Source organism: Panthera tigris, chromosome A2 (genome assembly GCF_018350195.1).
Source record: "Panthera tigris isolate Pti1 chromosome A2, P.tigris_Pti1_mat1.1, whole genome shotgun sequence".
In the NCBI taxonomy this organism is placed as follows: domain Eukaryota; kingdom Metazoa; phylum Chordata; class Mammalia; order Carnivora; family Felidae; genus Panthera; species Panthera tigris.
Genome location: NC_056661.1, coordinates 12,185,922 through 12,307,817, shown reverse-complemented (window position 1 = coordinate 12,307,817; position 121,896 = coordinate 12,185,922). Strand labels below are relative to the sequence as shown.

The following is a 121,896-nucleotide window of genomic DNA, read 5'->3' as shown; positions in this document are numbered from 1 at the left end:
CACGCTCAGCACAGAGCCTGACATGGGGCTCGATCCCACCACCTGGGATCATAGGATCAGTCAGATGCTCAACCAACTGAGCCACCCAGGTGCCCCTTCCCATTGATCTTTATACAGGGGATGGAGAAGTGTAGGAGCACGATGAGACTGAAAACTTAGAGCAGACAGCAAAACACTCTCAAGATGAGACCAGATGACACATGGTCTCATATCATTGCTCTTTACTCAGGGGTGTCTCATAAGATCAGCAGGAGCTTGTGAGACTCCCAAATGGAAGAGGGAGACAGGAAGCTGTGCCCCACCCCTGAGATCACATGGCCTTCTAGCTTGCCTGCCTGAGAAACAGGGCCTGATCAGACTCACTGTGCCACCATCACAGGAGGAGGGCAGGTAAGGGGATGCCCACCTGCCCTGAAGAGACCTTGCGGTCAGCTGCCCAGGATTCCTTCTTCATCTTGTTAGTGGAATCCTTACTCATCCTGTTAGTGGAATCTGGCCACAGAGGAGTGTGTGTCCCTCGCGAATGGAAGACAAAACGTCTGAGAAATAAATGCCCTCTCCAGTACCGGTTCTCCAGCAAACGTCCGGTGCCTGCTCTGTGCCAGGCACAGTGTGAGACATGGAGGTGGAACGACAGCAACCATATATTACCACTCCCACTTTTCAGAAGGGGGGACTAGGGGCTCCGAGAAAGTAGTTAAGTGACTTGCTAAGGTGATTTGCCTCCTGCTAGAAATGGGAGCTGGGAAATCATCACACACACACACACAGACACACACCCTCCCACCCCCCCACCCCCCCACACATACACCCTATCCTGGGAACAGCGAGTGTAGTTGGGCACGGCGAGGTTTCTGACGCTCCGTGAGGTGCGTAACAACCTTCCCATAAGGATTTGCCAGGCGCACGGAAAAGGGAACGGCACCTGAAAGAATGACAGCATGTCAGACTTACGCAGCGGACGGAGGGGTAACGGGGCAAATAGGCTGGGTTCACACGGTGGGACCCGCGCGCCTAACCGGCCCCGCCCCCTCCCGGCCTGGGCTAGGTGTGCGCGGCCCCGCCCCCGCCCCTTCGGTTTCGGTTGCGCGTGCGCAGTCCTGCCTCGGTCCCGCCCCTTCCCGGACTCAGCTGCGCGCGCACCGCCCCTCGCACCAGTGCGCACGCGCGGCCCCGCCCCCGTCTCCCCGGCGCTCGGAGCCCGAGTCCGCGGGAAGATGGCGGCCCCGCTCATCCCGCTCTCCCAGCAGGTATGGGCCAGCGGGCGGGGGTGCAGCGCCGGGGCGTAAGGCGCGAGGCGGGCGCCCCGGGGAGACCGATGCGCGGGGAGGCCCACCCGGGCGGCGGCGGCTCGTGCTGACGGGCCCGCGCGGAGGGAGGGCGAGTGGGCGGGCGGTCCTGAAGGTGACAGGCCGGCCCGGCCCGCGGCCTCCCGCGCCCTGGAGACCCTCTGCGGGCGGTGTCCAGGCGGGGCTGCTGCATGTATCTGCATGGTTCAGGGCCCGGGCCCGGCTACGAGTCTGGCCTTTGCCGCAGCTCCCAGGCCGGGCGATGCACGGTGGCACTGGGCTCTCCCTCTGGGAGGTGGGCGAGGGGAGCGAGCCTTTCTACCGGTGCGACAGCCCCGCGAGTCTTTGTTTTCTGCCGGGTCCCAGCGCCGGCGAGGACGGTGTCCCCGCCGGGGTGGAGGGCAGAGCCCTGCCAGAGCCAGGACCCTCCAGCAGTGCGATCCCGGACTCATCCCTCTCTTGGGAGCTGTTTCTGCCACCCTTGAATTGAGAGAGAGGAGCTCGCACGTCTCCTTTCTGCGTCTTCAAATCTGCCTGATGGTCTGTCTTACTAAGGGGCAGTAACAGCGGCGCGACATATAACGTGCAAAAAAGAGCCTTGCGCAGGCAGCTTTGCTTTCTGGGAAGGATGTTCATTCATTTATTTGTCTGTCAAATGTGCGTTGGGCCAGGTGCTGGGAGTGCAGCAGTCACCCAGACAGACAAGGTCGCTGCTCTCCTGGAGGTGACACTCTTATGGGAACTAGAAACTACCTGTGTCCTGCTAACGACAGCTGCCTTTATTTACTGAATACTTGTGTTGTACCAAGCGCCATGTTATAAGCACTTTGAACTATCTAGCACGGAGTTGGAATTAAGAGTGAAGACACGGGGTCATGTCATCTTGCTGTTTAGTTCTTGGCTCTGTCATTTATTCCTTTGAGTGTGCTTGGGTGAAGTGCTTAGAACTCATCTGGAAAATGGAAATATAAAACATATAGGGATGATGTGAAGATTAAGCATGTAAAACGCTTAGTAAACAGTGCCTGGCACATCAAAGCACTCCGTGAAACTATAATTATTACCATCATTTAATTCTCTGGCAGATTGGGACATACGGGAATGTAGACCACAGCAGTAAGAATGCCGAACCTTAAGAGAGCTGATAGGTAGGTTGACATGACTGGTCAGCTTTTCCAAGGAGAGAGACATACCTGCTAAATCTTACAAGAACTAGCCAATTTGTAACGCCGTCACGAAATTAAAAGTGTTAAAGGCCAGTGGTTATTAATTAATACATTCTTATAACAGGTATGAAAGTGCTATGTAAATTAGGTGCTCTACGGATAGGGGGTATTATTATTAATAGCCACTCGCTATAGTTTAGGATATGTGCATTGGGTGAAACTCACTTAGGCTCACTTAATGAGAACGTGCTCCCATTTTTTTGGGGAGGGGAAGAATCTTTTTGAAACTTCCTTTGACTTCCTGTCAAATTTTGACAGCCCTAATTTGAACTTTGATGACAACAGTGGCTAATGTCTATTGAGTGCGTTGGAGTTTAAGTGCTTTCTAACATGTTGGCACTTATCCCCACAACAAGGAGAAGGAAATTCTCATTTTACTGATGCAGAATTAGGTTCAGAGGAAGGCCACTGTGAGTTAAGGAATGGAAACATGATTTGGGTCCTGTGATTCATGTGCTTAGCACCCTTTGGGATAAATTCCCAGTTCTTTCTCAGGAAGCCTCGCTGGTCTGGTGCCTGCCAGCCCTCTCCCGCCTCCTGCTTTCCCTGGTCCCCACCCTGCAGCCATACTTGCTGCTTTTCTGCTCCTCCCACAGTCCCAGCTTTCTCTGTCCTCAGGGTGTCTCACTAGTTGTTCCTTCTTCCAGAAGTGCTCTTCCCTGTCTCTTCCCTTGGTGCTTTTGGTTCCTGGGTCCTTTCCCTCCTTCGGGCGGTAGCTCAGATGTCATTCTTCCCAGAGGCCTTTGCTGATCACTTGTCATAAGTAGAGCCCCTTCCATCCCACCAGAAATGTGTTTTTTCCACACACCCCTCGGCACCAATCAATGGTTTACACCCAGGCACCCAGGGAGAGCAGGTACAGGCCTCTTGATCCTGTGACCAGCCCCCAGGAGGTGTCTCAAGGTAAACTCTTTTTTTTTTTTTTTTAATTTTTTTTTTTCAACGTTTTTAATTTATTTTTTTTTTTGGGACAGAGAGAGACAGAGCATGAACGGGGGAGGGGCAGAGAGAGAGGGAGACACAGAATCGGAAACAGGCTCCAGGCTCCGAGCCATCAGCCCAGAGCCTGACGCGGGGGTCGAACTCACGGACCGCGAGATCGTGACCTGGCTGAAGTCGGACGCTTAACCGACTGCGCCACCCAGGCGCCCCTCAAGGTAAACTCTTGAGGCACCCATGACTTATACATGCCAGCGCCATTTCCAGGTGGCTTTTCTTCTCTATGTGTGGGATGGGGACAGGGGTGGGAGTTGCAAGAGACTGACAGCCAGGAGCCCATGACACGTTTAGGTCACAGACTTCTGTGCTTTTTCCTGTTCCTTTACACGTTTGTTGAACAAAGGCATGACCAGGCTTTCTTCCTTCAGGTAGTTATCTGACATTTCTCTACACCTGTTCTTTTTTGTTGTTGTTAAGTTTATTTATTTTGAGGGAGATTGAGCACCAGCTAGGGAGGGGCAGAGAGAGAGAGAGAGGGAGGGAGAGAGAGAGAACCCCAAGCAGGCAACACGCTGTTGATGCAAAGCCCGGCACAGGGCTGGAACTCATGAACCGTGAGATCATGACCTGAGCCGAAATCAAGAGTGGGACGCTTAACCGACTGAGCCACCCAGGCGCCCCTCTTTATACCTGTTCTTATGGGAAGCTCTGCACTAGGTGTTCCTGTCGGCCAAGGTGTGAGGCTTAGCCCATCCAGCCTCTTTCAGTCTAAGCTGAGCGATCACACAGGTTCACAGATAATTCGCGGAGATGCGTGGATAGGATTCCAGGATAATTTCTGGTTGGGGGCATTCAGGGAGCCGCCTGGAGCGCGAGGCTGTGCTCTGGTTGGACTGAGGTGTAGAGCACACTTGGAACATTCTTGGAACACGGAACTTGGAACATGGATGGCCAGGTGAAGGTGAGTAAAGCAGCTGCTCGCAGGGTTGCAGAGGGGAGAGGGGCTGTGTGTTTCCCCTCTGTCGCCAGCACTTTTGCTATAGGCATCTTTCCTGGTCTGCTCCACAGTCCCCGGTATCTGTGACACCTCTTTCCCTGTGCAGTCTCTGATGACCCTGAATACGAATCTTGCTCTTGTGAAGGAAGAGTCAGGGTGGATTTCTCCCTCCGTTGGCGGCTCAGTGATTTCCGTTTCTCCCTGCCTCTGAGCAAGCTCCCCTTTGCCTCTCCTAGCCTGGAAGTGCACCTGTGTCCCTCCCCGCTTTGTACCGTGTGATCTCGTAAGTGGCCGGTCACCATGCCGTCCTTCACCCTGGTGGCCTGTCACTGGTTGCCCTTGAGCCTCACAGCACCGCGTCCTCTCTGTCTGCCCCCATCTTAGGGTCTCCCCGCAGAGCGTGCGCTTCCCCCACCAAGACCCTGCTGGAGTCCAGCCTCCTGTTTCTCCCTTGCCAGCCACCTCTGGAATTGGCCACTTCCTTACCACATCCACAAGTTCACAGGCTGCGGCTGCCCCCCTTCCTACTCAGCCTCTGCTTCCGAGTTCATTCCGCACAACCACCCCCTGCTCCAGAAGCTTCCAGCTACTCCCGTCTCCCTCCCCTCAGTATGTCCAGCTCGGCCGCCCCTGTGCTGCTCCGCCTGACCTTGCCAGCTTGCTCTCCCACCCTCGCACCACTCCACTTAGACCCTTGCTGTTCCCAGCGCTCCCCCCACACCCTCCGTGGCTCTGTTGCCCCCACCTCGTGCTGTGACCTCCTGCTGCGTCCTGCCCCACCTCCCGCCCACGGGAGGCCACTCCCAGAGGCCTTCCTGGGGGTGTCTTCCATCAGTCCCACCAGAACGTCATTGTCCCTCCTGTACCTTCTGTGGGTCCCTTGTGTGGCCCTCGACCTAGGAAGCATGCGGGAAGCGTTGGGCTCACTGATGAAGAGAGTGTCCTGGGCCCAGGGGGGTGCTCCCACCAATGCCACTGGGGTCCTCCTCCGCCAGGTACTTCCTGTGCCCACGCCCTTGAGACACATCAGCTTTTTTTTTTTTTTCAACTTTTTTTTTTTTTTTTTTTTTTTTTGGGGACAGAGAGAGACAGAGCATGAACGGGGGAGGGGCAGAGAGAGAGGGAGACACAGAATCGGAAACAGGCTCCAGGCTCCGAGCCATCAGCCCAGAGCCTGATGCGGGGCTCGAACTCACGGACCGCGAGATCGTGACCTGGCTGAAGTCGGACGCTTAACCGACTGCGCCACCCAGGCGCCCTGAGACACATCATCTTTTTAATGGGTGCCATGTTCTGGAAGGTTTTTATTCCCATTTCACAAACTGAGACCCACAGAGATTTAAGTAACTTGCCAAAGTCCCATAGTTGGTGGGTTGACCCCACATCCGCCTGCCTGCAGAGCCCCGCTCTTTCCCCTCTTCCAGGCGGCCCGCTGGGCTCCTCGCCCAGAGCAACACCCGGTGAACGTGTCTGCAGTGAATGCCAAGTGCTTGGGACACTTGGTTGTCCTTTCGTCCCTTGTTTTTTTTCCTCTAAAATAACTGCCAGTCTCTCTGTCTTACTAGAATGCTAATGGTGATGTGGTATAAATTGGTGGGGACAGAGCCAGGGTTTAGAGTAAAGATTGGCCCTGCCCCGTAAGATCCAGAATTCCCCGGCTGGCTCTTTGTCGTATTGACCTGCATTGGCCTGGTTTTTGTGGACTGAGTAGCTCCCAGTCGAACAAGAACATACAAGTTTTGCTCCCTCTGCCCCAATTTTGCACTTTAAAGCAACTTTCCCACATCTGGCTCTTTACCCGATCAGCTGATCCCGGAAGTGGACTGTCTTCGATCAGATGGTACCCAAGCGCCGAGCGTCCACTCTCTGATGCCTCAGGCCACTTGCCGTTATTGAGCCGACGGACAAACACAGCCGCCCCCCCCCCCCGAAGGAGGCAGCCCGTCAGCCACTCTGGGGGTGCCCTCGGGTTCTCCCCTCCCAGACTTCACCTGAGCAGCCAGCATCCACTCGGAAAGCTCTTCCACATTCTTCCTGAAAGACACTTCTCCCACCCCGTTACCCCATGAGGTCCCTTCAGGGGGTGTGTGTTTTCAGTGTCATGGTCCCCAGATGTTCTCTCAGAGCCCTCGGTTGTGCGGTATTTTCCGTATCTCACTTTGTCCGTGTGCAAACTGGGCCTACCTCGCTAAGTATCTGCCTCCTGACAGCGGAGTATCAGCACCTCGCGGGGTGATGGGTGTGCCGTCAGAAAGCGCCTCTCGTTTGTGGATCGCGCTGTTCATTCGGCAGATGTGTATCAGGCTTCTTCTCTTTGCTGGGCACCTCCTGGCCAGTGGGATGTAGCAGTGAACCTGAAGACAGCTCTGTCCCCTGGAGCCGAGGTTCTAAGGACGGCGGCGGGGGGGGGGGGGAGTGCAGACAGCAGGAAAGGAGCTAGTATGTAGTCTGTCCCAGGGCCGTGTGGTCCGCGCTGTGAGGGCTGTGAAACCGAGTTTACGATCCCACAGGTGAGGTGGGGAGGCCTCACTGCACCGGCACCAAGGACTGAGCAAAAAAGGCATTTGGATTGCTCACCTCCCCCTCCCGAGTCACCGTGGTCCGTCTTATCCTCCCTCTATGAAGAGGTAAACGGGGGCCCAGAGGCAGAGGTCACTTGTGAGAAGTCACACCCCACAAGCTCGTGCTGATAGAGCTCGTCTGACACAGATCTGGGGCTCTGTGCGGCACTCCAGTTTCTTTTTATTTATTTCTTCACTGCCAAGCATTCAACAGTGTGAGAGGTCATTTGGTTTTAAACAACGGCCGTGCTCCCTGGGTGCTAGGCGCTGTATCCGCTAGATGCTATAGAGTCTGATGGAGAGAAGATCACGTGTTTAAAATTTTATTTTATTGTTTTGATCTCCTCTCCCTGGAAAGTCATGGGGGAAACGGAAAAGCTGCATTTTCGTCTTTACAGAGGGTCAGCAGGTCGGTTTCCCTGCTGGCGTGGGTGTTCGGTGCCTCAAGGCGGAAGGCAGAAATGAGGGCGCCATGTCCGGCCCACGAGGAGGGTCGGCGTGGTCTGGGCCACAGTGGAGGCAGAGGCCACGGGCGGTCTGAGCTGGATGAGGGGCGGACGACTTGCTTCCACTTGGGTGTGTTGGAGACGGCTGCATGGAGGAGGAAGGGCGCCGGGGCTGGGCCGTGGGGACATTGGGAAGGAAGGGAGGGATGCTTTTTCAGACAGCGGCAGAGCAGAATGAACAGAAACCGAGGGATTGGAATCCCGGCTCAAAAGGGCCGAATGTGAGGCCGGGGCTGGGAACTTTGGGCTCCGCATCCCTCTTTTAGTTAGGGTGACTTGGGGATTAAAGGGAGAAGGTGGCTTGGTAAATGGGACATGGTCTGTGCCTGGCCTACAGATTGGCCCGAGACAAAAGGGACTGACAGGGTGTCTGCTTGCCTAGAGTGGCCGACGAGGGGGGTGGGGTAGAGTGGAGACCTGCCTGCTGTGTGGCCCAGAGGGCCGCTCCTGCTTAGAATGCTCTGCCCACTCTAGTGGTAGGGCCAGCCCTTAATGTCCCAAGCTGCTGGAGGGAGGGAGAGGTTACAGATGGCCACAAACAGCCATCTCCTTGCACTTCCGCCTGGCTCTGCCTACTGGAGGGGCGGGGTGGGGGGGGGGGACTGTTGCACTCCTAATGGCAGAATTGATTTACTGATTACGTTCAGACTGGCTGATAAAAAGTCAGTTCTCCTTTTATAGACACTGGCTGAAAGCAGGGAAGGGTGGTGCCAGCAAGCCTGGCTGTCCCTCTCTGCAGACTGGAGGCCGGCTTCTGCCCCTCCAGCGTGCTGCTCACCTGCATCCCACGCTTCCCAGTTCTGCTCTCCTCCCTGTTTGCTGTGCCCTGTGGCCCCTTGGCATTCTTTTCCAGTTGCTTGTTCAGGCGACATTCTGTCTTGCCTCAGGGCCTTTGCACATGCTATTTATTGTTCCTTTCTGGGATTTTCTTCCACCTGTTATCTCTGCGTTAACTTCTACTCCTCTTCATATCTCAGCTGGCACATCACTTCCTCAGGTAAAGCATTCCCTGACAGATTGGCCCAGCTTCTCTGTTACTGCCTGTGGGGATGCTTTGTACTTTTCCACATACCAGTTTGTAATTTCCTGTTGCTGGGATTATTTGATGGATGGTCAGTCTCCCCCACCACCTAGACTACGCTCAAAAAGGCCTGTTTTAATTTGTCCTAGTTCCCCAGGTGCTCAGTAATCCTGTTGAGCAAATGGCAGAATGGTAGGGCAGGTCCACGGTGTGTGAGGTAGTGAGGAGCTGTGGCACGTTCTTGAGGAGTGAAGTGAGATGTTTAGATCTGACCGCTTGCGTAGAGAATGCACAGAGCTGGGCACTAGCTCAGAGATGCTTGTTGTGATATGGGCACGAAGTGATAAAGAGCAACCTAGGGCGCCTGGGTGGCTCAGTCGGTTAAGCATCCAACTTCCGCTCAGGTCATGATCTCACGGTTCGTGAGTTCGAGCCCGGTGTCGGGCTCTGAGCGCGAGCTGACAGCTCAGAGCCTGGAGCCTGCTTCGGATTCTGTGTCTCCCCCTCTCTTTCTGCCCCTCTCGCGCTCACACTCTGTCTCTGTCTCTCAAAAATAAGTAAACATTAGAGCCTGGAGCCTGCTTTGGATTCCGTGTCTCTCTCTCTCTGCCCCTTGCCTGCTCATGCTCTGTGTCTCACAAATAAATAAATGTTAAAAAAAAAAAAAAAAAAGAGCAACCTGGCATGAGGTTGTTTCTGGAAGAGGAGAGGGGTTGGTGATTGGAGGACTGTGTGGGATGGTTATTTGGGCAGAGGGGCCTTCTAAGTGGGGGGAGGAGGCAGAAGAAAGGGGCAGGTGTGGTGTGTGCAGCCAGCAGGGCCAGACCAGCTTTGCTGGGCAGTGCCAGGTGGGTGGCTGGGTCACCTTGCAGCAGGCCCTTCAGGCCTGGTGGGACCCCACGTTTAGGTGCAGTTGAGAAGCAGCCTGCCTCCTGGGGGTACCGTCAGGTTGCACTTTCTGAGCATCCACCCTGTGCTGGTATGAGAGCAAGAAGAATAAAACAGCCCCCACCCTTTAGATAGCTCAGCTCGAGCCGGGGTCCCAGGCACACAGATAAGTAGGACCCCCTGTGGCAGACTCCTTCGTGGAGGTCAGGTGGCAGCCTGCATGGGTGGAATGAGTTGCCCTAGAGGATTGGAAATAAGGACAGGAGGAAGAGGGGGCCTGGGTCTTCCTTCCTCCTTTCCCTCTTCTGTTCCGGCAGGACTGGAGGCAGTAGGGTACAGCCTTTCAGACTGGCTGCTCACCGCCCCTCCCCCTTCCCCCCCCACCCCCCCGCCCCGCCCCGGTCCCTACCCGGTCAGAGTCCCCTTCCCCGACTCTGGAAACCCAGGTGTCGGGGAGAGATCTGGGGTGCAGTATTGCGCAGAAGTAAGGGAGTGTGTTTGGACACCCACTTTGTGCCCACTCACCACTGACTCCTCATTAGGGAAGTGTCATTGGCACTGTCCCTGCAGCTCCTTTCTGAACAAGGAAACTGAGAAGGACAGAGGGAAAATGACTGGTCTCAGGCCTCTCAGGGAGGTGGGGTGCTCGGATCAGACCGCAGCTCCAAAGCTGGTGTTCGCTCCCATGGACACCACGCCGGGGGGCTCCTGGGAGGGCAGGAGCAGCTGTGTCCCTGCTGTGTCCCGAGCCCCTGCAGCAGGCAGGTGATCACCATCTGTTGATGGATGCCACACGCTCCGAATAGCAACCAGGAGCAGCGTCTGTAGCCGCCCTTGATGGTAGTTGATTAGTGGAAATGTTTTCTGTGTCTTCGGTGGAGAAGCAGGCACCTTCTGCCCTGGGGATGGGAGTCAGGGAAGCCTTGGGAGACCAGCATCCTGATGGCCAGGCCCCCACACGTTCGCAGGGCTCCCGGTGTCTCTTCACTTCCGCTATGAGAGGGTATAGGAGGGGGTTCTCTGATTTACTAGTGACAGTGACAGGCATGCCTGTTGATCCATAGAAACTTGGCTTCTCTAATCCACAAAGGTTGTTTTCAGTTTTATATACTCAGTGGGAAAAGGAAACGATCTTCTTTCAGACCACTTTTTTTTTTTTTTTAATGTTTGTTTATTTTTGAGAGACAGAGATGGAGCACGAGCAGGGGAGGGGCAGATAGAGACACGCACACAGAATCTGAAGCAGGCTCAAGGCTCTGAGCTGTCAGCACAGAATCCGACGCGAGCCTTGAACCCATGAACCCATGATCACGACCTGAGCCGAAGTCAGACATTTAACTGACGCTCCCCAGGCACCCCCCAGGCTGTTTTTAAAGCGGAAAGAATGAATCGAAAGAACTGTTGATGGTGAGGCCCTCACATGGACACGCTTAAACCTGGACTGGAAGGCTCAGGGACTGGATTAGCCCTCTAAAATTCCCCACACCCTAGAAGCGGCAGTTTGTGGTTGGAGGTGCCAGAACCCGGTAGACCTAGGTGTGTGTTATTGAGAATGTTTCTCCCGTTGGGAGTTTTCTTTGATGAAGACTAGAACGGTCTCTGTGCCCGCAGGGCACCCCATATCCGTCGTGGGTGCTCTGTCCATGGTGAAGGGGGTTCCATAGGGACGAGCGGACACCCACGGCTGCTGAGTGGGTGCGAGCCAGTGCTGTTGTTCCTGTCGCCCACACGCCAGACCAGGGAATCGGCATTTTCTTTCAAGCCAAGCTCGTCGTCCCGTTGGCATTTGGCCTCTTGATTTAATTTTTTGTTGCCTTTGAGCCCCTTGAAAATACCCTTTGCTTCACACCTACAAACTCTGTGTGTGAAATTGCACGTTTTAAAAAAAATCATCAGTAAGGGGCGCCTGGGTGGCTCAGTCGGTTGAGCGGCCGACTCTGGCTCAGGTCACGATCTCGCGGTCCGTGAGTTCGAGCCCCGCGTCGGGCTCTGTGCTGACAGCTCGGAGCCTGGAGCCTACTTTGGATTCTGTGTCTCCCTCTCTCTGACACTCCCCTGTTCATGCTCTGTCTCTCCCTGTCTCAAAAATAAAACGTTAAAAAAAAAAATCATCAGTAAGACTTAAGAACTAGTAAAAGACTGGGGTGTCCTAGATGTTGGGAGAGGCTCAGCCGACTAGTTGAGAGAGAAAACGAGTACGACGTGTGCTGCAGCGTAGCCAGCGTTTGGTGAAATATTTTATCATTTTTTTGGCCAAGATCATTTGGTGTGGCATGCTGTAAGGACTGCGGATTTGATGCTTGTGGGACACGCCCTGCTTAGCAGCCTTGCCTGACTTCCCTTCCCACCCGCCACCGATTCTCTGTAAAGAAAGCCTGCTCCTCTGACTCGGTGGCGGTAATAAGGGCGCTGATGGGTACAGTAGCGCCTCCCACTTGTGGAGTGCGCTTTGCCGTGATGCTGAAAGCGATCCTCAGGGCAGGCACTGTACCGTTCCCATTTTATGGAAGCGGAAACTGAGGCCCCGCTCTGCTGCTGAGCGGTGGAGCTGTGTCTCTGCCCGAGCATCGCTCTCGCTGCACCCATCCCAGCCTCTCCCTCCTGAGGCTCCATCTGTGAACAAACGATCTGTAAACAGACGTTTAAGGAAGGCCTGCTTACCCCGCCAGCATGGCAAGAGGTAGAATAAATGTGAGACCTCCACCTCCCCCCCACGTCACCGAATTGAAAATGTAGGAGGGAGGCCTTGACAAAAATTGGACGTTTAAGAAATGTCTCATTTGTAAGTTCGGGGCTTATGGGAGTGTGAGGGAGGGACTCATTTCATTGGGGGGGACTTTGGGAGGCTTTTTAAAGCAGGGGGTCATTTGTGGGGCTGGGAGGTAACTGGCCTTCAGCAGGCTCGGCCCCCCTCCCCGCAGGCATAGGGAATGATCTGTGGGGAGACCAGGAGCGGGAGGCACACAGTAGTAGAGCTTCTGCCAGAGCAGGAAGGAAAGCCGGGATCGAGGGCTGTGTGCCCGCGGTTGTGTGCAAGGGCCTCTGAGTGAGTGTGTGTGAGCGTCCAGGTGGATGTGTGCGTGTGTGGGGGGGAGTAGTGCAGCTAGCTGGGGGGTGGGGGCAGGAGATGGCTGTGGGGCACCTCGAGAGCTCGGCAGAGGCTTGGAAATCTCTTTGCCAACTCACACTCTTTGCCAACCACAGAGGGTCTTTTCCGAGCTGAGGCGTGACCGTGTGTGATTCCTCTCCCTGCTCCTGCCAGCATGTTTTCTCTTCTGTGTTTGTTCCCTGATCAGACCGTGATGCTCCGCTCCTCCGTGGAATCTGTGGAATCTGGAGCCTGCTCGGTGCCTGGTGCCTAGAGGACCCCCAGGCTCCACAGAAGAGCAGTGGTGCCAGGAAGCTGATGATGCCATCCGCAGAGTGGAGGGGAGGGGCACGGAGAGCTGCTGACCCCATCCGCCTTGGGGAGCCCTGAGTCCCGGGCAGTGGGCTCTCTTGGGGGATGGCCAAATATCGGGCCAGGGCTCAGAAGATGGCCCAGGGTGTCTGATCTAGGAAAGGAATTTCGGGAAGATTCAGGGCCCCTTGGGGAAAGCTGGGAGCCTTGTGGGAAGTGGGCATTCTCGAGGAAGGTGGTAGGTGCTCTGCTGTGTGGGGCCCTTACTGCTGAGCTGTCGCCCCTGTGAGTCTGTTCAGGGCCTGCTCCACCATACAGAGGAAGGAAGGACAGAACGGATGGGGGCTGTTCTCTGGGATGCTAGGAGGAGCCATATCCAGGGAGGGCTCTGGGGAGGCCGGGGCCACTTTTCATCTTAAACAGCACTTTGGGGAGAATGAGCTCGAATCTGCTCCCTGCTCCACCTTGGCTGCCCAGCAAGGTCCCGGGAGCTCTCATTGCCTGACCCTTTCCAGGGCCATCCACCTGCCCTCTGTGGCTGCACTCAACCCTCCTACTGCTCCCCACACGCCCGTCCCCCGATCCCCTCAGGACCCTCCTCCCTTGGTGTTTTCCCGCCAGTGGTGCCTCCTTCTGTCTGTGTCACCGGTGTCCTTGGCCTGCTTGTTGCCTTGCATCCCCTCGGGCAGGCTCAGCTGGGGCAGGGCCGGTCTTCCTGCCCTCGCAGGTGCGTGTCTGGGCTGCCGAGTGCCCCTGCTGTCCCCGTCTTTTCCTCCCAGCCCTTAATGGCCCTCAGTGTGTGTTGTCGCGTGTAATGACATTCCCCTCCAGACTAGGAGCTCCACGAGGCATTCTGTAGAAATGGCAGAGGTTTCCACCTCGATGGCCCATAGGGACATCCCAGAGAAACGTGTGAAGGTGAATGGCTCATGTTGTCCGTGTTTGTGTGCCGTGAGTGGCTGCATTCCTTGGCCTCATCATCCTGGAGGTCTGCCCAAGTCTCTCCCTGGTTGCTTCCTGTGGGTGCTCCCCTGTCACCCACTCTGCGTAGCTAAGTGCATATTCAGTTCACTGGCTCGTGTGCACATCTGCTCAGGTCGCCTTGGGGATCACGTTCCGGGCTTTTCAGCAAGGCGGGCACAGACCCCGTTACCTCACTGTGTCCACTCGTGTGGCTGGCTGAAACCGTGCTGAATGAGCCCAGGTCCCTGGCGGCCCACCTTGAGGTCCTAGAGCCCACCTTGCCCATCGCTGACCCCTCGCTCAGGCTCCGGAGGCTTCGGCTGTGCATCCCGCCATCCCCTCATGTCCCATGGCACCTTGTGCTGCAGTCACAGGCTCACTTTGCCTGCGTGTCTCCCCATCTTGAGTCCTAGAGCTGTGTCTCACACCCTTTTGTATGCTTGATTCCTCCTCATGGTGTGAACTTAACCTTTGGTTTGTTGATTGAGTGAACGAATGAATTTATAAGTCCAAGGGCAGACCACTCTTTCAGGAAGTCTTCTGGGAAAGGGGCGGTTAGTAGCTTGAGGTAGAACTGGGCTGAGGGAACATTTACGGGGATGGGATACATTTTTGCATGGGAGACGGTGGAAGGAGAGGACAAGGGAGAGCACAGAACTATAAACAGCCGGCACTGGAGGAGAGCTCACCCCAGGTCAGTCTCTGGTGGTGGGAATGCTTATCCTTATTTTCCAGATGAAGAAACTGAGGCACAGAGAGGCTGCTCACCTTCCCCAGGGTTGCACAGCACACTAGTGGTGGGGTAGGACTTGAGTCCGCATCTGTCTGGTGGCACTGTTGACCTCTGTGTGGGTCTGCTTCCCCTGGTGCTGGGAGTGCGGGGCCAAGAGGTGTGGGTGGAGACCTTTGGGACTCAGTGTGGGTCCTGCCTCCTGCCTAGGGTGGCATGTCAGGGCGGGAAGGTTGCCTCGGGTGACCTCGGTTTCTCTTTTACTTCCATTTCTGGTAGATGGGGCAAGAGCAGTGGGCTCCCAGCAGTGCTGAAGCGTTTACGCCTCGAGTCTCCAGGTAGTTGTGGCCCTGAACTCCCCCTGGCTGTCTTGGTCGCCTTGATGCTTCACTGTGTGTCCAAACTTTCAGGCATGGTTCTCTTGCTCTTTGGTTCTCCTTGTGGTTGGGGACTGCAGCCCTTACCCCCCGCTTCCCGTCCCCACCGCAGGCCTTGAGTTCCCAGCGGGCTGGGTGGAGGTGCCGTACCCTGTGCCGAATGGCAGGTACACGCCTTCAGCTCGTCTTTCTTTCGTCATGGCGGTCATTAGGGTCCCCAGGGAGAATCACGTAGCTTCAGACCCCTCTTTTCCTTGAATGTGTCTCTTTCCCTTTTCTGTCTTACTCACAAAAGCAGTGAAGCAGGGTGCACTGATGTAGAACGCTGGCAAACTCAGAGCCACAGGGGGCAACCACGTCTCTTAGCCTGTGGCTTCTGTCCTGCCACATTCGGGTCCGTGTGCGTATATGATCGCTGTGCGCTTATAGCCGGGCCGTGACCGTGTGTGCTGGCTTGGACCCTCCCTTTGCAAATACCTGACGGTCATGGCCCACGCATAAGGGTTCTGCCCTTGCTGTTTTTACTGCTTTGTGGTGTATTCTCCTCACCTGTTTTCAACTTTGCTGTCACCTGCAGTCCTTGCCCTCAAGCAGGGTGAACTGATACGTCCCTCTTGCCTTTCCCCACCTCCTGCATAGTTAATCACTTCCTCAGGGTAGACCTCCCAAGGGGAGACCTTGCAGTAGTGGAAGGGTGTGTGTGTGTGTGTGTGTGTGTGTGTGAAAGAAGTGCTAGTTTTTACTTTTTGACAAAAGTATGACAGTGCTGGTGATAAAGCTACTCTTTGTTCATCATACTTAACACGTGAAGCAGCTTGTACCATTAGGATCCTTGCCAAAGCAGAAACATATCAAATGTCGGTCTTTCTGTAAAATTTTACACACACTCGAAGTAGAGGGAAGAGTTTGATGAACTCCCATTTCTCACCACCCGTTTACAACAAATGTCATTTTTTCAAATCTCTCTGCACTTGTCTACCGTCCCTTGACCTCCTCTGCCATATACATTTTTATTTCTGAGGTTTTTATTTTAAATCTCAGAAATCACGTTTCAATATGCATCTCTAACAGTAAGGCCATTTGTCTTTACATGACCATGGTGCCCTATCAACACCATTTTATCTATTTATTTATTTGTTTGTTTATTTATTTATTTATTTATTCATTCATCCATTCATTTTTAAAGCTTATTTTGAGGGAGAGGGAGAGAGTGCATGCATGGATGAGTGGGGGAGGGGCAGAGAGAGAGGGAGAGAGAATCTCAAGCACACGGAGCCCGATGTGATCATGACCATGAGATCATGACCTGAGCCAAAATCAAGAGTTGGATGCTTAATTGACCGAGCCACCCAGGAGCCCCAACACCTTACACATTTAATTATTCCTTAGTATTACCCGATTGATATGCAGTCCCTATTCAAATTTCCCTGATTGTCTAAAAAGGTGACCTTGTTATTTGGTTGTGAGGCCTCCTGTCTCTGTCACTCTCTTTTAAAAATTTATTTTGGGATAATTGTAGATTTACATGCAGTTTGGAAAAATAATGCAGGGTGGCCCTGTGTATCCTTCACTCAGTTTCCTGCAGTGGTAACATTTTGCAAATCTGTAGTACACTATCACAACCAAGACTTTGACATTGTTGGGGTCAGACGGAGATGGGTTCCATCCCGCACAAGGATCCCTCCTCTTGGTCCTTTTTAGCCACTCCCCTTACTTCCTTAGCCCCTGGTAACCACTGATCTGCTCATTTCCATAATTTCAGCATCTTAATAATGTTGTATAACGGAATCATGTAGCATGCAACCTTTGGAGATTGGCCTTTTTTACTTAGTATAATCCTCTGGAGAGAGTTTTCCAGGTTGTTGTGTGTATCAGTAGTTCATTTGTTGGCATTTTTCATTGGCAGGTAGTATTCCATGGGGGGGGGGTCACAGTTCGTTTAACTCATTGAAGGATGTCTAGTGTGTTTCCAGTTTGGAGCGATGATGAATAAAGCTGCACTGAACATTTGAGTACAGGGCGTTATGTGAGCCTAAGTCTTCATTTCTCTGGATGAATGCCCAGGACAGTTGCTGGGTCTCGTGACAGTTGCAGGTTTAATTCTTTCTAAGAAACTGCTAAACTCCAAATGTCCATCGACAGATGAATGGTAAAGAAGATGTGGTGTGTGTGTGTGTGTGTGTGTGTGTGTGTGTGTGTGTGTGTGTGTGTGTTAATACACACTCCATACATACAATGGAGTATTAACTCGGCAACCAGAAAGAATGAGGTCTTGCCATTTGCAACAACATGGATGGAACTAGGGGGTATTTGCTAAGCAAAATTAGAGAAAGACAAATATCATATGACTTCACTCATGAGGAATTTAAGATACAAAACAGATGAACAGAAAGGAAGGGAAGCAAAAATAATATAAAAACAGGGAGGGGGACAAAACATAAGAGACTCTTAAATATAGAGAACAAATGGAGGGTCGCTGGAGGGGTTGTGGGTGGGGGGTTGGGCTACATGGGCAAGGGGCATTAGGGAGGACACTTGTTGGGATGAGCACTCACTCGGTGTCACACAGGAGATGAATCACTGGATTCTACTCCTGAAATCATTACTGCACCATATGCCAATAAAGTAAAAAATATATTAATTAATTAAAAACAAAGAAACTGCTAAACTGGTTTCCAGAGTAGCTGTACCTTTTTACCATCCTACCGGCAACGTGGAAGTGGTCCAGTTTCTCTGCGTGCTCCCTGGGGTCACTGTTCTTTTGGCCATTCTGATAGGTGTGTGGTGGCATCTGCAAGTTCTGATTTGCATTTTCTCTAATGACCAACATATGCTGACCATCTTTTTGTGGCCTTACTTGACATCTGTGCATTCTCTTGGTGAAATGTCTCGTGCCTGTGTTCTCATTTGATTGTTTGCTTTTTTGCTGCTGAATTTTGAGAGCTCTTTATATATGCTGGGTACTAATCCTTTGTCAGATCTGTGATTTGCAAATATTTCTGTGGCTTGGCTTATCCTCCTCTTACCAGGGTCTTTCACAGAGCAACCATTTTTAATATTGATCAGGTCCAACTTTATCAATTTTTCCTTTATGAGTCAGGCTGTTGGTATCAAGTCTAAGAACTCTTTGCCCAGCCCTTGATCCTGAATGTTTTCTGCTATGTTTTTGCCCAAAAGTGTTATAGTTTTCCGTTTAAGCCTGTGATCCATTTGGAGTTAATTTTTGTAGAAATCTAGTGTGAGATTCTGTTGAGGCTCCTTTTCTTTTCCTTTCTTTTTCTTTCCTTCTCTTTTCGTTTTTTAAGTTTATTTTGAGAGAGACAGAGACAGTGCGAGTAGAGGAGGGGCAGAGAGAGAGGGAGAGAGAGAGAGAATCCCAAGCAGGCTCTGTGGTGCCAGCACAGAGCCCGACACAGGGCTCGAACTCACAAAACCGTGAGATCATGACCTGAGGTGAAACCAAGAGTTGGACACTTAACCAACTGAGCCACCCAGGTGCCCCAAGGCTCTTTTTCTTCCATTGGATGTCCACTGGATGTCTAGTGGACATATGCACCATATGTGGAACAGGCCTCTTTCCTTTTCCTAAATGGTTCTGCACCTTTGTCAGGACTTGGTTGGGCACACCTGTGCCTCTTTCTTGGTTGGGCATACCTGTGTCTCTTTCTGGGCTCTGTGCTCTGTTCCCTGGCCCTGTGTGTCTACCCCTCCATCGCTGCCATGCCGCCTCCATTACTGCAGCCTCATAGTGAGTCTTGAAATCAGGTAGACTGGTTCCTCCCGCTTTCTTTTTCTTTTTCAGAATTGTTTAGCTATTTTGGTTCCCTTGCCTGTCTCCATACATTTTAGAATAACCTTCTTTTTATCTACCAGAAAATCTTGCTGGGGTTTGGTAGGAATCAAGTTAAAACCTGCCTATCAGGGGTGTGTGGGGTGGCACTACCCTCCAGAAAAGCCACTTGGCCACCTTCCCACCGGCAGGGCCCAAGATGCTTGTTCCCTCTTTGCTAGCTCTGCCCAGCAACCTCTCTCTGACCCCGCCAAGCTGATAGCAGGCGCTGGCCCGTTACTCTCTTGTAATACCGAAATTGAACATTTCCCCCAACTTTGCCACATCTTTTCTTTCTGAGTCACCTTTGTCTTTGACTTTGCTCATTTTTAAATGAAGATGCCTTTTTCCTTGTGACTTATAAAAAGCTCTTTCTCACCTCAGTGTTCTCCTTCTGTCAGCAATGCTTACCTTAGCTGGGGTTTAGACTCCCCCCCCCCCCCCGCCCCGATGGTGCCATTGGAGAGAACTGGTCGTTGCTGGGCAGTCAGGGATGCCCCAGTGTTTTCTGATGTTTTTTGAATGCTGCTGAGCTAAATCCCACTTTCCTCAGCTGCAGAATATGACTGTGCACATAGCCAAGATGATGGCTTTGTAAGCAGGGAGGGCAGCTAATGCCAAGTGGAAGACAGAAATGCAAGGATTATTAAGTGAGTACTGGGCTGCATTTTTGCATCGGCTTCTGGTTTTCCAAGTAGAAACTCAGAACGGGATGTCTCTTAGTGTTACATGCCTAATTCCTGCAAAACTTGGCAACTGGGTTGAGAAACACAACCATTTGCATTTCCCTGATGGTGAGTGACATTGAGCATCTTTTCATGTGCTTTGGCCATCTGGATGTCTTTAGGGAAATGTCTGTTCATGTTTTCCGCCCATTTTTAATTAGATTATTTGGGTTTTTTGTTTGTTTTTTTGTTTTTTTGTTTTTGGTGTTGAGTTGTATCAGTTCTTTTTATATTTTGGATACTAACCCTTTATTGGATATGCCATTTGCAAATATTTCCTCCCATTAGTAGGTTGTCTTTAGTTTTGTAGTTTGTTTCCTTTGCCATGCAGAGGACTTTTATTTCGACCTTGTCCCAATAGTTTATTTTTGCTTTTGTTTCCCTTGCCTCAAGAGGCCTATCTAGAAGGATGTTGCTACGACTAGTGTTGGAGAGATTACTGCCTGTGTTCTCTCCTAGGATCTTTATGGTTTCAGGTCTCACATTTAGGTCCTTAATCCATTTAGAGTTTATTTTTTGTGTATGGTGTAAGAAAGTGGTCTAATTTTATTCTTTTGCATGTTGCCGTTCAGTTTCCCCAGCACCTTCTGTGAAGATACTGTCTTTTAACCATTGCATATTCTTTCCTGCTTTGTCAGAGATTAATTTCTGGGCTTTCTATTCTGTTTCCATTGATCTATCTAAGCAGTACCATACTGTTTTGATTAGTATAGTTCTGTAATATAACTTGAAGTCTAGAGTTATGACACCTCCAACTTTGTTTTCCTTTTTTCAAGATTGCTTTGGCTATTCAGGGTCTTTTGTGGTTCCATAGAAATTTTAGGATTTTTTATTCTAGTTCTGTGAAAAGTGCTGTTGGTATTTTGATAGGGATTGCATTTAAATCTATAGATTGCTTTGGGTGGTATAGACGTTTTAACAATATTTGGTCTTCCAAAATAACTCATCATCAGGGAAATACAGATCAAAACCATAACAAGCTATCACCTCCCATCTGTCAGAATGGCTAAAATCAAAAACCCAAGAGACAATAAATGTTGGCAAAGATGTGGAGAAAGGGGGACCCTTGTGCACTATTGATGGGAATGCAAACTGATGCAGCCACTGTGGAAAACAGTATGGAAATTCCTCAAAAAATTTAAAATAGAACTATCCTACTGGGTGTCTATCCAAAGAGTACAAAAACACTAATTTGAAGGGATATATGCACCCTTATGTTTATTGAAGCATTATTTACAATAGCCAAACTATGGAAGGAGCGGCCCAAGTGTCCATTGATAGATGGATGGATAAAGAAGATGTGGCATATGTTATTCAGCCATAAGAAAGAATGAAATCTTGCCATTTGCAATGATGTGGATGAAGCTAGAGTATATTTTGCTAAGTGAAATAAGTCAGCTAGAGAAAGACAAATACCATATGATCTCACTCATATGTGAAATTTAAGAAACAAAACAAATGAACAATGGAAAAAAGAGACAAATCAAAAGAGATTTTAATTTTTTTAAAAATTATTTATTTTTTGGGGCGCCTGGGTGGCTCAGTCGGTTAAGTGTTCGACTTCGGCTCAGGTCACGATCTCGTGGTCCGTGAGTTCGAGCCCCGCGTCGGGCTCTGTGCTGACAGCTCAGAGCCTGGAGCCTGTTTCAGATTCTGTGTCTCCCTCTCTCTGACCCTGCCCCGTTCATGCTCTGTCTCTCTCTCTCTCAAAAATAAATAAACGTTAAAAAAAAATTTTTTTTAATTATTTATTTTTAAACTTTTATTTATTTATTTTCAGAGAAAGAGAGTGTTCACACAAGTGAGGAGGGGCAGAGAGGGAGAGAGAGAATCTCAAGCAGGTTCCACACCGTCAGGGCAGAGCCCAGCATGGGGCTCGAACTCATGAACTGTGAGATTATGACCTGAACCGAAGTCAAGAGTTGGAGGCTTAACCGACTGAGCCACCCAGACGCCCAACCTTTTTTTTTTTTTTTTTTTTTTTTTTTTTTTTTTTTTTTTTTTAAGAGAGAGAGTGCAAGCAGAGGAGAGAGGCAGAGGGAGAGAATCTTAAGCAGGCTCCATGCCCAGTGCGGAATTCAACATGGGGTTCCGTCTCATGACCGTGACATCATGACCTGAGCCGAAATCAAGAGTCAGACACTTAACAGACTGAGTCACCCAGGTGCCCCCCAAAAGACTCTTAACTATAGAGAATAAACAGTTGGTTACCAGAGGGGAGGTAGGTTGGGGGATGGGGGAAACAGGCGGTGGGGAGTAAAGAACACAGTTATCTTGGGGCGCTTGGGTGGCTCAGTCAGTTAAGCATCCCACTTCAGCTCAGGTCATGATCTTGCAGCTCATGAGTTCAAGCCCTGCGTTGGGCTCTGTGCTGACAGCTCAGAGCCTAGAGCCTGCTTCCGATTCTGTGTCTCCTTCTCTCTCTGCCCCTCCTCTGCTCATGTTCTGTCTCGCTCAAAAAGAAATAAACATTAAAAAAAATTTAAAGAGTACAGTTATCTTGATGAGCACTGAGTAGTATATAGAACTGTTGAATCACTATATTGTACACCTGAAACTAACAAAACACGTGTGCTGACTACACTGGAACTTAAAAAAAGAAGATATATGACAGTAAAAAAAGAAAGAAAGAAAGAAAGAAAGAAAGGAGAGAGAGAGAGAGAAAGAAAGAAAGAAAGATAGATAGATAGATAGATAGATAGATAGATAGATAGATAGATAGATAGATACAGCCATTATGGGGTCTTGGCTTTCTTGGGGAAATCAATGACAGGCTGTGCTGGTTTTTAAGTCAGTTTATGTACTCGAGTTGAGTCTTGCAGTCTGACCTCTTCAGTGGAATAAAATGCACAGTCATATAATCATGAGTCTGCATTTTCCCAGGCTACCATGCTTGGGAGGCTGTGCTGTGCCCGAGTGCCCAGCTGCCTGGGCTATTTTTGCCGCGTGCAGAGTAGGTTAGGGCCACGTGACCTGGGTGTTCCTCCGGCTCTGTCACTCATTGGCTCTGTGACCCTGGGCAAGGTAACCTCAGTCTTAGCACCTGTACATTGGGTACCTGTGCTGTAGTGTGGTTGGAGGATTAAATGAGGTACTGAATGGAAAACAGTGAGTGCTTCATAAATGTGATCCCCTATTTATTAGTGCAAGAAATTAAACCTTTTTTTAAAAGTTCCAAAACAGAGGCACCTGAGTGGTCAGTTGGCTAAGCATCTGACTCATGATTTAGGCTCAGGTCATGGTCTCACGGTTTGTGAGTTCAAGCCCCGCGTCAGGCTCTATGCTGACAGTGCAGAGCCTGCTTGGGATTCTCTCTCTCTCTCTCTCTCTCTCTCTCTCTCTCTCTCCCTCTCTCTCCCTCTCTCTCCCCCCCCCTCCCTCTCTCTCTCTTTCCATCCTTCCTCTGCTTGTGTGCTCTCTCTCTCTCTCAAAAATAAATAAAAAAAAAAAGAAAAAAGTCCTAAAACAAAAACTAGTTTCCTTTAAAGAATGCCATTTTGAAATGAGCAAGGCTGGCGATTGTTTGCTTTCTTTTGCATGAGAGCACATCCTTTCCTGGAAGAGTGGGAATTCTCCTGGTTCCAGACATAAGGATTTAGGAAGGGTCCTGCCTGTGGACAAAAGTGGGGATCCGAACTGGGTGAATTCAATCCTGGGAGGTTTAGGAGTGGCTGGAACCCCGATCTTCAGAAGATTTCCCCTCCAGAGTGGTTCTGCTGTGTCCTTCCTTCATCTCGAGCTCCGTTTCCCCAGCCTCAAAACTGCATGTGCTCACATGAACTGTGGTGTTTTAAAGCCCACCCCACAGAAGGGTGTGAACTCCTTGCTACGCTCCCCTCCCTGCCATCCCCGCTTGTAAAGTGCATCTAGGCTGGAGGAGAGAGCAAAGAGGCCACAGGAACTTTTCATGTTATCTCTGTGTATTTTAAGATACCACAAGCAACTGAAAGGTCACAATCAAACTTTTGACTGAACCTCATCAATGATTCAGTCACTGTAAGTTGAAGCTGGCCCCTTAGCAGAGTGAGTTGGTGAAGGAGATTGCCGTCCCAGGCCGGCTCTGTCCTACTTCCATTTCCTAAGACCTCGCCCAGCTCTCCGCAGCCTCTTACACTGAAAGCCCCGTCCCCCCTTTCTGTGTGTGCCCCAGGCTTTGTCTGGGGTCAAACAAAAGCAAACAGTGCAGGTGTCCACTCTCAGCGCGCCCTGCCCCAGCAGCCGCAACACTCCCTCTGGGAGCCGCTGCCTGCGCCTGCTGGTTGTGACGCTGCGAGCGGGTTGTGATGGAGGTCTTGCCCAGGAGCTGGCCACAGAGACTGCCTGTCTTCGGGAGGTTCATGGTGTTGGCTAGCAGCAGGTGTCTTCAGTGGCGCATCGGGCAGCTTGCAGACCTGACTCCACCCGTCCCCGGGTTGAGGCAGTGTGGTGAGAGCAAGTACCAATTAGATCTGCTGGTTTCCCTTCTTTCTCCCCTTCGGCTTTTGCAGTAGCTGAAGTGTGAGTAATCAGATCAAAACCTCTAATTGCGGTCTTTGTCCCAGCTTCACTAAATCGACTTCCAGAGAGAGGAATAGTCGAGGCTTCTCCAGTGGTTTTTTCCGTCACCTGTGGATCATGTGGGATTAAAACCTGGCCGTAGAATGCCTGGGGGATGAGCCCCTAGCACAGACGGTTGGAGCTTTGGGTCTGGTGCTGCAGAGGCTTTTCAGGGTCTTGTTTTTCTTGATTGTGGATCCAGTAGCACAGAAGCATTTGGGAAGTTTGAGGCAGTTGTTGACTCTGTATGCCCCCAATACCGTAACTTTTGTCCTGGAATTATAGCAGCTTGGAAACTTCTTTCTTGCCTGCCGTGAGATCTTAAAAAAAAAAAAAAATCCCACTGGCAACGCATTTCAGACTCTCTGGTTATTGGTGGGAAGGGGATCTTTGCCATCAAGGTGGAGGTCCCTGGGGCCTGCGCATTCCCTTCCCGTGAACCACTGGCACGGGATGTGTTGTCAGGACCCGGCCACTGTCCCCTTGACAAACAGCCTGCCTGACTTTGCTTCCTCTGCCGGCCTTACCTCCTCTGAGGAGATGTGATGTGCTTTGGAAGGACGCCAGAGGTTTAAACCCAGGAGGTCACACGGGGTGTGATGGCGGGCACTGCCGTCTAAGGCCCCTGGGAGCTGAGGGTGACAGACTCCCCCAGTGACAGTGTGGGGCAAGTGCACCAGGCAGGAGGAAGCAGCCAGCCAGGGAGCGGCTGAGGCCACGTGCTTACCTCTTTTTTTTTTTTTAATGTTTTAATTTATTTTTGATAGAGAGACAGAGCATGAGCAGGGGAGGGGCAGAGAGAGGAAGACACAGAATCTGAAGCAGGCTCCAGGCTCTGAGCTGTCAGCACAGAGCCCGACGCGGGGCTCGAACCCACGAACCATGAGATCGTGACCTGAGCCGAAGTCGAACACTTAACCGACTGAGCCCCCCAGGAGCCCCCCATGTGCTTACCTCTTGATCCTTCTCGCTGGTGGTGTCTCCTTTTCTTTCTCAAGTCATGGCTCCTTCTTCCCCAGCCTTCCTTTTTACATTGGTCTGCGTTTGGTTTTCCCTGCTTTTTCAGGATTTCTCCCTTTCTTTCTGTTTTGACTTTCCTCTCTCCCCCTTCAGACCTTCATGCTCTTTTCCTTCTGTTTCCATCCTGTCTTGGTGGTGTTCTCTGTACTTTCACCTCTTCATACACTCAGAGGTGTTGGGATCCTCTAGAGGAGCTGACTGTAATCTCGGCATTATTTGTAATTGTTTTTAATGTTTACTTTTTGAGAGAAAGAGAACGCGAGCGGGGGAGGTGCACAGAGAGGGGGAGACACACACACACACACACACACACACACACACACACACACACACACACACATAGAATCTGGAACAGGCTCCAGGCTCTAAGCTGTCAGCACAGAGCTTGATGCTGAATTCGGACCCGTGGACCGCAGAGATCATGACCTGAGCTGAAGTCGGACGCTTAACTGACGGAGCCATGCGGGTGCCCCTGGAGCTGACATTCTAGTGGCTGCCTAATTTCTTCCCTGGCTGACACCTCCCCTGGGGGATGGCTCGCCGGGGTCGGGAAGAGAGGCCACGGACGCGCGGTGAAAAGTGTGAGGGTTTGGCCGTCCACCAGGCCAGATCCAGACGTGGCCTCAGTGAGCCACATCGGGGAGCCACATGACTGTCGACTGGGTGGTTACCTTCTCTAAATAGTGACGTCTTGGGATCTGATGGCTGGAATGTGGACTGTCTTCTGTGCTGAGCTGAGGACTTCGTACTTCCTGCCTGCCACAGTAGGAGTGGCCACTGGCCAGCTGTCTCCCAGTGGGGGCCAGTCAGTGTGCATCTCTTGGCTGGTGGAGGACGGGATGGGTGGAGACCAGGTCTGGGGCGGGGAAACCAGTCTAAAGCTTGCGTGTCTGGTGACACGTGATGATATGCAGAAACTCCTGTTCTGATTCCGGAACCAGAGAACAGTCTCAGAGGATCCTCTGAGCCCCTGGATACGTCGAAATCCCCTCCTTTGGTGAGTGGAAGTCAGTTCAGCTGCTGCTGCTTCCTGAGTGCCAAGTTGTTTGTTAGGAATTAGAACTTGTGAAAGAGCAGTAGCGTTTCCGCTTCCCAAACTGGGTAAGTATGAGATCTGTGTCTAAAAACAAGCTGCGGTCTGTGTGGAGAGGACGTTTAAAGTGCGTACGTTTTGATTTTCACTATTTACATTTTAGCAGTGACACTTTGTTTGAGGGGATGGCACTTTTTTTTGAAGGCGGGACGTGCCCACTTCTGACCAGTGTCTGTGGTTTCGTTCACAGATTCCCACTGGAAATCCCTTATACGAATCTTATTACAAGCAGGTAAGTTTCACGGGTGTCTTTGGGGATCGAATTAGCGAGGGCGTGTCTCAGTAGGCACAGTGCTGAATGGAAGCCCGGCATGGCCTCGAGTCCCTCTCTGTCCTCCACGTTATCGGCCAGTAGCCAGTGGGCCGTGTGCTGCCTTGTCTGCTGTTCTGGTTACTGCAGCCTCGTCTCACCAGTCGCTCCCCCATTCCAGGTAGACCCGGCATACACAGGGCGCGTTGGGGCGAGTGAAGCTGCACTTTTTCTAAAGAAGTCCGGGCTCTCAGACATTATCCTCGGGAAGGTACGTGAAGACCGGTAGTGACTTCTCTCCTGAGGCCGCCCTTGGGATTCCCCCCGGCAGGCGAAGGCCAGACCCCTCTTCCAAGGGGATGTGCCTCCTGGGGAGTGGGCTGGCCACGGCGGGCCTCTCAGGCTGTAACTGGTGGGTTAGCCCACTTGTCACTCGGGCAGCGGACGGGAGGCCTGAGTGCTTTGTGGACCCTGACAGCTGGTGGATTGATTCTGGCTTTGGAGCCGAGCCGAGTGGACCTGAGTGTTCTCCAGGCCCTGCCACCGGCCAGCTGTGTGCCTGGGGGGGGGGGGGGGCGCCGGTGATTCACCCGTTCCAAATTTGCCTCCCCACCCACAGCCCAGGAGTAGCCACTCTGGCCTACCCGTAAGGTCCACGTGTTGAGGCGCTGGGCACTCCTGCCCTGTGAGTAAACAGGCAGCGATCGGCAGTTGCATTCACCAACATCTTTGTGTTTCCACAGATATGGGACTTGGCCGACCCAGAAGGTAAAGGGTTCTTGGACAAACAGGTATTTACACGTATACACAGAGCAAGTGGAGGGGCTCGGGCCAGGGCCCCCACAGGCTGGGTCACCCCTGCACTTCCTTCCTTGTTATCACTGCTGACAAGCGTTACTAGACGTAATGAGTGTGGCTTTCAGACCGTTAAAATGGGAAGGTTTCATTTTGAAATAAAGGTCTTTTGAACACTTGAAGCTGTCTTTTCATGGTTAGCATATCTTTTAAGATTTTGTGTGCTCACAAGTGATGCAAATGTTTTCAAAGATATTTTGATATGTTTAAGATATTTTGAAATATCTTAAGACTCAGGGAAGTTGCAAAAATAGTTCAGGAAGTTCCAGTGTATCCTTCCTCAGCTCCCTGCTGGGAGAGCCGCTTACGTCACTAAGGCATGACACTCAGAACTGAACTAGAGGCCTTACTCAGGGCTGACCACTTTTTGGGCTTTTTTCTGATGCGCATAGTTCTGTGTAACTTTATCACCTGCGTAGACTCACGTAATCACCACCATAGTCAGGATACAGAACTGCCTGCCCCCCAGAAGAATCTCTCTCGTGTTGCCCCACAGTAATCACACCCTGATCCGTGGCCACCACTCATTCCTTCTCCGTCATAATTTTGTCATTCTGAGAATGTTCTATAAATGGAAATTTACAGTACTTAACAAACGATTTTAAATGATCCTATTTTAATTTAGTCCAGTCTTTCCCGAAACTGTATCCCAAGGGATGTCTTTCCTGGTGTCCTGCTGTCCATGAGTTGATCCATTGGGAAGGCACCATCAGCTTTTCCTCCCTTTCTTGAGATTCATACTGTACATCTGCACGTTAAAAGATTCTGAGGATCCTTGTGGACAAGAAACCCGTTAGCTTTGTCTAATGCAGTTTCCATAAACTTTTTTTACGTCCCCTTTTCCGTATGCTCTCCTCGGGTATTCTGTGGACATCAGTCCGAGAAAGGCTGAGCTAGTGTTTATCTCTTTGGAGAAGTTTGAAAGACTATATGGTGTTTAGAGCTTTTAAGACAGTTCATGTTCTTAGGCTATCCGATCAATTAAAATTAGGCGATTATGCTGCATTGAGTCCCCTAAGCCAGTAACATGGCTGGTTCTGGGGTTAGGAGGGTGAGGAGGAGTTAAGGCCCCTGACAGCCTAGTTCAGATCCTTTGACCCTGCGTGGGAGGTGAGTCCATTTCAGGCCACAGGGGGTGAGTGGGAGATGCTATGTTCAGCGAGGCCAGTGGGATCACAGTGCATCTCGAGTGTTAATTCCCAAACAACTGTGTCTATTTCAAACCATTTTTAAAAAATCAACATGTATTTGAGTCATCGTTTATTTGTAATCTTAAACCCAGGTCTGCTACTTATCTAATCTAGCATTTTCCTAAATGTTGGGAGCTCATTATTGCTTAAAATACATGTATTTGAGGGGCATCTGGCTGGCTCAGTATATGGAGGGCATGCGACTCTTGATCTTGGGGTTGTGAGTTCAGGCCCCATGTCGGTCATAGAGCTTACTTGAAAAACAATAAAGTTATAAAAACTATATTTAATGGAAATTTTGCAGCTTTCAGAATGTAATGGACTAAGTCCACTTTGGCACATTCATTCATTCATTTAAAAAAAAAATTTTTTTTAATGTTTATTTATTTTTGACACAGAGAGAGAGAGAGAGACAGAGCATGAGCGGGGGAGGGGCAGACAGAGAGGGAGACACGGAATCTGAACCAGGCTCCAGGCCCTGAGCTGTCAGCACAGAGCCCAACGCAGGGCTCGAACTTGTCAACCATGAGATCATGACCTGAGCCGAAGTCGGATGCTCAACTGACTGAGCCACCCAGGCGCCCCTCATTCATTTATTTTTAATTTTTTTTTTTAACGTTTATTTATTTCTGAGAGACAGAGACAGAGCACAAAAAGTGGGGAGGGGCAGAGAGAGAGGGAGGCACAGAATCTGAAGCAGGCTTCAGGCTCTGAGCTGTTGGCACAGAGCCTGACATGGGGCCCGAACCCATGAACCACAAAATCGTGACCTGAGCTGAAGTCTGCCGCTTAACCGACTGAGCCACCCAGGTGCCCCTGCTATATTCATTTCAACAGTGCTCCCAGGGTGAGACCAGTTCAGCTCAACACTCTTGAGTTTTACACGTTCAGTCTTCAGTATTGGAGCGACGTGAAATCCTTCTTTCTTGAAGCCCACGGCTGCAGACAGCTCACCCCCTGTCATTGCCAGCCGGGTGGTGTTTACACCTTCCCCTTTCTTGGATTTGCAGGGTTTCTATGTTGCACTGAGACTAGTGGCCTGTGCACAGAGCGGCCACGAAGTTACCTTGAGCAATCTGACTTTGAACATGCCACCACCTAAATTCGTAAGTTCAAGTTCATGCTCTTCTAATATCATCTGTCCGTCCATGTTTTCTCTCTCTCTTTCTAATCAAGGTGAAATTCATATAACGTAAAATTTACCGTTTTGAAGCGAACAACTTGGTGACATTTAGTACATTCACAGTGTTGTACAGGCAGCACCTCTCTCTAGTTCCAGAACGTTTCCATCACCCTGAAAGGAAGCCCTTTCCCACGAAGTAATCACTCACCGGTTCCCTCTCCCCCAGCCCCTGGCGGCCATTAATCTTTCTGTCTCTGTGGATTTACCTGTTCTGTCCGGTGATCTCACTTCTTTCAGGCTTCCTCTGTGTTGTAGCGGGTGTTACACTTTGTTCCTTTTCATGGCTGAACCAGGTTGCATTGTGTGGTCTAGCCCATTTTGTTAATTTATTCATCTGTTGGTGGACATAAATATTCATGTTCTAGCATTTGCACACCTTTTTTCAGCTCTCAGGTCTGCACCTCAGAGTGGAGTTGCTGGGACATACAGTAATTCTGCGTTTAACTTTTTGAGGTCTTTCCTCCTTTTGAAAGCACTTTGAGATGTGTATCCTTTCCCTTAACACATCCTCCGTAGTTTAATTCTGGGCCAGCCACCAGTGATCGTTTCTCTCCTTTTTACAGCATGACACCAGCAGCCCCTTGATGGTCACACCGCCGTCTGCAGAGGCCCATTGGGCTGTGAGGGTAAGTGAGCAGTGAGCCCCGGTCAGCGCCCCTCGGCCGTCCGTCATGTGCGGTCGTTTGAGCCATTTACGATGTTCAAAACATTGCATGGGATGATTATTTGCCACAGAATTTGGCCAAAACACTTTTGCAGATGAAAATCTCTTGAAATGCCCGTGACCTTTTTGGGCATTGCCCTGCTAAAGCAGTTAGCTGAGTTTCCGGCAACGGGTTCTTAAGATTTTACAGTCACATTTTGTGTTTCTAGGCCATATTCTGTGGCTTTTGCTGCCTGGGTTGGTTAGTCAGGACAGAAGGGGCAATTGTGAGAACTTGGCAAGCACGAAGACCTCCAAGACGTCTTTGTAGCTGTCGCTCTTCTTTCTAGCAAGTTCACGTGTTATTCTTTCCTCTCTCATGCTCTCATTGCTGTTTGAAAATCTTCTCTCAGTGTACGGGGACCGTCTCCACGTCCCACGTCTTTCTAGAAGCAGCAGAGAAAGACATGAGAGGTGCCTTCTAATAGGCACAGAATTAGTCCTAAAGGAAATGCAGGTGGGGCACGGAGACGGTCCTCCACGTACCGAGACCTCCTCACTCCCCACTCGTGGTGAGGGGACTGTCACGTTTCCTCGCTTTTATTTGGCTTAAATACTGGCATTAATAACAGTGTTGCTATAAAATCAAGACACCCCGTCCCCGCCTGAAGTACCTCTGTCCTGTTTTTTATACAGTTTTTCTGTCCCCTCCTTGGAAGAATTTGGGCAGGGGGAGATTGGTGCAGGGACAGGGCAGGAGGAGGCCTCAAGTACCAAGGGATTGCGAAGTCACCCCTGTGAGCAGGGGAGCTCTTTGCTGGCAGCGGTCACAGTACCAAAGGATTTCCTTCTTCGTAGTCCAGTTGCAAGGCACCTACTTTGAAAACGAGCTGCTTTGTTATGGAAAAACAATGCCCGAGAGATCCTGTTCCTGGAACTGTTCCGATCCCTTTCTGGCAGGGCTGTGTGGGGCCTCAGGAGACTCAGGAGCCGGGCTGGTGCCTGAGGAGGCTGCGAGGCCTCGCGCGGCAGGCTGGGAAGGAGTGGTGCTGTGATGGGGGCAGACTGTTTTCAAGTTTCAGTCAGAGAAACATTGACAGACCAGCCTGAGGTGACACGTGTTCTTTTCTGTTGGGAGAGCACTGGGCTGCTCAATGCAGCTCTCCAGACCCTCGGGGCCGACACTGGGCGGGGCGCTCACCTCAGTGCCTCCAGGGCCTTGTGCCTGTAGAATCGGCTTGTGCCCTCATTTCTGTTTTCTTTTTTTCTTTTTAATTGTGGCAAAATATACGTGACATAAAGGTTACCATCTTGACCATTTTTAAGAGTATAGTTCCCTAGTGTTCAGTTCATTCACGTTGTTGTCCATCCATTCCGCCCCGTCCATCTCTAGAACTTTCTCATTGCTCCAAACTAAAACTCTGTCCCCATGAACACTAACCCCCTCTCCCTGCCCCGGCCCCTGGAGCCCGCCATCTGCTTCCTGTCTCTGGGAGTGTGACTCCTCTAGGGACCTCGCATAAGTGGGATGATACAGCCCCTGCCCTTTGTATGCTGGCTTCTGTCCATCGTCATGATGCCCTCAAGATTCATCCGCATTGTAGCCTGTGTCAAAATCTCCTTTTGTTTTTGAGGCTGAATAATAGTTCGTTGTGTGGGTGCACCACATTTTAGTTGTCCGTTCTTCTTGTTGGGGGGTCTTTTCTTGAGAAAAGGTGAGAGCCAAGGTGAGCAAGCAGGGGAGGGGGCAGAGAGAGAGGGAGACAGAGGATCCAAAGCGGGCTCAATGCTGACATTGCAGAACCTGATGCGGGGCTTGAACCCATGAACCACAAGATCATGACCTGAGCTGAAGTCAGATGCTTAACTGACAGAGCCACCCAGGCGCCCCTGGAGGGTGTTTTCTTAGTGCACCCAGCAGCTCCGGCTTGTTCACGGAGTGGGTGCTGAGGGTTATGCAATCCCCCGGGGCCAGTGGCTGTGGGCTTTATTTCTGGAGGAGGGCAGGTTTCAGGACCCTGCCTGGACCCACCTCACCGATGGCCCTTGGATGTGTGACCCACAGTTCATGTTTGACAGTGGACTCAGTAGCTTCCGCTCTGTGCCGTCAGTCCTCCTCACACCTCTCTGTTCAGGAGCAGCTTTTAGAATTGTTTTCTTTGCTGTGAGAGGATTTCCTCTGCTTAAAGTTGATTTTGGTCATTGGTTGCTTAAGTCTTTTTTTTTTTTTAATGTTTATTTATTTTTGAGAGAGAGAGAGAGACAGCAAGCACAAGTGGAGGAGGGGCAGAGAGAGAAGAGACAGAATCCAAAGCAGGCTCCAGGCTCTGAGCTGTCAGCACAGAGCCCGACACGGGGCTTGAACCCACGAACCACGAGATGACAACCTGAGCCGAAGTTGGGACACTCAACCAACTGAGCCACCCAGGAGCCCCCTTAAGTCTTTGGTTTATTTTTATATTTGTTCTTGAGCTCTTTTAGTTCTGTAGGTTGATGCCCAGTTTTCATCGTTTGTCCTAGAGAAGGAACAGCCATTCAGGCCTTCATCTGTCTCGTCCCGGTGTGCTCCTAGGAGGGAGGGAGGGGTGGTCCTTGTCTTCCAGGCAGCCCCTGTGGTGGAGAGTGAGGCCCCAGGCCAGGCCCTGTCCCCCTATTGACCTTGGCCACCAGCGTTGTCGTTGCTCTTGCCGGGGAGCTGTTTCCTTCAGGGCAGAAGTTCACTCTGAACTGCCGTGAGGCTGTCCTGTGCTTTTTGGCGAGGCCAGTGGTGGGTCCTTGCCTGTGTTCATCCAGCTGCGGGTCAGAGCTCATCTTGGATTCTCACACAGGCACACTTTCTTTCCAACTAGGTGGAAGAAAAGGCCAAATTTGATGGAATTTTTGAAAGCCTCTTACCCATCAACGGTTTGCTCTCTGGAGACAAAGTCAAGCCGGTCCTCATGAACTCAAAGCTGCCTCTTGATGTCCTGGGCCGGGTAAGTGGTTCTCTCACACCCTGCAGTGCTGCTGAACTCCGTAGGCCCCGTGCTTGCTCCCCACGTACACATTGGAGGCTCTACGCATGGCCGTGCACCATCAGGGGGCTTTGCAAGAGCCGATGTGGATGGAGAATTTGTTACAGTCACGCTGGCTTAGGGCCTCATGGATGTGGCTCACAGATGCTCTGCAGCCTGGGAGAAGATGCTGGTGTGGGCCCATTGCACACGTGGGGAGGCAGCCTCAGAAGTGATCTTGCTGCCCAGGGCCCAGAGATGGGCAGGGGTGAGATTTGAACCCAGACCCGGGATCTCCCTGTCTCTCTGCTTCTGGGGAGAAGTGTGGGAGTGTCCATCTATAATTCTTGTCTATTTAGAATTACTTTTTTTCTGCTTAAGAACTTAAGATGCAGATTATTTTTTTATTTTTTTTGAGAGAGAGGACGCAAGTGAGTGACAGACAGAGAGAGAAGTGGGGCTCACCCAAAGTGGGGTTCTTATTTGCCTGAAGCGGGGCCATGAGCTCACCTGATGCAGGATTCTAACTCATGAACTGTGAGATCATGACCTGAGCCAAAGTCAGATGCCTAACTGACTAAGCCATCCAGGTGCCCAGGTGAAGTTACTTTAAATTCTGCTGCAAGCTTAGAGAAAATTTATACATTCGCTTAAAAAAAAAAACAAAACAAAAACACCCTCAGCTTTGTTTCTATTAAATACAATTAAAAAAAATTTTTTTTTGTTTTTACTTATTTTTGAGAGACAGAGAGAGACAGAGTACAAATGGGGGAGGGGCAGAGAGAGAGGGAAACACAGAATCTGAAGCAGGCTCCAGGCTCCGAGCTGTCAGCACAGAGCCCGACACAGGGCTCGAACTCACAAACTGTGAGATCATGACCTGAGCTGAAGTCGGACTCTCAACCGACTGAGCCACTGAGGCACCCCTAAATACAGATTTTTTAGGTACAGCTTTCTGTTCCGGATTGCTTTCCCTCCAGTGAGGTTTGCATCATCATGGCACTGTGTGTTTGCTCTGCACAAAGCCCAGTTCCACAAGGCTGTACTGAGTCCCCTGCTCTGGATTGAGATGGGAGGGATGTCATCTGTCTGGACTGGATTGTGACGATGTGGCAGTCACAGGCCCAGCAGGGGACTGAGCATGGTCCCTGCTACCTTAGGCCACGCCTGTGGGTCTAGCTCATGACGTTTGGTAGAACCTCTGGGAAAGGTGCAAATTTCTGTCCACTTGGATTCACCTAATAACGTTTCTGTTTGATTATGACTTTTTTGGACACTGGCCCGCTTAGTAGGACCCAGGTAGAGCCCACCTTAACAGTTTGCTTTGAAAGAAGGCCACTAAGGGGCGCCTGGGTGGCTCAGTTGGTTGAGCATCCGACTCTGGATTTCGGCTCAGGTCACGGTCTCAGGGTTTGTGAGTTTGAGCCCCGCATCAGGTTCTGCACTGACAGTGTGGAGCCTGCTTGGAATCCTCTCTCTCCCTCTCTCTGCTCCTTCCCATTTTTTCTCTCTCTAAGTAAATACACTAAAGTTTATAAAAAAAAAAAAAAATTAAGAAAGGGGAATCTCTCAAATCCTTTTGTTCGCTCTTGGCCGTGGCATGGTGTCGGTGGAGCTCTGTGATGGGGACCTTGGCTGATCACCTATAGTTTTTCCAAGGCCTGAGTTTTAATTGCAGCGGGATGGGGTGACCCGTTCCTGCACTTTGTGTGCCTTTACTTGGCAGTCCTTGCAAAGTACCCGATGATGGGTATAATCATGTTGTAGAGCCAAGTCACGAACAAGACAGACTTGACAGAGGTGGAACGTGCTTCGTTAGAAAGGGAGCTCGGCTAGGAAGGGCGCGTTCTGCAGTCTTCTGCCCTGGCTCCAGCTCTTGTGACACAGGGGTCACTTCTCATCTGCTCCTCTCTCCTTCCCTCCTTTTCTTCACACGCCAGCCTTATGTGCACCCGTTCATCCATGTACTCATGCATCCACATCCATTCACCCGCCCACCTGTGCACGAGTGCATCCGTATCCGTGCACGCACACATCCGTAACTGTGCACCCATCCATCCGTGTGTGCATCCATATTCATGCACCCATTTATCTGCGCTCCCAGCTGTCCATGATGAATGCGTCAGTATACTTGTGCATCCATGCGCCTATGCATACATTCATTTACTTGTGCACCCATGCACCAACCATCCATGCAGGCATTCGGGAAGTTTTGGAATCTGCCCTGGGCCAGCCCTCGTGCTGAGCACTGGGAAGATGGCGATGAAATTAGATACAGTCCAGAAGGTCGAATAAACAAATCGTAGTTAAGATCCAAAATAATTAGTGGTTGAGATCCTAATATTCCTTTACCGAGGGCTTAATACGTGCCAAGCCCCATTGGAACACTTTGCACGAATGAAGTCCTTTAGCACTTGCAACCACCCTGTTACGGTTGGCGTCACTTTCATTTTCCAGATGAGGAAATGGGGGCCTTCAGAGTGGCCAGTAAGCCCCTCAGGGTCTCATGGAGATGGGAATGAGGTCCTCGGTGGTCCCCAGGTCCCTCACTCTTCCCTGGTAAAGCCTCTACTACCCAGTGCTTCCCTGGTGATTGTGATTCTGCCCACTGAGGACAGTGGCAGAGGGGAGATGCCTGATCTGCCAGGGCAGAGGGGTACGGGGCAGGCAGGGAAGGCTTCCTAGAGTAGGCACTTATGGGTTGTGTTCTCTAGAGTAAAGAGATGGGTTGCCAGCGATGGGACGAGAAGGGGTGCGTGGCAGCATGAGCAGAGGCATGCTCGGGAGGGCTGGTGTTCTTAGCAGGCAATTCCTCCCCCAGGGAATGTTGAGCAATGTTTGGAGACAGTTCTGGTTGTCCCACCTGGGTCCGGTGTTGCTGGCCTCGGGTGGGTGGAGGCCGAGGATGCTGCTCAACACCGTGCCGTGCCCAGGTCAGCCCCACCACAGAGAGTGACGCGGTCTCGAATGTCCGTGGTGCTGAGGTGGAGGGGCCCCCGGACAGAGAGAGGCTATGGAGCCAGGAGTTCTCATTCTGGTCCTGGTTCCCTGAGTAAGTGCCATCTGCTTGGAAAAGTTACTCTTCCTGAATTGAAACCAGAGGCATACAGCACTCGGCCTGATGCAGAATGCCTCCGAAAGGGCGTCCACATGCTTGAAGGGACTGTGAACAGTTTGGGGTTCCTAGAGGTCAAGGTGGAGTCCCTGGAAGCTGGGCTGTGGTACAGGGACCTGTGTAGGGCACGGGAGGGGGGATGGCGTCCATGTGCCAGGCAAAGGGGCAGGCTCAGAGTGCATTCTAGAACAGTTCCTGTGGTAACCCTGGGGAAAGGATTAGAGGCAAAGAGGCTAACTGGAGGCTGTGGCCTCTGTGGACGATTGGAGAGGCCCAAGTCAAGGACAGCAGCAGGGCTGGGGAGGAGGGCCTGCACATGAGAACTGTCCCTGGGCTGATGTCGCTCCTGATTGAAGAGATACCAGCACGTGAAGGACCACGTTTGGACCCCAGGTGTCCGCTTCGCTCTGGGTACTGGCGCCCCGCCCAGTGTTGCCGAGTCAGGCAGGCCTGCTGGTTCTGGTGATGCTGACTTGGGTCGGGAAGCTAGTGCTTTGATTGTGGTTTAGACAGTCTGGCACATGGCCTTTGACCCAGTATAGGAACCTGTACCTGGCTCATCTTGAGGGTGCAAGCGTGCTCTGTGTCACCTGCCTCACCATGCACCAATGGGAGAGGAGACGAGACCCCACAGACCTCGAACGCGTGCCCATGGCCAAGCACACCGTGAATGGGGGCGGGGGGGCTTGTGTTCGGAGCAGCACCTGTGGCGAAACCAAGCCGTGTTTCCTATCTAAGAATTCCTTGTGAGACGATAAAGAGAAAAGCAAGGTGGACATGGTTGGAATTACAATCACTTGTTAGAGAAAGTGAGCACAATACAATGGAGGGGTCTTGGAATTGATGGTACTTCATCAGCTGATGGTTTTGCAGAGAACCTGCCGAGGGGTTCTCCAACGCGTCTTGAGTGCCTCGCCTTAACCCCGGTGTGCACCGACTGAGCACACGGAATCTGAGTTCTGGCAGACATGCTTCCTTCCCCAGGGAGCCCCGGTGCCCCCCACCTCCCTAGTAAGCCTTGCTCTCTTTCCCTTGCAGGTCTGGGACCTCAGTGACATCGACAAGGATGGGCACCTGGACAGAGATGAGTTTGCTGTGGTAGGCCCCTGCTGTGACTCTCTTTTCCTACTCTGCTGAGGAAGGAAACACAGCTCATGTGGGGTTTCTGGATTCTTTTTTTTTTCCCCTCTGATTTATTTGTTTGTTTGTTTGTTTGTTTGTTTGTTTAAAGTTTGTTTATTTTTGATGGTTGGGGAGAGGCAGAGAGAGAAGGAGAGAGAGGATCCCAAGCAGACTCCATGCTGCCGGCGCAGAGCCCGTTGTGGGGCTCAAACCCGCGAACCGTGAGATCATGACTGAGCCGAGATCAAGAGTCAGACGCTTAACCGATTGAGCCACCCAGGCACCACTTCTTCTGTGATTTTTAGAAAGTAGTTATTTTGATGTGCTTTGGATTTAAAGAAAAGTGGCAGTGATACAGAGAATTCTTTTCAATACCCTCCAGTCAGATTCCCCAGTGTTATTATTTTACCACTTTGCTTTATCCTCCTCCTAACTTTTGCCGTATGTGCATATGTGTACACACATAAAAATTCCGTTTGAACCATTTTGGAGGAAGCTGCACGCACCATACCTTTTCATCCCAGAGTACTTCAGGGTGGATTTCCTAAAATCAGTGAATTCTCTTATGTCACCAGTGTCCAATTCAAACCCAGGAAATTAACATTGGCATTGTCTAAGTTACTATGGTATTTATTACGTGTCCTGTCTTCTGTATTGTTACATCATTAACCTATTATCTAAGGATGTTCGGACATTGCCAGTTGTTCCTAAAACGTCCTTTGCAGCAAAGAAATTCTAGCCTCCTGTGTTATGTTCTGTAGCTCCGTCTCCTTCATGCCCTCTGATCTGGAGGCATCTCCGTCTGTCTCTGTGTCTCGTGGGCATATGGGCATTTTGAAGAGCGCAGGCCAGCAGTTTGTAGAGTGTCCCTCAGCTCAGGGATATCTGCTGTTTCCTCGTGATGGTCCAGGTCGTGCATATACGTGGGGCAGGACCCCACCATGGGGATGGCTTCTTTTCCTTGGGGTACGTGCCACTGACAGGACCTGGGATGTCTTCTCCCTTGTTGTTGACATGGTACGAACCTGGATTGCAGTCAGAGCGGAGGCCGGGGTTTCTCCCTGCAGGGTTACTCTCCTCCTCTGTGCTCAGTCTCTCGTGGGAGACACCTGGAGACTGGATGCCCCAGTCTCCTCCACTCTCACCCGCTAGTTCTCAAGGCCTCCCAGGAGTCTCACAGGATTCAGTGAGGATTGTGGTGGTTGCCAGATGAGTTTGTAATTCTGGCACTTCCTGCACATTTCCCAGTGAGCCTCCTACTGTGAGGAATTTGTGTCCGAGTGGACTCATGGCTGCGCCCTTTGTTCCATGTTTGTAATCTTTTTTTTTTTTTTTTTAAACATTTATTTATTGTTGAGAGGCAGAGAGAAGCAGGCAGGGGAGGGGCAGAGAGAGAGAGGGAGACACAGAATCTGACGCAGGCTCCAGGCCCTGAGCTGTCAGCACAGAACCCGACGTGGGGCTCGAACCCCCGAACTGTTGAGATCATGACCTGAGCCAGAGTCAGACGCTTAACTGACTGAGCCCCCCGGGCGCCCCCGCCATGTTTGTAGTCTTTTAGTGGCATGATTTCTTTTGCCCATTTGGAGTTCCTCCCAGCTGGCTCCTTTGGTCACATCCCATCATTCTCTGAGCACTTGCTTCCTCTTGGCACGGTGGGACGCTCCTCGCTCCTCCTGTATGTTTCCTGCCTCAGCCCGACTTCTCCAGGGAGCCCCGGTTCCATGTAGTGGAGAATGGTGTTAGAAACTACCATGTAGGCTCTGGGGTGCTCAGGGCCCCCGGGGTGCCAACTGCTTTCAGGCCCTCTCAGCAGACAGAGCTGGGAAGTAGGTATACGTGTAGGTGCGCCCAGCAGGTGCCCCAGGACACCGCCATCTGCATTCGGGTCTGCTTATGCCTATGCGAGAGCCCCGGCACTCCACCCCTTCTCCTGTTAGTGGCAGTGGCTTGTCTCTGTGTTGACTAGGGCTCTTGTGCCCTGTCGACTGCCTTCCCAGGCAGCTGCTCTCCCTCCACGCCCCTGCACCTTCCCACCCTGCTCTTCAGCTGCCCCAGCAACCGGACTGACATCCTCACATGCCAGCCCTCCTCACTCCGGGCCTGTGTCTTTCTGTCCCTCCTCTTCTTCCTTCCCTCCACCTCACACCTTTGACCTTTGACCTTTCTCTCCCATTCAGGGAATTTATTCACTCACCTTGTTCCCTTAAATCTCAAAGTAGAAGAAAGTAGTCTCTTGTAGTTACGGATAGTGTTTTAATAAATAGCAGTTAAGTTCGACCAAGCCAAAAAAACCAAAAACAAAACCCGACTGTGACTTACCTGGGAATTCCCTAGTATCCCTAAGATTCATCTTCCATTCTAGAAATCATAAACCTCTTTAAAATGTGATTTACCACATACACACGAATTGAGGTTTATTATTTCCTTACTGTAATATGTGTGTAAAGCCTTTGAGGATTTTAAACTTAGATTCAATTGCAGCCGTTTCCCAGGTCGGTTAGAAGTTTCTCCAGCAGCGCCCTCTGACCCCTAACCCTCACCAGCACTGGTTGGGTCTTTCCCCACCTCCCCCGTCATCTCTGCTTTGCCTTTTTCACTTTGAGCATTTTCCGTGTGTCTCCATCATCCTGTTCTTTTTACTGGCCGTGCATTATTCTTATTTTTTTATTGTAAAACACATATAACGTGAAGTTTACCATCATAACCATTTTTACGTGTGTGATTCAGTGCCATTAATAATTTTACACAGCTATGCAGCCGTCACCAGCACCCATCTTGGGGACCCTTCATCCTGCACACCTGAAACTCTGTCCCCAGCGAACACTAGCTTCCCCTTCCCCCAGTCCCTTATTACTTATTTTTTATATTTCTTCTGGCCACACTGACTTGAGGTATTTGTATCATTTAACTGCTCTTGGGGTGATGCCCAGGAATGGGATAATTGGCCCAGAGTGAGCCCGCACGCGTGCCCCTCCCCTCACGGCCTCAGGAGCCCTGGGTTTCCATTTTTGTTTTCTTTTTGTTATTTCCCATCATTTCAGCCAGGAGTTATGTTATTCTATAAATGGGTCTTATAATTGTGTCATTTGGGGTTTTTTTCATCACTAGCTGGGTTTAACATTTTGTAGCACTTTTTAAAAATTTCTTTTGAAATTTTAAAAATTTTATTTTAGATAATGTGTGCGTGGAGAAGAATCGGAGGGGGGTATTTGGGGGGGGGGGGAGAGAGAGAGAGAGAGAGAGAGTCTTAAACAGGGGTTCTGTCCCACGACTCTGAGATCATGACCTGAGCCCCATACCAAGAATTGGACGCTTAACTGACTGCCACCCAGGTGCCCCTTTGTAGTGTTTTTGAGTGACGATAAATTTTACCTATGTTAGTGATCTGGTCTGTATTGCAAATAACAAGGGATCTTTTTAAGGGAGAAGGGCTGTGATTTTGGTTTGGTTTTATTACACTTTAAAACGGGATTAAATCTTTGTTTTAGAGAAAGTTTCTTTTCTCTGCCCGCCTGAAACAGGCGTATACACATCGCAGTGCGTCTTTAGACTTCCAAATTCCAGTACTGTGGGAGTCCTCAGCCCTGGAGCTGGTGGCCCTCCTGTGTGGTGAAGGGACACGTGTGGAGTCTGGCATGATTGAACTCCTCTTGTGCTCATGTGGGTCTTGCGTGATTACACACCTCTTGGAAAAATTATGCATTGGAAGATACCTCATCAGAAAAGGTTTATTTTTCACTCTGTTCAGCTTGGAAGTGACCTCAAAAAGAGCAGCCCATGTCACATCACTGCAGCCCTGGAAAGAGCAGGCCTGCGCCTGGCCACCTGAACGTAATTCTCTTTTGCATTCACAGGCGATGCACTTGGTGTACCGAGCCCTCGAGAAGGAGCCTGTGCCCTCTGTCCTGCCCCCCTCCCTCATCCCACCTTCCAAGAGAAAGAAGACCGTGTTCCCAGGAGCTGTGCCTGTCCTGCCCGCCAGCCCCCCGCCGAAAGACAGCCTCCGCTCCACCCCTTCCCACGGCAGCGTCAGCAGCCTGAACAGCACGGGAAGCTTGTCCCCCAAGCACAGTCTCAAGCAAACACAGGTACGGTGTCTGCTTCTCAGGGCAGCCATTTGCACGTATAGAGTCCCAGCAAGATGCACCTTGGGAGCAAGTAACTTGCGACCCCCAAAAGGTAACATTTGTGATTATGTTTTTAACTGTCATACCTTTTTTATTTTTTAATTTTTTTTTTTTTTATTTTGGAGAGAGTGTGCACGAGGCAGGGAGAGGGGCAGAGGGAGAGAAAGAGAATCTTAAGCAGGCTCCATGCTCAGCACCGAGATCCCACAACCCTGAGATCATGACCTGAGCTGAAATCAAGAGCCAGACACTCAAACTACTGAGCCACCCAGGCCCCCTTGGATTACGTTTTTTAAAACAATGTTTATGATTGGTATGTTAGGCTGTTTGAGTGTAATGGAGTCCCATAGGATAGGTGACCATGACAGATATCTACTTCTCACAGAAGATCTGGAGGCTGGGAAGTCCCAAGATCCAGGCACCGGCAGATTCGGTGTCTGATGAAAGTCCAGCTCCGGGTTCACAGATGGAATTTTCTTGCTGTGTCTTCACATGGTGGAAAGGGCGAGGGAGCTCTCTAGGGTCCTTTTTATAAGGGCCGTGATCTCATTCATGGGGCTCCACCGTCATGATCTAATCATCGTTCAAAGGCTCTACCTCATAATACCCTCTCATTGGGGGTAGGGTTTTAACACATGAGTTCTGGGGAGGGGTTGGGGCCCAAACATTCAGTCCGTTGCAATGGGGATACAGAATTAAGTTTCTCATTCATTTGCACACAAATACCGCCCTTCCTCAGACACCCTCAGCTGGCTCCCACCTCTGGGCTCTCTCCTCGTGTCTCTGTCCCCCTTGCCTCAGGTAGCTCCTCTGCTGGGCGGTGCGTTCCCAGATCACACCCCAGCCCTTTGCTTCGTGAGGCTTCTGCTCACGGGCACCTTATCGGGGGGCCCTGGTGTGACCACAGCCAGCGTGCCCCGGGCTCTGTCCACCCTGCGTTGTAGATTTCCCACGCCTGGCTTGGTGTGCAGTTAATTGTGTATCCTCGGTCTCCTCCCCGTCCCACCCCCACCCCCACCTTAGCTTCATGAGAACAGTTAGTCCTTGGTTAGAATCTCAGTGTCAGAAGAGTCTCAGGTGCTTTGATGCTCAGTGAGCCTGTTGAACAACCAGCCAGCAGCGGAGGCATCTGTCTCGTCAGGAGGACAGCGTGGGGGCTCTGAGTCCCAGCAGGCAGCATCTGGTGTGTCAGAAAGACGCGTCTTGTTCTGGCAAATGCAGCACACCATCGAGGGCTCTTTTATAAAGAGGCACCTTTGAGATGATCTAAAACATGGAAGAATGTGGCCGTGAGTACATCCTGAGTCATGCCTTGCTCTCTGCCTCACTTGCGGCTTCAAAGGCGGAGCAGTGAAGGTGACACGAAGAGGGCCAGCCAGCGCCACCACGCAAGTTCAGATACGAACGATAAAAGTAGAAGTGTGTTGTGTTGGTCTCGGCCTGTCAGTCGGTGGCGCTGTCGGCCAGGAGCGCCTGTGGCGCTCACTCGGGCCCCCGTGACTTGTGGCGAGCCCCCACGGACACTTCTGGCCTGGAGGAGGTGTCTTTGTGGTTCTTGGTAGGATTGCAGAGTGCACCTACATTTCGCAACAACCATCCGGAAAATTTGAAAAAAGATTCATTGCTCACAAGTCCTGCAGAGTGCGTGTCACCCCCAGGGCCACCACAGCAAGGTCGTGGGTAGAGAGAGAGTGAGCTCGGGCACGGGACTCTGCCTCTTTCGGGGTCGAGGGTGGGGGCCTAGGGTTTCTCAGGCTCGCTCTTCCTTGGTGAATTTAAAACATAAGAGTGGGAATGAAAGCAGGGGAAGGGAAAAGCAGGGTCACTCAGGCGGCCAGTTGTCTAGGTCACCCAGAGCTTTTTAGTGGGGACCGTCATGGGCTGGCCTGGCGCTTCCTAGTTGTGTGGCTGGCAGTGTGTTTATATGAGATGGATAGTTTTGAAATGGGTGCCTCAGCAATCAAAAGCTTAATGACAGGCACTTAAATTACAATAAAAAACCCCCAAATTGTCAGGCACTGAACGCTACAGAAATAGACGATCAGACAGTGGTTCCTCTTGCACGTGACATCATTCTAAAATTAAGCATTCTGGGGGGGGGGGGGGGGTAAAAAAATTAAATTAAATTAAATTAAGCATTCTGCCTGGTGGTGGTTGGGCGGGTGCGGTTAGTGGCTCATTTTCCAGGAGCTCGCTGCACCGAAGAGTAAGGGTCCCATCAGGGAGGGCCGAGGTGGTTTGGTCGGTTGGGGGTTGGGGGGGTTCACGCGTTCCCCGTCACTGCCACGGCCGTGTGGAGAGGCACAGGTGATGGGGCTTCCCCTCTGGTTGGTGAGTCTCACATGGCTGTCGGTCAACAAGCCCAGCATCCAGATGGTCCAGTGTGGGCATCTTCAGCTCGGCAAACCACCAGCCATCCCCAGCACTTTGTGGACATGCGCGGTGACCGTGGGACTAGCCTCTGCCCTCCTTGGGGAGATAGACGATAAGCATAACCATAAACTAAGGAAGGTCAGATAGCTATGAGAAGCAGAACAGGGCCCAGCCTGGAAGCACTGAGGTGCTCCTGTAGGTGGGGTCAACTGGACGGTCACTGATGAGGTGCCCTGAGCTGATCCCTGAATGACAAAAAGCCGTCGGAGGACTAGCATATGCCAAGGCTCTCAAGCGGGAACCTGTAGAAACAGGAAGAAGGATGGGGGTGGAGTTAAAGCGAGGGCCGAGGCTGGTAACTTGGACCCGCGTGAGCTATTGTTTTCTAAGACAACCTAGCGCCTTGTGTCTGCAAAATTCTTGCCAAGAGTTCTTATTAATTACCGTAGGTTAGGTTAGTGGTAATAGGTTTTACTGACAAGGAAGCAGGTGGGGCCAAAGTTGCTGACAGGTGCAGACTGACTAGCCTTGTAACCCAGATTCATGGCGATCTGGTGACTCTCCCCGGATCCTGGGAGCGTGCTGCTGATTACCACTAGACCTATTTTACCGGGGACCTCTGTCAGGGTGGGGGAGGGAAGAAGACGTATGTCCCCTTCCCTAAGGATGAGGGCGCTGGTGGAATCACAGACATGAGATCGAGCAGTTCTGGGGACCCGCAGTCACCATGCTGTCCCCTCCTCTGCTTCTCTCACCTCCAGACTAATGCCACCAGGTCTTGTCCTCCCAGCCGGCTACGGGGTGTAGGCACTTCCAGCCAGCAGGGTCTGTTCCCCTTTACTGGGGCCTGTGGCTGCCAGACCAGCCCCTTCTGGGAGACCCAGCTCCGAGGAAAAGGCTGGGCGTTGGAGTCTGGCCACCGACCTGCTCTGGGATCTCAGAAATCAGGCAGCAAGCCATTTTGTTTGCACACCGAACATCAGGACTTTGTCATCCCAGAGTGGTAACCTCTTGGGACCTGCGGAGCACAGAAACCGTTGTCCCCCTCAGCTCAGCCTGTCTGACCCACTGTTACTTCCTCTCTGGGTTGCTTGGCGTCTGAGGTTTAGCTTGCTCCAGACACTGGATATGAAGGCGGCAAACTTCTTCGCTAGAGATCCTTTACGTGTGTCTTTATGCCTCCCCTGGGGTGGCTTACAAAATCCATATAATGGGACGCGTAAAACGCAGGTCTCTGAACTCTTGCTGCCTGAGCCCTTGCTGTTTGAATTTGGCCCATGGATTCCGATAAATCCGTGGCAGACTAAATCATTCTACTCCCTATCCGAAATCCTGGAACCGAAATGATACGGGTAATGTGGTGTCCCTTGCTTCCCACCCTTGCTTTCTGGATTCCCGGTGCTTGAGTCAGGATCCCACTGGATTTGGATAACGAGGGAGACCTGTTCAGAAAAAGCAGATAAGGAGGAACATCTCTAGAAAAACGGGTAGAGGCACTGTGGAACTTGGTTCGGAGAGCACACCAAAGGTCAGAGGTGATGCGTCTGGAATTAGCGGTGGAAGGGGCCCTGGTGCCTCTGGATTAGGAGGTGCCCGGGCCCCGGTGAACCCTCAGTGGCATTTGCCTTCCTCACGTAGACCTGAGCAGGCGGTGTGAGGGGTCACGCGTGCAGCGGGTGGCCAAGCCCCATGACTGCAGACATGATGCTACGCTGGGCTCTCAGATACTCAGCTCTGTCCGCCTGTGAGGGCCCTTGGGGGCGGTGGGGCTTTGCGGGTGGACGGCATGCTCGTCGGGGGCCCGGGCTCCTCAGCCAGCGCCAGGGGGCCCTGAGCGCCTGCCTGTCTAGCAGATGCCATTTTCACACGGGCAGACGTGTTCACTGCCCATCAGTGCCAGGTGGGACACCTCACGGGGGGATTGCCATGTCACGGGGAATGGAGTCAGGGACAAAGGGTGGAGTACAGAATCCTCAACTGTGGGCATTGAGAATACTTCTGGCAGCTGCAGAGAAGTGTTTGCAGGCAGAAAACGAGAGGGCCAGGAAGGGCTGGTTGGTTCTCAGGAGGCCGTCCTTCTAGCGTGGACTGTCAGCAGGGTCTTGCCTGGCGCACTTGAAGTCCCCTCCTGGAAGGAGGTCATTGGCTTCCCTTCAAGTCCCTTTGGACCTGCCGGGTCTCTACCTCCCTCTGAATACAAGGAGAAGGGGGCTGTGCGATGGCGTGGGAGAGGTGCACGTTGGCCCCCAGGCGAGACTGACCGAGTTGGTGTGCACTGCTCTCTGCCTCAGTTTCCCTGTTTAGAGAGTGGGGCTCCTGTCTGCCCTCTCGTTTCGTGGTGCTGCCCTAATGCACGGAGAGCATCCATCAGGAGCATGTGAAAGCCCTTTAATAGCGTGTGTTTATGGTTTATAGTCTAGAAGCTCTAGACTAATGGTCTTGAAACCCCTTTCAGCCAACAGTGAGCTGGGTGGTGCCGGTTGCAGATAAGATGCGATTTGACGAGATATTCCTGAAGACCGACCTGGACCTGGATGGCTACGTGAGTGGCCAGGAGGTGAAGGAGATCTTCATGCACTCGGGCCTCACCCAGAACCTTCTAGCACACATATGGTAAGGATGGGTAGCTGGACGTCTGCTCCCTCTGGGCCTCCCGTGTGGAGGTGATGGCCACGGGTGGCTCCGAGGGGCCCCGAGGAAATAAGCTTTGTGCTGAAGGAAGGGCGGGTGACCTTCAGGGCCTGGGGGTCAGGGCCTCCACCTCTGCCTGTCACTTAATCCTCAGCAGGCTGATCGGGGTGCCGAGTGAGGTACGAGTGTGAAGGCCCTTCCCCCGTATCCTGGGCATGTCAGCTCACTGCCTGTTTAGTCCCTCTGGAAAGCTGTGGGGCGATTTGCTTGAGTGTCTGGGGAGAGTTCTTGCTGGTTCTAGCAGGAGGCCCCGCCTTTGCCACAGCTAGTCAGGGTGCAGACGCATGGCCCTGCCCCTCTGGGGCGAGTGTGTGGTACGTCTCCAGGGACTCTAGCAAAGCCACCCTGGGCAGTGGGGGCTGTGGCTGCCTTCCCTAGGAGGCCTGTGAAGGTCAGCGACTCCACTGCCGTCAGGGGGGTGAGTGGTCAACAGGACTCTGGTCCCCAGCCATGGGGACTGCCCCACCATCACTTTCCTTCAGGGTGAACCAGAGCAGTCTTCCCAGTGCTGGGATGGCTCCTTCTGTAATTGGCCAGTGGTGAAAGTCACTTTCTAACTTTTGTTCTCAGGGCTTAGGGGGCTTCACTTGGGAGTCACAGGGAGGGAATTTCTGTATAATTCTGGAGAAGTGAACCTCTCCAAGCAAGAGCAGTGGCATTTTATTTTATTTTATTTTATTTTATTTTATTTTATTTTAATTAATTTTTTTTTAACGTTTATTTATTTTTGAGACAGAGACAGAGCATGAACGGGGGAGGGTCAGAGAGAGGGAGACACGGAATCAGAAACAGGCTCCAGGCTCCGAGCTGTCAGCCCAGAGCCTGACGCGGGGCTCGAACCCACGAACCGCGAGATCATGACCTGAGCCGAAGTCGGACGCTTAACCGACTGAGCCACCCAGGCGCCCTATTTTATTTTTTTAATAGAATTTATTGTCGAGTTAATTAACGTACAGTGTATACACTGTGCTCTTGATTTTGGGGGTAGATTCCCATGATTCAACACCCAGTGCTCATCCCAACAAGTGCCCTCCTCGATGCCCATCACCCATTTTCCCCTCTCTCGCGCCCTCCCATCAACCCTCAGTTTGTTCTCTGTATTTAAGAATCTCTTATGGGTTTGCCTCCTTCTCTGTTTAAAACCATTTTTCCCCCTTCCCTTCCCCCATGATCCTCCATTCCACTAACGAGTGAGAACAGATGATGCCTGTCTTTCTCTGACTGACTTATTTCACTCAGCATAATACCCTCCAGTTCCATCCACGTTGCTGCAAATGGCCAGATTTCATTCTTTCTCATTGCCAAGTAGTATTCCATTGTATATATAAACCACATCTTCTTTATCCATTCATCAGTTGATGGACATTTGGGCTCTTTCCATGATTTGGCTATTGTTGATAGCGCTGCTATAAACGTTGGGGTAATGTGCCCCTATGAATCAGCACTCCTGTATCCTTTGGATAAGCGCCTAGTAGAAGAGCAGTGACAGCACGTTACTCAGTAGCTTGTGGAAATAGCTGCCCTCGGCAAGAATTCGTAGATGTCCACGTTGTGACGGGAGGCCCCGACCTCAGAGAACAGGCTCTCCCTTCGCAAGTGTGTGACACCCAGAGTCAGTCACCAAAACAGCTAGTGGAGGCCGACTGCTTCCGACAGGTCCGGGGCAGTCATTCTCGGCCCCTTCAGATCTGGCGTCCCCTTTTAGAAACCGATAAAATGCGTGTGCCCTTTATCACCCTGAAGCGAACGTGCATGTGATTCAGAGGTAGCGATGCGGCGCCCCAGTCGTAGTATAGGGACAGTCCCTCCACCTGCCGGTGACGCCACAACGTGGAAGCAGCACGGTGAAATCACGAATACGCTCGGATTAGAAGAGGGAACGCATAAGGAGCAGAGGGGAAAGACAGAACGAGCAGGCTCTGGAATCACCGCTGGGAGAGTAAAAGGCCAGTCCGGGTTTGTCTGCGGGGGGCCGGGGGGAGCGCAGATAGCACGCCCAGGGGGACGGCAGGGAGGAAACAAGGACGGAGCCAGAAGGCGCGTGTAGGCCTCCCCGGCTGGTGGCTGGCCGAGCACCCCGCCTGCAGGCCTCGGAGCCCACACTCCCTCAGAGACCGGGAGCAGGAGAGGGCTGGAGAGAAGAGGCCTCAGCCCAGGAGCAGCCGTGGGCGAGGCGAGGCGGCAGGACCGACGCTTACAGGCAGAATCCTCACACCTCGCCCTCAAACCGCGACAAAAATGAAGACGTTTGCAAACCAGCGCGTGTCAGCGATATTCAGTGGGGTCTCCGTGCTCCCCGTGGCCCTGTGCGTTGGTGTTTGGGCCCGAGTCTGCTCACCACGCCCGGCTCCTTGGCTGCGAGTTAGAGAGGTGTCGCTCTTCGGTCACGACTGCAGTGGGAGGTGAGACCGCCTGCGCAGTGGCCAGGGTGAGACAGTTTTGCAGATGCGGAGGCCTTGTCCTACTGCGTGAGGCTTTCCTTCCCGTGACGGCCGGCTCCTCCGTTACCGGGCTGATTGTGAAGCTTCTCCCCCACCCCGGCTCCGCGGGAGCTCCACGTGCCGCCCGTCTACCAGGATGCCCAAAGGCCACGTGAGCAGGGCCCCTTAGCAGCGAGGGGCCGTCCGGTGCAGCACGGCCGCGGGTGGCCGTCCAGGCCCTAGCTCCTCGTGACGACGACCCAAAATGCTGCTGCTGTCATCCCCGTTGAAAACCAGCAGCTCAGGCTGCTCAGATAACCCAGGGCTGCGGGAACTTGCTGAAGATCCAAGGGTGCACTCTCGGGCCCAGCTTTCACTTCCACCAGAGCGGCTCCGTACCGGACCCTCACTGTCTTCCACACACACACCATAAAGAGCCGGTTGCGTTCCTGGTAATTGTTGATGAGGCCTTCCCAAAGGCCCACCACCTCGGACTGTGGGGTGGGGTTCGGTGGTTCTCCAGCCAGGTGGGGCCCCCCTTCTTGTGCTGACGGCCCCTCCTTCACCAGCCGTAGGGCCGGATGCCTGGGTGGCCGGTGGCGGGACTGCGGTCCTCGAGAGGGATGTTCAACAGAAAAGGAGTCGCTGCTGTGCCCCGCTGTTTGTGTTGTCACTGTTCGTTTTTTAAATGGAGGGGTTCTGTGATTTGTACTTCCCAGGCGGGGCCGAATTCTTGTCTGATGTCTAATTAGCATCCCGCCTTCTCCCAGGGCCCTGGCTGATACGAGGCAAACGGGGAAGTTAAGTAAAGACCAATTCGCATTAGCTATGTACTTCATTCAGCAGAAGGTCAGTAAAGGCATCGACCCCCCTCAGGTCCTCTCACCGGACATGGTCCCGCCCTCGGAGAGAGGCACTCCCATCCAGGTGAGTACCCCTGGCCACATCCCTGTCATGCTCCTGTGGCTTCCCGCAGCCTGCCACCAGGTGGCGGCAGTGGCCCATGTGAGCAGGCCAGTGCCCTGCTGTTGTAGCCTGCCTTCTCGTGGCCCGGCCTTCACCAGGGGCTGGGGGTGGGGCTGGGCCACTGGCATAGTTATCCAGCTGGGTTCTGGCACTTTTGCCACTTGCCCTAGTGAATTGGAGATTGTATCCCTCATACTAGCACCTGCTGGGTGGTGAGGTCAGCTTGTCAAAAAAAAATTTTTTTTTTTAATTTTATTTTTAAGTAATCTCTACATCCAGTGCGGGGCTTGAACTCACAGCCCCGAGATCAAGAGTCACAGGCTACATCGACTGAGGGAGGCAGGCAACCCTCAGCTTGTCAGTTTTTTTTTTTTAATTTTTTAATGTTTGTTTATTTTTGAGATGGAGACAGCACGAGTGTGGGGGGGTGGGTGGGCAGAGAAAGAGGGAGACACAGAATCTGAAACAGGCTCCAGGCTCCGAGCTGTCAGCACAGAGCCCGACGTGGGGCCCGAACCCACGGACCGTGAGATCATGACCCGAGCCGAAGTCAGACACTTCACCGACAGCCACCCAGGCGCCCCATCAGCTTGTCAAGTTTTAACCCTGTGTCTGAATTTGCTTCCAGGATGGTTCAAGTTCTCTTGGATCAGGGGAATTCACTGGTGTGAAGGAACTTGATGATATCAGTCAAGAGATTGCCCAGTTACAGAGGTGTGTTAAAGCTCCTTCCCCTCGGAATCTGGCCCTTACACAGGCCCTATCCCAGCTTGTTACCACAAGTACCACAGGCTTGTGAGGCACACAGGTCGGCCGTCAACAAGTTCATGCAGCAGAAGCGAAGCAGGGCACATTCCCCCGAGTTCCTGAATTGACTTAATGAGCTCGAGTGATGACATCCTCAGTTGGAGTCAGTCTGGGCTGTGGAATCTCAGGCAGGTTGTTGCTAGGTAGCCATAGGCCCTGCCCCCTGCCCTTAGGATGGGCCTTGTTCCCCCTCAGCACGTAGAACGGCTGAGCCTCCGAGGGCAAGTTAATGGCTTAGGACCGACAGCTAAACTGAGGGAGCCTTTGTGTCCAGGTCTCTGGCTCCTCTCTGTGCCTGCTGCCTCAGTCTCCCCACCTGTAAACAAGGGCTTTGGATGGGGTGTCTGTCCTCTCAAATCTGGCATAAAGAGATGCTTCCTCTTCAAAGCAGCATTCTCCCACCAGTTAGTTCTAGGAGAGAGAGGAGGGCCCAGGAAGCACCTGGCCCTCCATGGGCACAGTCAGCAGGGAGCGTTGAACCCTCCTCACCCCGGACACCGCTCTGACTTCCTTTTTCCTCTGCTTGAGGGGCTCGAGTGGTCTCATGGGGAGCAGTGCCTCCTCGTAGTCACGGCCTCGCTGATGGGGGAGGAGATGATGTAGAGGGCACGATCCCTGAGGGTCATTCCTAGGAACCAGCTGAGTTGGGTTCCGTGCGTATGGACGGAATTGGTGTTGAGAAGTCGGCGTGGAGAGAATACACCATGGCTGTAGTCCTGCTATCACTCATCTGTGCTTTTCCTGAATTCTTTTTCTGTGCCCAGAGAGAAATACTCCCTGGAACAGGACATTAGAGAAAAGGAAGAGGCAATCAGACAGAAAACCAACGAAGTACAGGTAAGAACAGCCTCACCCTGGGCAGATGGTCTTGTCCTGTGCCGGGGGGGGGGGGGGGGGGGGGGGGGGGGGGCTGCCGGTCAGTGGGGGCGGGGCAAGGGGAAGGTAGCCCCGCCCTTGCACTTCTGAGTGAGGTTTCTACCTTTCTTATAACCATAGACAGGGGTTTCTTCTTTTCTTTTCTTTTCTTTTCTTTTCTTTTCTTTTCTTTTCTTTTCTTTCTCTCTCTCTCTCTCTCTCTCTCTCTCTCTCTCTCTCTCTCTCTGTCTCTCTTTTCCATTGAGCTATATAATTCACATAACATAAAATTTGCTACTTTAGAACAAGTAGTTCATTGGTTTTTCGCATGTTTGGTGTGTTCCTTAGCTGTCCCCTCTGTCTAGTTCCAGAACATTTCCATCACCCCCAAAGAAACCCATGACGTGTAGTCCTCACACTCCATTGCCACTGCCCTCCCCACCCCGGCAACTACTGATCTGCTTTGTGTCTCCATGGACATACCTGCTCTGGACGTTCAACGTGAGGCCTTTTGTGTCTGGCTTTTTTCACTCGAGTCTCAGTTTCTGAGGCTCAGACAGTGGCTGCTAACCTGTTCTCGGACAGTCCCACCTCTTGGAGCGTCTCCTAGCAGGTGGTGGTGACACAGAGACTGGGGGCCTGGCTGCCTGGGCTCAGACCCAGTTCTCTGTAGCTGTGTGACCTTGGGCAAGTTACTGAACATCTCTGGGTCTTGTACTGCATTGGTTACGAGCGTTCTGCTTTCCTGAGTTGTGGGGCTGGGAAACGAAGTCTGGCACCTGCTCAGGGCTCACTCGGGCCGCTTCCTGCTCTTCTCCATCATTTGAGCAGAGGGGAGTCTGCACCAGGAGCAAAGCCATCAGCACTGGGCAGCTACACTGTTGAAGAGACCTGGGTCCCTACGGTCTCCAGTCTGGGTGGATAGAGAAAGCCCTGCCACTGTGGGGACACTAGAGGTGGCTGTGGCGCCCTGTGGGTGAGGCCGAGTCATGTCGCAGGGACCGGCGTCCTCTGCTTGAGGACTCTGAGTGTTCTGAGCTCCGAGCTGTGGCCGGAGAGGAGCCTGGCTAAGTGGTCAGGACCCCAGCTCCGCCGTGTCTCACCTGAGTGACCTGGGCAGGTAGCTCGGCCTCCTGGCCTCCATCACCTCAGCTGGCCACGAGGCTCAGCGCGCGGGCTGCTCACGGAGCCGAGAGCAGTGGCTGGCTGCCGGGTGCGCTGCGAGAGTGGCCGGTTCTCTCTGGATCACCTCCTAGGGCGTGAACCCGAGCCGGGGGAAGTAAGTACCATCTGACTCAGTTGGGCTCTCAGGGTGCTGGAGGGCGCGTTCCGCGATCTGTGGGAAGTGCTGTCCGTCCTAGCTGTGGTCTGCGGCTGAGGTGGGGTGGGTGTGCCCACCCTGCCTCAGGACACTCATCAGTGCCTGCCGTGCAGTATCCAGACCCTTCTTTTCTGGCTTCTCACTCTGTGCACGTTGGCCGTGAGGACTAGGCCCGTAGGTGGTCTCCTGGAATGTTTTGGATTGGAAAGCAGGGACTGGCCTGCCTCTGAGATGAAGGGTTTCTTGCTCAAATGAGCTTCTTCAGCTACAAGACCACCTTGTAAGCAAAGTGACTTTATTTCTCTGAATGTACTTTCATCGTGTCATTTTATTCTCCCTCACATCTCTGATTTCCGCCCGTGTCCTAGAACTGATCCCCCAGACGTAGAGCCCTCGCCCCGCCTCCATCATCTGTGTCACCTCACTCCATCTTTTTAGTCCTTTGGTGGAGCCGGCCTCGTCTTCCCTCCCGCCCGGGCCTGGGTGACACGGCTGTGTGGCTGGTTCTGCCTTCCTATCGCGTCTGGGTTGCCATGAACATGCTTTGGTTTTTTATTCTGGTCCCTGAGGATCCGGGTGCTATAATGTCCTCTCGCTACCAAGGAAACCATCATGAGGTCTCTGGCGCCTGCTCCAGGTCATTCTGAGGAAGAAGTCGGGCCTGTGCAGAGACTTGTTCTGACATCCGGAGGCGCTGTCCTCTGTGGTCTGTGGCAGGTGCGGCCAGGCTGCCTGGAGCCCTGGCTGGTGGGCTCCTGCAGCCTTCGAGGTGCCGGGGTCCTTGTGTGCCCCGACAGCCCCCCAGAGCTGGGAGGGAGCCCTAAGCCAGCCAGACTGGCTGTTCTGTGGGGGCGTCGTCCGTAAGCAGGCCGGGCTGGGGCCCTGCTGTAGTGCTTGATGGCACAGACAGAATACTACGTATTTTTTGAAAGTTCCCCTGGGAAAACCAGGTTTGGTTGGGGTTCCTGCCACCTGTCCCCAGATGGGTCTGGCCGTGCCGGCTAGCACAGTCTGTGGGTCAGGGCCCCACATGGAGTGCGAGTCCTTTGTCCTCAGGCTACTTAAGCAGCAGAAGCTTCAGCCCCCACGGCTCTGTTCCCATTGTGCCCTTTCCCTGTCCTCCCGGAGTCTTTCACCTCTATTTCCATCGCTGTCCTTCTGGCGAGCACCCGTAGTGTCTGCCTGGTTTTTCCTTCCTTCCCTCCCTCCCTCCCTTCCTTCCTTCCTTCCTTCCTTCCTTCCTTCCGCCAAAATCAAGAGCTGGACGCTTAACCGACTACGCCACCCAAGTGCCCCAAGCATCTTTTCATGTGCTTATTGGCCATCTGTGTACCTTTTGAATAGACATTTCTATTCAGACCCTTTGACCATTATTAAGTTTTTTTTTGTTTTTTTTTTTTGTCTTTTGATAGCTGAGTTGTAAGAGTTCTTTATATTTTCTGGGTAAAATTTCTTCATCAGATACGTGATTTGCAAAAATTGTGGGTTGTCTTTTTACTTTCTTGATAGTGTCCTTTGAAGCACAAAAGCTTTAAATTTTGGTAAAGTCCAGTTTATTCCTTTTTTTTTTTTTTTCTGCTCTTGCTTTTAATGTCATATTTAAGAACTCATTGTCAAATTCAGGGTCACAAAGATTTTACCCCATGTTTTCTTCTTTCTTTATTTATTTTTTAAACGTTTATTTATATTTGAGAGAGAGAGAGTGCGAGCAGGGGAGGGGCAGAGAGAGGGGGAGACACAGAATCCAAAGCAGGCTCCAGGCTCTGAGCCATCAGCACAGAGCCGTATGTGGGGCTGGAACTCACGAATGAAGAGATGGTGACCTGAGCCGAAGTCGGACGCTTAACCGACTGAGCCACTCAGGCGCCCCTACCTTATGTTTTCTTCTAAGACTTTATCATTTTACCTCCTACATTCAGATCTTTGGTCTGTTTTGAGCTAATTTTGGTATATGGTGTGAGGTAGGGATCCAACTTTATTCTTTTGCATGTGGAGATCCAGTTGTCCCAGCACCATTTGTTGAAGAAACTGTTCTTTCCCTGTTGAACAAATGCCTGGCACCCTTGTCGACTGTCACTTGGCCATCGATGTGTGGCTTTATTTCTGGACTCTGTTCTATCCCATTGTTCCACATGCATTTCTCTTTAGGTCAGTACTACGCTGTCTTGGTGACTATAGCTTTGTATAGGCATATGTCATTTTATTGTGCTTTACAGATTCTGTGTGTTTTGTTTTGTTTTTCTTTTACAAATTGAAGGTTTGTGGCAACTCTCCGTCAAGTGAATTTATTGGCACCATTTTCCCAGTAGCATTTGCTCACTTTGTGTCTCTGTGTCCCATTTTGGTAATTCTCGCAATCTTTCAATGTTTTTCGTTATTATTATATTTGTTATGGTGATCTGTGTTCAGAGATTACGACTCCCTGAAAGCTCAGGTGATGATTAGCATTTTTTAATAATAAAATATTTTTTAATTAAGGTGTGTACGTTGTTTTTTAGACATAACGCTATTGCACACTTAAACTGTGGTGTAGTGTAAACATAACTTTTGCATGTACTTGGGAACTCAAAAATTCATTTGACTCACTCTATTGCAACACGTGCTATATTGCAGTGATTTGCAACCAGACCCACAATATATCTGAGGTATGTCTGTAGTAAGTTTTGAAACTGAAAAGTAGAAGTTCTCCAACTTTTTTTCTTCTCCTTCGAGATTGTTTTGGCATTTCCAAATCCCTTGCATTTCCTTATGAACTTTGGCCTCAGCTTGTCCGTTTCTGTGCAGGAGCCAGCTGGGGATTCCAGGGGGGTTTGAATTAAGTCTGCAGGTTCTCTGGGTTGTTTCTTTGTTCTCTTTGCTCAGACACCTCCCGCATTCTGACCCCAGCTCCCATCCTGACCATGAGCTGGGTCTTCGTCCCCATTGGGCTCTTGGATTCCCCCTCCTTCGTTACAGAATGAGGCTCAGATTCCTTGATGTTTCAGGCCACCACAGCAGGCCTGGCCCTCTTCCCTGCTCTGTGTCCTCTTCCTCCGTCACTTGTTGTTCCCTCAGATGTGGCAAACCTGTGTCTGGGACTCCCTACCACCATCCTCTTCCCTTCCCCAGACTTGAACACTGAAGTTCCGCTTCTTGAATTCAAGGCCAAGGGCAGGGAGACTGGGGAAGAGAGGGCCTAGCTCCCCAGCATAACTCAGAGGTGTGTTTTGGCTGTCTAGAGTGGCGAGAGCCAAGACATTTTCATCCTCAAGGCAGAGAGGAGGCCCTGTGCCTGCTTTGGGTTTTCTCCTAAAATGGCACCAGCAAAGCCCCAGCCGGCCCGGCCCTGGGGATCGGCCTCACCATCCCCGTCCTCTCTTACCCCCAAAGGTCCCCTCAAATCTTTCCCTTGCTTTGATTCTCACGGCCACCATCTCCTCGTGGCCCAGGTCCCCTCCCTGCTCCTTTTGTTGGTCTGTCAGAGATGTCGTCAGTTAGCTCCCACGAGGCCTTCCAGAAAGGTCGCGTGCGTGTTCTTTCCTTCCTGTTGGCACGAACGCCAGAATGCAGCATACACATGTGCTTGGCCACGGGCTTCACGTTGTAACTCGAGTATGAGGTGCAGCTTCCTTTAGGGTACGAGCACGCCGTAAGTTGTGAGCCAGGCCCGCCTGGTGGGAATTTACTTGGTTCCCAGGTTTTGCTCCCACAGACTGCATGTTTTCACGTGCACCATACACCCCCAGGGTGCTCTTCCTAGGGGTGTCCTGGTCGGGTCTGAGGGTACCTTTACTGGTCGTCTGGGTAGATACTGCCGATTTGGAGCAACGTCAACAGTGGAGAATCATCCTGTCCCACGCTCATACTTGAACGTCCTGTGGGGACTTCCTGCGTGGCCCTGCTTCCTTTTGCTGGAGCTGGAGCCCCACACCCCCTTCCCCACTTCCGTGCAGTGTCAGTCTGGTCTCCCTGTGCCCCCACCCCCTGCCCCGAGTCCACCCAGCAGCACCCGTACATTCTGTCGGTTCTGTTCCTCCCAGTTTGTTTGTGTTTGGGTGATGCTTCTCCCCTCCCCACCCTTGACCACATGTCACCGGATAGCTCTTCTTGGTGGGACCCAGCTACTCTCCCAGACCCTGGCCACTCTTAGGCCATCAGTAAATATTTGCCAAGGGACTTAGTGAGAGGTCATGCCACGGCCACCAACTGAGATGCACACATTTACAGCAAGTGTGCACCGGATGCCTGCTGAGCACAGGCTGACGGGCAGGGGCCGGTCTCGTAGGATATCCAGGGGGCTCTAGCCCAGGCTGAGACTGCTGTCTTGGACATGCTTCCCACCCCCCATGCTCAAGTACATTGACGCACCTCTTCCCTAGGAATTGCAAAATGACTTAGACCGGGAAACGAGCAGTTTGCAAGAGCTGGAAGCTCAGAAGCAGGACGCCCAAGACCGCCTCGACGAAATGGATCAGCAGAAGGCCAAGCTCCGAGACATGCTGAGCGACGTCAGGCAGAAGTGCCAGGACGAGACTCAGATGGTGAGTCTCACGCCCAGCATGGCGGGGGGGGGCTTCCTGTGGGCTTCTTTGGGCTCACGACGACCTGGAAACACAAGGCTGAGGCGTCCTACTGGTTTAATCGAGTTGTGGACATACCATCTGAAAAAGCGTCCAGGCATCTGTGGCCTGACCTCCGTCTCACCCACCAAGTCAGTCATACAGTGAACGGCCTTGGTCCCCACTAAACTCACCCTGGCTGGTGCCTCACAGCACCCCGGGGCCAGCATGCTCCTCCTCCGCCCCTGCCACCGTCTGGTGTCTTCACTGCTCATTATAAACCGGGGAGGCTGCAAGCTCAGCAGATTGAAAGCCCTCATCTCCTCCTCTGAGGCCTTGCACGGGGATGTTTAGCCCCTGGGAGACAGGTAGACTGCCTTTGCTTATCCCAGGCCTCAAAATTGACTTATCCCAAAATTGACTTTCTGTCAGTTCATGGGCATTTGCACGTCTGCCTTGTTTCCTTCTGTTCTGCGAGTGGAGAGAGGGCCCTGGAAGGAAGCCCAGGTGTCCCGCCATCAGGCTGGTATCTGCCTCACTGGGTCCGCTTGTTCCAATGATGTGAATTAAGACTCCTCCTTTTGTCATATTTCATCTCATTTCAGATTTCCTCGTTGAAGACCCAAATCCAGTCTCAGGAATCTGACCTCAAGTCCCAGGAAGACGACCTGAACCGGGCCAAATCGGAGCTGAACCGATTGCAGCAGGAAGAAACCCAGCTGGAGCAGAGCATTCAGGCCGGGAAAGTTCAGCTGGAAACCATCATCAAGTCCCTGAAATCGACGCAGGACGAAATCAACCAGGTATCTCCCTGAGGGCGGGACCTTGCCTCTGCTGGTGGGGGGGGGGGGGGGAGGTCTTCTGGGGCCTTCTTGCGAGCGGAGCAGCTGCGGTGAGCTGTCACGTCGGGATGTGTGACCAGCCTGCACAGAGGGCACTTGTTACCTTGGCTCTCACCCAGCCCGTTTATGTCAGGCTCTCTTCTTAGAAGCTGTCGTCCTGGCCTGGAGGTCAAGCACCCAGCGTCCCGCAGCGTGTGCTCCAGCATCACGTTGACTTTGGCCTGCGGGCTGTTTGCTGTGCCTCGCTGTCCTTCCACTTGCCCACCTGGGCGCACGCCCTCTTTGGGGAATGGGCAGGGTCTGTGTGAGGACTTCAGTGGCTCCTTTGGAGAGAGTCTTGGGTATAGAAATGCCCTCCCCAGCACGGTTCTCAGACCAGCGAGAGGGACAGAGTCTGAGACGTTTTCCGGCACCTCTCTGTCCCCGTGCGATCTGAGGACTGGTACATTGCTGAGGCCCCACCCTGTGATGAGCATCACCCCACGTGGGGCCCTGTTCCAGTTCTGCAGTCTGTCTGGGCACCCCATCCTTATCCTGCTTTGGTGTGAAGGCCCTGGGGCCTGTAGCCGCTTCTCGCCAGCAGAGGGCGGGCTTCCCTCCCGCTCCCCTGTATGTAACAGCCCAAGGCCTCCTTGCCAGCCCTTGGGTGTCCCATCGACAGACGGGCGTGATGCTTACCCTTGGCACTATTACAGTGGCCAGCTGTGCTTCCTCTCTTGACCGACTCGATCCCTTGCTCTTTTTGCCAGGTTGCAGACAATAGTTGATCGCAAACACGTACGCGGGATTTCATTCCCTGTGTTGTGTTTCATTGTTTCTTAGATCTGAGATTATTTTAGGTCTTTTCCATCTGAGCAATTGGAGTTTGTGTAACATAGATAGGATCCAAGCCATGCGCGTATGTTAGTAATAATAGTGATGTTCACTGTCATGTATTAACGCCCACCCTTCCAGATGCTACAGGAGGTGTTTTACCCATCGCTTCCTGTGGTCCTTTTTGGAGAAGAGCTAACAGAGAGGTTAGGTCACTCGCCAGAGGTCACACAGTGTCTCACACAGGATGAGACAGTTAAGATGACATTCCTGGTCTGTCTGACTTCATAGATTGTCCTCCTTTCCCTGGCCTCACATCCCTGTCCAGGACAAGGAGCAGTGGACAGGGTGATAAAACCCCATAAAGGGGAAATGTTTACTATCACTTGGAACAGATCGTGAATGTGGATTTTTACCAATTTCAGTTCTTTTCAGAATTGACAGATGTTTGTTTGAACACAGACCTCTCTCAGGGGTCAGGGATATAAACAGGCCTCATGGGGCAGTGACAAGGACCTCGTGGTTTACAAGTCGTGTCACTTGGGATCCTCTACTGTGTAGGCGAGTAATTCAGTTCCCCATGTGAACGGAGTCGGACAATAGGGTTGGACGTTAGGAGAAAAAAAATATCTCTCCTGACACCTTTCCCCTAAACCCCATGTGATGTCAGCAATCTTTGTCGTGTAGGCAAGAAGCAAGCTGTCCCAGCTGCATGAAAGCCACCAGGAAGCCCACAGGACCCTGGAGCAGTATGACGAGGTGCTCGACGGGGCCCACGGCGCCAGCCTGACCAACTTAGCCGACCTGAGCGAAGCCATCTCCCTGACAGAGAGGGGCGGTTTTGGAGCCATGGTAAAGGTTGAATAAGCGTATTGCAGTCCTGGGATTAGGTCCCACGTTGGGATCAGAGAACGCCCTGCCTGCTGGATCCGGCACTCGCCAGCCTTGATTTTGTCCAAATGCAGGGTGTTTCTTGTTTTCGCTGCCGCTTTGCGTGTCCACACAGGCCCCGCAGCCCGGGGTACGTGGCTGTGCGTGATCCTTGCTTCCAGGACGAAGCCAAGGATAGGCCTGAATCCTTTGTAAGACCGGTTTTTAAAGATATTTGTCTTTGGTGAGCCAGCCACCCAAATTCAGAGGGCTTTCCCAAACTTAACCAAAAGTGGATCAGGCTCACACATGTGAAACCCTACATCCTACTAGTTGGGGGCGGAGGGCGGGGCATGGGAGAAATGTGTGTGTGTGTCCGTGTTCCCACAAGGAGCACCTTGAAAACTAAATGTATTTGTGAAGATCAAGACAAATGACAGCCCTTTGAGGCACTGCTGTTTGCCCTGTGAACTGGCCCCTCTCCTGCACTTTGGGGTGTGCTGAAATCCTGGGCTCTTATGACCCCGGGGGCCTTGATCTAGTCTCAGGGTGCTGTGGACCCGGGCTGCTGACGTCCAGCCGGTGTCCCTTTTTCCCCATATCATCACGTCCCCTTTTTCCTGCCAGCGCCCGCCCTTGTGGCTGAGCCCCAGCGTGTGCCATTTCCGCTTTAGCCTGGCCGATGACAACATCTTTGTGCTCCTGACAGAGCCGATGGGATGCTCTTGGTCTCGGTGGTTTCACTGTGCTCTGCTCCCAAAGCCTTTTGACCTCTCACCCCATGTTGCTGCCCCCTCGTCCGGGGCCACTCCTCTGAATTGTCTTGCTCCTGGCCCTGGGCTTCGTGGATTCCTTCTTCTTCCTGTAGTCACACAGCTTCTCTCTCTTTCTCTCTCTCTCTGTCTCTCTGTCTCTGTGTCTTTCTCAACTTGAGTCTTGGCTCTTCACGTTCATTTCTTGACCTGTTTCTTTCCTCAGTAGCCAAGTAGTCAGTCCTAAGAATATATGGGGAAGCTTATACCTCCTTCCCCGAATCGCTTAGAAGATGCTGTTGGTGTCCTCATCTGTCTCCCGTCTTGGGCCCTCACTGCCTCCCTCTGCCGCTCACAGATTCCTTTTCCTCACGGAATTGTAAACGGGTGAATTCCGTATCTGCTCTTGAGCCCACCGTCAGCTTGATTGTCCGAGTTCAGACTACGACTGTCCACTCTTCGTTCGCTGGGAGAGACAGAATTGCCCGCTTGGCTGGCTGGCCGCTCAGTGTGTGCATTTCAGCTTCATGACCCTGACTTTACTTTTCCCGTCTGTCACTGGCCCCCTCGCACAGCTTTCCGCTTGCCCTCCTTCATCTTGGTTTGTGGAACAGCTTAAACCCTTTTGCAGGTTCGAATAAGATTGGTTTCCTGGATAAAAAGTTGGCAGTTTGCAAGTGGCCAGTGATTTTCCCTCCCCCCGCCCCCCACAGATTTTTCATCTTTTCCTCATTTCTGTTCATCTTGTGAGCGGGGCAAAGTTTACATGATAGGCAATTCATTCTGGAATGTCGATGTCAGATATGTTACATAGCAACTTGCAACTGGTGTCTGAAAAACTATATTTATCTTGTACAAATACAGTTTTTAAAGCATTTTTCGGTTTGTTTCCTTTTCTTAATAAACACTTCGAAGAGGGCTTTTTGTTTACTCTTGAATGTTTCAAGACTGCTTCAGAGAGCAATTAGTTCTCTTTGAGGTGGGTGACAGTGAGGGGTTTAGTTCCCTGAGAATACTGTAACCAAAGAGGGGCATCCAGAAGTTTCTACGGCTGGGCAGGTCTACTGAAGTCACTAACTTTAGTTTTCAGCTCATACCGTGTTACTTTGTCCCAAAGACTGAGGCTTCTTAAAGCCAGATTTATTTCTTGTCTCTCATCCGACAATGATACTGGCCTCTGGCTCTTGAAGGCAGCGCTCAACCAACCTGTCTAGTAGGAAAAGGCAATAAATCATCCCCGACTTCAGCCTCGCCAAGACCTTATCATGAAAGATTGGTTTGTCATCTCATCCAGCCCCACTGGTGTGCTGGAACCATTTTTATTGACTTTCCAGAGCTGATTATTAAATAGGAATTTTGTAACCTGATTGTTTAACTTTTGGTGACTTGAATTCAGCCACAGGGGGAGTATTTGCACCATGGGAATTGACAGGACGAAGCTGCCAATCAGGGCCTTTTTTTTTCCCCCCCAGAGAGCTGGTTCACCAGCACACCACTGCCCAACCCCTAGCTAAAGGGAAGGAGAGTCACAGAAACTCCTTTCAGAGTTGTCACATCGGTTTCTTAAGAAGTGCAGAACTCAGGACTAGTTACTGAACTCCACGTTCAAGGCATTTTACCTCTGCTAAGGGACCTGTCATTTACCCCAGTGCTCGTCTGCCACACCCGTGTCTCCCAAGTGGCAGGTGGCTCAGTTCTCATTGATAGGTGGTCAGTGGCTGGTGGAGTTTATGGCATCTCTATGCCAGGGGAAGCCTAATTTTCTGCTCTGAATCCGTGAAATGGACTCAGAACCACCGGTGGTTACCTCACGTGTGTGAATCCTGCTGGGGTCTTTTTAGGCTTCTCCTTGGAAGGGGAGGGAGCGATTGCTACCTTAGGCAAATAATTGCACCTGAGAAAGAGATCACAGACCTGGCTTTCAGTTCGGGGGGCTCACAGCCAAAGCGTCTAGTCACAGCCTCTTCTCTGCCATCGTCCACTGTTAGTTGGCAGGCTTCCAAGTGATGATTGAAAACATCGAAAAAAAAAAAACCAAAAAAACACCAACTTGTAAATCAGTGCTAATTTCTAACTAAATAGAAGCTTTCGTTCTGAGACCAAGCTGTCATTCTTAATGTGCTGCTGTATCCAGGACATCATCTCTCTTCTTCTGGGGTGAGATCCATTCCTTCCCCCAGGGTGCAGCGTGAGAGGGTGATTTTCCGTCTTGGCTGCCCGGCTTCTTTAGATCAGGACACCCCATCCTACTTATCTGTGTGTGAGAGGCCCGTCGGACGTCTGTCGGGCGACTGCAGCTCGCATGTTTGCACTGTGACGTCCTTACGGAGCCGCCCGCTTCCGCGGTATTTGTGGTACTTCCTTGCCTAAGAACCCGCTTGGTCTTCCCGCCTTGGGGAGGGAGACCTGTGGTTGGAGGCTCCAGGTAATCTTCCCCAGGTAAGAAAAATCATCCCGTGTTCATCAGAGGACAGGGTGTTTGTCGTCCTTCAGGAGCCTGTGGCTTCCCGTTGGCCCAGGGCCTCCGGGAGCCATCCCGCTTTCCGAAGTCAAGCAGCACAGAGTGCTGGGGGCCTTGTCTGGAATCTTCCTCTGGCACCTTTGACGTCATGGCCCTGTGACCGTTGTCTGTATTTTTACGGAAGCCCCAGCTCTTTAATCATTTGGCTTTGGTCGGTTGGAATAATGGATGTTTGCCAGCCCCACGGGTGCCGACACACCTGCCGGGTTCAGTGAGGATGTTGTGCTTTTTCATATCACAGTGAAACCTTCGTGTTTTCACTGAGGGTGTGTCTTCATTAACCAAAATACACTCACTGTTTCTAAACGGAGTGGGCCTTGTTCCCGTGTAGGTTGTACCCCCTCACCCCCCAACACACACACATCGGGGCCATTTTCCACTATAAAAAAGTGCTCTTCAAAAGCAAATCGTCTTTTCTTCCGGCTTAAACGTGCTTGTTTGTTTCTAGAAATAAGCACTTTAAAACAAAATGCAAAGTGTTATATATGCTCTAGTAGTTCCAACTGCATAAGCAGCTCATTTCCTCCCAAGATGCAAATAGCCAGCGTGTTTCTTGGTGTGGGGACAGCATTTACAAACATGCCCACTTAGCTATACGTTCTATGAGGAAAAGATGGTTGAGGGAGGCCACACTTTTGAATGAGGCCCAGGCTGTGGTTCTTGACTGGCTTGTTACGTTTTCCTTTGGACACTTCCAAAGATACCACTTTCTTCTGACTTTGTAATATCTTATTTTTGATTTCTAATTGTGATAAAACGCACAGAACATAAAATCGTTCATCTTAACCATGCCTGAGTATATTCATGTGCAACTAGGCCCCAGAACGTTTTTCTGCTCATTAACCACTGACTCCCCAGTCCCTGGAGCCCACTGTTTTACTTTCTGTCTCTGCAAACCTGACTCCTCTGGGGACCTCTTCTAAAGTGAGATCACACAGTACTTGTCTTTTCGTGACTGGCTTGTTTCACTGAGCATCACGTCCTCAAGGCTAAACAATACTCCTGTGTATTTACCTACTGCATTCAGTGTATCTGTCCATCCATTGGTGGTGGTTTACATGACTGCCTTCCACTCAATGTTTAAATAAACTTTTAGTTCGCAAGAGTGGTGGATTTACAGAAAAACATAACAGGTGGTACAGAAAGTTCCCACATGCCCCACACTCCGCTTCCCCTGTCATTAGCACCTTATCCTGTACATTTGTCACTGAATGAACTAGTGCTGACACGTTATGAAATGATGTCCATATTTCTTCAACGATTTTCTCAAAATGTTTATTCATTTTTGAGAGTGAGTATGGGGAGGGGCAGAGAGAGAAGGGGACAGAGGATCCGAAGAGGTCTCTGTGCTGAGTAGAGAGCCCAATGTGGGGCTCGAAGTCACAAACGATGAGATCATGATCTGAGCCAGAAGTCGGACGCTGAACCGACTGAGCCACCCAGGTGCCCCACTTCAATGATTTTTTTAGTCATTCTCCGTAGGGTCCCACTGCTTGAAGGAGAAACATGCAGGTTGGGTATGGAATTCTGTACTTTGCTTTAAATTTGAAATAATAAAGTTCCTGTCCTGTCTCTTCACAAAATTACAGGACGATCCTTTCAAAAATAAAGCCTTGTTATTTAGCAACAATGCCCAAGAATTGCATCCGGATCCTTTCCAGACCGAAGACCCCTTCAAATCCGACCCGTTTAAAGGAGCTGATCCCTTCAAAGGTATCTCTCTCGGTGCCCACTTAGTCATTGAAGGGCTGTTTACTTTGTGCCTGTTAGAGTTGTCCAATGACCAGAGTGGTTGGCCAGTAGCACCTTCTGGAATGGAGGGGGAAGGGAGTTCTTTGAGCCCTGTGGGTCACCAGAGCGTTGCACCTCGGCCTGGTCCACTGCGGAGCTGAGGTGTTCGAGTTGGGAGGGAAGAGCTGAGCTCCCAGCTTGCAGCGAGGTGCCCACGTTCACGGGCAGCTGGCTCCGCCCTCGACCTCTGCCCGCTTTGGTTCCCATCCTCCTGTCGGGGTGGTAAGTTCTCCCTCGCTGCCCTGGTGGGACGGATAAGATAGCCAGAGGTAGTCGTGATCGTGAGACTCCCCAGTGAGCGACAAGTCCCCACATAAATCTAAGGTCTCGATGTGACACATTTGCCCAGAGCCCCACATGAGTCCAGAATAACTAAGAAGGCTTCTAGAGATACATGTTCCTCACTGTGGTCCTTCAGAGCAAGGTAGCATTTCCAGGAAGGCTATCTGTACGTCCCCGAGCAAATGTACGGAGAGGGCGAGGCGTGGAGAGGGCAGAGGGGAGCGCCTTTCCGGCATCACGTGTGGAATCGAAGCACCACAGGACCCAAGCGACACCGGGCGGCTCTGGAAGCTCAGATGTGTGGAGCTCGTCCTCACACTGGGGCTGGCCGTGGGTCGGGCCCTGTGTTGTCCTGGCTGGGGGAGGTGAGAGGGACAGTGAGGTACAAGAGTGTAGCATGGCGGAGAGAGAGCGAGTGGTGAATTCTGGCTCGTTCCACATTTCCCCCCGCTGCAGCCCCGTGTCGAGCAGCCGGTGGTGCCTCATTTCGTCCTGAACCCCCCAGCTGGGAACAGCCGCCTCGGCCAGTCGCTGCTCCTCCTTGGATATGCCAGGGTCATTTCTACGGTAGAGCTAAACATTCCTCTCTCCTCCAATCTAGGTGACCCGTTCCAGAATGACCCCTTCGCAGAACAACAGACCACTTCAGCAGGTAAAAGCCTTTGTGGGAGAGGCTTTTTGGTTTTTCATGGGCTGGTCCTCACCCTTATTTATCTACTACTTTCTTTTTCTTTTTTTTTTGCTAAGGTGAAATTCGTTAGAACACAAAAGTCAACATTTTTAAAGTGACAATTCAGTGGCATTCGGTACATTCTTAATGTACAACCACCACCTGTGTGTAGTTCTAGAACGTTTCCGTCCCCTAAAAGGAAACCTTATCCCCATGAGCAGTCACGCCCTCCTCCCCCAGCCCCAGGCAACCACCAATCTGCTGTCTATCTCTGGATTTACCTGTGTTTTCATTATTAAAGTCAGCTTTGTCGGGAGGTGTAATTTATACACAGCAAAATTCACCAATTTTAAGTGTATAATTAGATGAGTTTTGATAAATGAGTTTTGAGTTAGGTGAGAACATTTCCATCGTCCCAGAAGGTTCTCTTCTGCCTCCTACCCCCCCATCCCCGGGTCCCTAGCAATCACTGATCTGCTTTCTGTCATTATGGTTTTTACCCTTTCTAGAATCTCATATAAAGGGCATTCAGTCAGCTACGCACTCTTTTATGTTTGGGTTCTTTCACTAAGCGCAGTGTTGTTTATTCATGGGGCATGTTTTTCTTCACTTTCCAAAACACCTTCTAGATCCATTTGGAGGGGATCCTTTCAAAGAAAGCGACCCGTTCCGTGGCTCTGCACCTGACGACTTCTTTAAGAAACAGACAAAGAATGACCCATTTACCTCAGACCCGTTCACGAAAAACCCTTCCTTACCCTCAAAGGTGAGTGTCACCTGGGAGGCCTAGGTGCTGCCCGTGTGTGCCCTTGGCGCACACGAAAGTGGCCCTTCCTTATCCCCCGCCCACCCCCGGGCCGAGTCCGGGGCTCCCAACATGCGGACTGAGCTCGCGAAGCCTGACGCGTGTGCACGTAGGCCGTGAGCGCCACACGGTTCTCCGGGAGCTGGGCCGCGGGCATGTCCTACTCCTGGAAGGTGAGGTGACTAGTCCCTGTGAGGCTTGTCCCATGAATCAGGGGTCACGTTCAGAGGTGCACTGAGCCCGCATCAGGATGGGTTGGGCCTCGAATAGCTCTCTTTTCTCTGTTCCTTCCTGTGCCCCTGTCACTTCAGCTCAGGCCCACTGGCTGGCTTCTCTGTTCTGTCGCCTGCCCCCACTGCGACCCCGTCTCCCAACAAAAATGAAACAAAACAAAGCATCACACGTTCCACATGACCACCCTGCCATCTTCCTGGCAGCACTTAGTGTGTGAGGCACTCACGTGCCCCTCTCCACCCCCAGCATCTGGCGGACCGTGTGTTTTGCAGTGTTAGGCCCAACACACTGCATTAAATGGCTGTCAGCTAGGATTTGAAAAGCAAAACAGTGACTCTGATTGAACAGAGAATTCTCATGTCTAGGGGAGGGCGGCTTATAGCCCCTTTCATGTTCTGGGCTGTATCTCTTCCAAAGCCCTACACGTGCCCTGTCTGTCCCTCTAGACCCAGAGTTTCTTGAAGGCCAGGATAGGTTTGTAACGTTTCCGTCTGTGAGACCTGTCGCGGGGACCCCCTTTCATTCTTGGTATTAAGCTGTGTGTGATGTGTGTTCTCACTCTCTGTGGATCAATTTTGTTGAGCTTGTCCATCAGCCAGCTTTTGGTCATGTTAATTTCCTCTCCTGTTTGTTTCTACTTCACTGATTTCTGCTTTTTATTATTTCCTTCCTCCGCTTAGTACTTTGCTCTTCCATTTCTAACATCTGAAGATTAAACCTCAGGTCACTGATCTTAGACCGTTTTTTCTAATATGAATGTTTTCAAACTATACATTTTGCCCTGAGCACTGCTTAGCCACATTCCACACATTTTGATACGTTCTGTCTTTACTGCCTTTTGTTTGTGGTATGTTCTAGTTTCCCTCACGATATCTCTGTTGAACCATGTATTATTTAAAATACTGTTTTGTTTCCAGATACTTGGTTTTTTTTTTTCTTTTACGTGTCTTATAATATTGATTTCTAATTAAATATGCTCCTAGGGAACATGTTTTGTATTTTTTGCGGTCCTTTTAAATTTATTTATATTTATTTTACGGTTTGCATTGGTGTCCACACTGTATAATTGAGAAGAATGTTCATCTATGGTTGTCGCGTTCTATAAATGCGAATTACATCAGTGTGGTTGATAGTACTGTTCAGATCATTTGTGTCTTTACTGTTTTTTGTTTGTTTGTTTGTTTGTTTGTTTGTTTTATAGCTTTCCCAATTGCTGAGAGAGGAATGTTAAAAATCTGTGATTGTGGAATTGTCTATAGCCCCGTTAATTCAGTCAAGTTTTGCTTCATGTATTTTGAAGCTCTGTCTGGTGCCTACACATTTCTGCTGGTTGTATCACCGTGATGCAGTGACCCTTTTATCATTATAAAAGCTTTCTTTCTTCCTCTGGTGACACCTTTGTCTTGAGATCTGTTCTACCTATTAAAATAGTTGCCTCATCCTCCTTATGCTTACTCTTTGTACGCTATACCTTTTTTCATCCATTTACTTTCAGTAAATGGGTTTCTATATACGAAGGGTCTTTTAGAGTGAGCATGTAGTTGGGGCTGCTGGTCAATCCAGTCTGGAAATCTCTGCCTTCGAAATGGAGTATTTAGACATTAACATTTAATTTAGTTATTGTTGTGGTTAGATTTGAGTCTATTTTATTATTTGCTTGTTCTTTATCCCCTTTGTTTTGTCACTCTGTTCCCTTTCTGCCTTCTTTTATTTATTTATTTATTTATTTATTTATTTATTTTAGAGAGAGAGAACGCACTAAGGGAGAAGGGCAGAGGGAGAGAGAGACTCTTAAGCAGGCTGCATGCTCAGTGCAGAGCCTGATGTGGGGCTCGATCCCACGACCCTGGGACCATGACCTGAGCTGAAATCAAGAGTCAGACACTCAACTGACTGAACCACCCGGACACCCCTCTGCCTTCTTTTAGACTATTTGAATATTTTCTAGAATTCCATTTTCTAGTATCTTTTGGCCTATTTTACCTATATCTATTTCTATTATTTTTTAGAGGTTGCTTTAGGGATTACCATATACACCCTTAACTTTTCATAGGCTCCTTGGAGTGAACGTTACATCACTTTATGTAAAATGTAGAAAACTTGCAGCCAAATTTTCTTGGGGGGATAACGATCCTGTCTAAAGGATAGATCCCTTTATCCACCTCCTCCCTAGCCAGCAGTGTCTCCTCTTATGTTACAGGTGTCCTACGAATATAATATGTCTAAATACGTCATAAACCCTGGAAGACAGTCGTTTAAGTTTTGCCTTAATCCACTGTATGTATGTAAAAGAAATTTTAAAGAGGAAAAAAGTGGTCTGTTTATTTTTGCCCATATATTTGCCATTTGCTCTTTATTCCTTCTTCCGGATCTGACGTTTCCTCCCATTATCCTTTTCCTTAAGCCTGAAGAACTTGGTCTGGCACCTTTTCTGATACAGGTCTGCTTTGTTGTCATTCTTGAAGGGTATCGCTGCCTGACCTAGTAGTTTTTGCCCCTTGCAGCACTTTGAGGATATTGTTCCACTGCTTTCTGGCCTTCCTTGTCCTTGAGGAGAAGCCGTCAGTCTCAGGCACTTGTTCTCCCGAATGTACCATCCTGTTCTTCTCTGGCTGCTTTCTCCCTCTCTGTCTCTCTGTCTCTCTGTCTCTCCGTCTCTCCCTCTCTGTCTCTCTCCCTCTCTGTCTCTCTGTCTCTCTGTCTCTCTCTGCCTTTCAGTAGTTTGTGAAGCATATGTATGTGGTTTTCTTTGTATTTATGTTGTTTGGGGTTTGCTGAGGTTCATAAATCTCTAAATATCTTTTACTGGACTTGGCAAGTTTTTGGCTGTTACTTAAACATTTTCTTTGTCTCCCCTGTTCTCGTCTATCTTTGTGAGATTACAGTTACTTATATGTTAGAGCTTTTGCTGATGTCACAAGTCCCTGAGGCTCTGTTTTCTCATTCTTCTTTCTCTTTTTTTCTTGTAGATTGGATAATTTCTTCAGATCTGTCTTCTGTCTCACTTACTTTTTTCTCTATCTGTTGTGTAGCTGACCTAGTGAAGTTTTATTCTAGATAGTGTACATTTTTCAGTTTTAGAATTTCCATTTGTTTCTTTGTGTGGTTGCTGTTTTTCTGCTAAGATCTACCCGTTCCTCTTAAGAGTATTTTCCTTTACTTCACTGAGCACAGTTGTTACTGCTTTAAAGTCGTCCTCATCTAAGAATTCTAGCATCTGGGGCGTCTTGGGATTGGTTCTATTGATTGTCTTTTCCCTTGAGAACTGGCCACATTTTTCTGGTTCTTTAGAAACGTATCCTGTGTCTCATGAGTGCTCTTTCGTGGTGACTGGATACTGCTCTGTTCCTCCAGAGAGTCCAGACGGCGAGTTTTCTGTTGGGGTCTTAGCTTTGCAAAGCCCTCAGATTACAGCTGTCCAGACAGAAGATTCAACCTGGTTCTGTTCGTTCCTGCCCACTTTGAATTCTCGTCCAGAGTCTTCCTGCTTTGGTTCACTTCCTGAGCTTTCGGGTGGTTGCTTGTATTTACCTGTGTTTTGTATTTTGTCCAGAGTTTAGAGGCGTTATCTGCAGGAGGGTTTGGCCTGTGGGGATTTTACTCCACCAGGGTTTACTACAAATCGTTTTATCCTCCTCGTGGCCAGCACCAGATGTCAGGACAGTGTGTGGTTGAACGAATGGCTGGGTAAATGAGTGAACTGCTTTTCACTCTTCCTCTCTCCTTTCACTCAGCTCGACCCCTTTGAATCCAGTGAACCTTTTTCATCCTCCAGTGTCTCCTCAAAAGGATCAGGTGAGACCGATGGCTTATTTTCCTTCTGACCCTCCCCGCTGCCAGTGGAGGGAGCCCACCCGGTGATGGTTTTATTTCCAAAGCTGTGTGTCCTCAGAGTTTATGTCATTAGCCAGGGGCGCCCAGATCCTCGCCGGAAGCACTTCAGCCAAAGCCAGCTATACCTCCCCCCGCCCCCGCCACTGCTCATCTTTGTAGAAAGGGAGGTGGGCAGTAGGGAGGAAGTCAGTAATGACACCACTGTTACCGGTTGCTCTCTGCTCATTGCTCCTTACGGGTCTCTGGTTTGTACCTTCGGATCTTTTTCCTAAAAGAATCCAAAGTTTGGCTGAGGGTACTGGCTTCTGCATTGAGGGAGGGGAGCATTTGTGGACTCCCCCTGGTTCTGGGGAACAGTCCCTGCTTGGTCCTACTGCCTTGCCTAGCAGCTCGTGCTTGATGGTGATAGAGTTCATTACCATAGGTGGCTGTGGGGGTTATCCAGGCAAATTGCCCCCCCAAAGGAGAAAGCTTGGCAAACTGCACTGACAGGCTCCCCACATACATGGCGCTGGCGGTGGGTCACTGCAGAACTGCACCCCCCTCCCTGACCCGGGCTGTGCTTCCGCACCTGTCACTCGTCTGCTGACCGTGAGCAGTGCTGGCTAGAAGTACAGATGGGGCAGAGTCCCTGTGGCTGTCCCCTAGGCGGCCGTCACAGCAAGAGACTTCCGGCCGAGCTAGACCAACCATGAGCCAGCACAGGTGGGGCCAGGGAGGCCTTGCTGAGGGCCTGCGTCCAGGTGCACGGCCCTGGCCACCTCCTCAGATGTCCCGCGCTGGGGGCCCTGGAATACGGAGAGGCAGCACCTGACCCTGACCCCAGGAGGTGTGTTCCCTGAGCGCCCTGTAACTCTGCATCTGTTGGTGCCACTTTGCAGGTCCCTTTGGAACCTTAGACCCCTTTGGAAGTGGGTCCTTCAATAGTGCTGAGGGCTTTGCTGACTTCAGCCAGATGTCCAAGGTAAAGCCCCACCCACGGAGCACGTGTGCCTCTGCCAGTGTCTTTGTGCCTCTTGTCGTGGTCTTGTCGTGAGCAGCCAGGCATAATTATTAATACCACGTATGTATTTCCTCGGCACCTGTCAGACTCTGAAACGCATCCTCATGTGAGGCCATGAGCCGGCAGGCAGGGTCTAGAAAATGCCTGTGGTTGTGATTGGCTCCATTTCCCTTCCTCCGAGTGAAACTGCCAGAGCCCTGAATCCCTCCACGAGGCCTACGTGTCGCGGGCTCCCCCCAGTCCTACTGGTGTCTGTTAGCTGCCAGATCTTAGGCAATAAAGTTGTGGCTGCACAGACCCAAAGAAGAGAAGGCATTAGGCACAGGGGACTCAGGAGGGTCACGGGTGCCAGGCCTGGTGTGCGTGCAGCTGAGACTGGAACTGTGGGCTACAGGCTGGCAGGCGGGAGGGATCCGGAGAACGTGGGCCGGTTATGTAAGTGGGAGCTGCCTGTGAGGACCCGAGAAGGGTTTGGAAAGTGAGGGCTGGGTTTTGTGAACAAATACACAGGTTCAAGACAGACGACACTCCTGCACTTGTCGGGCTGGGCAGTAGCTGCGTGCCACGGTCAGGCGAATATAGCCTGGTGGTGTCGGGGTCCTGTTGTGCGAGAGGCTGGGAGTTGTGGCTAGGAAGCTCTATCATTTATTTACTTATTTTGAGAGAGAATGCACAAACATGAGCGGAGGAGGGGCAGGGAGAGAGAGAGAGAGAGAGAGAGAGAGAGAGAGAGAGAGAGAGAGAATCCCAAGCAGACTCCATGCTTAGTGCAGAGCCCAGTGTGGGGGTCCATCTCATGAACCATGAGATCGTGACCTGAGCTGAAATCAAGAGTCAGGTGCTTAACCCACTGAGCCACCCACCAACTGAGCGTTGCCCTGAGAATGCTAAATCTTTAATGTAGCAAAAAGTCAGTAAATCATGTCCAAAATGGACAGATCAAGAAGTAACAGTAGATGCCCATGATTATAGAGGTAAATCTCAGAAGAAACCGCTAAGAAGTCAAAAACGTCGGCCATGGTGAGTGGGAAAGGCAATGGTCCGAGGGTCTGCAGATCTTCGTTATAATCTTTAGCGTCCCTTGGTTTTCAGTATGAGTACGTACTTCTCTGATAAGAATTTGGGAAAGCGGCATTAGGTGTGCCGCATGTGGGCCTCAGGGCCCCATCCCGAGGACCCACTTGTGCTCTGCTGCTTGCTGATAGTCCCTGCAGGCAGGTGAGGGCCTCACAGCCCGCGGCCCCAGAGCCATGCCTCTTCACTCATTCCTGCAGTCTTCCGTATCCACCTGCTCCAGCCCAGGTGCCATCGCCGTGGTGTGTGTGGGGGCGAGCGGTGGCCACATGCGAGGGCCCGTCCCCATCCCTGGTCTTACCTCCTAGTGGGGAAGGCTCACAAGCCAGATGGTGGAGAGGGAGCTGGGGAGGGCATCTCGGAGCACGTGGGAGCCGAGCATCCGCAGCGAGGAGTCACTTGCTTCCTGCACGCTGCCCACCCCTACTGGGCAGCCGCCCCCCTCCCCCGCCCGTCCCCGCCGAGCCAGCTCCCGGGGGGCCTGCTGGCTCCAGGTGCACTCAGCCTGAGGGACACACACTTGTCTGGGCACTGAGCACTTGTGGTGAGCCAATGTGTGATTGTGGCACACGGCTTCTGAGAAACCTTTGAGACTCCGTTCGGGTTTTCAGAGAAGCACATTGAGCGTACGTACATCGTCAAGGTAGCAAACCCAGTTTCTGGCCAGAGAGAGGGTGTCTGCTTAGCCATCGGCTGTCACAGGAGGGAGCTCGGAGGTGCTGGTGTAGCTGCCTCTCTCATTGCAGTGCCTGCGGGGAGCAAGCCTCCATGCCTCGTGTGGGAACGCTGGGACTCGGACGGTCAGGATGCTGTCTGGGATTGGCCAGTAGGCCCCAGGACAGGAGATTTGCTTGGACATTTGCCTGTCACTTGGCGGCTGTTACACACGGCCCTCCCTGCTCCTGGAGTGGAGCTGTGCGTCCTTCGCTTTCTCGTCCCTGCTTAATAGGCAGGAAAATCACCTCTTGAAAGCAGAAAACTTGTGCCACACGGTGGCAGCAGTCCCCAAACGAAGGGGCCTGCCTTGCATTCTCCAGCTGTCTGAGCGAGCCCTCTCCCTTTGGGAGGCTGGCCCCAAAGACAGAGGGAGTGAGCCGCCAGTGGCCAGAGCTGAGACAAGGACAAGGGCACAAGAGGTGCCCTTTTGAGAGGTGTCCTCATAGAGGCTGCATGGGCTGGCGGGGGCTGCGCCGGGCGGCCAGTCTGGACGGGCCCTGGGCTTCCCTCTCCTTGTCCTCGTGTCCCTCGATCAGGCCGCACACACACGTGCACTTGTGACTCCAGAGCTGGTGGCCCCTTCCTGTTGGAGGCACTGGCTGGACGGAGCTGGACAGGGCCGTGGAAAATTTGTCTCCAGTGCTCCTTTGTTTTGTTTCCACGCTCCCGTCACCTCCCGGTGTCCTGCCACGCGTCCAGCTGCACACCGAGCCCTAACCTCGTAGGACTCTGTTTTCCCCTTTGGTTCTCTTTCTGTTTTTCAAGAAAAACATCGTGTGTATAAATAAATGCTGAAGGAAATGAAAGTAAAGTGGCGAGAAGGCTTTTTTTTTTTTTTTTTTTTTTTTTTTTTGGCTTCTTGGTTTTGTTTTTTTGTGTGTGTTTTTTACATTGCCAGCTTTTCCCCCTCTGAGTGGGGTGGCAAGGCGATGCACACGGAGCCCTTTCTTGACTCCACCCTAAGTCGAGGTGTCCTCCTCTGCGCGGCGGTGCGGAGGGAAGGTGACCGCCAGAGAGCTGGTTCCAGCACATTCCTTCGGGAGAATCTTCGGGCTTGCTGCTGGCAGGGGAGGTCCTCCCACCCCCCGACCCGCAGAGATGTTTTTAGACCTGTGTTAATCCATCCCCTTGCTTTAAGAACAAATTCTGAGCATCTGAGAGTAAGAACAAGACCTGAACATAATTATTTCACTCCCTCCCCCCATGAAAAAAAGCCATCCGTGCAGTCCTTGGCTGGTCGTCAGGCCCTTTCCAGTCGTTTTTCCAGTGGTTTTTAAAGCTATGCATTTCTATTTAGGGCCGTTTCTTAAAAGGTGAGAGTAGCTTGCTTTAAACCAACTCTTTAAACCGTGAACCCAAACATGTTCCTCTCAGAGGTGCTTTTTATAGTGGCTTTTCTCTTCGTTTTCTTTTTTTTTTTTCTTTCTGAGCACGCTTCACGCTGTGCCAGCCCGGAGAGCCCCTGCCGGCTTTACTGAAACCCTTCTAAAAATAGCGACTTTCCCTGAAGCTGCAGCCTGAGGAGGAACGGGTCGGGTCCCAGAGGAGGGTTCTTGGGAAACCTGGAGTTGTGAAAATTGGGATTCGGAAATGTTGCTCGAGGGCTGTGTGGTGTTAGAAGTGCTGTGGCTCACGGACGTGGTGGGAGTGGGCCTTTATGGGTGGAGCCCTGTCCCACTGGAGGGAGCTCACCAGCTCAGTGGGTTTGAGCACAGAGGGGACAGAGGGACATCCTGGCCTGCAAGTGCCCTCCACCAGCTGGGACCATCCTTATGGCTCGTGGTCCAGGCTGCAGCTCGCGGGCTGGATGGACGGGGACCCATGTACCCGACGCACAGCGGGGTCTCCAGCTGCCACTCCAGAGCTGGTGCATTCCCAACAGTTGGGACGAAGACTGGGGTCCACGTGGGGGGCCTTTGGGCTGGTCATGCCATCTCCCTGCTAAGAAATTGGTTTTGATTCCCGCCTGCCTGTCTCAGGTTGTGCAGAAATCGCATGAGCCTGTGTTTGGTGAATGGCGGGGGCAGGAGCAGAACCCACATGCTCTCCCAGCAACTTTGCCCCCCGACCCCTTACCCCCATTCCCAGACTACAGACTCTAAATAGACCTTGACACTTTGCCTCAACTCTCACGCTGTCGCCCTCCAGGGGCAGGGTCTATGGTTAATGGGAAACGGCAGGAATAAAACATCAGTAGCTGATTGGGCATCCGCAGGTTCCTATGGGCATCTAAAAGAATTTGACCATGGCCACACCCTTGGCATGATCATTTTGCCATCTTGGGCCAGTGTTTTTGGGGTGCCTGTTGGAGCTGTTTACACATGACTTCGTTGCATTTTTGCTGCAGCCCTAGAGCGAGGGCCTGTCATTATGGCCATTTCACGGATGAGGAAGCTGAGGCACCGAGCAGTTGGCTGTGGCAGGGCCGGGCCTCCAGCCCAGGCAGGGCCTCCCAGCCTCCTCCTGACCACTGCACTCTGTAGTGCAGACGTTCCAGAAACTTGAGCTGCAGGACTCCCTGCCTTCTGTTCCTAAAAGGACAGGTGTCCACCGAGTCCAGAACTGGGGGGGCAGTGGCCGCGGAGGGAAGAACCTCCTTGCCCTACCACAGTCCTGCCAGCCCCGTCTGCCCCTCTTGCTCTGAGCTTCCTGGGGGGCTGGCATGGTCTTGGCAGGGGACTGAGTCTTCTTCATTTGACCCCCGTCTTCCTCAGGGCTTTTGCTGTCCCACTGACCCTGCGACCTGTTCTGCCTCTTGGCTGCATCCACCTGTGTCTCTCTGGGCCCGAGGACAGAGCTCGGCCTGGTTCAAGGCCCCAGACCTATCGCAGGGGGTAGGCCGCCGGCAGTGGAGGGCCCTGGCCCCGGAGGCAGATGACGTGGCTTCCTAACTCCCTGACCTCCCTGACACTGAGGTGCTCTGTGGCTGTAGGCTGCATCGCCTCTCTGTGCCTCAGTTTCCCTGTGTGTAAAGTGGAAGCGGTTGTTGGGAAGACGAGAAGATCAGCAAGGAGCCAACATCTCCCACCCTAGAGGTCTCGGAGGGCTGGTAGAGGGGACCAGGATTGCCCAGCAGGATGTCCCTCTCGTTGTGGGCTGGCCACCTCTTCTCCACTGGAGCCTGGTGTCTATGACTGTGCCTGGGGCGGGGGTTGCACGTCATTGTCCCTGTGCTCAGATCCCAGGGGAGGGGGAGCTGTGTGCCATGACTGGATCCCAGAGGAGGGAGGACTCAGGCCCTGTCACCCGAAACCTGCGCTGGCCCATCTGCAGCTCGTCCGTCTGCCGCTGGGGGTTTGTCGTGGCCCGGCACCGTACTGGCACTCTGTGCACGAGCTGCCCACGGAGACGAGTCACGGCCCGCCACAGGGCTGCCCCACCACCTGGGCGGGGGCCCGTGTCTGCACATGGTGACGTGTGTCCTGTGGAGTCCCACCAGGATATCAGGCAGGCACAGTTGGCAGAAAGGGCTCTGGGGGCGGCGGTGAGGCTCGGTCAGTCTCTGAGAACAAGAGGGGATCGGGGTGGATGAGGTAGAGCTTATCCCAGCTGGAGACCCCATGTGCAGCGGGGCGCAAGGAGTTCCAGGGACCGGGGAGTTGTCGAGGGGATGGGGGCGGCCGCAGGGATGAGGTGGAAGAATCGGGCAGTGGGGGGATGCTGCCAAAGTCCCCCTGTACCTTGAAGAGCGCTGTGGAGGCCACCTGTGGGCACTGGGGCTGCAGACTGCTGTGCACCTAGCTGTCCCCTCTACCCCCCTGCCCACCCGTGCATCTGTCTCACTGGGAGGGCGGCTCTGAGTTGCATTTGAGGTGGGGGGTGGGGTGGGGGTGAGAGGAGCCCGGCAGAGGCAGCTGAGCCGGTGCCGGCCGGAGTGGGCGGGGCAGCAGCACCCTCGGGCCACCTGGGGGCGAGGGGGTGCTCAGCCCAGAGGCGGCACACGGAAGGGACTGCAGCTACTGTGAGGGCTTGGGCGGGGCCCATCTCTGAAGCATGAGCAGGAGGCCCAGGGGACCCTGGGGTCAGGAAAGACTCAGTGTCCCTGTGTGGGTAGGATGGTGCGTGTGGCAGGCCACACCCCTCTTGTGACATCAGCCCATCAAGGCACAGGGTGGCTGTCGCCTGCTCTCTGTTCGCTGGCTTGCCCCTCACAGGCCAGAGGACCCTGGCTGTTGAGGGTGGAGGAAAGCAGGGGTCTTGGGAGAGACCCGGGTCCCCGTGGGGCCGTGCCGCAGAGCCCCGGAGGGTTGGGGGCCTCGCCGAGGCTCTCAGTACGTGAGCGTTGGCTGAATGGACATCCGTTGCCTCCGTTTTAACGATTATTTTTGCCTCTCTTTCGTGTCCTCTCTTACAGCCCCCAACTTCTGGTCCTTTCACCTCCTCCTTTGGAGGGGCAGGATTCCCAGATGACCCCTTTAAAAGTAAACAGGACACTCCCGCTCTGCCTCCGAAGAAACCTGCTCCTCCGCGGCCTAAACCGCCCAGCGGTCAGTACGCTTTCTTCTCTCGCAGCGCCCGCCCCCCGTCGCAGGCCGGCGGCGGTAGGGGGACCAGGGGCTTCTCTGTTCACCAGACCAGAGTGGAGCAGATGTCGGGGGCCCCACACTTGGCGCAAGAGGGTCTCCCTACCGCTTAGGCCTGGGTCCGTGCACGGTGTGTGTGCCTGGAGCACGCCTCCCACCCCACCCACCCTCACCCTGTCCTGGGGGCCCCTGGGCTCCAGGCTCAGTGTGGGCCTCCAGGGTGGTCTCCAGAAGGCCCAGGGCTCAGCCCTTGTGGTGGCGTGTGTGGTCAAGATCTGGTGGCCCCTCTGGCTTCCCCCCCCACCCGAGATGTTTTCCAAGTTGGCTGAGGCCTCCCCCTCGATCCAGTGCCTCCCTGCTGGTCAAGGACTCGGCGTGGGGTTTGGGGTGGGGGTCCTTTTGGCCGTGCTTGATGCAAGAGGAGGCAGGTGGCTCCGGGCTCCTTTCTGCTTGGCTCCCGCCTGGTGTCGCTCCCGAAAAGCTCTAAGCAGGGGGCTTCCTGTAGACCTGGCCCGTCCTGGCTGTGGCTGGTGCTGCTGATCTCTCTCTCGGTCCTGCCCCTGGGGCCCCACTCTCAGGAGAGGGCCCAGGTGTCCCCCTGAGGAGGCCGAGGACTCAGAGCTTGTGTGGGGACTCTGTCTCATACGATGGCCACAGGCTGACAGGCCAGGTTGCTGGACTCGAAAGGAGAAAGCTGTTGTTTCGAGTGGCAGAGGGATTCATTGCAGTTTCCTAGCCCCTTCCTCCACCCCTGCTTCCTGTTTTCTTGCTGCCCTGGCTTCAGGCAGTCTCCGCGACGCTGTCCTGAGTGGGTGGCCATAGGAGACCCACACGCTCCCTCGAAACTTGGTCCTGCCTGAGCTAGCTTCTGCCCTTCAGTCCGCCTGGGGCTCCACTCGGCGGCCCGTGGAACTCTCTAGTTACACCTGGTCATTGGTCCCAGGCCCTCCAGTCATCCCACACAAGGTCCACCCGTCAAAGTCTTCCTCCTAGCAGAGGTGAATGGAGGGGAAGTTGTTTTTAAGAGGCCGCCTGCCCTGTCATATCACCTGAGCGAGCTACGGCTTGCTTTCAGGAGGACGGGAGCCCCGCCTGCAGGGCGGCTCTACGGGGACCCTGACAGTCTCCTGATGGAAAGTCGTCAGGCCTCCGTGCCCCACCTGAAAGAAGGGAGCCACAGCATGCGTGCACACGCCTGCATACCCCCCGCCCACGCATGGGTTCACGCTTATGTGCCTCCGTGCGTGCTCACATGCTCACGTGCCGCTCACATGTGCAGACGCGTGTGCACACGTGCACACATTCCCGTGCACCCTCGCCTGTATGTGTTCTCACACAGTGCTCCCAGGCACCTGCATGTGCGTTGCACACGGCACGTTCTCACGCACACACGGGCTCGTACACGGGGGGGGGGGGGGGGGGGGGGGGGGGGCAGGAGGTGTCGGGCCTCAAGGAGATGCTCCAGAACTTCACGCTCAGGGTCTCTTGGAAACTCTTATTTCCGCCTCCTCCCCTTACTTGAACCAGTGCCGGATCTGCGTTTAAACTTGCTCTTCACTGTCCCCTTCCCCCTCGTGTCACCCTCTGCAAAGCCTCTGCGCCCCGTTTGGGCTTCTGCTCGTAGCGCACCGCGGACTTAGAAAGCAGAGAAGCCATCCGCATTTGGGAGAGGTTTGGGCCTGTATTCTGGGGAGTCTCAGGCTGCTTTGCTCTTGGCTTTGGGCCACCGCACCCTTGCTCTGCCGTGGCCGGTGAGGTGCTGGTGCCCCAAATATCCTGTTCATGTCCATAGACCCTCAGGGAGCACTTGTGGGTCTGTTCCCTAGCCAGCTTACCTAGCAAGACCTCCAAGGGAGGACGGGCACCATGATGGTCGTTTCTCAGAAGAGGAAAGGGAAGTGAGAGAGGTCACGTGGGCCACCCACTGTCACCCAGCAGAGTGGCAGCAGGGCCAGCCCTGGACCCAGTGACCTGCCCCCCGTGGGCCTCTCCATCCCTGTCGACAGTTGGAATGAGGTTCAGAGTGCTCTGGAGATTGGTGATGCGTGCTCAGTGTTTGATCTGTAACGGCCGCGACGTACCTGCGTTGAGGTCTAAATGTCTCTCGTCTGATTCTCTTACCTAGAAGCAGTGGCTGATCAGAAAAACTCCGTGCTGTACACACTGCTGGGTGGTAGGTACACACCGTGTGAGCGTTGTCGTTTGAGCGCCTCCAGCGGTGGCTCAGCTGCGATTTCGTACTAACCTCTAACAACACGGAAATTGCCGGCCGTGTAGGTGCACCCCACGCATGACATCTGAACCCAGCAGTCGACACTTTAACGATTGCATCTGGGGCGGGGAGGGGGGGGGGGATGTGCACCCTGACACCACCCCTCCACGTCCACACTGCACAGAGCGAGACCGCATAAGCCCCGGAGCAGTCGGGGGGTTAGCTGGTTATTAGCAGGACAGGTCAGTGGACGAGTCTGGAGCCAGTCCTGCTCAAAGTGTTTGTTATGAGGACAGAGGGCGCGACTCGTGTTTTCTTGGCTGCTTACAACAGGCAGCAGCCAGGGAGATGTCCAAATTTTGTTGTTTTTCTGTTTTTGTTTTTGTTTTTTAAGAAAATGAAGGCCAACCTTTTGAAAGTGAGGGAACAGAATGTGCTTCTCCGCTCTTCTCACTGACCGGGCCTTTTGCCGTGTGGAAAGGCCACCCGGCCGGCATCTGAGGTGGCCACTGCCACCTGGGAACACCACATGGTCACACTCAAGGGCCTTCCCAGCTTGCGGAAGGCCCCCCTGTGGCCCCACCTTGGGGGCAAGGTGAAGTGGGAACCTGGCTGCTGGGGGCCCTGTGGTCCTCGTGAGGGATCCCTGCTCCATGGAGATCCCAAGTGGACAGTCCAGACTGCCTGGCGAGAACGTTTTTTTCCACAAACCAAAACTCACGGCTTCATGCCTGCACTCACAGAAACCAACCTGAAGGCACGGCTCGTCCGTAGTAGGGTCTAGAACTCTGCCAGGTCTCTGCACCTGGAGGTGGCTCTGATATGTGAGGCCACTAGAACCCAGGATGGTAGGTCAGGCTCAGTCCGTGTTTTTGGACATTGGCGCAAGGGCCCAGGGTCACGATCTGGCTCTGCCATCTCCTTGCGGGGCTCTGGGCGAGCGCCTGCTCCTCACCAAGCCTCGGTTTCCCTGACTGAACATGGGACCGACTCTGGCCGAGCAGGGGCCGTGTGGAGAGAGTGCCCTGCACGGTGATGACCCTCGCTGTGATGTGTGTGATGTGTGTCCCCATCCCCTCCCCAGGGTCCCAGGACCAGGACACAGGTCCTCTTCCACAGGCTCCTTTCCCAGAGGCGGACAGAAGCTGGGCCTGAGGCAGCCATGTGCACGCCGGGAGTTACCAAGGGACCCTTTCCCCCACGAGATTGCAGTTTGGCAGAAACCTTTGCAGCTGAAAGAGTCAGAGCATGGGTAGCTGAACTTCAAAGAGGGCTCCAGGGTCCTCTCTGGCGAAGCTCAGCTCTTGTCGCTTGTGCGGGACGGGGTGCACGTTTGGGTCTGAGTCACGCATGGTCTTTTGGGTGCCGTCGCTCGCATGCCGTATCTTGGCAGCATTCCCCTTCTGTGGGAGTTGTTTTTGTTTGTTTTGAAAAGCTCCACTGAGGTTTGACGTGCAGTAAACTCGCGTATTTAAGTGTCAGCCTGTTGCGATCACGGTGGGGGACCGGCCACCTGGGAGCCTCACCGAGGTTCCCTGTGAAAGAGTTCTGATGTCATGTACATGTGACTGGAGCAGCCCACGGCTGGCCATCGGCTTTCACTGCTAAAGATGCAGTTCTGTCTTGACCCGAGCCAGAAAGCGTGCCCTCCGGACCACTGAGAATCACCCTCTGGGACACCTGGAGCTCCAGGGTCCACACTGAGTTCTCTGTGCTCAGAGCTCTTTTCTAGAAAGGTCTGTCAAGGTATTCAGTAAGCAGCAGGTGCCTGTTCTTGGTAGAGAGAATTGGTTTCTTCCAGGCAGATGCAAAACAGACCCCGCTCGCAGCCTCTGAAACCTGTCAGTTAAAGCTGGTGCTCGCACACCTCCCCCAGGTAAACAATGGTGTATTTTCTGCAACGGATCAGAGACCGAGATCAGTCAGAACTCACCGCTGAAGAGTTTCTAGGTAAAAGTTGTTGATTTGCAAAGGGAGAAACAGATTTTTTTTCAAGGGCAGGAAATGGCTGTGTGGGTGTCAGTGATTGGGCCTCCGCACCCCAGCGACAGATAGCGGGATCCTGCCCTCGGCCCCACCCTCCCCACTTCCTGCAAGTGCAGCCCTGCGCCCTGCCCGGCCCCTGCGGCGCCCCCAAGTCACCTTTAACCTCTCCGCAATTTAATTAGCCTTTTATTACTGCTAATGACCTTTTCACCTCCACAGTAAAGCCATGCACATGCCCAGGTTGCCTTTTTTGGTCCCCTCCCACCTGCCCTCAATTCGCCAACCGACACAGGGAAAATGAAATCGCATTTAATCTGAGTCCTGTTTGAGTCAAATGATTAAAAAACAAAACAAAACAAAACAAAAAAGCAGTCCTGTCCCCCCTGGAACGGGAGTCCCCTCCCACAGCTGTGTGTGGACGCCACGCAGGGTGACTGCGGCTTCTTGCTTTGGCCGGTTCTGGCTGCCGCCCACCCACAGGCCAGCCCGCTCACTGGGCGGTCACCCTGCCCGTCCCGGGTGAGCCGCCCGCGGGACTCAGTCGTGGAGGAAGCCCCGAGTTCCTCCACGGCACCAGCCCGTGTGCACGCTCGGCTCTCCACCTGCTCTGACAGGCCAGGCTGAGGCTGAAACCGGGGTGGCCGTCCTTCGCCCGTGTGGGTCCCGGACCTCTTGTTTGTCGCTCGAGATCCACTTTTAAAATGGCTTCTCCAGTTGAGCCGTGCGGTTAGCACCTCAACCTTGAACCTAACTACTTTAATTCCGTTCCCACGATGATTTCAAAGAGATAATTCGGTGGGTACAAGCGAAGTTCTAGAATGGGACAAGAGCGGTTCGCCGCCATCTCAAGAAGCCTGGAAAATTCTGGCACTTGCCGGCCAGCCTGGGTCGGGGTGCTGCAGCGGAGCCGCGGGCGCCCAGCCTGGTGGAGCCCTCCTTTCCCGCTCGCCGTCCCCGCCAGCTGGGGGGGGGGGGGGCGGGGAGGGGACGAGCATCTGTGTCAGGGCTGGGGGTGACGCCCTGGCAGCACGCGCTCGCCAGCAGACCCTGCTCCCCGCAGACAGAGAAACGCCCTTTTCCTCTCAGCCTCGTCCTTGAGAAATGCCTGGAGATGGAGTGTTCTCTGGGGTGCATTTCTGCTCTGCAAAGTCGGCTGAGTTTGAAAATAGAAGCATTTGCCTATCTTAGCACACGCCCACCCTCCTGCACCCCGGAGGAAAGATTGAGTGGGAGTTGAGTGACACAGTTGTCATCTGTAGCTCAGTGGCGTGGGGTCCCGGAGCAGAGGAATCCGAGTTCCTGGGGGGCTGTGGGGCCTCAGGGTGGGGTGTGGGCTTAGGGAGCCTGGACCCCCTGCCCGTCCTGCCACTGACCGTGGGTGTGAATGGATAGGAGCCACTGCCCCGTCCCTGGTCCCCCGCCCCCTTCCCAGCCATCTTGAGGGCTTCATGTGCCTGCTGCCAGGCTTCCCCCAACCCCTTGGTTCCACTTAGAGCGACGTGAAGGAGCCTAGGAAGGTGTGCCCGGTGTGGCCCCTGCTTCTCCACGGTCCCACATCCCCTCATTTCTCGATTCAAAGTACCGAGTCATTCCTTTGCCTTTGCCTTTGTCAGCTGAAAAACAGCATGTGCGTGTGGGGCAGGGGGGAGTCTGGCCATACAGACAGCAAGAGTGGGGGGGTCCCCTGTTCTGCTAAGACTAGACTCACTCCTTCCAAGCTGCCCCCACAGTAGGAGGGAGCTCCTGGGGGGCTGTGCACCTCCAGTGCACGCACGCTTTCTAACCGTCTTTCAGACCCGCCTATGACACTTGTGATTTTGTTAAATGTGGGCACGACGCCTTTCTGCCCGTGCCGAGGTAGCGATTTGGCAGCTTTGGAGCTCCTCTGTAGGGACGAACAGAGATCTGGGCCACCTCGGCCCTGTGGCACAGACCCAGGGCTCCCCCCTGTCTGGCTGCTGCGTAGCCACGAGCGTCTCCCCATCCCCTGCCAGGGCGCCCTGAGCCCCTGGGAGAGGTTGGCGCACGGGGCTGTTCCAGCAGAGTGTGTCGAAGGCGAAATTCAAAGAACAAATGTGATTTTTGCAAAAGCAGAACTATGAGACCTGCAGTCCGTATTGTTTTTGTTGTAAAGACTGATCTGTAATTTGACAGATTGGTAAATTGACTTGTAAGTCGCGAACTCCTCTCCCTGTTTTGGCACAGAACTAAAGTAGCCCCTGTCGGGAGCCTTTTGTTGAAACTTCTTGAAAATCCTCTCTCTCAGTGATACGTGTGTCTTGAGGATCCAAAGAGTGTGGCCACTTTCCTTTCCCCTTTTCTCCTCTCTCTTCTGATGGCGGGTTGACCCCACATCCACGGGGCTCGTCACCCAGCTCAATTCCATGACCTTTGACCACCCCAGACACCGTAGAGGCTGAAAAACATATCAGTTGTGGAGATGCCTGGTGGATAATAGTAAATATTTGTTCAGCTTTTCTCAACAATTCAGTACCAAACCTCATCCTGTTCCCCTCAATGCATTAGGCAGATTTTTCTTAAAATTCAGTAAATATTTTTAGTGGAAAATCTCAACGCTGTGATGGTGGGGACCTCAGATTTTATCTGCCGGGGCTGTGCTACTTGGCACGGCTTTGATCTGCCGGGTTTGCCTTCTCTCACATGTGCATCAGTGAGAGCGAGCACGGCTGGCATCTGCAGGGCTCCTCGCTTGCAAGCCGTTAGTTGGTCCCGAGCGCCGCGGTTGGAGAAATGGGTTTCTTCCCTCCCTCGCCTCCCCCAGGTCCCTCCAGATAGGTGGGGGCCGGAGGAAAAGGCTGAAGTGTGTTGGTTGAAAAGCAGTCTCTTTCAGTCAAAGGTTCCCGAGGGATTATGAATTTGAAGCCTTGTGCTCTGCACGGGCTGCTTTTTTTCTCTCTTTCTCCCCCCTGCCCCGGTGAAGCTGTTTTGCTGAGGGTGGGGCGGGGGGGGGGGCGGGAAGGGAGAAGCTAAGAGTGCCCCCTCCCCAGCCACAGTCCTCCCTTGTGATGTGACAGTCAGAAGCGTGGCAATTGGGTGGGTGCCCGTGCCGTGGAGGGTGAGGGGCAGTCGCCCGAGGGTCCCCTGTTGTATAGGGTGAGGGGCAGCCGTGTGGACGTGTCCCGTGTTGGCATAAATGGCAGTTGTGTGAACGTCCTGTGTTGTGTAGGGTAATAGCTAAGGTGGGGCAGCTGTCCTGACCACAAACCTTTGTTTTTTTCTTTCTTTTCTTTTCTTTCTTTCTTTCTTTTTTTTTTTTTTTTGTTGTTGTTGTTGTGTTTTCTTGTTTTTGTATTTGTCTCTCAGCTCCAGAAACGTAGTTGCATTTTCCAGCTGCGGCCTTGAATCTTACAAATAGAGGCCAGCAAATGTCCAGTTGGGATGAAAAATGCACTCACACTTCGGTGCATTTTTGATATTTTTACCCTTCAGGTTCATCGAGACCCTCAATCACCCAAAACCTCTTCCTCTCCTCCTAAGTAAAGACTTTCAAATAAGGGAATCTACCTCCCATCGAGAGTTTTGAGCGTTCCCGGTTTTCTGTTTGTAGCCCGTCATTTTTCCCATTGGCGGGCCGGGCTCTTGCGGACCCTTCCCGGGCAGCGGTTTCCTGAAAAGCACGTTGGGAAAGGTGTGACAAGGGGGCAGTCCTGATGTCAGAGACTCAGGGGCGCCTGCCCGGGGCCCGGCCGCTTCCCCGATCCCGGGTGCCCAGGGTTCGGGGGGCAAGGGGGGGGCACACACGGCCTTGAAAAGTTAAATAGAATTAAATTTCTACCAGGGTGGAGCCGGCCACTGGTTGGTTTTTTGTTTTTTTTTTTTTAACAGCACACACTGTGGTAAACCATCAGGCTCGTATTGTTTTTGCCGAAGGCAGTCCTGTGTGCGGTTTCGGTGCACCGCTTGGGTAGCTGTTGAAACTGTTGCGGTTTGAAATAAGCCCTACTTTGCCTTTTCTTCAATCTTGCACTCCTCTGTTAATGAGGACTCCTCTGAGGATTGGAGAGTCACCGTGGGCAACATGCCCGCAGCTCCCAGCCCCCGGGGGGTCGTCGCTTGGTGCGTCCTCGCTCACCACCTTCCCTCCGCCAAGGGGTCAGGCGGCGCCCCGCGCAGCCCTCTAGGAGTGGTGACCCCACGCCTCCCAAACGGCATGTGTCGGGAGTCACCCTGGTTAGTTTCTTTTCCAGCCCTTTCTAAAAAATGATTGCCGTTGCCTCCTCTGCACCGTGTTCTAGTCAGCATCTTTCCTTCCTTGTGGCACCTGGAGTCGTGGAAAAGGCAGAAAACGGGTAGTGAGTTGGCTCAGGGGCACGGAGGCAGCTTAGAATGACTTTGTCACGTTCGAGATAAACTACACCTCAGAAAATCGGAAAAACGATTAAGGCGTTAGCAGAAGTGGTTATGTAAAAGCAGGAACTACACCCAGAATGTTTGAAAAGTGCAGCTGCTAAAAATAAATGGGGGTGCAGAGTAGGAAGTTTGGACCGAGGGCAGTCACGGTGTGCGTTTCTTTGCAGAAAGCCTCTGGTCGCCGGCACGGTGTCAGGCCAAGCCAGAGTCGCCACCGAGTTTGCACGTGTCGGGTCCAATAATTCAGCCTCTGCACCCAAGCACAAAAACAGACAACCGAGAAAAAACCGTTTTGTTTCTTTTTTTTTTTTTTCCCCTCTGAAATCAAGAGCAGTTGATGTGCCCTGGTTTCATATTAACACAGTCATGATTTCTAAATAACAACGGTTTCAGCAACGGAGCAAGACCAGGCCCCAGCAGTTTTGATGTGAACGACACTTTTCATCTCCCCGATCACCTCTTTGCTTGTCAGAAACCTCAGCTTGAAATCCTAGTGGGCTGGATTCTGAACCACCACCCCCAAAAGCAATTTAAAAACCACAACAAACCCGAACCAGGGTGGGGAGATGTTCCCAATTTAAAAGAAGGAAAGAGCACAGAGTAGGCGCTGCCTTTGAACATTCGGACCGTTGTGCTCCTCGCACTTGGGGCCGGGCTGGGGTCGGCTGACCCCTTTATCCCCACTCCGCTGTCTGCCCTTGGGAGCAGACCCTGCAAGAAATGCTCCAGGAAGTCAAGCAGCTGGCCACTTGGCTGTGCCGTGCCCTGGTATTTCCAACCTGTCCCCAGCAACTCTGTACTTTTTCCTGTATTAGAATCTTCTTCTTTGGTCCATTGTCATTTTAGTTTTTGACTTGAAAAAAATCAGCCCAAGAGGGCACCAGTGAATATTGGTCTCTCTTGCAGAGGACGGAAGCCAGAACTCTTTTCTAGCTCACCAGAGGGGCTCCCCGAAAGGGCCTCAGGTCCCTCAGGACAGTCCTGTGGCTCTTGTATGGCAGCCCCGGGCCCACGAGGACCCCCACCAGGGCCAGGGAGCGGTATTTACTCGTACCAGCAGTTGCCGAGCCCCACCTGGGAGGAACTGACCCTCGTGTGCTGGGGGCTACACCAGGAAGGATCGGTGCCATGAGAGGGGAACAAGGCAGTTGGAGACCCCACAGGGGAGGAGTGAGCCCTGAGGGAGGGGTCTGCCGGGGAAGGGTGAGGCGAGAGAGACTGGCTGGGCAGGATGGACGGTACAGGTGGTTAGGACAGTGGAAGTGGCAATGGGAAAGAGGCTGGGAGTGGCCATGCCACGAGGACCGTGCATACTGGGTTAGCATCCTGTCCTCATGCAACCTGAGCCTGTGTCCCCAACCCTCAGGATGCTGTCCCCCAGGGCACCCCTGCCTGTGGCCTTAGGGGTCCTTGCATATACTGGGTCAGTGTGTAGATGAGGGCCAGTCTTCCTGGTGTCCAGGAGCCCCCGGAGCGGGCTTCACTCAGGAGCACGTGTGTCTCCCCACGCTCAGGCCTCGGCTGCTGCTGCTGCATGGGCTTTGGAAGGCGAGGTGGAGTCTGCCTCCTGGTACACTCCACAGGGGGATCTTCTGGGGCTGTGCGTCTTCTCTCGGGGGCGGCCCCTGACTTGTGCTCCACGCTGGGAAAGGAGAGCTTGAGGAGGGGGGATGGGCGGGTGCCTGTGAAGCCGTCCAAGGCGAAGGTGCCCTTGTCCGGAGGCTGCAGGTGCCACCGTGCTGCACACAGGGCTTCTGAGTGGCTGCATCAGAGCAGAGAGCTGCAGCCAAGGGTCCTCGGTTTTCTTGTGGGGGCCCCGGGGGGCTCCAGTCTCCCAGAAGGGCCTGATCGCATGGCAGGAAGAAGTGAGTGCTTACCGCCTGCTTGCTGTCCGAGCTCCGTGCCTGCTCCACATCAGGGGCGGGTGCGCTTTTCCCCGTGAAAGGCCAGAGAGTCAGTGTTCATCCCCCGCAGGCCTCACGTTATTCTAGCAGCCACAGAGGACACAGGATCGAGTCGGCACAGCGTGTTGGCACTGGCATACCTGAAAAGCTTGGTTTACAGAAGCAGGCAGCCCTGTCGTGGGTGGATCCCTCCTCTTGGTCACTGCTCTGGCAGCCACACGGGGTGGGCCCCTCACGACCCCCACGTGAGTGTGTTCGGGCTGCCGTAGCAGGACCACAGGCTGGGCGGCCTAACGGAAATGTACCACCGTCCCACTGCCCTGGGGGCTAGGGGTCCAAGGTCAAGGTGCCGAAAGGCTTGGCTGGTTCCTTCTGAGGCCTCTCTCCTTGGCTGGTAGCTGGTGATCCTCTCCTCGTGTCTTCACGTCACATCATCTTCTCTCTGTGGACGTGTGTGTCCTAATCCCCTTTTCTTATAAAGTCACCCGTATGGGACAGGGGCCCCCCCACAGGACCTCATTTTAGTGTAATCACCTCTTCCAAGACCCCATCTCCAAATACAGTCACGTTCTTAGGCGCTGGGGGTGGGCACAACATAACGAACTTGTGGGGGCTGCAGTTCGGCCCGTAACAACCCCTTTTCATGGAGTAGGAGACTAAGGCTGAGGACAGGGTCGAGGGGTGGCTGCTGTGCTACCCCCCGTCTCCCAGGGGTAGGTCTGGCCTGCCCCAGGGCTGGGCTGGAAGAGTTGAGCACAGGGCACAGGAGTTCCCCCGAGAGGACAGTAGCAACTGAGTCGGGAGTGCATCCTGGGCAGAGGGACCAGCCAGAAAAAAACCCCGCATTGGGGGGGTTCCCAGGAAAGGAGGTGCCACTCGAGCCCTGGAGGGGTGGCAGGCAATGCGGTTGGGGAGACTTTGGCATGGGTTGCAGGGCCTTCGGGAGTCACCGCGCGATGGGAGAAGCATAGGCCTGGGGTGGGGCTGGGGGTACAGCGGGACCTGTACAGTCGAAAGCTCCATTCAGCGAGGGTGTAAAGCATCAGGCCCTACGATAGCATCAGGACACAGCAGCGGACAGCGGGGCCCTAGCCCCAGGGAGCTTATGTTGTGTTGAGAGAGAGCAAAAATACACACGTGACGTAATGACAGAAGGTAACGGGCCGCAGAACAGTAGATGGGGAGGCATCTCGGCCAGAAGTGGGGAGGGGCAGCCTCTGGCTCTGCAAGAGGAAGGGTTTCCCAGGCCTGGGGACAGCAGGCACAAAGGACTCAGCTGGGCGGGGCTGGTGGGTATTCCTAGAGCAGCAGGGAGCCTTCGGGAGATCTCAGCAGGGTGGGGATCAGCTCGATGTTAAAAAGCCAAAAGCCGTTTTGCTGGATGAGGATGGCCTATGGGGCAGGAAGCTGGGAGGGGGAGCGACCAGTGAGGTGAGCGGTTCCCAGGGACCCAGGAGAGAGGAGAGCTGCTTGCTCGGGCGGTAGCTGCAAAGAGAAATAGGGCATCTCCGGGTGGTGTGGGCATGCCCACCCTTCCTCCTGCTTGGGGTGCCCCTGGAGTATGTCTGCCCCCCACTGTTCTCAGGTGGACAGCCTGGAGTTTGCAAGCTGCTGGGCCGGCCTCACCTGACAGCTCTCTCCCCCTAGTCTGGGGACCAGGGAGGCCTTGACTCACCCGTTGGCTCATCCCTCAGAGCAGGGAGCAGGCCGGCCATGCACGGCAGCCGTGTTGGGGGGGTTGGGGGGGGGGCGGTTCTTCGAGGCCAGCAGGACAAGCCAGGGAGCTGTGGCAAGCACCCAGAACACCCTGCTCCCTGCAGCCCTGTGGCGCAGAGGTCCAGGAGGAGGGTTAGGGTTAGGGAGAGCTGATGTCAGGGGGGATGGCACCCGCAGCAGCACTTGGTGCCGGAGGGACAGCTTGAAGATCTGGGCTCTGTCGTGGACGGGGGAGGAGCCCCCAGTGGTAGAGTCGCAGCCAGTATAGAATGTGGGGGGGGGAACCCCCAGGCCTTCTCTCTGGCAAGTCACTTGCTATGGGAGAGGGAGGTCCTAATTCCTGCTGCACGGACTCTGCACTACCCTTCTGGGGAGTGACCCGTCCGGTCCCGTAACCCATGCCAGCGGCACACCCGGGGCTTTGGCAAAGGCTCTCTGTGGGGGCTCCTTCTTCTAGCTCATAGGGCCCGCCCACCGTCGGGCCCTGCGTCTGCCTATGAATTGATTTGAGGCCACTGGGAGAGGTGGGCTGATGCGCCAGCCTGCCCCCTCCCCGCTTCTTGGTCCGCCTGAGTCCTACTGGTACTGCCTGGGGCGGGCGGTGTGACCGAGAAGGGCAGAACCCACTGCGGTGCAGGATGCCAGGGTGGCCTCGGGGGTGGGGGGCCAGACCCCACTGCTCCCAGGGGCACCACGCCTCAGCCGTCTCATCTGAGCCCCGCCTCTATTCCTGCTTCACACGTAGGAAACCGGCCGGCTGGGGCTGAGGTGCTTGTCCTTGGTGAGGTCTTGACACTGAAAGAAGCAGAGGCAGGCCGTGGCCGCAGAGCTCTTAGGGACACCTCAGGGCCTTTCGAAATGTAGCCCGAGCAGCAGCATGGAGAGGATAGTTTTGAGAGCTGGGCCTGAAGATGGGCGGGTGGGCGGTCTCTGTAGCTGGCAGGTGATGCGGCAGAGGCTGGCTGGGTGAGGAAGGCGGGTGTCCCAGGCTCAGGTGCTGCATGGGGGCACCTGAGATGCCACTCGGGGCTGGAGGCATTTTCTGGATGTGCAGCTAGATGTCCAAGGTCATATGTGCGATGTGGCCCTTGGCTTTTAGGTTCTCTGTGCACATTAGTTTTGAAATTGCAAGAGTAAACGTAAACAGCTGGATGGACAAATTGGAATTATGTTAAGTGCCCTCTAGTCTGTAGCCTGGGGCTTGGACGCAGACCTGCTTGGACTGAATTAAACACCTCACTCTGGGCGCCCCGACCCCCCTGGCCTGCCATCGGGCAAAGGAGTGGCGTTAGGCAGGGACCCGGCCTACAAAACGGGCAGATCCTGGAGGCTCATCAAGTGTTGCTAGGCAGGCCTGGGGAGGCCCCTGGTTCCTAGTGGAATATTCTAGCACGCTGGCAGGACTTGTTAGGAGAAGCTGCCTGCCCTCAAGCCACAGCCCCTAGCGTGATCTCAGGGCCTCAGTTGTCTCTAACTCTAAGCATGTGTATCCCACACTCATCCCGTAGCGATCTGCCTTGCCAGGACCCAGGCATCCTAGAGCCACCCTCGCAGCAAGAACCCAGAAAGGCCCAAATCCTGCCCGTTGGAGCCACCAGCACCAAAGGGCAGAAGTGGGAGCTGAAAGCAAATCTAAATCTCAGGATAGCAGAGGGGGTTTGTCTGGTGAGCCTCACAACTAATGCTAACTCTGTACCATGTTGTGAAACCAATTCCCCCTTTTAATTGCAAATACCCCCCCCCTTTTTTTGTTAGAAGTTTTACAGTGTATTTTTCTGCTCAGCCATGACTTTCCGTGTGATAAGTAAATGTGTTGCCACACTAAAATGAGTCACTTTGAAACATGCCTGCGAGTTCGCTTGTTAAAGACAGTAAATTTTAGCTGTGTGGGGCGGGGAAGGGAGGGGGTTGTCTGAAGTGGTTTTCTTGTATTTGCCCGCAAACCCGTTAAGCCTCTGGGATAAGGTGAGCATAAAGCGAGATCCACCCCGGATTCCCCGGGATCTGTCCCACCACTGAGCGGCATTCCAGCCCTTTCCAAAGAGGGAGAGGGTGTCTCCGTGAGCGCGTGCCGGCCTCCTCGGTCAGGACTCTGTTCTGTCCGTGGTCAGTAACTTGTATTTCTTTTTTTTTTCTCCCCCCTTTTTTTTTTTTTTTTTCTTTTTTCTCCTAAACTTTCCAGGTAAAAGTACACCTGTAAGCCAGCTTGGTTCTGCAGACTTTCCCGAGCCCCCCGATCCATTCCAGCCACTCGGGGCTGACAGCAGTGACCCGTTCCAAAATAAAAAGGGGTTTGGGGACCCGTTTAGTGGAAAAGATCCATTTGCTCCCTCCTCTTCAGCTAAACCTTCTAAAGCCTCTTCCTTGGGCTTTGCAGACTTCACCTCTGTAAGTTGAGCTTCCTCTGCGCCACCCCCCACCCCCAACCCTCCGCTTGCAGCTTCTTTGGGGTTGTTTTTTTGTCTCTTTCCAAAGGCAAACTTGGCTTATGTCCCCCGGTACCTCAGTGCTCTCACTTGTGTTATTTATTCTGTACTACTGCTCTCTGTAAGAAAAACAGTTTCTCAATAAAACAAAAAAAAAGAGCTACAGTTTGGATACTCTGTGATAAGGGCATGCTTTCTTCCAGCGGGGTGGCCAAACAGGCCCGTTTCTGTCCTTCCTGGTTAGACTCTGTGTTATTTCTGTTGCCCAGAGGCTGTTGTGTTCAGGGACTCTTGGCAGCTGAGGTGTCGCACGCTTCCGAAGTCTGAAAACAAGACGCCAGAGGTTTCGTTAGGGTGTCGCTGCCCCCAGAAGGGTCTCCGTTGCCAGAGTTGTGATGGGCCTGCCCCAGTGCATTTGGAGCCCGCCCCGTCCTCGTGAGGACGGATGGACCCAGGCAGGACCCGCAAAGGAAGAGCCGTTTGATTTCTCCGCGCTTATTTAAGTTACCAGCTACAAGGCACAGAGAAGTCCAGCCCAGAACAACTGCCCTGACGCCCTTTCCCTTTGCCAAAACTAAACCAAAACCAAAACCCTCCCGGAGCCAGTTAGCAAAGCTAAGTGCCTTTTCAGAAGCTAATCCTGGGATTTCTGAAAGCCTGGCTTTGTTTCTCGGAGCGGAGCGCAAGAAAAGATTCCAGGTTGTAAAACGCTGTCCCTCCAGGCTGTTTTCAGTACCTTCCTGGGTACCGAGAATCTTGTTCTCCGAGAGCTTCAGATGTTGTCTTCCCAGAACTGGTTTCACGGTCTGTCTGTCGCGCACTGTTTGTTTTTGAAAAGGTTTTCTTCATTCGAATTTGCAAAGTACTTTTGTTTCCTGGCTAGGGGTGGAGACGCATGACCTAATAGACCTCCTGGTCCCAGACTCTCTGTCCTAACACAGGCTGTGCCCTGTCAGTGCCCAGTGAGTGCCTGATTCGCTTCAGATCCACCTCGTGCACAGCTAGCCATCCTGTGGCGTTACCGAAATCGCCCGAGATGCCGACACGTTCTCGGCTCTTGGCGACCTATAAATATTTTACGACTGCCCTTAGCTGAATTTTGTTGACAGCCAGTGCACACTGTGGATGTATACAAATGGCAACATTATTAATAAAAGCCCAAAACAAAACCCGCTTTATCTACAGTTTCTTGAATAGTACCACATTTGTATTTTGGTGGGGAAAAAAAAAAATGTTAAACGCTGATGAGAAAAATAGAGCTGTTCACGCATGATTCGGGTACTCTGTTTTGGGTAGGGAAGAGGGGTAAGTAGATGTGATTGGCAATTGGGAGAAACGACTGTTCTCTTTCTGAAATGCATGGTTCTGGTTCTGTGACCCCCACCCCCCACCTGATGGCTGGTTTGGGGAAAATATTAAAAAAAAAAAAAAATCTGAGGTTTCAAGCTGTCATTTGGCCCAACATTTTTGGTCATTCCAGAAACATCCCTGGTATTTGATCATTCTCGTTTCCAGGTGGGGGATCAGGTTCCACCGTTTGCAGCCCTGCTGTTCTTTGTTTGAAATCGCCTTTCCCGCTTCAGATGCCCCAGTTTTTCCAGAGGAAATGACCCGACAGTGGGATTTGGCCACTCTGCTGGGATGGAGTGTGGGGAGAGGCAGGCAGGACACCTGACTGGTTTGGTTTGTCCCCTTCGGTCCTACTATAGTCCCAAGATGGTCAACCTGTCCCACCTTGGGGCACTCAGGATGTCTTTGCGTTTTCATGGCATCCAGGGATGCAGCCCATTGGCCACTGGTTTCTGGTTCCCTGGACCTTGAAGATCTGGGCCAACTCAAAACAGGGCCAGAGTCAGTTCCTCCGGTTTGTGTATTTCAGCTTCCCCAAGTAAACGCTGACAGGTCTCTTCCTGCCCAGTCACTGGCACCGTGACTCTTTCAGCTCGGATGTTCTAAGAGTGGCACCGAGATGCCCTGTTCCCCACACAGAAGCCTCTGGGTCCGCACTGGAGCTCAGTTACGCCGATGTCACTGCGCGTGCCGTCCCCCGTTGGCGCCCTGGCTCTGCCACTCTGGAAGCCTCTAATTTATGAGCCCCGAGTTTCCATCAATGGGTTACTTGTCCTTGGAGCTGTTCATGGGAAACGTCTCCAAGATTTCTTTCAAAACAAGACTTTCTGTCTCAGGCAAATGTGTTTATTAGGAAGTAGCATTTATAGGTTAGCAAAATGGCTCTTTTTTCCAGAAGTGCAGAGCAGCTATCAGATCGGTGCGCCGTGCACCCTCAACCGAGTTGGATGCGATTCTCACGGTGGCAGCAGTGAGCCAGCGGGAGGTGGCTGCAGGCGTCCCGCGCATGGCACGGTACAGGCTCTGTCACACGCCTCGGGCCCCGGGGAGGAACGGTCCCGGGTGCCTTGTGTGCGGAGCCGTCTGGACCCCGGATTTCTGCCGAGAGGCTGCTGAAGTAAAACTGCTAAGTGTCCGCCTCGAGATGTCGAGGGAGGGCAGCAACCTGTGCCCCACTGTCTCTGCTCCAGGACGGCGCAGGGGTGAAGCGGGAGTCAGCTGCCGTTGATGGAGTGGCGGCCGCATCTGCAGGTGCTCCAGGTTCTGGCCTTCACGACGCGGGCAGGTCAGAGGACCGGGGTCCACTGGGACCCGGAGAGAATTTTCTGCTGACATGAGGCCCAGAGGGAGCCACAAGGAACCCTCTTCCTCCGGTGTTCTCTCGGAAACGATGGTCCAGCCTGCTTCTCAAGTGCGCACAAACCATATGCTTGGTTCGAGTCTCCATAGAGGATCCTGAAGCTGGCCCCAACCCAGTCCGCTCTGAAGGCCTCTGGAATGTTCCTGTCAGCACATCTAATTTGAAAATGGAGACCCCTTGAGCAGGAGGCGTTGTGGTGACACCCTAAGACTCTGGGGCTGGGCGGGAATCATGGTGTGGCTGTGTGGCCTCAGCCGATACTTGACCCCTCCTGGCCTTGCTTCCAGGCTGTGGCTGGATCACCCTGGCCGTTGCCTGTCAGCCCCCACCCACCCCCTCCTCTGAGCTGACAGAGGACAAGGTCCCTGTCAACCATGCTGCCATTTCTGCCAGCATTTGTTGTTTTTTCCTTGTTTTTCTCCTGATGAGGTATGGGAAAATTCCCCAGAGTGCGGGGGTGGGGGATTTCTGTGACGGGCAGTGGAAACAGGGGTGGGGACCAGATTTCAGGGAGTCCTACCTGGAGACTCATCACCCCCTGAACGCTTTTCTGGGTAGCTTCTTTGAGAAAGTCAGACTTAGCCTTTCTTCCTGGGGACGGCTCTTTTTCATGCTGACCCCACACTTGTCCCCACCTGACTCCCAAGGCCAGACGGAGGGAGGCTGCCTCTCCTGTCCCACCTCTTTCTCCAGGCCTCATGTGGTCCAGACCAGGCTTCCTCCACCGCCCCTCCCCCACTCTGGTGCACAAGCCCTTGGAAGTCTAGCCCCTCCCACCCCATGCTCTGTTCTGGCAACGTCAGGGTTGGCTGGTAACCCCCACCCCGGCAAAAGCCACACTCACGAAGGTGCCCTGTAGCCCCAACCCTGCAGCTGTGGCTGACCGCCCCTGCCCCGCCTCCACCCAGACCCAGAGAGAAAGTCCAGCGTGCTGCGGGCCAGAGCTCCCTGCTGTCCCCAGGCCTCCGTGTCCCCACCTGTCGGACGAGCTCACCCCCCAGTTGCCACTCAGGCTCAGTACATGTGTGAAGAGGTAGCCGCGAATTTCTTTTGTGCTTCCTTCCCCAGTGCTCCCCCTGGGGTCTGTATGGGCCTCCTCGAAGCCCGTGTCAGATTGGGATTGTCTGTATGCCTGTTCCCGAGGGCCACCTTTCCAAGGGCCGGCCTGCCTGTTTCTTTGGTGTCGTCCAGCACCTAGTGAAGAGCCGGCAGAGCGGGTGCAGAGAAGAGACATGGGAAGGGCCCCAAGTCTGCGTTGGGGCATGTGACGGGGGTCTTGGGGGGAGCCAGCGACCCACGCCACGGGAAGAGCGTGTGAGATCTAGCTTTGCTTTTCTTGCCAGAAAGCTAAGGTGAAACCACCCATCTTGGTATCAGAACGGTTTCCTCTGCTGCTGAAAAAAATTTTTTTTTGAATTGAAACTTTTGGAAAAGGACCTCAAGAACTCCTGGACCGATTGGCTGCTGTAAATGTTCAAGTACAGAGTGGCGCTTAGCAGGCCCACAGCTCCCCGGACCGTGGCCGGGGTAGAGATGCCGCGTTTCAAGACAGTCGTCTGTGCACATGTGAAGCCCAGAGCCCCGTGCACGTGCCAGAACTCTCCAGTCTCGGCGTCTTCCGCCCACTGGTGTCATCGGCCCGTCATCGAGGCCCGGGCCTTGTAGGTTCGCTGTTTGAGCTCCTCAGTTCAGACCTCTGCTCCACCGCCGTTTTCAGAGACGCCTGAGAGGAGGCCACGCGGAGGCTCCTCCTTCACACCCCCGTTGAAGCCTCATAGACCCCGACCCCGGGGAGTTGCAGGAAATCTCTCTGTGTCCCCAAACTGACGCCTCGCGTTGCCTGCCTTGGTTTCCTGCGGGCAGGGCGACTAGTTTCTCTGAGGTCCCAGGTGGCAGTTCAAGTCAGACTGTTTCTCAGTGCATGTGACCCTGGGTCAGGACCCGGGGGCGTGCGTGTCCCCTCCCCGCTCCCGACCGAGACACGGGCTTCTTTGGCTTCTGCCGGTTTTCACGTGCACGCCACGCGGCCCCCGTCCCCCCCCCCCCCCAGCGCACCCCAGCATTGCATTCTCCTGCACCCCGACAGCGCGCGCGGCAGGCGCCCTCCTCGCCCCCCCCCCACCCCCAAGTGGCGGCTCGCAGCTTCCGGGCCGAGTAACCCCACCTCCATTTTCCTTTGCAGTTTGGCAATGAGGAGCAGCAACTCGCGTGGGCCAAGCGGGAGAGCGAGAAGGCGGAGCAGGAGAGGCTGGCGCGGCTGCGGCGGCAGGAGCAGGAGGACCTGGAGCTGGCCATCGCGCTCAGCAAGGCTGACATGCCCGCCGCCTAGGCGCCCGGCCCCGGCCACCGGCGCGGGCGGGACGGCCGCGGGGGCGCTGGTGCAAAAGGAGAAAGCTCGAGTCTGTCTGTACGCACGCACGCACGCACGCACAGTGGCCCCCGTTTCACGTGGTGACGCGTGGCCGCCACTGTTCCGCCAAGGACTCGCGGGTCAGAGGGCCTCGGGCTCGGGGGGCTCACCTGTGCCGTGACGTCCCTGTTGAGCGGCGGCACCCGGTTCTCCCTCCGCCCGGAGCACAGGACCGTGACTCCCGGCCTTTCGTCTCCTGCTCGCGCCGGCGCCGGGGCGCCCCCACCCGACGCCTCCCCGACCCCCCCTTCTGAGACAGACATCTGGGCGGTGTCCGCATCCGTTGTATAAAATTCAGTTCGAATGGTTAATATAAAGTATTTTAATACAAAACACAATCTTTCTTTCCCTTTCATTGAAATGTTCTCTTCCTGGCTTTAACGTTCACACGTGGTATCCCAGAGGGAAACCAGCCCCGCGGTGGGCGGAAAACCAGATGGAAGGTTCCTGTGTGAATCCTAAGCGCTTGAGTGGCTTCTAGGGCCACAAAGCCCATTTGGGACGTTTTCAGGGTCGCCCTGGCTCCCCAGGGTCATTGTCACTAGAGGGGGCGGTGCTTTGTCAAGGCCCCGCAATTTGAAAAAAAGAGCCCTGTGCCACATTCGCTGAGGCCTGGTCTCCATCGGGGGTGAGGCCGCTGGGCAGTCCGAAACCCGTAGTCAGAATCGGGAAACAGGACAGTTTCCCCCTAGGATGCAGCTGTGTTCCCCTAGAACGTTCCGGAAGCTTGGATGTAACTCTTGACAGGACGACCTCAGGAGTTGCTGAAGATATTGCAGATCTGCCCCCTGCTTTGCTTCTCGCTGTCTCCAGGGAGACGAGACACCCCCCCCCTCCCCACCCCCCACCAACTTCTTTCAGATAAAGATGATAATAACTTTCGAATCTGAGCGGCCTGAGCATAGCCTGGGAAGAGCCTTTATCCAGAGAAAATGCAGCAGAGAACCTCTGACCCCCAAACCACGCAGGTTCGGAAGGGGACGAGATGGGAGTGTCAGGATCAACCATTCCGGGAAATCTCAGGGGACCCAGCCCCAGCCCCTTCTGGTAGGGTCGGATTCTAAGACCCTTCTTTGGAAAAGTTCCTTTTCGGTGTTTGTTGTGTATCTCTGGGCCAAGGTCTCTGCCTGCTCCCCTTCCCCAGCCAAGGCAGGGCCGCTCACCCCCCCCCCCCCCCCCGCCTGCTGCTTCTCAGCCCCCCTGCCCCCCAATGCACATGCTTTATCACCTCCAGGGAATCATTCTCACAGACATATTTATTTGCTTGTTCTTACGTTTTAGTAAACTTTACTTCTTAGACCCAGTTTCAGATTTGCAGAAAAATCACAAAGATAATGCAAAGGGGTTCCCATAAACCCCTAACAAATTCCCCTGTTTTTAACCTCTTGTACTCATAATGGTACATTTGTTAGAACTAATGAACCAATATTGGGAAATTAAATCTCCCTTTTCCAGCTTATGGACGAGGGGCCCCTGGGGTCCTGGAGGGTGTGGGATTCCCTGGTGCCCAGGAGACCACCTGGCTTCTCTGTCCTTGGCAGTGACGTGGGTCTGGGGCCTCGCACGAAGCCTGTGGGCTTCCTGACCTCTGAGGGGCGTGCCCCCCATCCTCTCTGGAAGAGCCAGCAGCTTCCAGAATGTGGTTGGAGGCGATTCCTCAGGCTTCCTCCCCTCAGGTGGCAGTCACCGTGTCACTGCTCCCCAAGGTGGTCACAGCTCCGCACGTGAGCATGAGGTGAAACCCTCTCCGTGTTTGCAATGATTCAGCTTCCATCATTTTGTTTCAGCCTCAGAGCCACCTGGCAGGCGAGGCAAGGCGACCGTGCATTTTCCTGGTGGGAAAACCAAGGCTCCGCGTCTTGTAGTCATTTGCCCGGAGCCTCAAAGCCCCAAAGCGCCGGTGGCTCAGCATTTTGCCGGTCTTGGAAAAGGTTTGTTTCTTCTTGCCCCGCTGCTTTTTTACGTATCCACTGCACCTAGAAAAGGCACAGAAAGAGTCTCTTTACGTCTTAGAAATGGAGGACCGTGCACTGAATTAGGAGCTCTTACCCAGGGAGGTGCGATGGGCTTTAGGGAATCCTCGAACCCCTGAGGTTGTGTTTGTGTATTTTTCTTGTTTATGTGGAGGGTGTCCATGATGTTTTTATTTGGTTGTTAAAGGTTACCAGACACCCCGCCCCCCAAAAAACGGTTATGAGCCAGTGTTAAGTCCCATTTCCTTTCTCCCCAGCCTCCCCCCCGCACTCAGGGATGCTCCTACACAGACACACAAAATCAGCCTCCAATCCACCGATCCCTCCCCGCTCCCACGGGCTCGCTCTGCCTCTTCCTCGGCAGGGAACACGCACACCCTTTCCTAAAACACAGAGTATCCAGTTTGAAAGCATTTATTATGAGCATCTCCAAACATAGTAGCGGCGAGAAGAGCACAGTAAACCCCCGCATACGCGTCGCCCGGTGTCCGATCCCTTTGCAGCCAGGCCTTAAGGCAGTTCGGTCACGGCATCATTTCGTCCTTCCCCATCCAAGTACGCGTCGCTCAGAAAGGCGGGCGCCTTCTCACGCAGCCACCAGGCCACGATCACGCCTAAAGCTAAGGGTCATACCCTCCCTCCATCCAATCACATCCTGCATGTGAACGGCAGCACCTTTGATTTCGCAACATCACTGATGTGCGGCCCGATGGCCGGAAGCCTTTGTCCCCTTAGCAGGTGCCCCGCTCTGTTTAGGCTCCCACCTGTGCTGGCTGCTTCCCCACCTCCTCACCGTCCAGCCACCCAGCCCCGGCTGCCGCGGGACCGGCACCCAAGGGTCCAGGATACCCGGTCCGAGCCGCCTCCTGCAAAAGGCTGGCCGATTATCTGCCACTGAAATGAAATTGCATCTTCAAAGCCCGTTTCATTTAAAAGGACATCCTAGTCCTGGAACAGTTGTGGAAAGCTATTTTTAAAACAGGAAGCGTCTGAGAAACAAAGAACCTGCCTCTTGAAATAATGGAGTAAATATTTCTGCCGCCTTATCAGATCTGGTTCCTTTTGAAACATGGTACTTTTGTTGCTGTTTTTTTTTTCCCCAAATTTTCCCCAGTAAAAGTTACCAGGAGCTGTACAAATTGTATCATGAGCTGTTGTTGGAAAAACATAAAGGGAAATGTGATCCTTATCACAGACTTATTCCAGAGAAATTACGTGATATGGGCTTGCATGTTTATGTTTAGTGGGTTTTTAAATATCTCTTTGATTTGCTCTCCAGCAGCAGTATGCTCCTGCTTCATGACCTTGGGCACACGCTACCTAACTGCTCTGGGACTCACTTTCCTCCTTTGGCAAGGAGGTTGGACCGGACGAAGACCTTTCTAGCTTTAAAAGTCTTAAGATTATGATTCAAGTCTCTAGAAAGGCACACATATTTTAGGAGTTCAGGTAACAATAAAGAAGAAAACGGAAACCATCCTGCTAGCCTCATCTTTACTTAAAATGTTTTGTGCACCTGTAGGTAACAATATCGTATTCTGATCACCAAACATGCTAAGAAGAGACTAGAGCTTAATTATTCCAACCACTAAAAAGAAATTATGATTATGTAATGCAATAGAGGTGCTAATTATTGCTAAATGGAAATCGTATTATAATACCTAAGTGTATCAAATTAACATGTACACCTTAAATTTACGCAGTGTTGTAAAAATTTACGCAATGTTATATGTCAAATGTATTTCAATAAAAATATTTTTCCATGCCTTAAAAAAAATTGAAAAAAATATTTTTCCACTCTTGAAAACCATTTGATAGCTAAGGGAGAAATGCTAGCTTAAATAACTAGTGTGTGTGTGTGTGTGTGTGTGTGTGTGTGTGTGTGTGTATACACTATTATATATTTACTACATGGGGCACCTGGATGTCTTAGTTGGTTGAGCATCCAACTCTTGATTTCAGTTCAGCTCATGATCCAGGGTTGTGGGATCGAGCCCCACACTCAATGTGGAGCCCGCCTAAGTTTCTGTCTCTCTCCCTCTCTCTCTCCCTCTGCCCCTCTTCCCTGCTCTAACTCTGTCTCTCTCAAATAAATACTTACTACACATACTATTATATATAATTGTAGTAGTATTGTATATATTATTAGTCTGACCTATAATAGACTCTCATGTATAATGATAATACTATTATAACATATAGAGTCTATAACATGTCAATATCAAAATATTGTGACGAGGATATATATCAATACTATAATATGTACCTTATAAATTAAAAAAAATATTTTATGAGAAGCCTCAGTTTAATAAATGAGCAATTCTGTGACCTTGCAATGGTCTTCCTACACTGACCTTCAATCTGGGGGTAGAGAACCCTTTCTGGGGACCAGAACATAAGGGCTTTTCAGATAATGGTCTGCAGTGCATATTGTTTCTTTGTGCTCGAGACAAAGGGCAGAGTTTCCATTCTGAGAGCCAAAAAAAGACCCAAGATGAGATGTGGCCATTGTTCAGCCGTAAACACACTTTTGAAAGGAAGTGGGGATCCTGGTTCTAAGAGACAGACCGGATCTGCGATTCCTTTCCGGGTCTAGATCCTAGGATAAGAGTCTTCTGGCTTCTCTTCCCCTAAGGGAGACCAGAGAAGACCCTGAGGGGTGAAGAGACCATGGGTGGGCTGGGAAGGACACAGCCTTGAGTCGGACAGACTCAGTGTCAACCCAGCTCCCCTCTCGATAGACCCGGGGGAGCCCACACCATCCCTCGGGACCATTTCTCCTCCTCTGTAAAGTGGAGAGAATAACATCATCTCCCAGGGCTGTTGTGAGAATCCATGGCAGTGTTCTCAGCACATTCTAGACGCTCAAGGTAGAAAGAACAGAAAGAACAGGAGTATTAGTTGTTTTGTCATCTATTTTTGTTACTAACTGTGGTAAGGAGAAAAAAAAAAAAACCCACCTAACAAAATGCACCATCTCAACGATTTTTAGTGTGTGATTCAGTAGTGTGGACTCTCTTCGCGTTGTTGTGCAATAGCTCTCTAGAAGTTTTTCATCTTGCAAAACTGAAACTTCATAGCCATGGAACAACAACTCCCCGTTTCCCCTCTCCCCCAGCCGGTGGTAGTGGTTTTTGTTATTACTGATTCGGAGGGTTATTATTAAAGCGATGGTCGCCACGATAGTGATTGCCTTGCACTTCGATAGCAGGGGCTCGTGCCTTCTAGGTCTAGTACCCAGGAACGTGCGGAGAGCTAACTCTCGTCTATACCACATAAGCTACCACTCTGTCGCGGAGTATGGGAGGCTCGTTCCCGGGGAAATTGGTGTGGGGTAGGCGGGGAGCCGGGAGGCCCCTCAGACCTGCTGTTAACTTTCCCGGAGATGGTACGAAGGCCCGTGGAGAGAAGGGGGCTCCCGTGTCCCGAGTGCCTTGGGCGGACCAAGTCCATTTTCGGCCCACAGACGGGGAAAATGGCGGTTATGTCCGAAACCAAGAGGCTAGCGCCGACTCAGAGGCTTGGCCAGGGGACTTTCCACTTGAGGAGGACAGATGCCATTGCCCTTGGAGTGGCACTGCTGGACTCTATCATGAGCCTGTCACCACTTCAACACTGGTTATTTTTATAACCGACAATGAGACTTACTGGAAGTGCCCTGGCATTCATAACTCCTGCAGTTAAGCCTGAGGGGTTGGAGGGCAATAGCCCCGGGACGTGGTGGTTCTTCGGGTCCTTGACCAAGACGATCCCACAGAGTAGATCCCTTCCAGCCCCGGAAGGATTCCGGGGATCCCCAGCCTTCCACAGGGCCGATTCTCTCTGGACATACGCTTGAGGCCACAGAGCCATCGCACTCTCCTGTCCTACAAGTCCTCTGACCCTCATGGCTTACCCCAGCCACCTTGTCACCTGCGCCTGCCTGGCCCTCCCAGGAAGGAGTGCGTCTGGCCAGCTGCAGCGGGGGCGGGGGGGCAGATTCTCCCATTTTCCATCTTCCGTGCCACCTTCTTGATCTGTTTGAGCCTCTCAGTTGCCCTTTTTCTCTCAAGCATTGACTGGGCCAAGGAAGATGGTTCATTTAACAGAGGAAATGACTAGAAACTGATTTTCAGCTGCGGAGGGTCCTTTCACACCTAGAGCACATCCTACCCCTCGCAGACCTCCTACCCCTGTCCCCCAGGCCCGTGCCCCAGCTTGGGAGGAAGCCCTGTGGGGGGGCATTTGTCTGATACTTTGTCTTCAGGCCATTGGCCATATTTCTAGCAACTCTTTTTCTCTATCTTTTGCCGCCTCTCACATCCAACCGTCCGCTTCGAACCCTGTTTTTGCTTAAATTGTCTTGCTGACTCTACATCCCAATCCTTGGGGCGGTGCCCACATGTATTCTCTGAACGAAACCTTTTCTTGGGAAGCGTGGGTGAGCGAACAAGCAGGAATTGTTCCAGCGGTCACCAGCCGGTGACAGACTCTGGGTCCCCCGTGCTGCCGTGGACCTTCTTGGGGGGGACGCGGGGACCCCCAGACAGATGGGAGGCTTTGGCAAGGCATCTGTAAGAGCGGAAGTCAGGCCGTGAGACTCCTCACCTGGCCTTCATGGAGGGCCTGTGGCAGCTGTGTAACTCGATCCAGAAAATTCTTCCCGCCTGTAGTCAGTCCAGTGACGCAGAGGCCATTCTCACTGAGTCACCTGCCTCCGTTACCTGAGAGTCTGGTCTAAGCCCTGGGGCCCGGGGCACCCTTACCGTTTGTCATTTGTAACTTTCTCTCGGGAGCCTGAGAACCATCCCAGGTCGACCTGCTGTATTTCTGTAGAAACGAGATGCCCTCGACTACGGTTGTATTTCCAGAAACAGGAAATGCTGCCAGCAGCCAACTGTACTTTGAATCAGATTTAATTCCACAGACTTTTACTTTCACTCACGTTGTTCTGGACCAGGGGCCGGTAGGCTTTCTGTCAGGGACCGGATAGTACATGGGTTTGGCTTTTGGGGCCGTATGGTTTCTCTTGCAATTACTCAAGTCTGCCATTATAGCACAAAAGCAGCCTGAGAACAGACAGCATGTGGCTGTGTGCCAATAAAACTTTATTTTACAAAACCATTTGGGGGGCCACATTTGGCCCTCGGGCCATAGTTGGCCACACCAGATCTAGGGCCTGAGCTGGGTACTGGGGGGGCAGTGGTGAGCCAGACATTTTCTCTGCCTTCATGGAGCTCCAGCTGAATTTTTTCTTTTTTTAATTGGGGTGGAACACTTTCTGATTTCTCTGTAATTTGATTTCTATCTTTCTCTGGGGTGCAGGCGGCATTACTTGGAAGAATAAAAATTAAATGCTACATTGTTTGCCGCACTATGAAACCAGAGGTCCCCCTCCCTGTTTCCCCACAAATCTTAGAGTCAACGTGCTCAAAAGGAAATTATGCGAAATAAGAATGGCTCCTTCTGTGAATCTAATGATAACGTCAAGGTCATACCATCGTTTTGATTCCCCCACTGTCTACATTAGGGGCTCTCTTTCCCATCTTGACTTAAGGCTGACAAATGCATGGGCTGAAAAGAATTTTTTTTTTTGCTTTTTTTTTTTTAAAGTTTATTTATTTTGAGAGAGAGAGAGCACGTACGCGCAGGGGTGGGGCAGAGAGAGGCAGAGCGAGATGGAGAGAGTCAATCCCAAGCAGGCTCTGTGCCGTCAGCTCAGAGCCCGATGCGGGGCTCCATCTCACAGACCGTGAGATCATGACCTGAGCCAAAATCCGGAGCCCGTTGTTGAACCAACTGAGCCACCCAGCCGCCCCTGAACAGGATTTTTTTTTAAACCCTAAAATGGGAAATCCGTTGTGTTTTCTGAAAGTCACTCAAGTATCCAGTTATACGTGTTAGTGGAGCTCTAGGTAGCATTACCTCATGAAATGCAAAAGGGGTTTGAGCTCGCCCCTTTCTGTGTATCTGTTTTCTGTTGTTAATAAAGGAGTGACTGTTCCGAGAGGCTGCGGGTCAGTCCTCTGTTGTTATGTCTGATTTCCCCAATGCTGTGTTTATTTATCACATCATGGTAAAATACACAGCTGTAAAACTTACCGTCTTAACCATTTCTCAGTCCAGTCGGTGTCCGGTGAATTCATGTCGTGTAACCATCGTCACCATCCAGTCTCCAGGATTCTTCATCTTGTGACACTGAAAGTCTGTCCCCGTTAAACACAAATTTCCCATCCCTCCCCCAAATAGCAAAAGACAAATACTACGTAGGGTCATGCGGTATTTGTCTTTCGCGTCTGGCTCAGTTCTCTCAGCATAGTGTCCTCATGGCTCATCCGTGTTGTAACACGCGTCAGAATCTTCTTTTTTAAGGCGGAGTAATATTCTAGTGCACGCGTGTGCACGTGCGTTAAGTGTGTGCGTGTGTATCCTGTCTTGTTTTCCATCCATCCGTCAAGAGAAGAGACACTAAAAAAAGACCAAATTTTATGTTACACTCACAAAAGAATTTTGTGAAGAAGGACAGCATTTTATAATGGAAGCCCCTATTCCCATTTTCTTCTTTCAGATAATAATTTTGTTTTTATTGAGGTAAAATATACATAGCATAAAATTAACCACTTAATTAAGGGGCAATTGAGGGGCACTCGGTGCATTCGCAGTGTTGTGCAACCATCACCTGTAGGTCCAGAACATTCCCGTCACCCCAAGGGACGCCCCCGCTCCCCATACCCCTCCCCTTGCCCCTGAGAACCACCAGTCTGTTCTCTGTCTCTATGGATCTTCCTGTTCTGGATGTTTCATGTTAATGGGATCACATACCGTGTGGATTTGGGTCTGGCTGCTTTCACTCGGCACGATGTTTGCAAGGTTCATCCCCCTTGTAGCGTGAGCTGGTGCTTCGTTCCTTTTTTTTAATGGCTGAATATTACTGCCTTGCGTGGATGGATTATTTTGTGTATTTACTTATACTTTGATGGGCGCTTGAGTTCTTCCTACTTTTTGGCCATTATGGATAATGCTGCGGTGAATATCCTGATTGTTTCTTGAACCAGCAAGCCAACAACAGCAACAATAATAAGAAAACAACTGCCGGGGCATCTGAGTGACTCAGTTTGTTAAGACTCCAACTTCTGCTCAGGTCAGGATCTCACGGTTCATGGGCTCGAGCCCCACGTCGGGCTCTGTGCTGGCAGCTCAGAGCCTGGAGCCTGCTTCAGATTCTGTGTCTCCCTCTCTCTCTGCCCCCCACCTCAGAAATAAAAACGTTAAAAAAAATTTTTTTTTAAATTGCCAAAACTTTTCCTCCAGGCAAAAGTCTTTCAGGAGCCCCCCCCCTCCACTTAAAATGGCACCCATGAGGGACCCACTCATACTCAAGAAAGGACTAGTGCAAGGTCATCCACATGGACACTCTCTCTGGGTGCTTCCACTGGGCATCTCGGACTCTTCCCGTGCAGAAGTCGCTCAGAGTGGACAGTTGCCTTGGACATTGGGATTGTCCCCAAATGTGGCAGTGCCCCCCACCCCTAGTCCCACGTCGCAGAGACCCCAGATTAAACACAATGAGTGGGCTTGCTCCTTTGAAGTTCCACCATCTCTCTCTTCCTTCATTGAGCACCTACTGTGTACCTCGCATAGGGCAGGTCGGGTCCATCGGAGGGAGCCCCGCCAAGGCACCTGCTGAGGCCCCCCCCCCTTTTTGCAGCGGAGGAGACGAAGGCCAGGAGCCACAGGGTGACAGTGGTGAACCCAAGAGCCCAGTTCAGACCTGCCCAACGCCCCCAGCCCCTGCTTTGTCGCCAAGGGCTTGCGCCTTCAAGTCACCCAAAGCCCAGACCCGGGCAGGCAGGGAAAAGCTGGCCTGAGGGCTCCTGCAGGGACCCGCGCACACACGGGCAGAGGGTTGGTGGGAACCGGCTGTGCTTGATGTAACAGCTTCTGAGATAAGAAACCTTTCCTTCGACAAACCTCTGTATGACTCAAAACGAACCCACGAGCCCCCGGCAAGCTAGCCTAAGTCACCCCGGCCGTGCTGAGGAAATGAGACATCAGGATGTGTTTGAGGTTTGGGGTTCAACGGAAACACACCGGGAATGTGGAGAATTCTGCCCTGGAGAGTCGGGATCGGAGCCACTGGGCACGTTTGAAAGCCAAGGGAGAGATGGGGCTGGCCGGATTCCTCCTTGCGCTGGAACATCATAGAACCCCGAGGCCGCAGACGTGGGGTTTGGCTGAGGAGTCTTTTAGACCTGGGACAGTCCCCACAAGGCCAACTTAGGGTCAAGGTTGAAATCGGGGGTGACTGAGGCAGAGAGCAATCAGGATGTGCTGGAGCAGGCAGGACAGCAGCGTCTAGAACAGCATCTGGCATTTCGCGGGTGCAGAACTATTTCCTGAATGACTGTGACAATCTAGAGCCGCGTGTCTCAAAGTGTGGCCTGCAGGCGGCCAAGCCAGAGTCTCTGGGGTGCTGTATACCTGCCAACTTCTGGGCCCTGCCTGGGGTCCTCCACATGGGATTCCGTCTATGCTGGGGGACACAGAGGAGGGGACAGTACGGGCTGAGCTCCCACCGTGTGGCATGAAACGATTCTCTGATTCACTTTTCTGACCAGCCCAGGGGGACATTTGGCTCAGACGGGACCGGGCGGTTGCCCGGGGCTTTGGCCAGGAGGAGAGCGCCAGAACTGGGGTCAATCTGGGCCACAGACTTCAAGTCACGTCTACACTGCACCCTGCACACTACCTACCATCTTGACCTTTCTTGGGGTCAATAAGAAACCCTGTCATCTCAGGAAACCCTGGAGCCAAGGTTTTACTCCTTATGGGTAGCAGGAAGCAGAATCAATACCCCAGTTCGTGGTGCTGACCCTTCTGCAACCAGACCCCCTCCTCATGCACACCCCTCACCCCTGGCTGCTCGGACCCAGTCGAATGGGGGAGCCAGATACCCATCCCAACCACCCCCACCCCCACCAGCCCTGGTTAGGTCAGTCTGCGTGACAGTGGGCAGGGCTCCTGCTGGGGGAGTCGGGGCAGGCTTCCCGGTGGAGGTGACGCTTGAGTTGGGCCTTGAAGGGTGGACTGGGTTTGCTGCATGGACACACGGGAAGGGCTTTTCCACATGAGGAACAGCCTACGCAAAGGCGTGGACTTGGGGAGGAAGGAGTGAGGGTGAGTCGGGGTAGGGTCAGGGGGACCTTGGAGATTAGGCTTGTGAGGTAGGGGGTGCATGGGAGGCGTAGAGGCTCAGTGGAGGGAGATGTGGCTGTCTGTAAAGGGCCCGGAATGCCCAGTGAAGAAGTTTCTGACATATTCTAAACAAGCAAGGAAGGAGTGTGACCGGATGGCTGGGGCAGGCTCTCAGAAGCCGACCCCCAGTGAGGTCCTCACTGCCAGCCTTGGAGCCCTGAGGATCCATTCTTGGGGGCTGGGGGGTCACCTGTGTGAGTCGGGGCAGGCTCCCACTCTGGAGGCTATGCCCCCCCCCACCCGCCAGGAACTATGGGAAGTCCCCAGGGACACCCAGAGACCTCACGGGCTCCCCAGATCTGCAGATGAGGTGAGTCTCAGGTATACCCAGGACCCGGATCTGCCCCCCGCCGCTCCCCCCGCAACATGGAAATCCAGCTCTGGAACTCGGGCCCCCCCCTTGGACAAATCCCTCGCTGCCGGGATGCCCTCCCGAAGGCTCCAGACAGGTTCTCCTGCATTATTGTATTTATTTTCCACGTATTTCTGAGTCTGCCAGATTTCTCTCTGTTTTGGATTTCTAATTTCATTGCGTTGTGGTCAGAGAACATACTTTATATCCTCTCTATCCTCGCCAGTCTACTGAGGTTGGTTTTGTGGCCTATCCCGGGGATAAAAAACGATTCTGCTCCTCTTGGGTGGAGTGTTCGAGACGAGTCTGTTATATCCAGTTGGTTTATAGATTCTCTGTGCTTGAAAATAATTTTTTAGAAAGCTGGTGGGGGGAGAAGGGAGGGGGAAAGGCTTGTCAATAGCATGTTCTGTTCATGCTGGTCTGGGTGAAAACAGAGTCGAGTCCTGGCGGGCAGCGTGCTGTTGGAGCTCGGTGGCTTGCCCGGCTCCCCTGGCATTTGTTTTCGTGGCTCCTGAGGGCCGAGGGGCCCGGGAGGCCTGGCTGGCCTGGCCCTCTGAGTGGCCTCCCCTGCCTCCGCGTGAGCGCGGATGCCGCTGGCCCGCATGAGGGCCTGGGTTTCTGAGTCCCGGCCCAGCTCAGGCCCTGGCCCAGCGGAGGGTCTCCGGGTCTGATGTGGCCTCCCGAGGAGGCCGTCCTGGGACGCCTGGGGCCCCGGCAGGGTGGGAAGCTGCCTGCACACTGCAGCCTGCGGGCGGATCAGGGTGGGCAGGCGGGCGTGCCGGGTGTGAGTGGCACCTCGACCGCAGGCCTGTCCAGCTCCCGGGGGTGCAAGCTCTGCACAGCCTGGGCTGCTGCGAAAACCTGATTTTGGGGTGGCCCCGAAACTGGGCCACCGGCAGTGCCCGCCCCCGTGGTGGTTCACAGAGGAGGAAGCAGAGAGGCCCAGAACGTGGCCCACGGGAGCTGGGTCCTGGTGAAGAGCACGAGGTGGGGAACGGAGACCCGGGCCCGCTGGGGGGCTGGCTGGCGGCACCTGGATCCCCTGCTCAGCAAAGAGAGAGCACCTCTGAGCAGCGGCGAATACAGCCTCGAAAGCGAAAACGGGGGAGTCAGCAGCTCCGCTCCTGGGGAGATCTCCCAAAGTAGGGTCCTGTGCACACTCGTGTGCACAGCAGTGTTGTTCACCATCGCCAAAAGGTGGGAGTCACCCGAGGGCCCGGCGGTGGGGGAGCAGGAGAGCAAACTGGCCGATCCACACAGTGGAGTATTACGCGGCCTTGAAAAAGGAGGGGCCTTCTGCCCCAGGCTGCGACGTGGATGCGCCCTGAGGACGTTATGCTGAGTGAGCTAAGCCACACACGCAACGGGACAGACACTGTGTGATGCCACTAATGTGAGGTCCCCAGAGGAGTCCCGGTCGTAGAGGCAGAAAGCAGGTGGTGGGGGGCGGGGGCCGGGGCTGGGGGAAGGGAGTGAGGAGTTGGTGCCTGACGGGGACAGAGTTTCAGTTCGGGACGATGGCAGAGCTCTGGAGGTGGGCGGTGGGGACATGGGTGTGAGTGCGCTTAAGGCCCCTGAGTTGGACACTTAAAAATGGTTCAGGGGGCGCCTGGGTGGCTCAGTCGGTTAAGCGGCCGACTTCAGCTCAGGTCATGATCTCGCGGTCCGTGAGTTCGAGCCCCGCGTCGGGCTCTGGGCTGACAGATCAGAGCCTGGAGCCTGTTTCGGATTCTGTGTCTCCCTCTCTCTGACCCTCCCCCATTCATGCTCTGTCTCTCTCTGTCTCAAAAATAAATAAACGTTAAAAAAAAAAAAAGGGTTCAGGTGGTTAGGTTTATGTCACGTGTATTTTACCACAATGACAAAATGAAGAAAACGAGGGATGTGGGGGAAGACGGTGGGGTGGTGGGGGTTGACATAGCTGGAGAAAGGGCGCAGGCTGGGGGCAGGGTCTTGGCAGGACCCCTGTCCCATCCTCCTTGGTCTAGAGGGGCTAGAATTGGTGGGGGGGGGGACGTGGCTCCCTGAGTTGGTGCCAGCCTCAATTTGGCTTCTGCCCCTCAGGAGCCCCCAGTCAGAACCAGCCAGGGACCAGGCACCCACCCCCCGACACCCACCCAGGAATCTGGGGTGAAAATGCTCAGGGAACCAAGAGAAGGGCAAAGAAAGGTATGAGGACTCTTCCAGCTGTGGATCGTGTCATAGACACGGGCAGGGCATAGAGCTGATGGTCACTGCCTGCCTTAATCCCTCTGTGGCTCCCCACTGCCCTTCAGTCCTGCAGCCTTGTCTCATCCCTGCCTCTTCCCGTGCGTCCTAGTCAGAGCCACCTCCTCCTTCCCAGAAGCCCCCCATGTGCGGCCAACTCCCTCACCCCTCTCCCTCCCAGGTGGGCCAGTCTGTGAGCGCCAGCATTGGAGGCAGGACACGTGGGTGTCCCATGAGACTGAGGGCATCGGTCATGCCGTTCCAGAAGGGCAGGTCTGCAGAGACCTCCGGGACAGGGTGGGCACTTGGTCTCAGCCCTGGGGAGTCTGGGTAAGGATTTGGGAGGTGGAACGCTGTGGGACTCTTGCCTTTTTCTTGCTGTGTGATCTGGGGCAGGTGGCTCCCCTCTCTGAACCTCCTCATGCATCCCTCACCTCCTGGCACATCAAGAAGTTCATCTGCGGGGCGCCTGGGTGGCTCAGTCGGTTAAGTGTCTGACTTTGGCTCAGGTCACGATCTTGTGGTTCACAGGTTCGAGCCCCATGTCGGGCTCTGTGCTGACAGCTCAGAGCCTGGAGCCTGTTTCCGATTCTGTGTCTCCCTCCCTCTCTGCCCATCCCCCACTTGTTCTCTCTCTCTCTCTCTCTCTCTCTCTCTCTCTCTCTCAAAAATGAATAAAACATTTAAAAAAAAAAAGTTCATCTGCCTCCCAATTCCACATGGTTGGGTAACTTGCTAACGTGTGGTCAGGCCCAGAGGAGCCAAATCATTTGAAAGAAGTCACTAAATACGTATTCAGCAGGATGAGGGCATTGAGTCCTCCCTCTGTCCCAGGGGGTGGGTGAGGTCAGCTGGATGGTCAGGTGTCTGAAGGACAAATAGTTGCCGGCCATGGGAAGAAGAAGAGGAAAAGAATCTCCAGCCGAGAGGATCGCCAAGTGCAAAGGCCCCGAGGCAGGGCTGAAGGGCATACCTGTTTATTCCCAGAGCCACAAATGGCCACAAATGTACCCTGCCCCAACCTCCCTCTCCTCCAAAAAAAGAATTGAACTCGGTGAAGTAGGGAGCATCGAGACTCGCCTCCTTCCTCTGTCTCCCTCACGAAATGGGAGTGAACCTGGCCTTCCAGGCCCACACAGCTAAGGGAAAATCCTGAGTTTCAGAGTGGAGGGTCCTAGGATCAGTGTATGACTCTGGGAGACACCTCTGGGCCTCCGTTTCCTCCTCTGCGAGGACGAGATGATGCTCTGAGAGGCTTACAGGTCTACGGCAGAAAGGATGTGCTGGGGGTCAGTGAGAGGGTCACTTGCTGGCAGGCACAGAGCAGGAAGCAGAGGTGCTGGGAATTGAGACTCCAGAGCCAGCTTCTTCCACCCCCCTGCCTACGGAGGGCCGCCCAGGGCCCCAACCCTTTGTCCGGTGGCCTCCTATTCTCACCCGAGGATCTGGTTTCTGGCTTCAAGGCTGCAGAGGCGACCCCAGTACAGCTTGGCTTTGCTGCTACCGGTGGCTACGGGAAGAATGTGCGAATCAGCATTCCAGGCTCAGGGGGCAGCAAATGCAAAGGTCCTGAGGCAGGACCAGAGGGGAGTGTGTTTGGCTGACAGTAAGGAGGTCGGTGTGGCTGAGTGAGCATGCAGGAGTGGGATAAGATGGGGGGGGGCCCTCAGACCACAATGAAGCCTTTGGGTTTATTCTAGAACGACGAGAAGCTACTGGAGGACACCGCCTGATTTTACGGGGGAGACAAAATTGTCCCCAGTATGAGGCCCGTGTAGAGGAGCCACTGGTCCAATGGCCTTGTTTTCAGATGGGGAAACGGAGGCCTGGAGACACTCAGCGACTGCCCACTGCAGAGGCACCCCAGTGGGGAAAAACCTCCATTCCGGGCAGCCCCAAGTTCAAGGCTCAGCTCCTTCACGTGGACAGCGGCCTCGCCTCCCCACACCTCCATTCTCCCGCCTGTACAATGGGTACAAACTCCCGGAAGACACTCATCACAGGATCTGTCTCATAGAAATCCCACCCCTTGCCTCCTGTCTATGGAGACTTTCAAGCCTTTTTTTTTTTTTTTTAACTCGTGGTAAGACATACATAATAAAAAAAGTTTACCATTTTAATCACTTTTAAGTATATGATTCAATGCTATTAGTCACATTTACTGTCATACAACCATCCCCACTGTGTCCAAAACGTGTCCATCACGTCAGATGGAAACTCTGTCCCCATTAGACACTGACTAACTGCCCAGCACCCACCATCTACTTTCTGTCTGTATGGATTTACCCACTCGAAGGGCCTCGTATGAGTGGAATCGTACCGCGTGCGATCTTTGGAGTCTGGTGTCTTTCACTCGGCATGATGGCTTCAGGGTTCACCCACCTCGTAGGGAGTGTCCGAGCTTCGTTCCCTCTTGTGGCTGAATCATAGATGGACCACCTGGGGTCATCCGTTCAGCTGTTGATGGACACGCGGGTTGTTTCCACCCTTTGGTGGCTGAGTCCTGTGGCTGTGAACACGGGTGTATAAGCCCCTGTTTGAGTCTCTCTTTTTAATTCTTCGGGGTCTACGGCAAGGAGCGGAATGGCTGGGCCACGTGATTGCTCTGTTTAGCTTTTTGGGGGACTGCTCCCCGCCCCAGGCCTCCTTTTGTTGCATCTTTTTTTTTTCAACGTTTTTTTTTTTTTTTTTTTTTTTTTTTTTTATTTATTTTTGGGACAGAGAGAGACAGAGCATGAACGGGGGAGGGGCAGAGAGAGAGGGAGACACAGAATCGGAAACAAGCTCCAGGCTCTGAGCCATCAGCCCAGAGCCTGACGCGGGGCTCGAACTCACGGACCGCGAGATCGTGACCTGGCTGAAGTCGGACGCTTAACCGACTGCGCCACCCAGGCGCCCCAAGTTGCATCTTGTAACATCTCAGGGGACTCCATGTGGCTCCAAATACTTGTTTCCTGACTCTGTTTCTCCCCGTCTGAGACTTTCCTGGAAAATAAGCTTTCCACGATGTTCGGATGGAAGTCTCGAAGGGGCTCACTGGGGCCTCCAGGAACCACGATCGTACGTGTGGAGGAAGACACTGGGAGCTTGATATGTTTCAGCATGTAGACTTTTCCAGGCACGGGTAGGAGCTGTGACATCAGGCTGACCAGGGTTCGAGCCCTGGCTCCACTACCTACACCTGCAAGGGACCCAGGCTAGCCTTCCCGCTGTGAGCCCCGCTTTCTGCATCTGGAAAACTGGGGTGGCGATCCTGGCCCCTCCGCCTCTCCGTGGGAGGGCTGAAAGAGAGAACTGGTGGAAAGTGCCTGGGATTTGGAAGCACCTGCCCCAGCCCTTGCGCTCAGTTCAAGTTCGCACTGGGTTAATCATTCAACAAACTTGTTGACATCGGCTCTGGGTGATGGCTCGAGGCTGAGTCACTTCTGAGTCACTGTTGCTTCCCTAGGACTCTGCTCATTGGGTGCATCTGCTGAGGGAATGAAAGGGAGAGACAGAGAGAGAGGAGGGGAAAAGGGAGAGAGAGAGAGAGAGAGAGAGAGAGAGAGAGAGAGAAAGGGAGGGAGGGAGAGAGAGGTGGGGAGAAAGAAAAAGAGACAAGAGAGACAGAGACACAGAGACAGATGGGGTGGTGGGGGTTAACCCAGAACTCAAATCTACGCACCAGATTGCACCAGGGGGACACTCGCGGCACTGGCCACACCCGAGTGCTGGGCACTGTCCTCACCCTCCGTCCTGTCATCCTGTCCTAAGGGCATCTTCACTTTCTAGACCAAGAAGCAGGCCCGCGAGGCAGACATGGGGGCTTTGGTGGCGGAGAAGACTTTTGCCCAAGCGGTGGTTCTCACCGCAGGCGGTTCTGTGCACCCCCTCCGCAGGGGATGCTCGGTGATGTCGTGACTGAGGGGCTGGGGTTGCTACTGGCACCTGGTGGGTGAAGGCCAGGGATGCCGCTCGACACCCTACAGCGTCCAGACTGGCCCCCGACAGCAGAGAAGGATCCAGCCTCAAAGGTCCGTGGTGCCGAGGGAGAGAAACCCTGTGTCAGTTATTTGGAGAAGGATCGGTTTAGGTCCCCACTCACACTAGGCGGCAGCATACGTCCCAATCGATTAGATGACATACACCGGGTCGGTCTTGTTACCGCCTCTCCCCCTCAGTGGGTGTATTTATTTATTGCTTATGTATTTATTTTTTTTAATGTTTTTAGTTTTGAGACAGAGAGAGACAGAACCTGAGCAGGGGAGGAGCAGAGAGAGAGGGAGGCACAGAATCCGAACCAGGCTCCGGGCTCCGAGCTGCCGGCACAGAGCCCGACGCGGGGCTCGAACCCACCAACGGTGAGATCGTGACCTGAGCCGAGGTCGGACGTTCAGCCGACGGAGCCATCCAGGCGCCCCCAGCGGGTGTATCTAAACGCGTGCCGTGCCATATGGGAGGAGCTCGGATTACAGATGCAAAGTATCTCAGGTGGCCATGGAAGCTCTAGCCCAGTGGTTCTCAATCTGGGGTGGTTCTGCACCCCCAGGGGGCACTTGGCAATGTCTGGAGACATTTTTGGTTGTCACAGCTTGAGGGGATGTGTGCTGCTGGTGTCCAGTGGGCGGGGCCAGGCACGCTGCTAAACGCCCCACAGTATACAAGGGAGCCACCGCGACACAGAATGACCTGCCCCCAAAGGTCGACAGAGCCATGGTTGAGAAACCCTGTCCTCAGCACCCACCAGCTCGGCATGGGTCCAGGCCGTTGGAGCCACCTGGCCCTGGTGCCCCCCTGAGCCATCTCTGGCTTGCGGCCTTGGGACTCCCCAGGGCGCTGCTGGGTCTGGGTGCTAACTCAGCTTTGCCGATGGGGCAGGGTGCTGAGTCACGGACTCACCTTACCCTCTGAAAGCTCCCATTTCCTCTGTTTCACACCATATTCTGTCACCAGCCCGGGTGCCCCGGGCACCCTGACACACAGGAAACTCCTGGCAGAAAAACAGCTCTTGTGCCCTTCCCCCACCTCTGGAGTGACTCTTGGGAGATCACTCTGGCGATGCCTAAAGTCCCCGCCAACCTTCATCGCTTCCAACCCCTTTACCCACCTCCCCAGAAGACAGTATGAAGCATGGCCAAGTACATGTATATGCTCCGTGCTTGTTTGCATAAGCAATTTTTGGCACATCTAATGGAATAGTATGCAGCCATTTAAAATGGTAATAAAAACGCATCGTGCAGGACAAAATACGGAAAAATGGCTTTAACCTTGCTTGGAAAAAGAAAAGTGGGGGGGGGGACATGCTGATCCTTGCAGCCATGTGAAAGCAATTCGACCACTAACCGGAAACCCCTCCCTCTAAACACCTTTGATTGCAATCAGGCTGTAGAAGGCGGGGTAAATTGTTTTTCTTTCTTTTTCTTTGTTTTGATATTTAATATTTTCTCAAATGGATGCCAGAACTTCTTTTATGGAAAGGAAAAGTGTTGAGGTGCTCGGTCTTCTTACGGCCATTGGAGACGGGGCCCTGCAGTGAGATTTTTTTCCCCCCTACTTTCTCTCTGGGTGACATCTGCCATCAAAGCTTGCTTCCTGGGACGGGGCCACCTCCTTGCTAATAAAAGCAACGAATGTTGATCTTTTAGGAACGAAGGTTCCAGTTCTCCCACTCAGGCGCTGCTGATGTTTGGGGCTGGATCATTCTCTGTGGTGGGTGCATCATCATAAGCTGTTTAACAGGGGCGCCTGGTGGCTCCGTCGGTTAAGCATCCAACTCTTATTTTTTTTTAAATGTTTATTTTTGAGAGCATGCGAGAGAGAGCATGAGCAGGGAAGGGGCAGAGAGAGAGAGAGAGAGGGAGACACAGAACCCGAAGCAGGCTCCAGGTGGTCAGCACAGAGCCGGACACAGGGCTCGAACTCAGGAACCACGAGATCATGACCTGAGCCGAAGTCGGACGCTCAACCGACTGAGCCACCCAGGCGGCCCAAGCCTCCGACTCTTGATCTCAGCTCGGCTCTTGATCTCAGGGTTGTGAGTTCAAGCCCTGCATTGGGACCCACGCTGGGCATGAAGCCTACTTAAAAAAAAAAGGTAACAGCACCACGGGTCTCCGCCCATGCCAGGAGCACCCCGCCACCACCCCGGCCCCGGTTGTGGCAACCAAAAATATCTCTAGACCAGGTCACCCCTGGGAGAGAACCACGCCTCCAGAAGATAGAAGGTGACATTCGGGTTTCCAGAAAGGGCCGGAAAAAAACGATGAGGGATATTTCTGTATTAATCAGCGCAGGCTGAAACACACAGCCCTATCCGAGCGGAACGCTCTGCTCTATCTGTGGGAGGTGCTCAGGAAACAGACACTGAACAGCTTCAGTCCCGTTACAACTGGCGTCTCTTTGGACTCAGAGGCCTCCGGGGGAAACCTGGGAGGTGTTTTTGAGCAAGAAAAATGGCTTTACCTGCTAGCTTCAACTCAACAGGAAAGTCTGCAGACCCTACAAAGAGCTATTTTAAATTTCTTGTGAGTCTTTGTTCTGTGCCTTCCCCCCACCCAGTGCCTCCGGAACCAGCGGTGAGCAAAGCAGATCGGTTCCACAGGTCGAGGGGGCCACTGCTCCGCTCTGGAACAGTTTCTGCAAAAGCCGCAGAGAGAGGGTACAGGAGGCTCACACACTCACACGCGCTTCATCGCCGGCGGAACTGGGCCCCGGCTATTTACTCGAGAAAGATGAATCAGATTGCCATCTCCCATTTCTGCTTTTTGTGGATTACCAAACGCTCTCAGCTGTTTCCAGGACTGCCTTGGGGAGGGGGGATGGAGGGAGGGAGGGAGGAAATCCCAGCCTCTGTCGCAATGGGGCGAGAGTGTTTTAAAATAGGTGCTGCTTACAAGCTATTTTCACTTTCTGGAAACAACTTGTGCAATGGTTGGTAGCCATGGTGACCCACCCGGGGGCCCCCGAGAAGGGGGAAGGTGAGGGAGAGCCCGCCTGCCGGAGACAGGCACCTCCTCGCCCGGACAGAGACGTTTGGGGTTTAGGAGGAGGGTCTCTGCAGTGGCCACCTTCAGTCACCAAAGCAGGGGCTCTGATGCGATTCCTTCACACCAGGGCACCTGCCGGGGAGGGTCTCATAACCCACCGGCGCAAGCACCAGATGGGTTGCTGCAGAAAGCCCCTCGCCCCTTCCAGAGGAGTTCGGGGACCCTCAGGAGGCAGACAGACCAGGTTAGGCACCCTAATGCCACCACTCCCTAGCTACCTCTCTGGGCCTCAGTTTCCTCCTCTGGAAAAGAGTGCCCACCATACAGAGCCCTCAAACGTGGATTTCCTTTTTTCTAACAGGATGGGGGACTCACCCTTTAAAACATCCTGCTGAAAGGCGAGAGTAGTAAAAGGCAAAGCGGGTCAGAAATTCAGCACTTTTTCCCTTTAAAAAAAAAAAAAAGAGGTGTGTGTGTGTTGGGTGGAGGAAGGTGGGGGGGGGGCAGGGGATGGGTTAGCTTGCACACTCCAGAAGTTTGGCTAAAACCTCAGAAGCTTCCAGAAAGAGGTAAGTCTTTTTTCAGCCCAGAGGAGGCCACGTCAGTGAGACCAGCACTTTCCCCAGCTCTGGGGAAAAGGAGGCAATTTATGGCTCAGGGAACAACCTTAAAATAACTCTCCCTCAGCCTTAAAATGTAGTGTTTAAATTTATAGAAAACCCCACGGTTCCTGGCAGCTGGGTGCTGCAGCTGACAACCCAGGGTGCTGGCTGGGGTGGGAGGCACTCTCCCCCCACCCCACACCTATGCCAGCCCGCCTTCCATCAAAGCTGTGGGTTCCCCCGAGTCCCACCCTACACCCCAGCTTCCAAGCAGCCAGACCAGAGCTGTGATTTTTTTTCCAAAGATGCAAAACTTTTTTTTTTTTTAATTAAAAAACAACAACAACAAAAGTCTTATAAAAATGAACCAGGGAGCCAAAATGCCCACCTGTCTCCCTATTTACAGTAATACAATATCTGTCACAGTCACTATGTACAATATTATAAAAAAAAATGTCGAAGACAGTACAAATTAAGGCGGCATTTCTCACAAGGCATCAAGCCTCGATCCTCTAGTGTAGACCCGGTGGCGGGGAAGACGACACTTAATTATTGCACCATTTTGAAAACAAAACTCGTCAAGAAGGATCGTGGTCTTCTCCCACCGGGCCTTCAGTCTCTGATGGGGGCCGGGGCGTCATCGTCGTCATGGGGGGGGGGGGAGAGCCCCCTCGATGGCCACGCTGTGCCCAGCCCGGTCCTCTGGGCCCAATAAATACCAGTCACAGTTTGGGAGGGGGCCGCACCCGGCGCGTGGGACCCGCCACGGCCGCGCGCGGTGGGGGGCGGGGGGAGGCGGAGGGGCGTCCAGGCTACATGTGCCGCTTCATGTGCAGCGCCAGGTGGTCGGAGCGCGAGAAGGCACGGTCGCACAGGTGGCACTGGAAGGGACGGTGGCCCGTGTGCTTGCGGTAGTGGCGCGTGAGTTCATCTGAGCGCGCGAACTTCCAGCCGCAGCCGTCCCAGTTGCAGTGATAGGGCTTCTCGCCTGCAGAGAGGGGGCGAGAGCGGGCCTCAGTTTGCTTCCCAGGGACTGCTCCGCCCCGCCTGCGGCCCCGCTACGCACACCCTCCCCGCGACAGTGGCCACTCGGGCGCGCGCAACCTACCCCTGTAACCAGCCCCCTGAAGCCGCCGGGGAACCTACGTTTTGGACCTCCAGGGATCCTGGGCGCTCACCCCTGGCTCTCGGGCCTCCTGATTCTCGCCCCCGGGGAGCCCAAAGTGCGCACAGTCCGCGCCCCCAGAGGGGTCCTAGGCTGGCATCCTCTTCCCCAACGTTCTGAGACCCATCGTCCCCCTAGGATTCCTAAGCGCGTGCACCCTCTTCCCAAAGCCCCGAGCCACGCTCCCAGGAGGGTCCTAAGCGTGCGTCCCTCCCGCAACATTCTCAGAGTCCCCCGAAGGTTCCTAAGCGCGCACCCGCTCCCCAACCTCTTGAGCCACGCCTCCAGGGAGTCCTAAACTTGCGACCCCCTTCCCAATCTCCTGGGCCACGCCCTCTCGGGGCGTGGGGGGAGGGGGGTGTTCCTCAGCGCGCGCCACTAGCGCAGAGCCCCCGGCCACCAACCCCGGCCCGCGCGCGTCGCCCACCTGTGTGCGTGCGCAAGTGCGCCTTGAGGTGCGAGCTCTTGGTGTAGGTCTTGCCGCAGCCCGCGTAGCTGCAGGTGTGCGTGGCGGTGCGCTTGCGCGGCCAGGAGCGGCGGCCGCGCTTGGGCTTGGCTTCCAGCAGCTCCAGCGGGGACGCGGGAGGCGTGAGGAGACCTCGGGCGGCGGGCGGCGCCAAGCCCAGAGCGGCGGCGGCGGCGGCGGCGGCGGCGGCCGCGTCGTCGAAGAGACCGAAGGCGGCGGGCGCGGGCGGCGCGTAATGCAGGCCGGGCCCGGGCGCTCCGAAGCCGGGGCCGCCGAAGGGCGGCGGGAAGGGGGCGCGCGGACCGGGCGCGGGCAGGCGCGCGGGGCCGTCGGGGCTGAGCGGCGGCGTGTCGGGCGGCGGCGGGGGGCGGCCCCCTGGGCCTCTCATGCACGCAGCCGCCGGGCCCGGGGCGCCCTCGCGCTTGAGGCCCCGCGGCCCGCGGGTCAGGCCGGGCGCGCAGCCGTAGCCGCCGCCGCCGTCCGCCTCGGGGGGCTCGGCCTTCACTAGGCGGCCGGGTGGCGCCAGCAGGAAGCGGCCGTGCAGCGCGGGCCCCGGCGGCACGTCCAGCTCGGGCCGCAGCAGCTCGGACACCAGGCCGCCCGCAGGGGCGCTGTAGGGCGGCGGCGCGCTGGGCTCCGGGTAGTAGAACGCAGGCGGCGGGGGCGGCGGCGGCGGCGGCGGCGGCTCGGGGGCCGCCTCGGCGCCAAGGCCGTCCAGCCCCATGGACAGGATGAAGTCCAGCACGCTGTTGAGGTCGTCGTCGGTGCCGCCCGCCTCGGGCTCTGCGCGCGGCCAGCGCTGCGGGTGACGGGGAGACAGGGCGCGGGCGTGAGCGCGCGACGGGGCCCGGGGATCTCCGCCCGCCGCCTGCGTTCTACGGCCCTGAGCCCGCGGTCCCGCCGCCTGCGT

The 121,896-nt window shown here is 53.3% G+C and overlaps 2 protein-coding genes across 9 annotated transcripts in view; one reads left to right on the top strand and one right to left on the bottom strand.

The window, feature by feature from the left end:
• The first annotated feature begins 1,194 nt into the window (after nt 1–1,194).
• On the top strand, nt 1,195–98,334 carry EPS15L1 (epidermal growth factor receptor pathway substrate 15 like 1). Of its 8 annotated transcripts, none has more exons than XM_042978477.1 (25): nt 1,195–1,250; nt 26,291–26,332; nt 26,532–26,621; nt 27,094–27,141; nt 29,406–29,501; nt 30,142–30,204; nt 33,071–33,196; nt 37,368–37,427; nt 41,309–41,542; nt 46,410–46,567; nt 49,836–49,992; nt 50,660–50,745; nt 51,603–51,675; nt 57,373–57,534; nt 58,158–58,355; nt 59,895–60,059; nt 64,940–65,063; nt 66,025–66,075; nt 66,723–66,859; nt 70,867–70,927; nt 71,848–71,930; nt 78,115–78,247; nt 80,409–80,456; nt 92,655–92,860; nt 97,791–98,334. In XM_042978477.1, exons 1-25 carry the CDS (start codon nt 1,218–1,220, stop codon nt 97,935–97,937), a joined length of 2,781 nt encoding a protein of 926 aa, XP_042834411.1. In that variant the 5' UTR covers nt 1,195–1,217; the 3' UTR covers nt 97,938–98,334. The 8 variants fall into 8 exon arrangements, with proteins under 8 accessions (XP_042834411.1, XP_042834413.1, XP_042834412.1 ...); XM_042978479.1 differs by lacking the exon at nt 97,791–98,334 and adding an exon at nt 93,168–93,293; XM_042978478.1 differs by lacking the exon at nt 80,409–80,456 and having other exon boundaries at nt 97,791–98,333.
• A 21,249-nt stretch (nt 98,335–119,583) lies between these two features.
• KLF2 (Kruppel like factor 2) overlaps nt 119,584–121,896 on the bottom strand; it is a 2,625-nt gene continuing 312 nt past the window's right edge. Inside the window, exons 2-3 of the mRNA XM_042978476.1 lie at nt 120,948–121,785; nt 119,584–120,343 (exon numbers count right to left, since the gene is read on the bottom strand). Of these exons, the coding sequence (XP_042834410.1) occupies nt 120,168–120,343; nt 120,948–121,785 (1,014 nt within the window). The 3' untranslated portion in view covers nt 119,584–120,167. The remainder of the gene's footprint in view (nt 120,344–120,947; nt 121,786–121,896) is intronic.

Bases quoted from the DNA above. Each gene is read 5' to 3' on its own strand.
- EPS15L1 (XM_042978477.1), top strand. From the start codon at position 1,218: ATGGCGGCCCCGCTCATCCCGCTCTCCCAGCAG. The intron at 37,428-41,308 runs GTAGGCCCCTGC...TTGCATTCACAG, and splicing joins ACAGAGATGAGTTTGCTGTG to GCGATGCACTTGGTGTACCG. The intron at 51,676-57,372 runs GTAAGAACAGCC...CCTCTTCCCTAG, and splicing joins AGAAAACCAACGAAGTACAG to GAATTGCAAAATGACTTAGA.